Below are 112,898 nucleotides of genomic sequence, written 5' to 3' on the forward strand. Positions count from 1 at the left end.
GAGACTTGCTTTGGACATGTTATCAGGAGAGACCAATGCTTGGCAAGGTAGAAGGTCAGCAAAAAAGGGGAAGACCCTCGATGAGATGGATTGACTCAGTGGCTGCAACAATGGGCTCAAACATATCCTTTATTGTGAGGATGGTGCAGGACCGGACAATGTTTTCGTTCTGTTATATGAAGGGTAGCTATGAGCTGGAGATGGCTCAAGGACTGCTAACTATTAACAATAACAAATAAATACAAACGTTTATAACGGTTTATGAAGCCCTAAAGGAACCCTAGATTTTATCCCTCTATAAATGAAGAAACCTGCCTAGCGATGGCAGCGGGCCTAGGGGACTGGCAGAAGGATGCCAGTCTGGTGCTCAGGTGCATAAAAATTGAGCCCTCCCACACCATCATTTACTGTTTAGAAAAAGGTAGCCCTGAGGGGCCAGGGGAATTAATGACTTAATGCTTACAAAGCTCTAGGAACAGCTTGCTCAGAGGAGGTCTCATTATCATTAATTGTTATTATTATTGTTATTAACCCAACTTCTATGAAAAGCTGCCACAGCTTTGTTAATGACCTCAGGTCAGGGGTTTAATGAATACGTGCTCTGAATGTCGGGCCTCCAGCATTGTGTTCCACCCCCACATCCGTGCCTCATCTCTGAACTCTGCCCACAGGATCCTCTCCACCCCTAGATCTTCCCAGCCCTTACTAGAGTGGCTCCACCATTCTTCACTCTTGCCAACAATTCCCCCTCCCACTCCAGCCCCCAGTTTCTTGCTCTCCCTCCCCCATATTCTCCCATATACCTCCTTTTGGCCTACTCTTCTATTTTCTGACACTTCCTAGTCCCCTTCCTCCCACCCAAGATATTTCTTTTTTGCGCCCAGAGTGAAACCTTTCGGGGGTTGTGAAAGCTAGAAGTTCCCCTGAGCCCCACGCTCCCCCTGTAGCTCTGCTTCCTGACCCCGCTTCCCAGTCTCTTATCTCACCTCAGTGAGAACTGGTGAGAACTGTGGGGACTATTCCTCCAGTGGTGAGGCAGGTTGGGTGGGTTGGATAGTTTAAGGTTACGGAGTTTGGCACTAATGCACAGCCCCATGCAGCTGCCCTCTTTAGTTAATTAATTCCAATTTTTTGAAAACCATCTCTTCAGTTGGACCTCAGTGCATGCCTCTGGGGCATATGTCACATCAATTACAGACAACAATTACGCGTGCTGCCTAGAAGAATCAGTGAGCCTTTTTAAAGACTTAAATACAACCTGGGCCTAACTGCTTTAGATCACTCTGCCCCAGACAGACTGTGAAGCAGGACCCCTAGCTAAGGAATTGGGCTATTCCCCCGATGCTGATCTCTTCACTGACCTTGGCTTCTCACAGACTCTAACCCGCGGGTTCCTCCCTGCCTTTGCTTGGATATTCAGGAATTGCCACCTCCAAGCTAAGCTATCGCAAGTGGACTGACAGCCTCACTGCTCTGGGATAGGACCAATTTCCCTCCAGTTCAGAAGTCCACCTTTCCATTGTCCTAACTGGCTGCCTTGCATGGATAAAGATCAATCCCAGACCCTCTACCAACAGGGCAGGTGTTGAGTTGATTTGTTCTTTTTCCATCAGTAAAACCAGTTGCTGTGGTCTATTCCAACTCCTGGTGACCCCATGTATGTAAGAATAGGACTATGTTCCATACAGTGTTCAGTGGCTGATTTTGGGGGGGAGATTGCCAGACCTTTCTTCTGAGGCACTTCTGGGTGGATTCGAACCTCCAGCCTTTTGGTCAGCACCCGAGTGTGCTAATTTTCCACAAGCAGAGATGGTATATCTGGGCTTACATGAAGCCTTCCCAACATTTTGAGTAAGGGCAATGGTCAAAGATGTTCCTTAAAGACAGAGGTGATTTCTTAATGGTTCTTGATTCCCACCTTGTGTTATACTTGTAGGTGCTCAGGAAAGGTTTACAGAAAGTTAAAGACAAGGTGGGAAAGAGTCTACAGTGCAGTTACAAATATTTTTCCATGTGCAAAGCAAACCAGGAGAGATTGGGAAATGAATGACCCAAAAAATTGGCATTGTCTTCCTTTCTACCCAACTGGGATTAAAAGAAGAAGAAAACCACATTAGTAGACCAGGTAAACATACCTTTCCTTACCTGTGTAACTCCTTTATTTATTGGCGTATGTGAGTTGACCATGAATCACTTTGTCCTTTTATGTTTGCCTGAATCATGGCTGTCCATTTTGAGTCCAAACTTCCAGAGGGCAGAGCCCACATCTGTTCAGTTTGCTTTGTGTGGTGTCCAGCAGAGGGCTACAGCATGGTGTTATAGAGAAACCCTGGACTTGGACTTTGGAGACTTAGGTTTTACTTCTGCCTGTGTGGCCCTTAAAATCTGAACCTCATTTTTTTTTTCCCTGTTAAGAGAAAATTAGGAACAACACTTTCTGCTCTTCTTACCTCTCAGGGTTGAGGGGAGGATTAAGTGAGGTAATACAGGAGAAAGATTCACAGAAATTGTCACATAAATATAGTTTTTTAAAAATTATAAAATACAATTTGATGATAAGGACACCAGAATAATCGAACTCCAGACTCTGAAATGTTTCAGATGAGAAGCTGATCTACAGAGAGCACAGCGGCAGGGTACTATAAACCACGTACGGGTCCCACGCCAGGCTGTAATGGCCTTCTGTCGGAATAGGGGGACAGTAACAGCGTAGAAGAAACCTGTGGCTAAAACAAGCTTTTGACCATATAGACATTGGCCTATCCCCATAGCCCCCCTCAGACGAAACAGCTGCGCCCACATTTATGTCCTCTTAGTGCATCCTCTTTTTTCTAATAGAGTTCTGGCATTTAACTTTTCACTAGAATTCAAGTGGGAGTGGTGGGAGGTGAGGGGGCACAGAATGAAGGTACCCATGGCTCATGTCCCCTTAAGAAAAGCCTTTGATGCTTCATGCTTCATGCTGTACACACACACAAGCCCTGTGACAGAAAAGCCAAAAGTTCAGCTTTCGGAGCTATCTCTGGCACTGTCACTTAGAGGTATGAGAAAAAGCGAACAAAGGGTGGAGGTATCCAGGATAGTTTTAGCTATCCCAGAAAATGGGCAGTTTCCTGTAGGTAGGGTTTAGGGATGAGAATTGGATAGTGCTTCCCAAGAAAGGAATGTAATTGCAATGTATTAATGAACATGGAGCCCTGGTGGTATAGTGGTTAAGAGCTTGGCTGCTAACCAAAACATTGGTAGTTCAAATCCACCAGCTACTCCTTGGAAACCCCATGGGGCGGCTCTATCCCATCCTATAAGGTCACTATGAGTCGAAACTGACTCAACAGCAATGAGTTTTTTTTTTTAACATAGTCAAGTTTCTAGAGTAGAATCCTAGGCATGAGATCTGAAGAACCCATGCATAACTTCTATCCCTGCCACCATGGCCACTTTGTTCCAGAGCCCATTGGGCAATGACAGGAGCAGCTGGGGAAAGAGGGTGACTGGTTTCCACATATCAAGTCATCCTATCCACTTGGTTGTTAAAATCCTCCTCTGCTGAGGTCACCCTTTGGTGAGCATTCACATGAGACACAAGCATCTTCACTTCTTTGGCCTATTCAGAGAGGTCTATGCACATACCTCTTCCCCATACCTCCTTGTTCCAATTTTCCAATCATGTTCTTTCCAAGTCCCTGACCATCTGGCTGAACCATTGGCCACAGCCCATGAATCAGTACAAAATTGCACATCTGGCCATTTCCCCTTCCAAGCAAAGTCCCTTCTTTCTACAAAGCCTAAAAGATGAAGTGAGTAAGCAAAGGTTACTCACTAGAAGTATGAGAACCTAGAGGTCCATGACCAGAGCTCTGGCTCCAAGTCTGGTGCTGATAATAGGATCTGATAATATTAGTGAATGGGTCAGCAGGGAGCCATGGCCACTGCCCCTATGTGAGTACAGACCGATAAGAACTATTGTCAACTGGGATTACATTCTAAGAATTTAGGGAGTGAGGAAATGCAGTGAGCAGGGAGGTTGCACCAGGCCACCCAGCTCATCTTACAGAAACCAGGTATTTCTACTACTATTTAATTTAAATGCATGAAGGTTTTTCAGAACTATCAAAGTGCACATTTTTTTTAATTTAATTAAAAAAATTTTTTTGATTGTGAAAGTTTACAAATCAAGTCTGTCTCTCTTATAAAAATTTATAAACTCCTTGTTATATACTCCTAGTTGCTCCCCCTAACGAGACAGCACACTCCCTCCCTCTACTCTCTATTTTCGTGTCCATTTGGCCAGCTTCTGACACCCTCTGCCCTCTCATCTCCCCTCCAGACAGGAGCTGCCAACATAGTCTTATGTGTCTACTTGATCCAAGAAGCTCACTCTTCACCAACATCATTTTCTATCCCATAGTGCAGTCCAATCCCTGTCTGAAGAGTTGGCTTTGGGAATGTTTCCTGTCTTGGGCTAACAGAAGGTCTGGGGAACATGGCCTCTGAGTTCCTTCTAGTCTCAGTCAGACCATTAAGTCTGGTATTTTTATGAGAATTTGAGGTCTGCATCCCATTGCTCTCCTGCACCCTCAGGGATTCCCTGTTAGGGCAGTCATCAGTTGTAGCCAGGCACCATCTAGTTCTTCTGGTCTCAGGTTGATATAGTCTCTGGTTTATGCGGCCCTTTCTGTCTCTTGGGCTCATAATTACCTTGTGTCTTTGGTGTTCTTTATGGGGCAGTTCTACTCTGTCCTATAGGGTCACTATGAGTCGGAATTGACTCGACGGCATTGGGTTTGGTTTGGTTGGTTTTGGTGTTCTTCATTCTCCTTTGCTCCAGGTGGGTTGAGACCAATTGATGCATCTTGGATGGCCACTTGTTAACGTTTAAGACCCTAGATGCCACTCTCCAAAGTGGGAAAAGTGCACAGAAATTTTGAATAAAAAATTTTAATTAAAAAATAGATTCTCAAAAAATATTTTATCTTAATTAGTAAAGTACATCTACTTTGAAAATTGTGCTCTTTAAAAGAATTATCTATGTGAGAGCAAATTGACAAAGGCACCTTGAAAGGCTAGATGGGAAGCTTAGGGGGCAGGAGCTTAAGATAATGGTGGTGAAATAATATAGAAAAGGTTAGTGGGAATGGTAGCACAACTTAAAGAATGTAATCAATGTCACTGAATTGTACATGTAGAAATTGTTGAAGTGGTATATCTGTAGTTGTGTATACTTTTACCCAAAAAAAAAAAAAAAATACAAAAAGTAAAGGATTCTGCTGGTTTCTACCCATTGCCTTAATGGAGAAGTTAGTGAAGAAATACCTAAGGCCAGGAAACCAGGATGATAGAAGCTTGATCCTCCGCCAGTGAGGCCTCATAAAGTCAGATGTGAGTGCTACCTATTGCCCACTATGACTCTGCCAAGGTGAACAAGGGAGGCACTGAAACCAGTAGTCTGTCTGACAGCAAATGCCCTCTTCTTATGATCTGTCCAGCGATCACATTGGCTGGCAGTCCCCTCCCTTTGATAGATACGTGAAGGGGAAGAGTTAAAAGAGAGTAGAGGAACTGGTAGCTCCAAAGAGGGACCTTGCTAGCTCTGAGGCCCAAGACCCAAGGCCTTCCAAAGCATAGGTCATGAGGCTCCAAATACATAGGGGTAAGTCCCAGAGTCCTGGAGGGAGAAAGAAAAAATCACTAAATAAAAGAGGTGCAGAAATAAAACTGAATATTAGCACAATCCAAGGGCCCCTGGTTTTAACCCACAGGAATTTGTAGCAGTTTTTCAGAGTGGGCCTGCCAAGCCCTCTGGAAGAACAGCACACTGGAAGTCAGGAAACCTGGATCCTGTTCTGGCTCCATTGTTTACTTGGCTGGGTGACTTTGGCCAAACCATTAAACCTTCCTTGGCTTGGATTTCCTCCATTGGGAATAATACCTGTCCTGCCTGCCTTGCAGGTTGTTGGAAGATCTGATGAGAAAATGGACATAACCACCCTGCAAAAATCATAAAGCACTCTTCAAATGGAAGGTAACATTATTTCTATTCTAGTTATTAGGAGCTTTTGCAGAGAGTTGGCCTGCGGACAGAGAGGCACAGGTACTTGGAAGGTCACCTCATTCTTTAGGCATCACTCAGCACACCCCTCTTCCACACAGGACAGGTAGAAAGTGGTGGAATGGATCAAGAGTCCAAGATGGCAAAGCTACACGTCTCGGTCTGATGTTCCAGGTTCACCAGCCCTCACGGGTGCTACGTTCTTTCTTACTTTGAATCTAAGTCTTTTGTTTTACTATGTATGCTTATTTCCGCCTGTTCTGCTTGAGGATTTTCTCTCTATCTGCTGAAGGACCATATCCTTCTTAGTGTTTATCCCCTAAGAAAGTCACTATTGAAGAATGTGGCCCAAAGTTGCCAAAATTACGATTCCTGGAGTCTGGAGTCCAGGTGTAATAAAAAACAAGCATTTGTTTATCTATAAAGTTTCACTCTCTTTTGTAACCCTGTCCCAGACTCAGGTCATTTTATTCCCTACAGTGTTTTTTTGGGAGGGTGTGCTGTTTTGGGGAGAGGGCTTTTAATAATGGAAAGAAGATAAGGAGCTCCAATTAAGATAGATTTGGAAAACATCTTGGAAGTTTGGTTTACGGTGGGAAAGGGTCAGCTTGACCCTCAGAGTTGCTGCCTTGATTCTTTTCCAACCTAGGCCTTCACCTTGCGGAGTTCATTTACCCTCCCTGTAAACCCAAGCTCTTTCCATTTTGGACACCCTCTCTTGGATGTGAACTTGGATAAATACTATCTTGTTAGCTAATAAAAGCCAAACTCATTGCCAGTAGAGTTGATTCCTATAGGGCAGACCCGATAGAGACCCTATAAGGCAGAGTAGAACTGTCCCATAGGGTTTCCAAGGCTGTGACGGCACTGGGTTTAATCTTTACCGAAGCAGATTGCCACATCTTTGTCCCGCACAGTGGCTGGTGGGTTCGAATTTCGCAGCTGAGCGCTTAACCACTGCGCCACCAGGGCTCCTTTGTTAGCTAATAGTGCCATTAGTTATATTAACGATTAATAGCGAATTAGTCATAGTGCTGTAATACTTACAATGGAGTCTTCCTTCCTTGAAGCAGCTCTATGTCTCAAACACACACACATCCTCTTCCCTATTCCTGGCCACAGGACAAGGGCGACTCTAAATCTTACTGTTTTTCTGACCATTCTGGCAATCTCTAAATTTCTCCAGTTTTTATTAGCGGCCCCATTTATCTGGGAAATGACTACTACTGCTCGCATTTTGCCTCTTTTATATTTGTCCTCTGTCACTCACACTGCCCTCCAGTGAGGAGGAGGCTAGCAGCCAATTTTTTTTTTCCACTTTATTTGAAAACCAAAGGCTCTTTCACTTCTAAATCTCACTTCGGCCCACTTTTTTACTTTCGCCCCCTTTTTCACTTTATCTTTTCCTAATCCTAACGCGCCCCCTATTTTGTGGAATCCCACACCCCCTGCCCAGAGCTCCCTCCCACCTTACGTTTTGGCTTCCTTTCAGCAACCACGCCCCCCGGCCCCAGAGGTGCGGTGCGCATGCGCAGTCCACGCCTTTACCTGGGCTCTAGGGAGTGGGCGGAGTGGGAGAGGGCGGGGGTGGAGCTGGGAGTCGGCGGTTATCTGGGCGGTGGAGCGCTCACAATGTGGCAGGAGGGAGAAAAGGTGCGCCAGGGCCAGCCCCGAAGGGCTGCGCATGCGCGCTGCCGCTTCCAGCGGCCGGGATGCCAAGGGGGGGCGGGCAGAGGGAGGTGTCGGGATCCCTGTTGGGCGGGGGGGCCAGCGAGGGAAGGGCCCGCGGGTGCGCGCGCGCGCTCTCGCCACTCGCCCTCCCTCCCTGCCCCCTCTCCGCACACACATCCACACACGCACACCCCCTCCCCTGCCTCCCTCCCCGCGCGCCGCCCGCCCCGCCGGCCCCGCTCGCCCTCGCGCGCTCGGAAGGGAGTCGCGAGACGTCGGAGCGGCGGCCACGTAGCGCTGCGGCGGCGGCGGCGGCGGCGGCCGAGGCCGGGTCTGAGGAGCGGCCCTGAGGCCAGACGTTGGGCGGGGGGGAGGGGCCGGCCCGGCCGGCGGTTGTTACTCGAGCGCCGCGGCTACAGGCCCCCCGCCGCAGAGATGGACCGCCGAGGCGGCGGTCGAGGCGGCGGAGGCGGAGGCGGCCGGCCCGGGTGAGTAGGGGCCCGTTTCCCCCCACGCACACGCCACAGTCGCGGTTTCGTCCCCTGCAGCAGCTCTTCCTCTCCGCCGCCCGCCGCGCCGGGCAGGCTCTGGGGGCCGGGTTAACCCTTCGCCGAGGCGCTCCGCGCACTAGGCCGGAGCAGCCCCCCTCCAGCGGCGAGGCCCCGGATCCGGCACCGAGATTGGGCCGGGGGCGCCTCGCTTTTGCCCTTTCGCCACCCCCCTCCCTCCCTCCCGGACCCGGGCTCGGCTCCAGTTTTGCTGCGAGTCCGCTTGCCCTGAGGCCTGAGGGGAGGCAGGGGCTGCACGGATTAGCGGACTGGGGGGAGGTTTGCACCGGTCCTCTTGCGAGGATCCTCCTGCCCTGCAGCTGGTGGCGTGCAGCCGCTGCCTCCCCCTGCCCTGCGGTTGCGCCCAAACCTCCAGCCCCCGGGAGTATCGTGCCGCCAGGAGATGAAATGCAGCTGATGTACACCCACCACCAGCAGCCCCAACACTCACCCCAGTGGGTAATGCAGACCTTTCTCCACCCCCACCTCCTCTCCTCTCCAATCAGGCTCTACTTTTCTTAGATCCGAGATTCTAAAGGTAGTGACACCGCCGTTACATCTTCACAGAACATGCTCGTTGTCGAGGGTTGTCTCCTGTAGAAATGATAAATGCCCCAGCCTCACTCTCCAAGTCTGTCTTCACGATTTAAGATCCCATAGGCCCTTCTTTGGAGGCCAGTCTTTGATCCCATCTAGAATCCACCTTCCCACCGCCCCCCAGCATACACACACGCGTACTTCCTGATTGCGGAACAGCCCCTGTCATCGCGAATCCATTGTCGGGAATGGCTTGTGCCAATCAAAGGAATGTGGTTTTGCCTTTGGAGAAGGGTGCTTTCCACAACCATGTTCTCGGGATGTTCCTGAGTGAGTCCCTTTGATTCCTCCGATTGTCCCCATGTTCAAGCATCATCATCATAGTGTATCTCTTATATGCATCTCCCATGGACTCTCAGTAATACCTGAGGCTTTTTTTTGTTTGTTTTCCCTGTTACTCTAGATACACATGATGTTGGGGAATTTTATATATTTTGTTATAATGTTTAACACCTCTAGTCAAAGGTGTAGTGAAATAAAGAGGGTAATATTTTGGGAAAAATGTTTATGTGTTTTTTCCAGACATGGCCAGGCCCGTATTGTTCCGGGAAAGCCAACTAGCACATGCTTTGTTGACAACACATGTATGTTTAGGGAACGAAGAGCTGCTGTTGCTGGGATGTGTACGTTTATGTGCCGAATGCAGGTGATGTTCCCATGTTCTGCTGGTTTGTGAGTGGTGAGCTGCTCCATGATTGTCAGCGCTGGCAGCTTGGCTGTTTGTATCAGGACTGTGCACATGTATTCATATGGATACTACCTTTAGTATAATTTTGTTTAAAAGGTTCACTGCTCAGTTTTAATGATCCTGGAAATGTCTGTGCGAGTGGTTCTTAACCTTTCTTTGAGGTGGTGGAAACCTTTTGGGCTCTCTTCTCAGTGAAATAGAGACACACATAATGTTGTATGCAATTACGGATATCTTTGGAGCTGGTCCTGGGACCTCAGGCTAAGATCTATATTATGCAAAAGTGAAAGAAACTTGAGTTTGGTGTTTTGTTCGTTTTGTTTTTACGGATTCGCATTACTTTGGTCCTGAGCAATATACAGCAAAGTGGATTATGTATCTAACCTTGTGTTATGTTCTTTGATTACAGTGAGTTATGTATTTGTAAGGTATCATTTCACTGTCTTCCTGTGAAAAACAGATATATATGCAAGTCTTTCAGGAAGTAAAAAATTAAGTCAAAATTATTTGTTTAAATTTGACCAGTTGATAATGTATGTTCCTTGTGTTGTATTCTAAATGTAGCAGATTTCAACAGCAAAGTACATGGTCTGTTTTATAATGCCTGTTAGGAATCTTTATGTGTTGGTTGAGACTGGTCAGATCTCCTAAAAGAAGGCTTTATCATTCCCAGAGTGGAGCACCTGCTGCATGAAGAGGATTTTTTTCAACTTTATTGTATATGATTTCATGTCTTTAATAAGATTGACGCTGCCCTTGGGATCATCTTTTTATTATTATTTTGTTTTAATGAAAGGATTTTAGTTGTAGTTAGGGAATTCAGTTTCCACATTTAAAATCTAAAACTAGGAATGAACATTGCACCATTCTACCAATAAGCAGGGATAAGTATCAGCTATTTTTGTTTCAGTTACATTTTACTCAGGTTTTGCCTTGTGATAATATTTCAGTCAAGACACATTTATTCCAGTTTGAGATAATGTTGTGATGGGGCAGTGACATTAAAAACCACAGTCCCTCACTCTCTAGCAGCTTACAATTCTGACAATATTTTTCACTTAAAGAATTCTTTGAGACCTTTTTTTTTTTTTTGTATTTTTGGGTTCGGAGAGACTAAGGAATTCATGGTATTAACCAGCTCTTTGGAAAGCAAGGGAGCCTTGGAATCTTGCATAGAACCTGTTTCACACACCTGAAGAATAGCATTTATTCCAGTAATTATGCAATGTACCTTCTGAAGTTTGAAGGCATGCTGAGGCTGCAAATACTGCATTTTTTAATTATCTAATAAACATGCTTGAAGTGGCTTATATTACAGGTTATATTTTTTGTTCGTGTCACACCTGATGTTTTACTGTTGGAAATTATTTGCTTATCCTAAACCAAAACTATTTCAAAGTTGCAAATATGTTACTTTTCTTTGTCAGTGTAGCATAGTGATAGACCATTAAAATCTCAGGGGACAATGTGCTTCCTTGGTTTAATATTGCAGAACCTCTTCTAACCAGTCACTTACCTAGTTAAACACCCACACACCACAGAGCAGCTGATCGTGTAACAGGAACAGCATTCTCCCTGCCAGATTCAGAGCTTGGAAGCTGGAAAACAACTGCATAGCAGTGAAACACTTAAACAGCGGTGCCAGCAGCTCGCTCTCGTTAATACAAACAGCTTGCTTTAGTTTCTTCAGCACGGTTCTTCAGACACCCTTCCCTTAGGAGGTTTCACATCAGCAGCTCCTACTCAAGGGAAGCGGCACCCACTTTCTGCAACTGTGGCCTCAAGATCTGATTCGTGATACTCAGAGCTGTTTTCATTTCTGCTCTAAGTATGGGAAGTAATCTTGTACTGTGGTAAGAAAATACTTTTCAAGTCTGTAGAAAAAAAGTTGATTAGTAATGCTACCGATGTGATTTTGTTTTTGAATGTCTGAAGCCTGTTGAAGAAATAAACTGTAATGTGAACTATTAAAAAAAAAATCACCCTTTTTTCAAGGGTTTTAAATAATTTTACCAAAAATTGTGAAGATACTCTTGAGTTTCATTTTCCTTGTTCTAAAAAGTCAGTTGAGAGACAGCCAAAAAAAAAAAAAAAAGTGGATTCTTTTGAATTGTGAACTTTGGAACTAGTTATTCTAAAGGAGGTGGCAGCATTTCCTCGCTGGGAACCCTTGGGTCTTGTGTTACAGTTTTAGGTATGATGGTATTCTCAGCTATTGGCGTACTTTCAGACAGCACTTGAATTTACTTTGATAGAGGTGAATTGGTGTTGCAGTTAGTGACGTTGGAGGACTGGGGAGGCAGACAGTTCTTTGGAGCCAGAGAGAACTAGGCTTGAATTCCCAGTTCCACCATTTACTAGTTTTAGGGCATTGAGCAAGACACCTTGACCTCTCTGGCCTCAGTTTCCTCATCAACAGAATGGGATTTGTTATGAGAATATAATGTGTGCAGGTTTCTAGCACAGGTCCTGGCACACGTACATACTAGAGACTCAATAAATGATTAGGACACCGGTGATGTGGGAGTGAAACTACAGATCGTTTTGGCTTATGACAAGAATTACAGATCTGGAGCTGCGATCTGCGTACTTTCATTTGTGCTGATTTGGGATGAAAAAATTGCAAATATTTGACTTGGAGCATAACTGAGTCTTGCAGGTGCTATATGCTTATTGGAACCTTGATTTGTTGCCCTTATGGTTGGCCGAACTTGGTGGAGAAGATAAAATTTGGCTTCAAATTCTACAGTGTTACCCACAGCCTGTGCTTGTTTAAGCCTATTCAGAGCTCGTGTGGTGAAGCGGGTGTTTTGGGACATTAACATATCTCAATGAGTTCTGTGTCCAGAGTTGAATCACGTGCAAAGTGTTGTGTAAATTTTCATGGTTAATGCAAGCCATAAAGTGCCTGGTAGAATCAGTGGAGACATCAGATGCTTATTTTAATCTGTTTGTAAAGCAGTTATCTTTGATTTTTAAAAAATACTTATGGACATTTTCTCTTACAGAATTCCCATTACTTTTCTGAGGTTTAAATCATAAACAGTTATTAGGGCTATAGTCTTGAGTGCCTTAGGCATTTTTACTTTGGTGGGGAAAGGAAAGAAAAGTAAGGTCCCTTTACCTGCCAGATTTTATCAGCTTTCCACTTTAAGCCTATAGGTTGTGTGTATAATTCCTTCCCTTGTCTTTTAGCCCAAAAGGCAGTTTTACGGTAAAAAAAAAAAAAAAAGAAATTTACCTTTTCCCTTTTCTAAACATCATTTAAGAGACGGATTACTTTGAAAAGTAGATTTAAGGTCATATGTATAGTATGCATGCATACAGTTTTTAAAATAGGATTTCTTGGGTTATTCTGGAATTAAATGGTTTTGTCATTTTTGCAGAATATTGTTATGATATTGTTATGATGAGTCTATGAGCCCATAAGAGTTATCTAGAGAGTTTTCAGACAAGGTAGACCCATCAGTAATGCATTAGAATTTACCCCTACAGAATCTGCTAATTCTCATTTTCTTTTATTATCGAGCTACCTATTGGCTTGCCCATCAGTGGAATAAGTCACTAGTATTGGATTGCTGATAAAAGAGAGATTGGCAAATAATGGTCTTTGACTTGCCTTAGGTTTTGCAGGACACTTGAAAAAAATCTCAGCCAGAATGTAATAATAACAACACTTATGCTGTGTGAGCCCAGGATGACTAAGCAAATGAAATTTAAGGGATTGAGTTACATATTTTTTTCTAAGCTGTAATATATTTTGTTAAATAAACTTTTTCTTTGATGGAGAGTGTGCTTTTTTTTTTTTTTGGCAACTATTTTTCCTGGTCCTCTAAAGTCAAACAGGCTAGAAGATAGCTTGTGGCTTCTGTCAGTTTCTTGATAAACCAGTGAGTGTGTGGTGAGGAGGGATTGTTGGTAGAGAACAGAAATGGAAACAATGCAAACAGTAGCTCCTTAGCCTGATTTTTTGGTCTTTACTGTGCACGTGGTATCAGAGGGTTATGACTCTTAGAGGGTTTCACAGAGATTTACAGTGTCAGGTGATTCCTTTTTGTCTTTAGTGCTAGTGCAGAATATAGTCTTTAATACATTTATACTTTCCAGCTTTGGAATTTTGATTCAGTTTTTGAAATTCAAATAAAACATAACCTCTTATACTGCGTGACCTACAAAAATGAGAAGATTTATAACTTGGCCCTTATAAATTGTTTTCACAATTTCAAATGTATCATTTTAACATATTTAAAGTAATACCAGTGGCCTGTGAACACTGAAGCATAGCTTTGTATGTGTTTGTGTCTAGTATGTTTGTGATCTCAATTTTATGGCTAACTCTGTAATACAGTTTTCACCATTCCTCATAAGCCTGTGGCCCAGATGTCCATGACTTTTCCTGTATTAATATGCTGGTAGAGCTGGAATTTGTTTGAAGTTACCTTGCCTGAAAGATTCTCATTGTAGGGATCCTTACATTATTTTTAGCATATACAGTCAGCAAAAGATTGGAAACAACCTAAATGTCTATCAGCATAGAGTGGTTAAGGAAATTAGGGCATATTTGCATACAATATGAATGAGGAAAAATGAGAAAACTATATTGCTATGGTAAAATCTCTAAGATATGATATTAATGAAATAAACAAGGAGCAGAACTGTGTAATATGCTATTTGTATAAAAGTTTGTGTGAGAGAGAACATATCTGGGTATTTCACTATATATCATAGAATAACTCTGTAAAAGCACAGAAGAAACTAATAATATTAGTTGCCTGTTGAGGGGTAAACTGGATGACTGAGGGACCTGGGTTGGCGGGAGATGTTTCCCTGTATACTTTTTTTTTTTAATTTGCTTTAAGTGAAAGTTTACAAATCAAGCCAGTCTCTCATACGAAAATTTATATACACTTTGCTATATACTCCTAGTTGCTCCACCTGTATACTTTTTAAAAAGTAAATTTTTCATTAAAATAAAACATAACACATAGAAAAGTAGAGAAGTCATAGGTGTATAGCTTGATGATTTTTTGCTATGTAACCAGCACCTAGTAATATCCCTGAAGCCTCTTGTGTCTTTTCCCAATTACTACCCTCCCAAAGGTTGCCGCTTCCCTGAGTTCTAGCAACATAGATTGACTTTGTGTGTGTGTGTGTTTTTTTAACTTTATATAGGTGGAATACAGTATATATTTCTTTGTGTCTGGCTACTTACGTTTATGAGATTCACCCATATTGTTGAGTGTAACAAGAATTTGTTTATTGTCATATAATATGCCATTGTCTGAATATATTATAATTGATTTGTCCTTTTTATCATTGATGAACAAATGGGTCATTTCTGGTTTTTGGCTGTCATGAATAATGCTGTTCTATTCAATATATACTTTTTTATACTTAAAATTATAAAATTTTGACCCAAATGAATGTTTACCTATGAAATAATTCTTTTATTTAAAAAATATTCCCCCAAATGACCAATAGGAAAATATAATGCCATATTTTAAATTAAATATGGAAATATTTAGTAGGGCAGAATAATTTCAAACCATTTTTTTAGTGTATCCTCAAACACCTAGTTTGGATTTTCATAATATTAAGAGAATTCCCAAGTTAACCCAAGAGCAAGCCTCGATTTGTTTATCTTTAAATAAAGAGGGGGTAACTGTGTTGAAAAAGTCCTAAAAATAACTCTGACACCTGAAAGATTTCTTCTTCTAACCACTAAATCTTTCTTTTAGCATCTCATTTTATAGTATTGAAATCAATCCTTCCTGCATTACTAAATATTAAAATTTATTTTAATTAAATTTTATAACTGCTGTTTATTTAAACTTGTTTGAAACCCAAGGTTGTAAACAAATAGCAACATGAAAAACTTAGCTAAAATAAGTATACCCATTGCCATTGAGTCGATTCTGACTCACAATGACTCTGTAGGACAGAGTAGAACTGTCCCATAGGGTTTCCAAGGCTTAAATCTTAAGGAAGCAGACTGCCACATCTTTCTCCAGCAGAGGGGCTGGTGGGTTGGAACTGTTGACCTTGTGGTTAGCAGCTGAGAGCTTTAACCTCTGTACCACCAGGGCTCCTAAAATAAATATACCTAACATTACTTTGAAATTTGGTGGACTTATCAACCAAGTGGTTGGTGGAATGTAATTGGATGTAGCCATGCACTTTTTTTTTTCTTTTTTTTTAATTTTTATTGTGCCTTAAGTGAAAGTTTACAAATCAGGTCAGCCTCTCACACAAAAACTTATAAACACCTTGCTACATACTCCCAATTGCTCTCCCCCTAATGAAACAGCCCGCTCCCTCCCTCTACTCTCTTTTTGGGTCCATTTTGCCAGCTTCTAACCCCCTCTACCCTCTCATCTCCCCTCCAGGCAGGAGATGCCAACATAGTCTCAAGTGCCCACCTGATCCAAGAAGCTCACTCCTCACCAGCATCCCTCTCTAACCCATTGCCCAGTCCAATCCCTGTCTGAAGAGTTGGCTTTGGGAATTGTTCCTGTCCTAGGCCAACAGGAGGTCTGGGGGCCATGACCACCAGGGTCCTTCTAGTCTCAGTCAGACCATTAAGTCTGGTCTTTTTACAAGAATTTGGGGTCTGCATCCCACTGCATCCCACTCTCCTGCTCCCTCAGGGGTTCTCTGTTGTGTTCTCTGTCAGGGCAGTCATCACTTGTAGCTGGGCACCATCTAGTTCTTCTGGTCTCAGGCTGATGTAGTCTCTGGCTTATGTGGCCCTTTCTGTCTCTTGGGCTCGTAATTACCTTGTGGCCTTGGTGTTCTTCATTCTCCTTTGATCCAGGTGGATTGAGACCAATTGATGCATCTTAGATGGCTGCTTGCTAGTGTTTAAGACTCCAGACGCCACTCTCCAAAGTAGGAGGCAGAGTGTTTTCCTAATAGATTTTATTATACCAGTTGACTTGGATGTCCCCTGAAACCATGGTCCCCAAACCCCTGCTCCTGCTACGCAGGTCTTCAAAGAGTTCAGTTTATTGAGGAAGCTTCTTTGCTTTTGGTTTAGTCCATTTGTGCTGACCTCACTTGTGTTGTGTGTTGTCTTTCCTGTCACCTAAAGTAGTTCTTATCTACTAATTAGTGAATACCCCTCTTCCACCCCCTCCCTCCCCCACTCTCGTGACCATCAAAGAATATTTTCTTCTCTGTTTGAACTACTTCTCGAGTTTTTATAATAGTGGTCTTATACAATATTTGTCCTTTTGCAGCTGACTAATTTCACTCAGCATAATGCCTTCCATTTTCCTCCATGTGATGAAATGTTTCAGATTTATCACTGTTCTTTATCAATGTATAGTATTCTATTGTGTGAATATGCCATCATTTATTTATCCATTCATCTGTTGATGGGCACCTTGGTTGCTTCCATCTTTTTGCTTTTGTAAACAGTGCTGCAGTGAACATGGGTGTGCATATATCTGTTCGTGTAAAGGCTCTTATTTCTCTAGGATATATTCCAAGGAGTGGGATTGCTGGATTGTATGGTAGTTCTATTTCTAGCTTTTTAAGGAAGTGCCAAATCGATTCCCAAAGTGGTTGTACCATTTTACATTCCCACCAGCAGTGTATAAGTGCTCCAGTCTCTCCACAGCTTCTCCAACATTTATTGTTTTGTGCTTTTTGGATTAATGCCAGCCTTGTTGGAGTGAGATGAAATCTCATTGTAGTTTTGATTTACATTTCTCTAATGGCTAATGGTTGTGAGCATTTCCTCATGTATCTATTAGCTACCTGACTGTCCTCTTTAGTGAAGTATCTGTTCATATCTTTTGCCCATTTTTTAATAGGGTTGTTTGTCTTTTTGTAGTTGAGTTTTTGCAGTATCATGTAGATTTTAGAGATCAGGCGCTGATTGGAAATGTCATAGCTAAAAACTTTTTCCCAGTCTGTAGGTGATCTTTTTACTCTTTTGGTGAAGCCTTTGAATGAGCATAGGTGTTTGATTTTTAGGAGCTCCCAGTTATCTAGTTTTTCTTCTGTATTGTTAGTAATGTTTTATATACTGTTTGTGCCATATATTAGGGCTCCTAACGTTGTCCCTATTTTTTGTTCCATGATCTTTATCTTTTTAGATTTTATATTTAGGTCTTTGATCCATTTTGAGCTTGTTTTGGTGCATGGAGTGAGGTATGGGTCTCATTTCATTTTTTTTGCAGATGGATATCTAGTTATGCCAGCACCATTTGTTCAAAAGACTGTCTTTTCCCCATTGAACTGTTTTGGGGCCTTCGTCACATATCAGTTGCTCATGTGGATGGATTTAGTCTAGATTCTCAATTCTGTTCCATTGGTCTATGTATCTGTTGTTGTACCAGTACCAGGCTGTTTTGCATAGCCATGCACTTTAATAACTGCTGAGGCATCTTTGTTTCTGTTAAAAAACTACACTTGATCAAATTTTTCACTTTAGTTTCAGTAATACCATTTTCCTTCTTTTGGAAAACATGGTAATAATGATTAAAGTATAAACATATAAAGCAGTGGTTCTCAACTGGGGGTGATTTTGCAATATCTGAAGACATTTTTGATTGTCACAACTCGGGGTAAGGGTATGCTACTGGCATCTAGTGGATAGAGGCCAGGGGTGTTACTAAACATCCTAACGATGCACAGAACAGCCCTCCACAACAAAAAAATTATCTGGTCCAAAGCATCAGTAGTGTGGAGGTTGAGAAACTCTCCTGTAATACCACCAGGCAGGTAGCAATTTTAGCATTGACTTTGTTAGATTTAGTATACGAAGGTCATTTTTAGCTTACCTAAGTTTAGAGAAGATATAAGCTTAGTAATTTCCTAAATATTAGCAGGGTTTTAAATATGAAAATTGGTTTTAGGATATATTTTAGTGGACAAGGTAATCTTTTTTTTTTAATAGGCTATATATAGCCTCCCAGTAAGTAAAGCCAGGTTATCTTGGAATACAGATGTTGTATAAACGGTTAATCACAAAAGGAAAAAGTCTTTATATATGTATTACATAGCAGACTTAGGGGTATACTTTTTTTTTTTAAGAAGAGAAATCTTTACTTTTGTGATCCTGTTGTGTGTCTGGAGCCCTGGTGGTGCTGTGGTTAAGCATTCGGCTGCCAACCAAAAGTCGGCAGTTGGAATCCAGCAGCCGCTCCTTGGAAACCCTATGGGGCAGTTCTACTGTATCCTGTAGGGTCGCTATGAGTCCAAATCCACTCGACAGCAATGGGTAATGTGTATCTGCTTTGCTTTAAAGGAGAACATTTGGTTGTTTGACATAGAATATATTTAAATCTCATATAGTATGGTAAGTTAAAAAAAAGAAAAGCTGCTAAGTGAGAAACATGTTTAAATTACATTTGGAAAACACATGCATGGTCTAAAGAGATGATCACACTTCAAATGGCTGATTTCTTCCTGTCAGGTTGTGGTAAAGAATATGCAAACTTTTATCCATTCCAGCTCATCAGACATTATATTATAATCAACATCCGAAAGATAGTTGGTTCTGTTTTCCAGTCTCTCCTCAATGGAAAGTATCCCATATATATGCTTTTTTTTTTTTTTTTTTTAAGATGACGTATGTTTCCAAGGCCAGATGGTGTACCAAGTACTAGAAAACATGACTACAGAAGCCAACTGTTGCAGGGCTGGACTGTTCTAAATCTAGAACTGATGTTTATTTAATTCCCTATAGTGTATTTGTCAAACTTTTTTACCATGATCCACAGTTAGAAGCAGTGCGTGCATGCTCACACGTACTCACATTCATACCCACACCCGCAACTGAAACAAAAGCTTTATGAAGCAGTACTTACCTGTACTGTCTGTGAGGCAGTCTGTATTTTTTGTTTTTATTCTATTCTATTTCATTAAAAAAAAAAGAGTGGAGGGAGAAGATTGGGATGCAGTTTGAAAATCACTGCCCTGTGTAATGCTTAAGTGGTGTTTGCTTCCAGTAGATGCTAAACAAATGCTCATTGGATTAAATAGAGGAGCGTGATAAAATTAAAACTATGTTAAGTAGTGTAGGCTTGAAGTAGGATGCTAAGAAATGAGACAGGAAGAAAATCATTGTATTTAAAACCTTACTCCATATAAATGGGTAAGACTTAAAAGACTTGAAACCCTGCAAGGGTCAAGGTTAGATCCCCATTTTGCCTAGCATTTTAAACTATGGTCTTCTAAGAGGTGGTATACCTCCTGCTGCTACACACACACACACACACACACACACACACACACACACACACACACAGAATCTAATAGGATTAATGAATATTCAGAAAGAGATTTCTTAAACTCTACAGTATAACCTCCTTTAACACACACACAAAAAAAGAAAGCCTGGTTTAAATAGTAATCTACTTGTGTAAAGTGGTTACAGAATGAAAATACAGCAAAAACTCAATAGTGAATGTCTACTTCTATTGAAAATTAGACTCTAGACTTGGGGTTGTATTTCAGAGACAGCTCTATCAGAAAAGCAGTGATCAGAACCTGGTTGGCCAGAAGGACAAAACTTGTAAATTACTTGGTTGGAGCTGTCTTTCATTTTTGTACTAAAGTTATATATGTTGTTGTGTGCCATCAAGGCATTTCCGACCCAAAGGACTCGATAGCACAGAGTAGAGCTGCCCCATAGGGTTCCCAAGTCTGTAAAATTTTACAAAAGCAGACTGCCACATCCTTCTCCTGTGGAGTGGCTGGTGGGTTCGAACTGCCAACTTTTTGTTTAGCAGCTGAGTGCCTAACCATTGTACCACCAGGGCTCCTCCAAAGTTATATATATTATGTATGTATATATTCATTTAACAAACCTTTACATAGTATTCACCATTTGATCCTCACAACAACCCTTTCAGGTAGGTAATTATTCCTGTTTTACCACAATGAAGAAATTGAGGCAAATTGAGGTTATGTAACTTGCCAAATGTGTCCTTTTCTTGGCATTGAGATTTTATAAGAGAAGACCCATTGAATCATTTGATTTTAATAATTGAAAAATTAATTTTTTTAAAAAGTAGAATTTAAAATCCATAAGAATTTTTTGTATTCTATAGAAGTTCTGACTTTTAGAAACTAGAGGCTGAGTAAATCATTTATTGTATTTTTAAGATTAATGTGCAGTAAAATTGACTTTTGGGTGTATGCACAGCTCTCTAGATTTTAACACGTGTAATCGTGTAACCACCACTACACTCAGAATACAGAACAGTTCCATCACTCCAAAAAACTCCTTCAAGCTATCCCTTTGTATTCACACCCTTCTTCTACCCGCCACCCTTGGCAATTGGTGATCTGTTGTCCATCATTATAGTTCTGTTGTTTGAGAATGTTATGTAAGTAACATCCTATAGTATATACCCTTTCGAGACTGCCCTTTTTCACTCAGCATAATGCCTTTGAGATTCATCCAAATTTTTGTGAGTATCAGCAGTTTGTTCCTTTTTGTTTTTGCGTAGTATTCCATTGTATGGGATATACCACAGATTTTAATCCGTTCACCAGTTGAAGGACATTTAGATTGTTTCTAGTTTTTGGCAATTATGAATAAACCAAAACCAAACCCATTGCCATCAAGTCAATTCTAACTCATAGCGACCCTACAGGACAGAGTAGAACTCCCCCATAGGGTTTCCAAGGAGTGGCTGGTGGATTCGAACTGCTGACCTTTTCATGAGCAGCCAGACTCTTAACCGCTACACCACCAGAGCTGTGTTTTCATTTTTCTAGGGTAAATACTTGGGAGACGGATTGTTGGATCATGTAATAAGTGTATGCTTAATGTTTTGAGATACTGCCAAACTGTTTTCCATAGTGAGAGGGCTATTTGGATCTCCACGAGCAAGGTATGAGAATTCTAATTATTCTTTGTCCTCTTCAGCACTTGATATTGTCAGTTTTTTTTTTTTTTTTTAAAGCCATTCTGGTATTTATGTGGAGTCTCTGGAAGGCGCAAACGGTTAAGTGCTTGGCTACTAACCAAAAGATTGGCAGTTTGAATCCACCCAGAAGTGCCTCGGAAGAAAGGCCTGGCAATCTACTTCCATAAAGTCACTGCCATTGAAAACCTCATGGAGTGCATTTCTACTCTGAAACACGTGGGATTTCCATGAGTTGGAATCAGCTTAATGGCAATTAGTTTTTTAATGTGTATGTAGGAGTAATTTTTATTTTAAGCCTTATGATCAGACATCAGAGTACTAGAGACCATAGAGGAGCCATTTAACTTTTCTGAGCCTGTTTCCTCATCTCTTATAGGGTTATATTGAATGGGTTGTAAGTTCTCTTGCAGCTCCCATATTCACTGAAATAGATGGAAAGATAAATCCTTGGCAAGAAGACAAATTTGTGTTTGTTGGTCCTTTGGAGCTAAATGTAATAATATGGTGATGGTGTGTGTTGTATCTATAAGCTAAAAATATATAGTTAATATTGCAGTTAACGTTAACGACATAGAGTCTTTTGGCTAATGTCTGTTGTTTTCATAATATAACTATTTCTTAGTTTTCTAGGGTTGTAATTTATACCAGCCACTCCTTGGAAACCCTATGGGGCAGTTCTACTCTGTCCTATAGGGTTGCTATGAGTCGGAATTGACTTGACAGCAAATTTTTTTCTTTTTTAATTTACAATGTTTAATAACAAATATCTTGCCGTTTTTCTGTTATGAATGGGTGTCACTTGTTAAAAAATTGTACATTTAGATAAAAAGCAAAACCAAACCCACTGCAGTTGAGCCAGTTCTGACTGATAGAGACCCTATAGACAGAATAGAGCTGCCCCATAGGATTTCAAAGGCTGTAATCTTTATAGAAGCAGACTGCCATGTCTTTCTCCTACAGAGTGGCTGGTAGGTTTGAACCACTGACCTTTCGGTTAGCAGCCAAGCACTTAACCACCAGTCCACCAGGGCTCCTTACATATTGAGATACTAATGCTTAATGTTTTATTTAGGTGTGAAATAAATCACTTCTATATAGAATTTTAAAAGACTAGCTTTATTGTTTTTATTAAAAAAAAAAATTATGCCTGCCTGTTTTAAAACCATCTAAGGATTTTTTTAAGGATTACAGAAAAACATAAAGAAAAAAAAAAATCCCCTTCCCCATATTTACCCCATCTTGAGGTACAGTTATTATTGATGTTTTAGTGAGCATCCTTCCAGACATCTCTGCCAATGAGTGCACATCTGCGTGCATCTGTGTCCATGGTTGTACGTAAATCATGTCTTAGTTACTAGCGCTAAAAAAAAAAAACACAAGTGGGTGGCTTTAAGGGAAGATTTATTTTTTCACAGTTCTGGTGGCTAAAAGTCCAAATCAGGGTCTTATTGTGGATTCCTTCCTTATCAGCAGCCCCGGGTCTGTCTTCCCCCATATGTGCGTCTCTGTGAACTGTTCAGAAGTAATTAGGGTTAGTATCTAAACCTTACATGGGTATGACCTGTGGTGCAATGAGCTCCTTTATGTGGCCATTTGCCTTGGTTCTTTGGCGAAACAGCCTGAGAGGTTTTTTTCCCCTAAGCCCTGAGGAGCTACCTTTGCCCTAGTTTTCTATCCAGAGGGTTTGTTACTTCTGTTCAGGTTGACTGACATTTCCTGGGTAAACTGTAAACAACTTGGTTTTGATACTTTTTGCCTGTTCCTGGGCTGCAGCCTACCCTATGATTGATATGTACCTTGCAGGGAGTGGTCAATAGACTATGCAAATGAAGTATCTGTAGCCTTCTATGCAAATGAAGAGTCTGGTCTACTGAAAGGGGATTGGTCAGTTGTGCCCCCACCCCAGTGGCCATGCCTTGAAATTGACAAGGAATTGTGTGTTTATGTACATATATATGGAAACCCTAGTGGTACAATGGTTAAGCATTCTGCTGCGAGCCAAAAGGTCAGCAGTTTGAATCCACCAGGTGCTCCGTGGAAACTCTATGGGGCAGTTCTACTCTGCCCTATAGGGTTACTATGAGTTGGAATTGACTTGACGGCAGTGGGTTTGGTTTTTTTGGTTATATATGTAGCAAGCCCCACAGAGTTTTTTCAGACAGATGCAGGAAGAGAAGCAGAAGGAAGAGAGAAGTAGAGCGAGAGAGGAGGCAAGGAACCTCCTGAAAGAGCTGTATAGCATGCGTCAAGGGCTGTAACACTGAAGACAGTGAGAGGCCCAGAAGGGGACCAGCGGCAGAACTAGCGTCAGCAGATGGCAGAGCCAAGAGGTGCCTTGTCCTGAGGGGGCCGAGAGGAGGCCTGTCCTCAGGGGACTGAGAGGAGAGCTGTCCTGCACTGAAGAAGGCAGGCTTTGCCTACACGCTTTCTGATCCTAATCCTGAGTTGCAGCCTTTTGATCCTGCTCTCGAGTTGTACCCTGTACCTTAATAAACCACTTTACTGTAAATATGGTCTGTGAGTTCTGTGTCGCCATTGCAACTGATCACTGAACCCAGAAGAGAAGTAGAGAGTGCCGTGGGAGGGATGGCTGGTGTCAGAATTTGTAAAAGGTTGGAGAGTAGAGTTATATCTGACCTCCACCTCCTGGGAATCAGCTTTGGGCTGATCCCTGGTCATTATCCCCCATGAAGCTAGACAGGTTCTGATGCTATTACTATTACTACTACTTCTACCATGTTTCAGACCTCATTAATATAACAAAAGAAAGCCATGTTTCCAAACAGGATTATATCCACAGGTACAAGAGGCAAGAATGCAACACATATTTTGGGGGAATACAATTCAGTCCATAACAAATGGGATTGCATGATCCTATTCCTACATGTTCTTTATCCTTTTTTTTTTTTTTTAATGTGGATATATTTTTGTGTTAGTTAATATAAATCTGTATATAATTTGGATGGCTGCATAGTATGTTAGTGTCTGTGGATACCATTATTTATGTTTCCAGTTTTTTGTTATAGTAAATAATGCTATAATGAGTGTCCATGTACACATATCTTTTTATATTTGTGGCAGTGTTTTCTAATGGTGAATTTTTTGATGTCTGGATCTAAAAACATGCATACTTCACACTTAAGGAAATAGTGCTGAACTGCTCTAAGTTACAAAAAAAAAAAAAAAACACCCAAACACGTTGCCATTGAGTCTTCTAAGGCAGGTTCTTCCATATTCATATAGCATTATAAGCCATGGTCAGCCATGCCAGTTAATGTCAGAAGTCAGTCAAGTTATCTTGGCTTAGCCAGTTTGGGATTTTAGCCATAAAACATATTTATACATGTTTGTATGTGGATCCTGGTTGGAAAAAACCCAGCCATTTGTAAATTGATAGCCTTACCAAGTAAACCTGAGAATGTTTGAAAACATCAAAATTTAAAAAAGCAAAGTCAGTTAAAAAAATTTCATTTTTGAAAAAAGTAGATACCTAGATGAAGCAGCCCACTTTTTTAATTCAAAGAAAATCTTTTGATTAAAATGATTATGACTTAGTCTGTGTTATGCCAATAAATACTTCTGAATACTTTTAAATAAGTGCTTTTAGATTTTAGGTTTATACAAAAGTTGTAAAGAGAGTGCCTGTATAGTTTCGCCTATTGTTAACATCTTTATAACCATAGTGTGTTCCTTAAAACTAAGAAACCGACACTGGTATATCACTATTAGGTAAACTGCAGATTTTATTCAAATTTTACTAATATCCTTTACTATTTGGAAACATTTTAAGTCAAGCTTTTAAACTCTATACTTAAACAAGCTTGAATATCTGTTCATAGATTTATTTTAGTCATAACATACATTGTACGTATGTATGCACTATATATATCTGGATCTCTGTATTTGTTTAAACAAATATAAATTATCTTTGACATTACTATCTTTGGAAGGTATCTTTTGACATTCACAGACAGTTCTGCCCAGGGCCATTTTAAGGTAGGGCTGAAGATCCTCCCCGCAACCCCAGCCTTAAGTTCCATGCAGACACATGATTTGTAAACATCTGTGAGTATAGTTCTTGCACAGCTTCTGTCTCCAGGAGTATGTGGAAAATAGCCACTGTGGTGCATTGACTTACTTAATATGGCCCTTTTAGCCATGGTCTCTGTGACTCCCACACAGTGATTGAGTGGGACAGTGCAAATAAGGTGTATGGAACCTGTGATGGTTAGAATTTGGCTAGGCCGTGATTCCCAGTGTTGTGTAATTGTCCTCCATTTTGTGGTATTGTATGTATTGTAAATCCTAAACCTCAGGATTAGGGTGGGTGTATCTTGAGGCATACCCTTACTAAAGTCACTGCCTTACTCAAGCCACACCCTTGCACCACCTTGTTCAAGTAAGGGGGATTTCTCAAAAAAAGTTTGCACTCACTCTGGATCCCACATCTAGTTTGTCGTCATCTGACCTCCGATTCTTGGAGCTTGAGCTAATAGCCTGCCGTCTGACCCGCCAATGGGATTTGCCAGCTTCTGCAGCCCCTTGGGCTAGCAGCTTGTCATCTGACCTGCCGATTTGTGTTCCTTGGCCCCTGCATGCAGCCAAGGGTCAGGAGAAGCCTACGCCTGACCCACAGATTTAGGACTTGGCAGCCTCCACAACAAAGTGAGCTATTACCTTGATACGGTTTCTGAGTTCTGCAAGACGTTGCAGCAAATTATGGAACCCAAAAACAGGAGGAAGAGTACTTAGGGGAGGAAGAATATTGATGTTAGAGAGGATGGAGTGGTATAACACTTTGGAAAAGTTGGACATTTGGGAGATCTTTAACCTCCTCCTCATAGGAAACAGCTTTGTGCTGATCCTTATAAAAGAAATGATTCATTTAGCCACCTTTTGTTTACTAGGAAATTCATTTATCAATTAGAAGCCTACAGGTTTCACTGTCTATAATGTCTTGCTCTGAGAGGATTTAAGTATTTGGCCACCCCTGAAGGAGAAAAGATGTTGGCTTTGAGGCAAAATACCATTGTAGAAAGGGTAGTACTTGGGTAGGCTTCACTTGATACTTGCTAATGCAAAGAATTCCTCCTGAGGCAAACCGGGGTATGCAAATACACTGTATAAATTCAGATCATTCCTTGAAACAGTTTAGTTTATAGCACAGGAGGAAGGAATTGGCAGCATCAAGTTGATATGTATTTAAAAAAATTTTTTTTCCTCCCAGCTTAAATGGACCACTTAAGTAGTACTCCATTAAAAAAAAAAAAAAAATCCATTAGTATACCACATTTTTTTAAAAGAAAAAAAAAAAAACCCTCTTAAGCATTCTAGGAAACAAGCAAAAATGCCTAGAGTTAATTTAGCAGTTTGATGAGAAAACACGTAGAAGATCTGAAGTACACCTTCTTTTTACAAAGGCAAACAGGAAGGAAGTAGTACAGCATTTGTGCTAAAGAACTAAGAAAGTGGTCCTGAATTTTTATGTGTATCTTGCGGATGCCTCTGTGGAGAGCATTAGATGTCAAGGGGAAGCATTTTTTTTTTTTTTTTTCTTTTCTGTCAAGGAACTTACAGTGGAGGAGATAAAATTTATGTAAAAATAATTACAATTTATGGTGGTGTATGTTAGGTGCAGAAACCCTGGTGACGTAGTAGTTAAGTACTACAGCTGCTAACCAAGAGGCCAGCAGTTCGAATCTGCCAGGTGCTCTTTGGAAACTCTATGGGGCAGTTCTACTCTGTCCTATAGGGTCGCTCCCAGAACCTAGTGCCGTCAAGTTGATTCCGACTCATAGTGACCCTATAGAACAAAGTAGAACTGCCCCATAGAGTTCCCAAGGAGCGCCTGGTGGACTCGAACTGCAGACCGTTTGATTAGCAGCTGTAGCACTTAACCACTATGCCACCAGGGTTTCTGTAGGGTCGCTAGGAGTCAGAATCTACTCGACGGCAGTGGGTTTGGGTTTATGTTAGGTGAGTAGGTCTGTGATACAGAAGTTTAGAAGAAGAAATAATTTGATTAGGGTGGTCAAGAAAGCTTTAAGAAGAAGGTGTATTTGAGCTAGGTCTTGAAAGAAGGTGTGATGGTTAATGCTATGTGTCAGCTTGGCTAGGCTGTGATTCTCAGTGGTTTGGCAGACGTTGGACTGATTGCTCTTCCATAATATAATATAATGTAATCATCTCCATGATGAGATCTCCTGTGAGAAGCCAGTCAGTTGAAAGGTGAGTTTCATAGGGGATGTGGCCTGCTTCCAGTGTGTAAATGGATGGTCCAGCAAGGCTCACTCTTGCTCTGGATCCTATATCTGACTTGTCATCATCTGACTTGTGAGTCTTGGGACATGAGCCAGTAGCCTGCCATCTGACCTGCCAATTTTGGGTTTGTGAGCCCCAGCAGTGTGAGTCAGGAGAAGCCACCAGCTTGACACCTGACACAGATTTGGGGCTTGCCAGCCTCCACAACTGTGTGAGCTGTTTCCTTGAATTAAATCTCTCTCTGTCTCTCTTTTACTCCCCTAGAGAACTCAGCCTAAGACACAAGGCTAGCATGTTATTATAGTGGGGGAGGATGTTCCAGGTAGAAAGAAGAATGACATAATCAAAAGTTTCAAGGTGGAAAAGTTAAGGTGCGTTTGAGAAATACCATGAGAATGTTAGGTGCAAGAGGAGGACTCTGGGAGTCAAGACTGGAAAAGTCAGTTGGACCCAGTTGGTGGAGGGCTTTTCAATGCTTTGCTAAAGAGTTGTATTTTGTTTCTAGACTCTACAAACCAATAAATGTTTTGTAGCCATGGAGTTACATGGTCTGATTTCTTTAGAAAAGCTTAGTTTAGAAGATCTGTGTGTGGCAAGGTTTGAAAGAGGAGTAGAAAGACTTTTACAATAGTCTGAGTATGAAGTGATTGGGACCTAAACTCTGGGGTGTTATGGTAGCAATCGGAAGAGGAAGGACAGGACAGTTTTAAGAAACAGGACACATTGGTTCATTGGATGTTGGGGTAAGGGAAGGCAAGCAGTGAAAAATGAACTTGAGGTTTGGAGCCTAAATCAGAGACTATGGCTGCTTCAGTTGTCTCTTACATAGACTTGGCCATAATATAAACATTTAAAATCAACAGCAGCATCTTAGAACAGAGGAAAATTATCTAGCTTTTTGTTTTTTTTTAAACAGTAAAATGTGCAGGTTAAAATTGAGGATACATAGTATTTCTTATGGGGTTTTAGTTCTCTTAGCATCCTCTAAAGGCGACCGGTGGATGTAAGCCTATTTGATGTGTTTCAGCCCACTGCTGTTATTAATCCTTGTTGATACTCAGATGTGTCTTATTACGAATTTGGCAGATTGGCTCTTGAGTCTTTCTCCCACAACCCTAGTCTTTGATGGTTCCATTTTGACAAGATGTTGCAGACTCATGTATTTCCTGCCCTGTTTACTTTTAGTGGGACATAAAAACCTGGGTATGTTCTCAGTACTGAGCTAAGATAGGATAGGCACAGGCTAAAATGCTGAAGTCATACTCTAAAGAGATACCTGCCCTCAAGGGGCTTATAAAGTTTTGATTTTTATATTCATTTGATTTATTTACTTTACACATTTTGATATAATAAAATCAGATTTTGATTTCCTCTTGTTTGATTAAAGTAAATCTTTGATTTCATTATTTAACAAGTATATATCAAAATGAGATGAATATCTAAGTTATTTTTTTATAATTTAAGAAATTAAGTTGAAAAGATACAAATTTGGAATAATATACATTGTATAACCTTATAGGAAAAGTACCTTTTTAAAAAATAAATAGGGTATCCATGTAATTCATTGTCCAGACTAGGACACTTTTGAGAATGAAAAGGGTGTTATTAATAATTACTCTGGAAGAAATGCTTATAAACCAGGACTCTGCCCACCAAACAGGGTGACATATGGCCACTCTGTTGACAAACTAATTGGCAAGACTGTGAGCCTCCTGAGGCCAGGGACCCCACCTGTCGTGGTCACAGTTGTGTCTATGGCACCTGGCACATAGTAGGTGCACAATAAGTATTTGTTGAATGCCTCCTGATGTTTGGAGACTTGGCATAGGCTTTAAGTGTTCCTTATGCTTAGTTATGTTCACAGTTTTTCAACTTCTTTTATCAACACTTGCATATGAGTGGATTTGATTAATGCGTTTAGTTTTAAAGTTTAGGATTAGTTGTTTATAACAGAAATAATACATGTTTGTTGTAGAAAAATTAGAAATTATAAATAACCTCCTTACCTCCATTTCTAAAAAAAAAAAAAGATAATCTATCAATCTGGTTGGATTTTAAGGGAGAAAAGAGCAAAGGAGGCAGTTGTTCATGGAGGCAGTTAGCCACACGTTGTATATCCTCCTTCTGTTCTTGACCTTCCTTCCTCTGGTGTTCCTTGGGAGTAGAGGCCAATTGTTGTGCGTTGGAAGGCCGCTTGCAAACTTTTAAGACCCCAAGCACTACGCACAAACTAGGAGGTAGAATAGAGGCACTAAACATGTCAATAGTCCGTTTAACTGGGATGTACCATGAAACCATGACCCTAAATCTCCAAACCAAAAACCAAATCCCATAAGGTTTTTGGGTTTTTTTTTTTACCATGAAACCATGACCCTAAATCTTGAAACCAAAAACCAAATCCCATAAGGTTTTTGGTTGTATATAAGCAGTCTCAGCAGCTTTTTGTTGTTGCTGTAAATGTATCTCTTAAACAACTTTTGCCAGTTCAACTTTTTACAGGTATGCAACTTATTGACAGCAATTACAATAATCAGCTGTGCAACCCTACCCTTAATCACGATATTTCGATCCCTCTTAAGCCCTTTTTCCTCTTCCCCTCTCCCTCCTGCCCCTGGTAACAGCTAATAAACTTTGTTTTCCCTGTACATTGGCCTTTTCTTGTCTTTTTTTTTAAAGTGAGATTATGTATTTGCCCTTTTGTAACTGACTTATTTCACTCAGCATAATGTCTTCCAGCTCCATCCATATTGTATGTAGCATGTGTCATATCAAGACTTCATTTCTCCTATTGGCTGAGTAGTATTGCATTGCATGTGTGTACCACATTTTGTTTATCCATTCATCTGTTGATGAGCATTTAGGTTGTTTCCACCTTTTAGCTATCGTGAATAGTACTGCAGTGAACGTTGGTGTACAAGTCTCTGTTTGAGCCTCTGGGTGCTTTCAAATCTTTTGGGTATATAATACCTAGGAGTGGATTTGCTGGGTCATATGGTAGTTATATTTTTAGTTTTTCAAGGAGCCGCCACACTGTTTTCCACAAAGCCTGTACCGTTTTGCACTCCCACCAACAGTGGGTAAAAGTTCCAGTTTCCCCACATCCTCGTCAACATTTGTTATTTTCTGTTTTTTTTTTTTTTTTTCTCTTAGCTTCTCTTCCCGGGAGTGAAATGGCATCTCCTTGTAGTTTTGATTTGCATCTCTCTGATGGCTAATGACAGTGAGCATCTTTTCATGTGTTTGGTGGCCATTTGCATGTCCTCTTCGGTGAAATGTCTGCTCTGTTCCTTTGCCCATTTTATGATTGTGTTATTCGTCTTTTTGTTGTTTAGTTGTCCAAGTTTTATATTTATTTTGATTATTGGATTCTTATTGGATATATGGTTTCAGAAGATATTCTCCTAGTCGGTAGCTTGTCTTTCCACTTTTTTGGTAAAGTTTTTTAATGAACAGATATTTTCAATTTTTATATGAACTCTGATTCTTAGCTATATTTTGGAGAGAAGAGAAAGTAGGGGAGGAAGAATGATTATTGAAACAATGTCTCTATGACCAAAACTGTCATTTGTTGCTCTAGCAACACTTCTTAAAGATGTTGCCAAAAGTGTTGTTGTTGGGGACTGTCCAATCAGTCCTGACTCAGTGACCCTATGTACAATACAAAGAAACACTGCTCGGTCCTGCACTGTTCTTAAAATTGTTGTTATGTTTGAGCCCGTTGTTGGACCCACTGTGTCATTCCATCTCATTGAGGGTCTTCCTCTTTTTCACTGACCCTCTTACTTTACCAAGCATGATGTTCTTCTCCAGGGACAGGTCCTTCCTGATAACATTTCCAAAATACCTGAAACAAAGTCTCATCATTCTCGCTTCTACGGAGCGTTCTGGTTGTACTCCTGCCAAGACAGATTTTTTTGTTCTTCTGGCAGTCCATGGTATATTCGGTATTCTTTGCCAACACCATAATTCAAAGGCATCAGCTCTTCTTCGGTCTTCCTCATTCATTGTCCAGCTTTCGCATGCTTACGAGGTGATTAAAAATACCGTGACTTGGGTCAGGTGAACCTTAGTCCTCAAAGTACCATCTTTGCTTCTTAACACTTTAAAGAGGTCTTTTGCAGCATATTGCCCACTGCAGTACATTGTTTGATTTCTTGACTGCTGCTTCCATGGGCATGGATTGTGGATCCAAGTAAAATGAAATCCTTGATGACTTCAGTATTTTCTCCTTTTATCGTGATGTGGCTTATTGGTCCAGTTATGAGGATTTTTGTTTTCTTTGTGTTGAGGTATAATCCATACTGAAGGCTGTAGTCTTTGATCTTCATCAATGAATGCTTCAAGTCCTCTTTGTTTTCAGCAAGCGAGGTTGTGTCATTTGCATATCGCAGGCTGTTAATAAGTCTTCCTCCACGCCTGATGCCGTTTTCTTCTTCATATAGCCCAGCTTCTTATATTTGTTCAGCGTACAGGTTGAATAACTGTGGTGAAAGGCCACAACCCTGACACAGACCCTTCTGCTTTTCAACCACTTCTGATTTTATCCCCTTGTTCTATTCAAATGACTGTCTCTTGGTCTAGGTACAGGTTCCAACTGACTGTCTGGACTTCCTGTTCTCTGCAATGTTACCCCTAATTTGTTATGATCCACACAGTCGAATGCCTTTAATTACATAGTAAAAACACAGGTAAACATCTTCCTGGTATTCTCTGCGTTTAGCCAAGATCCATCAGACATCATTAATGATAGCCCTTGCTGTACATCCTCTTCTGAATCCAGCTTTAATTTCTGGAGGTTCCTTGTAGAGGTACTGCTGCAGCCACTTTTGATTTATCTTCAGCAAAATTTTACTTCTGTATATTTTTATGATATTAATGATATTATTCAATAATTTCTGCATTCTCTTGCATCACGTTTCTTCGGAATGGGCACAAATATGGATCTCTTCCAGTTGGTTGGCCAGGTAGCTGTCTTCCAAATTTCTTGGCATAGACGGATGAGCACCTCCAGGACTGCATCCGTTTGTTTGAACATCTCAATTGATACTCCATCAATTCCTAGAACCTTGTTTTTTGCCAGTGCTTTCACTGCAGCTTGGACTTCTTCCTTCAGTACCATTGGTTCTTGATCATATGCTACCTCCTGAAATGATTGAACATCAACCAATTCTTTTGGTCCAGTGACTGTGTATTCCTTCCATCTTCTTTTGATGCTTCCTGTGTCCTTTAATATTTTGCCCATAGAATCCTTCAGTATTGCATCTCAAGGCTTGAATTCTTTCTTCAGTTCTTTCAGCTTAGGAAATGCTGAGTATGTTCTTCCCTTTTGGTTTTCTACCACCAGGTCTTTGCACATTTAATTATAACGCTTTGTCCTCTAGAGCTGCCCTTGGACATCTGTTCATTTCTTTTACGTGATCATTTCTTCCATTCGCTTTAGCTACTCTACATTCAAGAGCAAGTTTCAGAGTCTCTTCTGACATCCATTTTTGTCTTTTCTTTCTTTCCTATCTTTTTAGTGACCTTTTACTTTTTGCATGTCTCATGTCCTTGATATCATCCCACAGTTCATCTGGTCTTTGGTTATTAATGCTCAGTGTGTGAAATCTATTCTTGAGATGGTCTCTAAATTCAGGTGGGATATACTCAAGGTTGTACTTTACCACTTGTGGACTTGTTTTAATTTTCTTCAATTTCAGGTTAAACTTGCATGTGGACAATTGATGGTCTGTTCTGCAGTTGGCCTCTGGCCCCTGGACAGATGAGTGGTGGTGCGAAAAGTAGTGACAGAAAATTTGTATTGATGTGAACTAGTGTGAAATTGATTTTAGGTAAGGGAAGTATATTCAAAGATATTACAGTAAAAATCCCCATTACTAATTAAAATCTTCTTCAACATAAATAGATAAAGGAAAGTAACCTTAGTCCTTTGTCCCCAGGCTTCTGACTGGGGAGCCTGCTTGTTCGTTGTATTTGGGTTATGACAAAAGTTAAAAAACAAAAACAGAGCAGCAGCAACAACAACAATAAAGCAAGCAGGCAAACAAGTGAACAAAACATTAAGATTTTTGACTGGTTACATCTATTTATAGTGCATATGTTGTGAAGAGCTGTGGTTTTCTTTAGATTAAGAAAGGCATTGTATAAAAATCATCTCCCCACATAAATGCTTCCTCCACCTACTCATTTGTCTGCAAGACAGGAGTCTGTTCACTTCCTCTTGAGCTCAGTGCCTTTGCTGCTCGTATTGTTGTTAGGTGCCATCAAGTTGGCTTCCACTCATAGCTACCCCATGTACAACAGAACAAAACACTGCCCAGTCCTATGCCATCCTCACAGTTGTTATGTTTGAACCCATTATTGTACCCACTGTGTCAGTCCATCTCGTTGAGGGTCTTCCTCTTTTTTGGTGACCCTCTACTTTATGAAACATGATGTCCTTCTCCAGGGACTGGTCCTTCCTCATAACATGTCCAAAATACATGGGACGAAGTCTTGCCATCCTGGCGTCTAAGGAACATTCTGGCTGTACTTCTTCAAGATAGATTTGTTTGTTCTCCTGGCAGTGCATAGTATAGTCAGTATTCTCCATCAGTACAGTAATTCAGATGCATCAATTCTTCTTCCATCTTTCTTATTCATTGTCCAGCTTTTGCATGCATATGAGGTGATCATATGACTTGGGTTGGGCACACCTTAGTCCTCAAAATCACATCTTTGCTTTTTAACACTGTAAAGAGGTCAGTTGCAGCAGATTTGCCCAATATAACACATTGTTTGATTTCTTGACTGCTGCTTCCATGGGTGTTGATTGTGGATCCAAATGAAATCCTTGACAACTTCAGTCTTTTCTCCATTTATCATGGTGTTGCTTATTGGTCCAGTTGTAAGGATTTTTGTTTTCTTTATGTTGAGGCATAATCCATACTGAAGGCTGTAGTCTTTGATCTTTCATCAGTAAGTGCTTCAAGTCCTGTTCACTTTCAGCAAGCGTCGTTGTGTCATTTGCGTATTGCAGGTTTTTAATGAGTCTTCGTCCGGTCCTGATGCCTCATTCTTCTTCATGTAGTCCAGCTTCTTGGATTATCTGCTCAGCATGCACACTGAATAAGTATAGTGAAAGGCTACAACCCTGATTCACATCTTTCCTGTCTTTAAACCATGCAGTATCCGCTTGTTCTGTTCAAACGACTGCCTTTTGGTCGATGTACATATTCTTCATGAGCACAATTAAGTGTTCTGGAATTCCCATTCTTTGCAGTGTTATCCATAATCTGTTATGATCCACGCAGGTGAATGCCTTTAATTACATAATCAATGAAAACACAGGTAAACATCTTTCTGGTATTCTCTGCTTTTAGCCAAGATCCACCTGACATCAGAAATGATAGCCCTTGTTCCACACCCTGTTGTGAATCTGGCTTGAATTTCTGGCAGTTCCCTGCCTTTGCTGCTCATAGTCTCATTTTTTTAGACATTCTGATAGAGTTAAAATATAAATGTCTAAAGTGTGTATTGTTACTAATTAATTTACTTTATGTCCTAAAATTAACTTTTCTGGAATTTATAGGATGATAGTGGCTTGAACAGGTAGTTCATTCAGAGATTTGGACTATTGGGATATTTTTGTCTTACTGAAATACGCATAACCAAAAACAAAACAAAACCTATTGCCGTCAAGCTGATTCCGACTCATAGCAACCCTGTAGGACGGAGTAGAACTTCCCTGTAGAGTTTCCAAGGAGCACCTGGTGGATTTGAACTGCCGACTTTTTGGTTAGCAGCTGTAGCACTTAACCACTACGCTACCAGGGTTTCTGAAGTATGCATAGGCATTCATAATTCAATATCAGGAACCATATTTTGGAAAAAAATTGTTAAAAATTCTTTGTATTGAAACCTTTGTATATTTGAACATCTTCCATCAGCTTTCTCAGCTTGGATTATTCTGACCAATTATTATGCTACAGAGCAAATAGCCAAGAAAAATTTTGTGTGATGTGGAAGATTGTTTCCTTTTCACAAGCAGATCATTAAATTGCCACATGTTCTATAGTTTAGCCTTGACTTATAATTTTAGTATTATGCCACGGGTAACTGCCAGAGGCTTGTCAATATGGTGCATGTATGCGTGTTTGTGCGCGCGCATAAGAACTGATTTTCTTCCCTTAAACTGAAGTGTTGAAATGTGTTGTAGCATGAAGATGTATTGATTCCCTCCCACCTCCCCCCCCCCCCGCCCGCCTTTGCTTTACCTGTTATCTGGTATTTAATGAAAAATCTTGCTCGAAAGTTGCAGATCCCTTGAGGGCAACAAACATTATACTCAAAGTGAAACTAGGTTACCGTTTCTGCAACATGCAGTGGTTTGTATCAAAAGCTGTTTTGGTCTTAACTTTGAAATTATTCCCTTTACTTTGAAGTGGTCATATTTTAATTTGGAGCGGTTTTAAATTTTAGAATCTCCTGAAGTGAACATAAAAATGTTTTAATATTTTCTTAGGAAGTTGTACTTAAGTTTGTAGAAAGCTTATCTCAAGACAACATATTTCTTCAGTAAGACCAAAGAGGCAAAACACTTTTAGATTTGAGAAAGTATTAAAGACTAAAAGAATTTTAGGAGGATAATCCAAATAAAATTGATTTTAGGTAGGTATATTTTTGATTTGGGGTTTTAGGTGTATTATACATGTTTTTAGCTTTTAAAATATCTGGACTTTTTTGCTTTAGTCCTTTGAATTTGTGTTTTAATATTGGAATCATGTTTATAATGTAATCATTTTTTAATGTATCGATCTGTTTTCTCTTGGTTAATGTGTTCTGAAATAAGATGAAGCTTAAGATTGTGGCTTTATCAGAGTTTTCCTTCTATATATAATTTTTTAGAGTTTAACGAGCTAACCTCCTACTGTAGTGTATTTTTAAATACTGTTACGGAGTTCCTTTGTGGTAAGAGGTGTTCCTTCTCATCAACATTTAAACATGCTCAAGTCTCTCATCTTTAAAAAAACAAACTCAAATTGTTCTTCGGTTTTGAGTTCCAGTTCAGCTTCCATTCCTTCCTCATTACACTATAGCCTGGCCTTTCTCACCTTTTAGTCTTCGTGCATCCTGTGCCTTCTGTCTAGATCAGCCTTCCTCTTCTCACTCCCATGTTTTTGCCCCTCACTTCCTGACCTTCACTTGGCTAACTCCTGCTTTTTCTTTGGGTCTCACATTGGCAGTCACATCCTCTGGTAGTTTTCTACTCATCTGTGACACTCGTCTATGGCTCCCTTGATACCCTCTGCACACCCTTGTGGTGGCATTTATCATACTGTGTGGTCGTTGCTGGACTATTAGTACTCCTCATTAGGCTCTGAGATCCTTGAAAGCAGAAGCTATGTTGTGTTCACAGTTATGCCCATGAGGCCTAGTACAGTGTCTGGGAAAAAACATCCAGTAAATAAATGATTGAATCATCATACCAGCTAGTTTTTTGTTTGTTAGAGCTATGTCTGTTAACTCTCCAACCATGTTTATACAGAGAACAAAATTGTTAATATGTATTTAATGTTTATATGAACTTGTAATTTGTTTATAGGTCCTGCGCTTCTTCCCCCCACACAAAAAAAAAAATTTTTTTTTTGACACACACACCTTTTTTGTAGTGATTTAGCATATGTAGTTTAGATGGAATTTTCTTTGGGTAATAAGACTATAATTTGTTTTTTAACTTGCAGGATTATGAGATATTTTTCACATGTAAACCCCACGTTTGAGTAACAGCACTTTTAGTAACGTAGGGTCCCATTGCTTCTAAGACTATGATATACTTGTGAAGATTTATTAACCATAACTCATTGTGGTTCGGGTAACAACCCAAAACCAGTAATTAGCTTTCTCTATGTTCAGAAGAATTTCCCAAAAGGGAGGGAGGATCCATTGGGTCAATTTGCCAACATCTATTGTAGAACACCTCTGTTGAGTAAAGTTTTGCTCCAGGCCTCCTAAGGAGTGGTTGGGCACTCTTGCCTTTAATTTTGACATAGTTGTGGCATTGTTACCAGGTTTGGTTTCACTCAACATATGACTTACGTTTAAAAAAAAAAAAAGTTTTGTGTGTATATCACTGTGATCTTTTTGGTTAAAACCTGACAAGCAAAGTCCTACCTCAAATAAAATTCAGTGCTCTTAAAAACAACCAGAACAGTCTAGCCTTGACCAAAAGTTATTTTACTGAATGCAGTTAATTAATGCAGTCGTCCATTTTTAAAATGGCTAACTGTGTGGTACATTGGCTATTATGAATAATGTTGCCATGAACATTTGTGTACAAGTTTTTGTATGAACATATATTTTTGGTTCTCAGGTGTATACCTAGGCATGAAATTGCTGGATCATATGGTAACTCTGTTTAACTTTTTGAGGACCCCTAAACTGTTTTCTACAGTAGCAGTACCTATCCACATTCCTACCAGCATTCCCACCAGCAGTGTATGAGACTTCCAATTTTTTCCACATCCTTGACAACATTTGTTATTTTCTGATAATAGCCACCCTACCGAGTGTGAAGTAGTATCTCACTGTGGTTTTTATTTGCATTTCACTAATAACTAATGATGTTGAGCATGTGTTTATCGGCAGTTTATGTATCTTCTTTGGAGAAATGTCTATTCAAATCCTTTGTCCATTTTTAAGTTGGGTTATTTGTCTTTTTTATTGTTGAGTTGTAAGCATTCTTTATATATTCTGGATAATAGACCCTTATAAGATGTATGGTATACAATTTTTTTTTCTAATTCTGTGGATTGTCTCTTCATTTTCTTGATAGTGTCCTTTGTCTCCCAAAAGTTTATTTTGATGAAGTTCAATTTACCTATTTTTTTTTCCTTTGGTTGCTTTTGGCCTATTTAATTTTAACTCTCTTTCTTTAGCCATTCTTTCCTTTCCCTTCATTTTCACTACCTCATGTTCATTATGTAAAAATGTATGCAACAAACTCTAAAATTACCTATTTCTGTGATCTACACCCTCCATAATTTATAACTTCTTTAAGAAAAATCTTCTCAAATAGGAAGGGGAAGGGAGCTAGGGCAGAAAGTCCCCTAAAACAAAACAAAACAAAAAAAACCCATTGCCATAGAGTTGATTCCGACTGGTGCTGGGAATTTTACCTTTGTTATAGATTAAATCCTCCTAACAGCACTTTGAGATGAAGATACCATTATTCTCATTTTACAGGGAAACAGACTGAGTCTGAGAGAGATTAACTGGCTTGTCCAAGGCTATACACCTGACTAAGTAGCACACTGGGGTTTCCTACTAAGATTTCTGTGGCTCTACAATGCTTCCTCCCTGAAACTAGAGCAGGCAGTGTCTAGGCCACATACAAACCTTTCAGTTCATAGTTACAAACTTAATCTCCTCCTTTTATTCTACAATTAATGATGTTACTCATATACTGTTCTTTCACCCTGTTAATCCGTTTATGGCCATAGATATACAGGAGAATTGAGAGAGAAAGGGATAAGAAGAGAAAGAAAGGAGGTAGAGAAACATTTAATTCACAAACCTAATCTAAATATACATCACAAATAAGGAAAAGTAAAATCTGCTGTATGTCAGAGTTCTTAGCCTGGGGTCTTTGGACCTTTAGGGGATCCATGGCTGGTTTTCTGGAAATGGACAAACCCCTTGAAATTGCATGTAAATTTTTGTATGTTCATTTTTCTGGGGTAGAGGATTTGTAATTTTCAAAAGAATCTCATAAGTCCGTATCTCAGATGTTTAAGAGCAGTTTAGGAGAGGATTATATAGGCTATGGGAAGGAAAAGGCAGGTTGTATGTTAGCAATTTGTCTCTTTCCGTTGGCCATGTTTTGGGTATGTTGTGGTTTGGGTTAAACCTTTCCATCTGGTTTCAGATATTTTTGTTTTAGACTGTTTCTTTATACCTGTTGGCCTAAGACTAATTCAGTTAAGCTTTTTTTTCCAAAGTTCATTTTCAAAGTGTCAAAATTTCTTTGTTAATGAGAAGCTAACAGTCCTTTGTTTTTTCATAGATAAATGTATAAATTAAATTCCAATATTTCCTGATGTTGTTCACACATCTAAAATATTTATGATTTCCTTTTTTGGGGGGTGTTAAAATATAGGAATGTAATAAGGGCATTTCCCAGAGCTATTTTCGTTTTCCAAATGAATGTTTAATTCAAGTTGACAAGTACATAGGCCTTTCTTAATGGGTTGCATTATAGGTAGTCACCATGTGTACATACATGCCTGCCAAAAATATTTCAGTTCTTAACCTGGGGTGTCACCTTCACAAGTTTAAGAAAAGGAAGATTCACAAGGCCTTTTAAGTCTCTGATTTTTCCTAATAAAGCTAATAAGCAGGATATCAGTAAATACTGATCAAAATACTTACATAGTTAGCCAGTTTGAAAATGGACTAAAAAACCCTTTGCCGTTGAGTTGATTCCAACTCTAGGACAGAGTAGAACTGCCCATAGGGTTTCCAAGACTGTACATCTTTACAGAAGCAGATTGCCACATCTTTCTCCAGGGGAATGGCTGGTGGGTTCCAACCACCGACCATTCTATTAGCAACTGAGTGCTTTAACTACTGTGCCACCAGGGCTTATCTGAAAATGGACTACTGCATTAAATAATTGCATTCAAGACTAGACTGAGACTTTCCAAAATTGTATATCTTGTGGGTGTGTTCTTATAGTTGTTTTTAAGGGCACTAAATTTTATTTGGGTCTTTATGTAGCCGGGACTTTACTTGTCAGGTTTAACCAAAAAGATCACAGTAACACACAAAAAACTTCTTACCTTTTTTTTTTTTAAAATTTTTATTGAGCTTCAAGTGAATGTTCACAAATCAAGTCAGTCTGTCGCATATAAGTTTATATACATCTTACTCCATACTCCCATTTGCTTTCCCCCTAATGAGTCAGCTCTTCCAGTCTCTCCTTTCGTGACAATTTTGCCAGCTTCCAACCCTCTCTACCCTCCCATCCCCCCTCCAGACAGGAGATGCCAACACAATCTCAAGTGTCCACCTGATACAAGTAGCTCACTCTTCATCAGCATCTCTCTCCTACCCACTGTCCAGTCCCTTCCATGTCTGATGAGTTGTCTTCGGGAATGGTTCCTGTCCTGGGCCAACAGAAGGTTTGGGGACCATGACCGCTGGGATTCCTCTAGTCTCAGTCAGACCATTAAGTATGGTCTTTTTGTGAGAATTTGGAGTCTGCATCCCACTGATCTCTTGCTCCCTCAGGGGTTCTCTGTTGTGCTCTCTGTCAGGGCAGTCATCGGTTGTGGCTAGGCACCATCTAGTTCTTCTGGTCTCAGGATGATGTAGGTCCCTGGTTCATGTGGCCCTTTCTGTCTCTTGGGCTCTTAGTTATCGTGTGACCTTGGTGTTCTTCATTCTCCTTTGATCCAGGTGGGTTGAGAGCAATTGATGCATCTTAGATGGCAGCTTGTTAGCGTTTAAGACCCCAGACGCCACATTTCAAAGTGGGATGCAGAATGTTTTCATAATAGAATTATTTTGCCAATTGACTCAGAAGTCCCCTTAAACCATAGTCCCCAAACGCCCTCCTTTGCTCCGCTGACCTTTGAAGCCTTCAGTTTATCCCAGAAACTTCTTTGCTTTTGGTCCAGTCCAGTTGAGCTGACCTTCCATGTATTGAGTATTGTCCTTCCCTTCACCTAAGTAGTTCTTATCTACTAACTAATCAGTAAAAAACCCTTTCCCACCCTCCCTCCCTCCCTCTCTCGTAACCACAAAAGTATGTGTTCTTCTCAGTTTATACTATTTCTCAAGATCTTACAATAGTGGTCTTATACAATATTTGTCCTTTTGCCTCTGACTAATTTTGCTCAACATAATGCCTTCCAGGTTCCTCCACGTTATGAAATGTTTCACAGATTCGTCACTGTTCTTTATCGATGCGTAGTATTCCATTGTGTGAATATACCACAATTATTTAACCATTCATCAGTTGATGGACACCTTGGTTGCTTCCAGCTTTTTGCTGTTGTAAACAGAGCTGCAATAAACATGGGTGTGCATATATCTGTTCATGCGAAGGCTCTTATTTCTCTAGGGTATATTCCGAGGAGTGGGATTTCTGGGTAACTTCTTACCTTTTAAAAATAGCTCCTTTGTTTAAATTGGAACCGTCCTGGAGTAGTGGTTAACAGCTCGGGTGCTCATCAAAAGGTTGGCAGTTGCCACTGCTTAGAAACCCTACGGGGCAGTTCTGCTCTGTCTTGTAGTGTCACTGTGAGTCGAAATTGACTCAATGGGAATGGGTTTTTGTTTTTTTTGTTTTGTTTTTGGTTTAAATTATATTCTCCTGTCTTCAGAGGACATTTATGACCTGAATTGAATAGTGAAAAAGTGTTTTGAATATATGTTGTGATCATCTAAGTTCAACGGTGTAGCCTACTTAGTATATGATTTCTCCTTTGGCCCTAGGGTGGTTACTGGTGAAAGTTAAGGTTGCTTGAGCTGACTGTGTGATGAGTAATGCGCATTAGTTTTTATTGTCTTAAATGGAAACACACAGACTGTTGATGCTTGAAGGTAATTAGGACCTGGGAGGAGTACCTCTCTTCTGCCCTCTTCTACTAGCTGCACTTGCATATTATGGAGGAAGCACAGTGGCATGCTCATTTAAATGCCTGTGTAAAAAGCTACAGTGACATTTAGTTTTCTGAAAGCTTTGTCTAAAACTGAAGATGACGGCGTTTCTCAGTTTCCATTTTTTACAGAGAATGGATTAGATGGACCGCTTAAAAATAATTGATATATTAAATTTTTTTATTAAATGAGATTGCATTAAAATTAGTTCTGTTTTAACTGTGTAAAGTATAAGCATCTGAGGAAACTTTATAATGCTTATCCAAAATTTGTGTAGTGATATATATGTTTATGTATCATTTGCGGTTTTGTTTGTTGTAAAGTTGACTCCTACAAGTTGGTGTTGATAACCTTTCTAGTGCTCTCCAAGCCAATTTTGTGAAATTGTCCTTTGGAGATGAAGGACATTTGTAAGTATGCTGCTGATCCTGTGAAATGGACCCTTTTTCACTGTAAATTTTATTTATGTAGCTTCTAGTCTAGTGTTTTTAGTCTACAAAGCAAGTTTAGTTTAGAAAATTATTTAGGTTTTATCTATTGGAAAACTTAACCGTTTTGTAAGAAGAAGATGAACTAAAACAATTTAAATTTTGGCCTCTAGTGTGTCAGAAGTGGTTACTGTGAAGCATTAACTGCAGGCGGATCAATCTGAAGTGGGAAATGTTCCTGTATGAATTAATCTAACAGGCCGGGCACCCTCGGAAGAGAAGTGTGAGTTGTGTGAATTCCACTAGCTAAAAATAAAATTTAGACCCTTGAATACTAGTCTGGTTTTATTTTTTAACTTTGTGTAGTGCAGATATTTGTTTGCTTAAGGCCTAAGTACATATTTTGAAATAACGGTGTTTACCGTTTAGCTCAATAAGAGACAGCAAGGTAAACTGGGACTAGGAGTTAGAAAACCAGAATTCTAGCCCTTGTTCCGTCGTTTACAAGCCTTGGCAGTGGGAATGATCTCAAACTGACCCTCAGCTTTAAAATGAGAATAGCCATCCAGGTCTTTTGTTGTAGGGCAATTATGCTTAAATAAGAAAATAAAAACCTATGTGGTTTTAGTCCCTGTCTTTTTCATAACCTGTTTCTTGTATGCAGCATGCCTGCTTCTCTTCTCCTTCTGTCCGACTGCTTGTCCTTCAAGACCAGCTCCGGCTTTATCTCATCTCTGAAATTCTCCTTGACACCCTCACCACCTTTTACATAGTTAATTAGCTTCTTCTCTGCATTGCCTCTGTACATTAAATTTATAGGTGTGTGTGTTTCTCTAATAAGTACTTACGCTAGTGCTTACTACTGCTATGTACTGTTTTTGTAAGTATTAACTCATTTAATCCCAGTAACAACCCTATGAGGTAGGTATTATTATTACCCGCATTTTATAGATGCAGAAAATGAGGCATAAAAAAGTTAAGAAATTTGCCCAAGCTAGTCGGTGCAGGAGCCAGATTTTTTATGCAAGCAGAGTTTGTGCTCTTAACCACTCTGCCATGCAACCTTTGGTTATTGTACTTATCACACTGTATTGTGATCACTGGTTTTCATGTCTGTCTCCCTCATTGGACCTTTCAATACCTAGATGGCTTCAGCTCCTATAATGCCTAACACATAGTAGGCACTTAATAAATGTTTAACAAACGTATGATAAATATGCTTTATGTAACTGTAAAGCATTAAATAAATGCAAATTATTATCACCACTACTATATGCATTTTGTAGACCAGAGAGTAGAGTTTACAAAGCTTTTCAGTTTTGCAGTTTCTTTTCTTGGCTCTCACTTTTCAGGCTGGCATACTAAGGCATAGATTGGTGAAATGAAGGGTTGACAGTACCAAAAATTGGGGTAAAATGAACTCTATTTATTGGTCTTATCATTTAGCCCATTTGGTCAGATATTTTTTGTTAATATTGTTTATTTTATATTAAAAAAAACAGGATCAGAGGGGCCTAAATGGTAACATTTGGTAAAATTACGTAGCAGTTTATGTCTTGAGTAGTTCACACCTTCAGGGTATCTCAGAAGGTATATTGAAATTTCTTACTGGTAGAGATTATTTTAAGAAAAAGACAGGACCTGGTTAGATTTCATTCATTTTAGGCAAATAGAACTTGCGGAATTAGGAAAAAAAAAAAATAAAGCTTTCAGTCAGTGGGGACATGAGTTTTAAATTTCAATTGCTAGGAAGGAGAATTAAATAATTATCTCCTATAAGGAGCATATTCTTATAAAAAAGTTAAAAAATTACAATTCAGATATTTTAAATTTTGTTTTAGTCATTATCGATATGTCTTAGGATTTAGTATAAAATGGTTTGTGCTTATATATTTTTTTATTCAAATTTCTTGGCATTATCTTACTTTTCTACTTCTATTTTTCTTCTACAATTTCTTCACGTATTTTAAATTATCATGCATATGTTTCAAAGATATACTTAAATATAGGCATACAATTGATTGCTGTTATATAATTTGACCCCTAAAACACAACTCTAATCGTATTAGTTCTTTCTTTAAAAACCTTCAGCGGCTCCATCTTGCCATCCATATTAACTGCAAACTCTTCAGCCCATCCTTCAGTGTAAGCCTCATATGGCAGTGATTCACCTATCTTGCCATATTTCTCTTCCGTAAGCCCTGTATTTTAGCAAAACTAAACAACTTTAACTGTCTCCTGTTCAAGAATATACCCCACCATTACCCTATTCTTATGTTCCTTCACTGCAAATAGCCTTTCCACCTTAATTTGCCAGTCTAAAACCTACCAGCCCTTCAGAGGTTTTTAAAATGTACTCTCCTTTACAAAGCTTTTTTCGATTTCCTCAACTAGATGTGGTTTCTTTTCTCTTCTAAACCTTTAGATTACTTTATACTTTTTTTGATTCATATTAAACATATAGTAGGCATTATGTAATTATTTAACCTCACAGATTTTGAGAATAGTTGCCATTTGGCAAATGTGTCACTGGCATATTTTCCTAATGAGAAAGAAAATACTTCTGTAAAAGTAGCAAAGCTTTGAATAAAGTATCAGACCATCCCTATCATAGATACACAAATGTCGTCCTACCCATTCTTCCCAGTAGATAAATTTTTGGAAGAACTTTGCCAATACACCTTTATCTTTTTCTCCCTGTTCCTTTCATTTTCTTCGTAGTTTTAGTTTTAGCATAATCTTCTTACATAGTTGTGTGCTTTAGAAAGCACTGCATCCAATGGGTCAAGGATCTGGTCGTGCCTGGGTAGTTTGAGCTTTGGAGGAAGGTCGGTGGAATTGGTTCTGAAGGAAGTAGAATAAGCAGAGGTAGCAGCAGATTAATATACCTCACAAGGTTGCCCCTTCAACTTGAAAAGACTAGTCACAAGTAGAATCTTTTTAAAGTATTCTGTGCAGAGGAGGCTTAGCTACATATTTTAATAGAAAAAAACTGTTGAATTTTCAAAAATTAACTTTTGCAACTTTTCAGGGAACAAAATTGTTTTTCTCTTAAAATTAAGTTTAAATAAACGTGCTTAAAAATTTATTTTGTAGTCTACCTAGAAGAGCAAGCTCTACTTTACTATCTATAAGGTTGTGTTTTCTAATTTTTTCTTAAAATTTATTTTCTTTGTAGCAGCTTGTCAAGCTTTTAGAGTGCCAGGACTGCTTGCTTCTTAATGCATCTACCCCCAGACTACACATCACATTTGTCTTCAAGCTGTCTGGAATAATGTGTTCATTAATTATAGTAAGACACTAAGGGATGACCCAGTTTATTTTACAAAAGAGTAGAAAATAATCTTTTAAGAATAGATGAACTTGTATTTTTTTAATACTATATAGAGAGATGAATTTAAACAGCCCTGGTGGTGTAGTGGTTAAGAGCTTGGCTGCTAACCAAAAGGTCAGCAGTTTGAATCTACCAGCTGCTACTTGGAAACCCTATGGGTCCATCCTACTCTGTCTTATAGGGTCGCTATGAGTCGGAATATACTCAAGAACAACAGGTTTTCGTTTGTTTGTTTGTTTGTTTAAATGCTGGTGAAGACTATTTCTTATTCTACTTTCAGGTCCTTAGAGCTCAGTGTCTTATAAAAAACTAAATTAAGGTGATTAATAATAAGTAAGTTGGAACTGAGGATAAACACAAAGGGTGAAATAATGGAAAATGGAAAGTCCTAATTTCCCTAATGTGTTTTTAGTTTTGTAAAGGTTACCCTATTATGCCCTTAGAAGATATTTAAGTTTTCTGGAAAGAGAATAAAGGAAGATTATCACCAAAACTGTGACTAGGAAAAAGGTGCCAAAATCAAATGAAGAAAGTAAAATATGGGCAGAAAGCCCATGTGTGTTCCAGTGTGAACAATTAGACTTCACCTTCCATTGTGACGGTGTGATTTATTGATGTTTTTGTGAGTTTTCGTGATTTGAATAGTGGTGAGGTGTCGCTTTCAGGTTCATGTGGGAATGTGTTTGTGTGCTTATTTAAAACAGAATGAAGCATTTTAAATAGAATTTTTAAAAGTTGGTATAGTCTTATGTTCTAATTTATTAAGATAGCAGATTCCCCTGTGAATCCAGCCCTTTGTCTTTCTGATCTTTAACTTTTCACTTAAGAACTTTATTGGCTCTGCTGTTAGTCTAAAACTAAGACAGTTACTATAAGTGGGTTTAGTTGACAGGTAGTACTTTACATTGGCTAGGTTATGCTTTGGTAACAAACTACCCCCCCTTCTAGGTGGCTTAAAACAATGAAATATTTGTCTCTCACACTACATGGCCATGATAGATCATCAGGGGTCTCTGCTGTTACCATCATCACTCAGTGACCCAGCCTGATGGAATAGCTATCTTCTTGTACATCATCAGTCACCACAGTAAGAGAGAAGAGATCTGGAGAGTCTTTCATTGCAATTAAATACTGTAGCTCAGAAGTGACTCACAGTACTTAACGTTTACAACATGATGACCAGTATTAAACATGTGGCCCCATGCAGCTACAAGAAAGTACAGTACTCCTGTGCCAGAAAGATAGATGAAAAGATTTGATAAAAACACTGTCATCTACCACAGTTTGTCATTTTGGTCATCAGATTCAGTCTACTGTCTCTCACAGGCAAAATATACTCACTTCCTCCCGAAGGTAGAGAAACCCACTGTCCTATTCAATCATGGCATAAAGCTCAAAGTCCAGGACCTCTGACTGATGGTACTTGGTGGTCTTTTCACGAGGAGGTGGTGTATAGTGGTCTGTACACTAGATCCAGATGTTATTCCTCTCGATCTGGAGACCTATGAAAGAAATTAGCAAATGATCTCTTGCCCCTACGTAGTGTACAATAGTGAATAGCAACAGATAATAGAAATAAACACTCCCATTTGAAAGGGGGCAGAATAGGAGACATATAGCAGTCGAGACTGTAGCAAATTCTGAACTCCCTCTGAACAGTCACAGAGCGGACCCTCCCCCTTGGGGGTGGAGAATGTTCTTGAATATTCCCGATTTTGCTCCTCAGGATTAGCTCTCTTGTCCATTCCGCCCCCCATCCCCATGGTCCTTAGTTTCATCCTTCTGGATGTTCTTCTCCTCCCCCCTCCCCATTATCTTCCTTGGCCATGTCCAAAATGGATAATAGGGAATATGTCCTTCTTAGGGAATGAACAGCTGTTTTATCCTACTTCCTGCCATAGATGCTTGGGAACCCAAAGATCATTTTAAGTCTTGAACAGTTAGTCTTTTTTAACCCAAGCTGGTGGCTCTTTTGGCTGTCCAACTCTCAAAAACTTGGTTGACTTTTTATATATTCGACTCCAGTCAGCAACATGTGCCCTAGCCACATCCACAGTTGTTTTATAACCGTATTTAGATTTGCTGTAAAGCTGTGCTTTATTGGCAATGTACTTCTTCCTTGGTTTTGAGTACAGGTATTTCTGCTGTCATGTCACATACGCCTTCCTGAAAAGCTTTACATTCTGCAAAATCGTGCACTAATACAACAGGGCATGTAGCAAAAATAGGGTTGGGGCAGACCACTCCGAATCTGTGGAGCACTGTGTCTAGTGCACTAGTTAAAAACAATTAGCAATTCTGATAACACAATAGCTTGTTAAATCCCCACTGGCATTTGTACCCAGTGTCAGTCGCACTTTCACAGGTTCCTGGCCTCTTGTTTGCTCCTGAGATGTGGGGCCTTGAAGGCATTCACTTCTAACAGAGACCAGTTTCATCAAAATTAAAAATTTGATCTATGGTGTAGGCTTCAACAATCAAAAAGCCTTTTTTTTTTTTTTAAAACACGGGAAAAAACACGCTGTCACTTCACCAGATATTTTATAAAGTAGAAAGTGTAGTGGTTGATGAAGTCACTGAGCCAGCCACTGTTTGCATTAAAGGAAGGTACAGAAGTAAGATATTTAGCTTTTTTCTTAAGGTCTTCATATTTTGCTGAGGTTTTCTTTCTAATTATGAGAAAGCTTGCTTCTCATCACTTTAAACGTTAACTTGCTGGGAAAAATCCCATATGAGGCAACATGACTTCTGCGTTATATTGACATCATTTTCCTATTTACTAATAGCATTTGATCTAAATCACATTAGACAAATATGCTTAAAAGGAAGACTGTGCTAAGAGACTACTTTGATGAAAGAGCCTCAACTTAGTCTCCTTTTAGAAAATCTTTTTGGAAAAGGTAGTACCTTAATCAGTTAAAAAATTAATGGTTGTGGAGGCCAAATCTTTGGTTTGATCCTTGCTTCAAGACTGAATTCTAATCAGCCTTTGTAGCTCAAAGACCTTCTCAGTTTTACATCCAGTACTTGCCTCTTGTAACCCTATAAATCTCTGACTTTCTGGACTCCTTCTGTTCCTGATTGTAAACTGATCAATAGTTTTCCGAATTCATCCTTTTCGTGTCATAATTTGTCAAATACAGTCAACAGTGACCGACACATTTTCTTAACATTCAACACTTGCAGTAAAGGTACAAGCTCTTGAGATATATTAGCTGCCTTCTGAGACAGTACAGGTGATGGTGTCACCAATTATTTCACCGCTGCGTAATGTGAATTGCAGTCCTTTTAGCCTCTAATAGCTGCTTCCTTGTCTCCCTCCACCCAACTCCTAAGCCTTTGCAGTGTATTTTGAGTTTTTTTGATAAGGCAGCACCTCATTCCTGGGTTTCACCTGTATTAGCCAGGATAGACCAGATTTTGCTGCAGCAGTAAACAACTCACAATCTAAGTGTCTTAAAAAACAACCACCACCAAAGTTTCATTTTGTAATCACACCATGTGTGTGTAACCTATAGGTCATCATAGTCACTCAGGAACCCAGGGTGATAGCAGCCATCACCTTCAAGATTGCTGGTCCCTGTGCCAGGGAGAAAAGAGGTTTATTGTTGTTAGGTGTCGCCGAGTCAGCTCCTACTCATAGTGACCCTGCGTACAACAGAATGAAACACTGCCTGGTCCTGCACCATCCTCACAGTCGTTGTTATGCTTGAGCCCATTGTTGTAGCCCATGTGTTAATCCATTTCATTTAAGGTCTTCCTCTTTTTTGATGACCCTCTACTTTAACAAACATGATGTTCTTCTCCAGGGACTGGTCCCTCCTGATAACATGTCCAAAGTACCTGAGACAAAATTTTGCCATCCTGGCTTCTAAGGAGCATTTTGGCTGTACTTCTAAGACAGATTCGTTCATTCTTTTCGCAGGCCATGGTATATTCAATATTCTTTGCCAACACCATAATTCAAAGTCATCAATTCTTCGTTGGTGTTCCGTATTCATTGTACAACTTTCACATGGATATGAGATGATTGAAAATACTATGACTTGGGTTGGGCCCGCCTTGGTCCTCGAAGTGACATCTTTGGTTTTTAACATTTTGAAGCAGCCTCTTGCAGCCTATTTGCCCAATGCAATACATCATTTGATTTCTTGACTACTGCTTCCATGGGCATTGATTGTGGATCCAAGTAAAATAAAATCCTTGACAACTTCAGTATTTTCTGTTTATCATGATGTTGCTTATTGGTCCAGTTGTGAGGATTTTTGCTTTCTTTATGTTGAAGTATAATCCATACTGAAGGCTGTAGTCTTTGATCTTCATTACTAAGTGCTTCAAGTTCTCTTCTCTTTGAGCAGGCCAGGTTGTGTCGTTTGCATATTGCGGGTTGTCACTGAGTTTTCCTCCAATCCTGATGCCACGTTTTTCTTCATATAGTCTAACTTCTTGGATTATTTGGTCAGCATACAGATTGAATAAGTATGGTCAAAGGATACAACCCTGACGCACACCTTCCCTGATGGTATCCCCTTGTTCTGTTCTAACGACTGCCTCTTGGTCAATGTACAGGTTCTTCGTGAGCACAATTAAGTGTTCAGAAAGTGCCGTTCTTCTCAATGGTATCCATAATTTATTATGATCCACACAGTCGAATGCCTTTGCATAGTCGATAAAACACAGGTAAACATCTTTCTGGTGTTCTCTGCTTTAACCCAAGTTCTACCTGGCTGTAGCAGTGATACCCCTCATTCCATGGCCTCTTCTGAATACGGCTCAACTTCTGACAGTTCCTTGTCGATGTGCTGCCTCATCCACTTTTGAATGATTTCAGCAAAATTTTGCTTGCCTGCAATACTAATGATACTGTTCGATAATTTCCGTGTGCTGTTGGATCACTTTTCTTTGGAATGGGCACAAGTGTGGATCTCTTCCAATCGGTTGGCCAGGTAGGTAGCTGCCTTCCAGATTTCTTGGCATAGATGAGTTAGCACCTCCATTACTGCATCTGTTTGTTGAAATGTATTCTGTCAATTCCTAGAACCTTGTTTTTACAAGTGCCTTCAGTGCAGCTTCTTCCTTCAGTACCATCAGCTCTTGATCATGTACCACCTCCTGAAATGGCTGAATGTCAACCAGTTCTTTTTGGTCCAGTGACTGTACATATTCCTTCCATCTTCTTTTGATGCTTCCTCCGTCATTCAATATTTTGCCCATAGAATCCTTCAATATGGCAACTCAAGGCTTGAATTTTTTCTTCAGTTCTTTCAGCTTGAGAAATGCCAAGCATGTTTTTCCAACTCCAGGTCTCTGTACATTTCATTATAATACTTTATGTTGTCTTCTCAAGCTGCCCTTTGAAATCTTCTGTTCAGCTCAAAAAAGGTCTGGAGCATCTCATATTGATTAATAAATGCCCTGATCTTCCACTTGTCACTTCTCTTAATGCTCCAGCCAGAAGTAGTCACAGGGTCCCACCCAACTACGGGGGAAGGGTGGGATTCAAAAGTACAGTTCCACTATGTGCCTACAAGGCAGAAAGCCAGAAATATTTGGGAACTCATTGATGACTGCCATGAAGGATTTCCCTGTAAACCCAGCCCTTTATTTTTTTTTCCTTTGTCTTTCTGATTTTTGTTTAACTCCTAGCTTTTGCTAGTTAATTGAATTTTACTGTCTCACCTCTCCTGCTTAATTTGAGACAATTAATGTAAGTTTATTTAACAGTGCTTGTAATAATTTACATTATTTTCATGGGTCAAAAGTTTTTAGCACATGCAAAATAAAGTTAACTAGGATTTTCCTATTTAACTAGATATGAAACTATTTGAATGATGCAAAAAGGTAAGTGGTTCCAGGAATAATTGAGTTTAAATTATTCTGGAATGTTTGTCAGAGCAGAAATAGAAAAATTGTGAGCTTTGGAGTCAGGTATGCCTCAGGTCAAACATTGCCTCTATCATTTAATAGATAGGTGATCTTAGACAAATTATTTAGCCTCTCTGAGCCATAATTTCCTCCTTTACAAATACAAAAGAGTATAGAGATATCTATTCAGATGTCAAGGAAAACTTGTTGACATTTATTTTCAGTCCTTTCCGAAATTCCAGTGAAATGAAAATAAAATAATTTTTAAACAGAATAAATTCATCAAGAACAAAGGAAATGGGGGGGGGAACAATAGCAAAGGAATGATAGAATTATCAGCTGCGAGCTATACATAGTCATAATAATGTAAGCAATAAGTACTGATTTAACAAAAAGTGTGATACAGCTATACTGGGAGGTTAGGAGAGTTAGGAGCAGTATGGTTAGAAAACTATAGTGGAAGACAAGAAATAATATCAAATATTCCAAAAAAGTCAAGAAATAGAAATGTAATCATGTTATTTGGAAATATGGAAGCAAATATCTGGGAATGTGGGGGACAGCTAAAATAGATGGACATTATTGCCTCTAGAGTATGAGACTCAGAGGGGATAGAGGACAGAGGATTGTTGTTGTTATAAACCTAGCAGTATATTTGACTTTTAAGACATATTTATTTAGTGGATTACTTCAATCAAAATTTTTTTTAAAAGTGAGTTAAAAAACCTGCTCTACTTTTTTTACTATGCAATGGTAAAGGACAATGATGACTCTGCAAAACATCTTACAACATGGGTGAATCTAGAGGGCATTATGCTGAGTGAAATAAGTCAGTCACAAAAGGACAAATACTACATGAGACTAGTGTTATAAAGACTCAAGAAAAGGTTTACACACAGAAAAAAACCAACTTTGATAGCTACAAGGCAGAGGAGGGGTGGGGAAGGGAAATCACTACCTAGATAGTAGACAAGTATTGACTTTGGTGAAAGGAAAGACAACACACAGTATAGAGGAAGTCAGCACAATCTGATCAAGGCAAAGTCATAGAAGTTTCCTGGACATATTCAGACACCTTGAGGGACTGAGTTACAGGAGCCAAGGGCTGGGGACTATAGTCTCGGAGGACATGTAGGTCAGTTGGCATAACATAGTTCGTAAAGAAGATATTCTACATCGTACTTTGGTGAGTAGCGTCTGGGGTCTTAAAAGTTGTGAACAGCGGCGTAAGATACGTCTACTGGCCCCATCCCTTCCAGAGCAAAGGAGAATGAAGAAAACGAAAGACACAAGGAATGTATTAGTCCAGAGGACTAATGGACCACGTGAACCCCAGCCTCCACCGGCCTGAGCCTCATAAGAACTAGGGTGGTGCCCAGCTACCATGACTGACTACTCTTGACGGGTATCACAGTAGAGGGTGGTGAGAGAAAAATGTAGAACAAAATTCAAATTCACCAAAAAAAAAAAAAAAAAAAGACGGGACTTACTGATCTGACAGAGACTAGAGGAACTCCTGAGACTATGGCCCTCAGACACCCTGCTAACTCTGAACCGAAGCCACTCCCGAAGTCCACCTTTCAGCCAAAGGTTAGACAGGCCTATAAAACAAACAGTAACACATATGAGGAATGTGCTTCTTAGTTCAATCAAGTATACGAGACCAAATGGACAACACCTGCCCAAAATCAAAGACGAGAAGGCAGGAAGGGACAGGAAAACTGGATGAATGGTCACAGTGTACCCAGGGTGGAAGGGGGCGGGGAGTGCTGACACATTGCAAGGGTTGCAACCAATGTCACAAAACAATTTGTGTATAAATTTTTGAATGAGAAACTAATTTGCTGTGTAAACTTTCACCTAAAGCACAGTAAAATTTAAGAAAACTCTACCCTACTGTTTTGTGGTAGGCATTATATAAAGATAATGAATAATAAACACTTATACAGTACCTGGCATAGCAGGCATTCAGTAAATATTAGCTTCCTTCCGTTTGTCATCTAGACAGGGTATGCGCTCGCAGTAATATTCAGATGACTCAGAGGTTAGGTGGTTGGCGAAACAGCAGTGTGAGATATGTCACAAAGCAAATTATGTGCCTGTCTAATCTTTTTTTTTTCATGGATGGTTTTATTTTTCTTGGAACCATATCAACTTGATGGTTACTATTTCTTAGAATTTCAGCTTATATGCAACTGACAAATCACCCAGTTTTTTGAGTATATCTAGTGAGCTATGTATAGAACAAATTTTAAAATACTTAGCAACTTGGAACTTACCCAAGTAAACCTGAAAACAATAATGTCTATTGCTAGATTATAAATTTTTTAAAGCCAGGGACATTTTCCCTCTCTTCTATAATTATGGCAATTAGCTGCTTTATTTCTTTGATCCAAAGTGCCTAGCCCACTATACCTTTGTTCTCTCTCTTTCACTGTGGTGGATGGCTGTGATTAATATTGAAAAGAAAGTCACACAGCATAAAGCCTTTGTGTGTTTTGTGCAGGACTCATATTTGTTGTATAATTGGACTGTAAACTCCTTGTGGACAGAGACCATATATTCAGCCGTATCAATATATGTCATAGCATCTAGTCTAATGAATGTTATGTGATGGTACATACTCATTTATTTATCAAATATTTACTGAACACCTACTCTGTGCTAGGCACTGTTCTAAGCTCTGAGGATACCTTCATGAACTAGACAAATGTGACTCTTGCTGTTATAGGATTTACATTCTAATAGAAAGTATTTGTTGATTTCATGTAACCCAGTAAAATAATGGCCAATACTGAGCCATTTTAGCAGTACAAAGCATTGTACATAAAGTTTAATTAATTTTGAGCTATGCCTGCTGTATGATTTAACTACGTTCTGTAAGAAGGAAATAGTGGTATCTGATTTTTGTTTTTCCTCTTTGCTTTTTTGTTTGTAGATAAGATGCTCCAAGCCATTTGCAGCTCTCTTCAGAAGAAAAATCGCTAGTGCTCTGCTCTTGCCATAATACCAAATCTTTTTGACTTATGCTTTGGTGCTGTAACACTGGAAGAATTGCGCACAGATTCCAGGAAGATCTTTTTCATTTGAGTGATTCTTTATGGATGGAAAAAGATTGGAGTCTTAATAGTTACCCTGTTTTATTGCTATTTCTCTGTAGTCTGAACTGCTTAATAAATTGGGCCACTTACCAATGAGCCACATGACCAGTTCTTGTCAAGAGCTGGTTGAAAATTGTGCTGTGCATGTAGCAGGGATGGCACAAGAAGATAGTCGTCGTGGTCAAGTGCCATCTACCTTTTATCATGGTGCCAACCAAGAACTTGACCTGTCCACCAAAGTGTACAAAAGGGAATCAGGAAGTCCTTATTCTGTGTTAGTGGACACCAAGATGAGCAAACCACATCTCCACGAAACAGAGGAACAGCCATATTTCAGGGAGACAAGATCAGTGTCCAGCGTGCATGCTGTTAAAGAAGACCAGGTGAATTCTGATGACACAGAAGAGGAGGAGGATGAAGAAGTCTCTTACAAAAGGGAGCAGATCATAGTGGAGGTAAACCTTAATAATCAAACATTAAATGTATCTAAAGGGGAAAAGGGTGTCTCTTCTCAGTCCAAAGAGACTCCTGTTCTTAAGACAAGCAGTGAGGATGAAGAGGAAGAGAGTGAGGAAGATGCCACAGATGACAGCAGTGACTATGGAGAGAACGAAAGGCAGAAGAAAAAGGAGAAGATAGTGGAGAAAGTCAGCGTTGCACAAAGGAGAAGGAGGAGAGCTGCCTCTGTTGCTGCAGCTACCACTTCCCCTACTCCCAGAACTACAAGAGGTCGTAGGAAGAGTGTAGAGCCACCTAAGCGTAAGAAGCGGGCCACAAAGGAGCCCAAAGCACCAGTGCAGAAAGCTAAGTGTGAAGAGAAAGAGACTCTGACCTGTGAGAAGTGCCCCAGGGTGTTTAATACTCGCTGGTACCTGGAGAAGCACATGAACGTTACTCACAGGCGCATGCAGATCTGTGATAAATGTGGCAAGAAGTTTGTCCTGGAAAGTGAGCTGTCCCTTCACCAGCAAACAGACTGTGAAAAAAATATTCAGGTAGGTTTCCTCACCGAGAGGGCAAACTTTCCAGGATAGAACCTGGCTGTTCAGACTCACCTGGTATCTGCCCAAGAGAATAAATACAGTAGAGGCTGAAGGGACAGATTTCACACAGTGCATTTTTTCACAAGCTCCTGCTTTGGTCTTTTTCAAAACTGAGTCTTACTGTCTTATTTTAAAAACATTAAATTTAACTGACACTGGACTAGTGGGAACCCAGGTCCGTTGGAAGGGGAATCTGTTATAGGTGATTAACCAGGAGGTAAAGTCAACACCTCTGTGCACTGAGAGTCGCTGTTTTAGGACTCTTTTAGGACACATAATATAATTCACTCTGGCATCTTCTCTGTCAAGGTTGGGGGAGATTGAATAAGGGTCAGGAGTAGAGAAAGGTCCCTTTCAAAGTTTAAAAGGATGCCAGATTCTAGTACATCTGATGGGGACAAAAACTGTAATGACTCAGATCGGTGGAAATGGAAGATCTCCAGGAGTGAGTTTGCTTTTACCAGTGGAGAGATGACAGCACTAAATTTGTCAAGAGGCTGAGCCCATGGGAAAGTGCAAACTTTAAACAAGGCTAAGCTGCTTGAAAATGCTGCCCACCTGGCAGTAGGGTTGCATAAAGCTACAGTACAGCACATTAACAGTTACAAAACATGGTACTCAAACCATGCTGGTGTCTTGAAAGGACTGTATGGTTGTAGGTTAAGAGGTACGCTAACTGTGCTATATTGAGCGGATTGCAACTATATTGTGTTTGTACTCGTGAATGTATATTAATGACATTTATAAAAGGTAAGTATATTAATGTCTCCCTAAGCTATATAAAAGAAATACTTTGTGCTATTTTAATCTAAACTTCTTTAAAAAGGTGAGATTGTTTGGTTTGTTTTTTGGTGTGCTTCTAGTATTTCTAAGTTTTACTTTTCCTCTATTGCTTTTAATCAACAACTGGGATCATTGCTTTACTTTAAAGAGACTTTTAAAAAATATAAATTCCATTTGTTAAAAATTCACTGCTTTTTATTTCATCATTTGTGACTTGATCTCTGACACGTTGGGTAAGTAAAAGAAGACTGAGTTTTGTTCGTATCCTGCAGCAACCTCCCGTGCCCTCGCCAGCTGCACAGGAGTGGAACGCAGTGCTGCACCCTAGGGGTCAAACTTAGGTTCCATAAGGGTTCATTGTTGAAAAGGCATTCTTGATCTGTATAGCTTCCTACTTAAATTTGCTTTATTAAGTTACAGAAGAGAGTTAATAAATCCTTTGTCTTTACTATTTCTCACTGTAATACATTGAAACTTGTGTTTAGACTTTGTGGATTCTGATAACTGAACTTTCTTCACATTCTTAAAGAATGTGGTGCTTTACTTCTGCCTAGAGATCCTAATAGTCTTGACGACCTGGTAAGAAGTAAAAATGAAAACCCTTCCCTACAAAATGGCTTACGGGCGTAGTCTGGCCTCCCCTAGAGCAATATCCAACCTAAGGCTTACGCCTCGAATCCTTCCCAGGGTTTCTTATTTCCTGAAGTGACAGTGATGTTCGGGGATCTTTATTTTCAGGGAATACTAACTTGTTCCCTTTGGTACCCCAGAGTCTGATGACTACCAAAAACTTTCTGGTATTGTTTTGCTTTAACTAGAAGTATTTTGTTTTGATACACTTTATACCTGGATATTCCAGGCTATTAATGATACAAGGAACTAGGCAGAGTTGCGTGTGTTTCCTGTAGATGCATGGAAGAGAGATCTGGAACTGGGCTATAAGGGAAGGAGAGAGCAGAACTAACAGTTTAGAGGTTACATTAAATTCTGCCAGAGAGGAATTTAATAGAATAAATTAAATTTGGGAAAATACAGTAAAATCTCAATTACCTGTGCTACTATATATTCTCTGAGGTACAAAAACCCCTACAGGCCTATAATCATTGATACAGATTTTATTAAATTTTCTTTTTGTACTAATTTAACATTAGTTTATGTTCTCTACTAAACACCACTAACTGCATTGAAACCCATGTATATAGGAGGAAGCTGCTTTTAGTAATCCATGTATTAAAAAGAGGGAAGGTTCTTTTAATAGGTACAATAGAAACTCGATAATAGTCAACCCTTTGATATTAGTGGAACTTTCTGTTTCTTCTTGTCTTAGTTTTTGTTATTGTTTTCATACTCCCAAAGTGTCTCTGAAAGGTGCATCTTGGAAAATAGAACATACAGATGTTGGTGTTGGAATCTGGACTCTGTGGAAGAATAGCATTTGTCTGGGCTCTGGCTTTGTGCCATGAATCAAAAGCACACCCATTCCATCTGCCAGTAGGCAGGTATGGCTTTCTGCAAGCCCCTATAAATAAAGATTATTTCTGTTTATCCTGCTCAGTGTGTTTCCTGTAACAAATCGTTCAAGAAACTCTGGTCCCTTCATGAACATATCAAGATCGTCCATGGATATGCAGAAAAGAAATTTTCCTGTGAAATTTGTGAGAAGAAGTTCTATACTATGGCTCATGTGAGGAAACACATGGTTGGTAAGTTTTTTCTGCTGCTTTTCTCTCACATCTATAATTCCCTCTTGTTATTTGGCATGCTTTTTCTGCTACAGATTAGGCAGGATATGAGAAAACTGCCTTATATTAATCAGTTTTGACTTGTTGAAACTAAATGCAACATGTCTTCAGTAAGCATCACCAAATTGGACAGTGTAGTTTTCCACACCCAGGTTTCTTTTCAACGTTGTTATTTATTTTTCTTTCAGAACACTACTATTAAAGCCTCACAAATTAGGGTATAGAAAATTAAAATGGCATAATTGCTTTACAGTAGGACATTTATCTTTTGGTGGACTTATAAAGTGCACTCTGTGTTGCAGCACACACAAAAGACATGCCATTTACATGTGAAACCTGTGGAAAATCATTCAAGCGCAGTATGTCACTCAAGGTGCACTCCTTGCAGCATTCTGGAGAGAAGCCCTTCAGATGCGAGGTAAGGAATGTGCCTGGGAGCGTTTGTGTATATGGTGAGGCAGTGAGAGAGGGGTGTTCTGTAGTACAGGGTACAAGACTGCTTTTCCACAAAACCTTCAGCCATGGGCTCTGAGCTTTGTGTATTATTTCACTGGTAGGTAGAGAGATATCCTTTTTAATGTTGTTAACTCTCTTAGGTTAGGTTACATTTGGGAACATGAGACACAGTGAGTTATTTTTCTTTCCTCCACTCTTCAGAGTAGTTGAGTATACCTCAGTGACAATTAGTTAAGAAAATTTCCCCTTTATTAATAACTCAACCACATAGAGATAGCAGAACCAAATAGTCGACGCAAACGAGTTCTGTTTTGGGTATGAAAAATAAACCTAATCTCAGAGACTGTTAGGGTGGGCTCACATAAGGCTACTATGCTTGGCATTCAAAAATCTCCACTGTGTCCAATGCAGAACTGTGACGAAAGGTTTCAGTACAAGTACCAGCTACGCTCCCACATGAGCATCCACATTGGGCACAAACAGTTCATGTGCCAGTGGTGTGGCAAGGATTTCAACATGAAGCAGTACTTCGACGAACACATGAAAACACACACTGGTAAGAATTTCTCGGGAAAAGTACAGATGTGTCTCAAGCACTTGTTGATGACTAGTCCGTGGGTGTGTTTATTTAAAAATCTAAACCACAAAATTTACGTTTTAAATGAAAACTCCACTTTAAGTGAACCTGATATATAAAAATACAGATGTATATTACTGGGAAATCAGTCTTTCATGACTATTTATTTAAAAAAAAAAAAAAAAGGGTTATTTATGTGTACCTTTATATAATGGCTTCTTTACCTATAATGCCTTTCTAGAATGGTTCAGGAGCTCCTGAGATTGTGTGAAAATTATTTTATGTATGTGCACGTGTTATATTTCTAAGGAAAGGGTCTCTCAGAAGGACGTGACCTTAAAGAGATGGAGGACACTGACTGCTTTAAATAGAATATTCTTAAAGTTTGGCTGGATTTGATTTACCAGAATTTACTACTTTTGAGGATGGTTAAATAATATTGTAGCCACTTTGTGTTTTTAGGGGCATAGGCTCTATAGCATGGATTTGAACCTTAATCATCTGGTTGTCCATCTTCCAAGGAACTAGCTAAAATAATAGCTCCCCTGTAAATTCTATCACTATATCTCAGTCCTAACTTGACATTTTATGATTAGCTGTGTTTGTACAAATTGAGTAGCATGGAAATGTTTCAGGTTTCTTTAAAAAAAAAAAAAAAATCTGATCATGGGATTCTAGGTTCTATTAGTCTGCCAGAGTAGCAGAGCTAGGAAGAACCACAAAGATTATCTTGCTTAGCCTGCTCTTCTTTTTACTTAACTAGGGTGAGGAGACTCTGCTCAGGACTGCATCTCATTAGTTCCCATTTGTCTGTTGAAGTCCAAAGAAAAATGCCTGCCCGGAGGGCTTCTTTCCCATTCAGAGCAGAGGCCGCTCAGGGTTTTAAGGATTAGGTTAGATGAGGAGTCCTGAGAGGAGCTAAATTAGTTAAATTAAACCTCAGGAGATAATGATAATTTTGAAGCCATAACCTAAGTGGATATACCAGGATATATCAGAGTATTTAACGGATTCTCTTCTTTTAATTTGATGGTTCTTGGATAGGCTCTTAGTTCTAACTGAGTCACTTAGGGTTCAACGTCTCGTTACTCAACGGGAAACTGGGGGACTGGACAGAACATAAGTTTTTTGAAGGCAGAAATTGTGAAATTCACACACAGTGCTTGGCACACAGTAGGTGATTGGTAAATGTTTATCACGTCGTCTTAGATCTTCTCTGACGTTTGAAAGGTCGCTCTGTCTACAGTGTGGAGAATAGATTGGAGGGTACAAAGAAGAACCAAACCAGTTGTCATGGAGGCGGCTCCAACTCATAGTGACCCCAGGTCTATCAAAGTAGAACTGAGTGCCGCAGGGTTTTCAGTGGCTGATTTTTTGGAAGTAGATCACCAGGCCTTTCTTCCAGTGCACCTCTGGGTGGACTCACAGCTCCAACATTTCAGTTAGCAGCCAAGTGCATTAACCATTATACCACTCAGGGACTCCTGGAGCAAGAATTAAAAAAAAAAGAAAAAACCCAAACCCAGTGCCGTTGAGTCAATTCCAACTCATAGCAACCATATAGGACAGAGTAGAACTGCCCCATAGAGTTTCCAAGGAGCGCCTGGTGGATCGAACTGCCGACCCTTTGGTTAGCAGCCGTAGCTCTTAACCACAGAGATGGTAAAACCAGTCAGGTGGATATTGCAGTAATTCAGATGATCTGGTAGTAGCAGTGGGTAAAATTAAAGAGATAAGCAAGGTAGAGTCAAATGAACTTGGGGATTGATTGGATATGAGTGGTGTGGGGGCGAAGAATCAAGGGTTAGTCTCAGATTTGGGGCTTGGATACCATTTGCCAAGATAGAGAATAGTGGAGGGAGGAGCAGCTTTGCTAGGTAGGAGGATGTGTCTAATTTTGTCTTGTTAGTTTTCAGGTATTTATGGGCCATTTGGGGAGACTCTGGTGGCACAGTGGTTAAGAGGTACAGCTGCTAACCAAAAGGTTTGCAGTTTGAATCCACCAGGCACTCTTTGGAAACTGTATGGGGCAGTTCTACTCTGTCCTGTAGGGTCACTATGAGTCGGAATCAACTCAACAGCAATGGGTTTGGTTTTTTTTTTTTTTTTAATGGGCTGTTCAGGAGCCCCGGTGGCGTAGTGGTTAAGACATAGGCTGTTAACCAAAAGGTGGCCTGTTCAAATCCTCCAGCCACTCCTTGGAAACCCTAGTAGGCAGTTCTTCTCTGTCCTGTAGGGTCATTATGAGTCAGAATCAACTCCACGGCAGTAGGTTAGGGGCCATTCAAGTGGAGATGTCCAGTAGGCAGTTTGAAAAATGGTTTGAAGCTTAAGCGAGAGATTTAGGCTAGCTGTATAGATACGGATCTCTGATGCCACTCAAGAATACATACTAAGCAGAATGGAATGCTTGTCTTTGTTGGCCAGATGGCCCTTTCCCTTGAGCAGTATAAGAGGCAACTAGTCAAATTCCTGATCTTTTCTGTCTTCCCTGCAGATTCTCTGCCTTCATTTATAATGACCTTTCTTCGGATTCATCATAATACTGTTTCTTACAGTTAGGTTGCCTTTATCTCTGTGTAATCGTTAGGTTAATCTTTAGATGCATTGATTTATTTTCCTAGTTACCTCAATGGACTTGGCTGCTACTATAGCTTCCAGCCACCGATTTACCAGCTCTTCCTTAAAGTGGAGCATTGTACAGGCGGTTGATTTTCAGTGTTACATTTTGATACTTCTTTATTTCAGCCGCAGTATAGTCTTACCTTGAGGCTTCAGGAGAACCTTAACGTCAGCACAGTTAAGAGATGGGGCCATCTACTCTGAATAATGTTAGAGGTGGGTGCGATTGTGAGTTTAGGCCAAGTCAAGGTCTGGAACAACCACATGTGAAAATTTTGGTAGGACATCAAGAAATGAATAAAAGATGATTAAGCAGTAAAAGGGACTCATTTTAATTTGAATCCATGGATTTGTGGTGGACCAGTTCTAATAGTTTTTGGTTTTTCTACGGCAAGTCACTATAGGCTAGAAGACTACAAAAGAAAGATGATTAGAAAGATCCAGGATTGGCGAACAACAGAAAGCTAAATGTCATACATTCAGTACGCTTCCAGTGAATACATACGTTCATGAATAAAGTGGTATACCTAAGAAGTGATTAGTGAAGCTAGTGGAGAGGTTTGCTTATACTATAAAAAAAAAAAATTCTGTGTAATAATTCAAAGATTAGGTCATTCACTCTGCATATTACTCTGTTTCTATGTGGCTGTGGGAGTGAAGAATAATAAATCTGGAGAGTCAAGGAGAAGGTAGGTAAGAGCTTTGATAGGTTATCAAATAGGTACGCTTTTTAAAACACTTTATCATACAAGTAAATAATGTTTATTTTAGAAAACCAGATAATGTAAATAAGCATAAAGAATAAAGTAAAATATCACCCGTAGTTACCAGCACCTAGAGATGGTTGCTGGTAACATTTGTTGTATTTCTTTCCATATTTTTTTCTATGCATGTTTTTTCCTTAAAAGGAGATAATACTAAGAGGCTATCATAAAATTAATAAAGTTTCTTTTTGACACTCTGGAAAAAAAAGTAGATAATGCTATGCATACATTTTTATAACTTGTTCGTTTTGCTTAATATATGTTTTCATGTTAATTTTTAAATTTCTATACTTGTAACACTTTTTAATGGCACTTTGTCTCAGGTGGATGTACCATAATTTATTTAATGAATTTTATTTCACATAGAATTTGAAGTTTTCAGGATGATTGGAAGAGGGTGAAAAGGAAGGAAAACAACCTGAGCTCAGAATTTATCTAGAAAAATGAATATGCATCACAGAGTGAGCCTAGCAGTGGCAGTGAATGGGAAACAGAAAAGTATTATAGTACTAGTGGTTAAGGAGCGCTGGTGGCGCAATGGTCAGGCTCTTGGCTGCTAACCGAAAGGTTGGTGATTCAAACCTACCCAGCGGCTCCATGGGAGAAAAGCCCTGACCATCTGTTCCTGTAAAGAATTGTTGCTGTTGTTGTGTGCCTTCAGGTGGTTTCTGACTCATAACGACCCTATGTGACAGAGTAGAACTGCCCCATGGGGTTTCCTAGACTGTAATCTTTATAGGAGCGGTGTTTTCGAAGTCCAAAACCAAAAAGTAAGCTATGTACTAAGGATTATATATGAATAAGCACAAAGACCACCACTCGTCTTTCAGTTTATCATATAGTGGCGGCTTGTGTTTTGCTGTGATGCTGGAAGCTATGCCACTGGTATTTCAAATACCAGCAGGGTCACTGTCCAGCTTGGCAGGGCAGGCTTCAGCAGAGTTGCCAGACTAAGACAGACTAGGAAGAAAGACATAGTGATCTACTTCTGATCATTTCACGATCCATCCTGAAGTACAATGCTGTCAGTGATAGGATAATATCCATACGTCTATAAGGAAAACCAGTTACTACGACTATTATTCAAATTTACACAGCAACCGCTGAGCCCAAAGCTGAAGAAACTGAAGATTTTTACCAACTTCTGCAGTCTGAAATTGATCAAACATGCAGTCAAGTTGCATTGATAATTACTGGTGATTGGAATATGAAAGTTGGAAACGAAGAAGGATTAGTTTTTAGAAAATATGGCCTTGGTGATAGAAATGGCACCGGAGATCACATGATAGAATTTTGCAAGACCAATGACTTTTTCACAGCACATAACCTTTTTCAGCAACACAAATGGCAACTATACACTTGGGCCTCACCAGATAGAATACACAGGAATCAAATCAACTACATCTGTGGAAAAAGACGATGGAGAAGCTCAATAGGATCAGCCAGAACAAGGCCAGGAGCTGACTACAGAACAGACCATCAATTACGCATATGCAAGTTCAAGTTGAAGCTGAAGAAGATGAAAACAAATCCATAAGAACCAAAGTACAACCTTGAGTAAATTCCACCTGAATTTAGAGACCATCTCAGGAATAGATTTGATGCATTGAACACTAATGATGGAAGACGAGACAAGTTGTGAAATGACATCATACATGAAGAAAGCAAAAGGTCATTAAAAATACAGGAAAGAAAGAAAAGACCAAAATTGATGTCGGAAGAGACTCTGAAACTTGCTCTTGAATATAGAGTATCTAAAGTGAATGGAGGAAATGATGTAGTAAAAGAGCTGAACAGAAGATTTCAGAGGGCAGCTTGAGAAGACAGAGTGTTATAATGAAATATGCAGAGACCTGGAGTTAGAAAACCAAAAGGGAAGAGCACACTAGGCATTTCTCAGGCTGGAAGAATTGAGGGAAAAAGTCAAGCTTCACGGTGCAATATTGAAGGATTCTACCGGGAAAATACTGAATGACACAGGAAGCATCAAAAGAAGTTGGAAAGAATACACAGAGTCACTGGACCAAAAAGAAGTGGTTGACCTTCAGCCATTTCAGGACGTAACATATGATCAAGAACCGGTGATACTGAAGAAAGAAGTCCAAGCTGCACTGAAGGCATTGGCGAAAAACAAGTCTCCAGGAATTGATGGAATACCAACTGAGATATTTCAACAAACAGATGCAGCGCTGGAGGTGCTCACTCACCTATGTCAGGAAATTTGGAAGGCAGCTACCGGGCCAACTGACTGAAAGAATCCGTATTTTTGCCTATTCTAAAGAAAGGTGATCCAACAGAATGCGGAAATTATTGAACAATATCGTTAATATCACACACAAGTAAAATTTTACTGAAGAGCATTCAAAAGTGGTTGCAGCAGTACCTCAGCAGGGAACTGCCAGAAGTTCAAGCTGGATTCAGAAGAGGACATGGAACAAGGGATATCATTGCTACAGTCAGGTAGATCTTGGCTGAAAGCAGAGAATACCAGAAAGATGTTTACCTGTGTTTTATGGACTATGCAAAGGCATTCGACTGTGTGGATCGTAACAAATGATGGATAACATTGCAAAGAATGGGAATTCCAGAACGCTTAATTGTGCTCAGGAGGAACCTGTACATAGACCAAAAGGCAGTTGTTCGAACAGAAGAAGGGGATACTAAGTGGTTGAAAATCAGAAAAGGTATGTATTAGGGTTGTATCCTCTGACCATACTTATTCAATTTGTATGCTGAGCAAATAGTCCAAGAAGCTGGACTATATGAAGAAGAACGTGGCATCAGGATTGGAGGAAGACTTATTAACAACCTGTAATATGCAGATGACACAACCTTGCTTGTTGGAAGTGAAGAGGGCTTGAGCACTTACTGACGAAGGTCAAAGGCTATAGCCTTCAGAATGGATTACACTTCAAGATAAAGAAAATCCTCATAACTGGACCAATAAGTGAGAGCATGATAAAAGAAGATAATATTGTAGTCATCAAGAATTTCATTTTACTTGGATCCACAATCAACCCCCACGGAAGCAGCGGTCAAGAAATCAAACATTGTATTGCAGTGGGCCAATCTGCTGCAAGAGACGTCTTTAAAATATTAGAAAACAATTTGAGGACTAAAGTTTGCCTGACCCAAATCATGGTATTTTCAGTCACCTCATATGTGTATGAAAGCTAAACAGTGAATAAGGAAAACCGAAGAAAAATTGATGCCTTTGAGTTATGGTGTTGGTGAAGAACATTGATTATACCATGGACTACCAAAAGAACAAACAAATTTATATTGGAAGAAGTACAGCCAGAATGCTCTTAGAAGCCAGGATGGTGAGACTTGGTCTCACATACTTTGGACATGTTATCAGGAGGAACCAATCCCTGGAGAAGGACATCATGCTTGTTAAATAGAGGGCCAGTGAAAAAGAGGAAGACCCTCAACAAGATTGACACAGTGGCTGCAACAGTGGGCTCAAACGTAGCAATGATTTTGAGGATGGCGCAGGACCGGGCAGTGTTCCCTTCTATTGTACATAGGGTCGCTGTGACTCAGAACCAACTCCACGGCACCTAACAACAGCAAAACGTGAAGAGACAGATTTGCTCCATGGGGTATTTGGAACAAAGTCTTACTTTGGGTTGGAATGTCAGAAGTTGCTTACAGATTAACTTGGCTAAACTGAAATGAAGGATTCATCTGTGGTGTTAGTTACAGGAAAGCCACTTGAACAACTATTCATGTAAGATGTGAAATTTGCGTAGGAAGTGAAGGATCACTACTTGTAAATACCGCTTTTTAAAAAAAAAAAACCAAACCCAGATGGTAGGTTATGTATAAGTTTTACTCATATCTGCTCTGATTTGGTAAGTCCCAAATTTGGGGGACTCCTTTATGATTCTTAGAACATAATATGCAATAAGGGGGATGAGTGGTAATCTCCTTTTTTAATATGAGGAATAGTATGAGCACATAATTACTGTCTGGCATGTTAATCATTTTTTTGCGTGTCTGTGTTCATCTCAGGAGAGAAACCCTTTATCTGTGAAATCTGTGGCAAAAGCTTCACCAGCCGCCCCAACATGAAGAGGCACCGCAGAACTCACACAGGCGAGAAGCCCTATCCATGTGATGTGTGTGGCCAGCGGTTTCGCTTCTCCAACATGCTTAAGGCCCACAAGGAGAAGTGCTTTCGGGTGACCAGCCCTGTGAATGTGCCACCTGCTGTCCAGATCCCACTTACAACTTCCCCAGCCACCCCAGTTCCTTCTGTGGTGAACACACCCACAACCCCAGTCCCTCCAATCAATATGAATCCTGTAAGCACTCTTCCCCCTCGGCCTATCCCCCACCCCTTCTCACACCTTCACATCCACCCACACCCTCACCACCCACACCACCTTCCCATCCCTCCAGTCCCTCACCTCCCCCCACCTCCAGCTCTCTTTAAGAGCGAGCCTTTAAATCATAGAGGCCAGAGTGAGGACAACTTTCTGCGGCACCTGGCGGAGAAGAACAGTTCAGCACAGCATCATTAACATCCGTCTCCTCAAGTGTGTTCTCCAGGAATTGAGTTCCTATATGTGACTTGCAAGGAGGGAGTTGGTGAGCATTTCTGTAGCTGTCAGACTCTCCTCAGCCCTCACCAAGAGCTTTGTCATTGTCTTGGTAGATCAGAAGATCCAAGGGAATGAACCAGAAGACAACCTTGAGCTCCCAGAGGAAACTGTCATCTAACCAGGGGAACCACTGAACTAACGCCCAATTTGCTTGCATTTTCTGGTGACTTTTATAAATTTCAAATACTAAGACTTGTGAAATTTTATAATTTCATATCAGCTGATGAGGTATGCTTGCTTTTATATCCTGGACTTCTCCTCAAAGAGGGGACAGGCCTGGTGTCCTTTGTACTAATCGGGAAGGCTGTGAGATTAATCCAGAGCATTAATTGTATCACTGTGTATCGTAAGGAATTCTTTTCAGCTTTTGGTGCTGGCTGCAGTGTTGGGCTGGCCACGTATCACAGTATATCAAGCATTATAGAGAAAGACAAAAATTTTCTTCTTTGTGTAGCTCTCCTAATGCACTCTTTATTTTACTACAGAAATTATTTTAGAGTTTTTGTATAGACTTCTTTAGTAGTCTGTTTCTAAAATGGAAATGTATTTCAATAAGCGGTGTAATTTTTTCAGTGTAGCTGGACCTATGTTGTAAAATAGAAAAAAATTTTTATAATCATCAAAATGTGATTCTTAAAGATGGATATAACTTCTATAGTTCAAAATTATTCTTACATCCGTACAACGCAAAGGTGCTTCAGAGACTAGATGTATCTGAGAGGGTCTCCAGACCAGGTTACTACAAAAATGAGGTTTTGCTTTCAGAACTTAGCATATGTTCTTGGTAGTTTTGATTCCCTACTTAATACTTAAATGCCTGTTAGGCTCACTGACGTGCTCCTGTCCTCCGTGTTTCATTTAATTTAGTCAGTGCGTGAAATGAAATGAGTTGCAGAGGGTTGGGCCTTGTTCTAGGGAGGTCACCTAAGAGCTTGCATGTTTTGAAAATCTGAGTAAAGCTGTTCACCATCAAGAGGAGGAAGTAGTGGAGATTGTTTCATTTCAGTCACATCTATTGCTCACATCCTTTTATGGGATGACAAATTAAGTCTCCTGTAATACACTGCCCATTTTGAGGTTGCTTTATTTTTTTTAGAATTGTTATAAGAAGATAAAATAGTAAACTGAAATCACAAACAATGTTGCTGATAGTGACTGAAGAGAAATTGGGTGAGAACACAAATTGGACACGAGTTTTAAACTATCAGTTATATCACTGAATATATCCACAACTTTGAGCTATACTAACACGATTTAAATTGTAGTGAGGGAAACTCCGAAGTTCTGCTGCTCTGTTTTCTGCAAATAATTACGTGATCCTGTCGTTCATAGCTGGTAAGGACAGCAGCCCTCCAATACCTTTTAGGCAGGTTAGTTTTTTAAAGTTTGGGGAACTTCAAAAGAGAATGGTCAATCAGGAGCCTGTTACAGGAAAGGCTGAACAGAAGGACTCACACGCTGGTTATATTTAACTGATCAGTTGATCCAGACCTGACTCAGTACAGCTAACTAACACTTTTGTATTTCTTCATCTTAGAGAACTGAGTTCTAGCCAAGGCTAGATCTCTCTCTTTTCATTTTTTATCTTCAAATTCGTTCATTCCTCCTTTTGTCCATGGGCTATTGAATCATTGCCTGAATCGGAATCCTGGCTTTTATTTATTTTTAATTTTTAAGTTAAATGTGCAGATATGCTTCAAGCACTTTTCTGGCTGATTAACTCTGTGGTAAGAGAGAAAATGGAACTCTTTCGATTGAAGCTAAGTTACTATTTTAAAAATATCACATTCTCTATTAGTATTTTGGTTTAATATTTCCAGATTTCTTCCTTCTGATTATTGCCTTTGTCTTCTATAGTGAGCATAGGAAAATTTTGGAATGAGGCAGAGAAGTACCTCAGACATACTTTTCTTCCTGTTTTGGATGTCGGTTTTAAAGAATGTTAGTATTTGGTATACCTGGGTATATCCAGGTACCCAAGCCAGCAAGGAAAGTTAATTCTTTGCTTATGACTGTTATATATTTAGTAGCTACTGCTCCCCTCCCCCCAGTCTCCTTTGCATTCCATGACCAGTTTGTGAATCTACATTTTTACATAGACATGTCACTATTTCATGATCAAGCCTGTTATATTAAAATGGTTGGGGGGGGGGAAAGATGTAAATTATACCTCAGTTAATTGGCTATATCTTATTTTGTTCTAAATAAATTTACAGTATTAGGCAGCAATTCCGAATTCTAGACTTGAGATCACTGAATCAACCATTTAATTTAATGAGGTGTACTATAATTATACACTGGAAAATTCAGGTAGTCATCTTTGATTTTTACATTCAAGTGAATATAGCCATAAGAAAATATCTGCTATATAGGAAAACAAAAGTATTAAGCAAATAATCACCACCATCCTTAACAGAAGCAAAAAGGATTTTTTAAAAAATCGGCATTGTCACACAGTATAATTCTTACTGAAAGTGTTGTGGAACAGTCTGTAAACACCTAGTTTTTTTCCCCTGACTTAGGACTTGTGGTCTTCAGGAGAACTGCTCAGAAACTTAATGACTCCTTATCAGTGTCGTATTAAATGTGAATAATGAAATGCATTAAGAATCTTCATGACATTAATGCTTCCGAATATAAGAACTGCAGGATTAAGCCTTAAACATACGTATCGTCAGGTTTAACATGCTCAAAACTCAGACTCAGGGTTGAAAATTTGGTTGGGGTCCTTTACGACGATAAAAGTTGCGTTACATGGCATGTTCCCTCCCACATATGCTACAGCATCCTGTGAATTCTTCAGAACTTATTACCTACTTGCTATCTGTTTGTGAATAAAAGACCTATGGAGCAGTTTGAGTTCTCAGCCTTTATCTGTACTTATGTCAGTCTTTTAAAGACAACAAAGGCCACATTTCAGCATTATATTGATATCAGTTGAGGCTGTCTCCCATTACTTAATTTTACTGTCTTCAAAGGCTTGTATCATTGCTAGGAGTAAGACCTATTTGAGGAAAATTCACAGGGACTTTTTTGAGTTGACGTTGCATTTTTGTGTCATTGCATCTCATTATTCTTTTCTCATAGATTTATCATTCAAATATAAACTCTTCTTGGCCTTAATGAAAGGCTACTGCTTTATCAAATTGTGTCAGGTAGGCTCATGCTGAGTTAGATTTTAAAATTTGAATAAAGAAGATGAACAGCTTAAATGCATGTGGCTTCGTTTCCACATATATTTGTGATTTAATTCTTATTTTTAGCAAGCAGGGGAGGCTTCCACATAAAACTTAACCATAGTTCAAAGAAACCTTTGCAATTCAGTTACTTATACTTTTATAGTCCACCATTTACATGAACTGTTTTAAATTAATGACTGAGCATGGACGTTACCATAGTTGTACCATCTTTCTAAAGCTACACTTGCTAGAAATACCTTTTATTGTGGTAGAACTCTCCTATAATTTGATTGTCCCTCAGTGTCCTTCCTCACTGAAGGCAAAATGCTCTGAAGAGATGCTTGTAAACTTTGAATTTCTTACTTCCTGAAAATTTTTTTAAAGTTTTTATGTTTACTGAAAGGATGTGTATGTCTAGTTTTATTTTGATTTCACTGGAAGTTTTAAATTTTGAAAAAACAAAGCAGAGATAGAAATCCATTGCTAATGTATATATATTTACGCCATCTTGCAGATTTCAGTTGGTAAAACACAGAATGGTGGGTGGGTTTTAATGTTTTTTTAAAAAAAAGCTAAAATTAGAGAAACCCTTCTGTTTGAGCTACTGTATAGAAAAGACAACTTTTATTGCATTGCCGACTCACATGATGAGCATTTTGATGCTGTCCTAGACAGTATGGGAAGTATTTAATGCAAAAGGGGATGTTACATTTAAAAATTTTATCAACTATCTACCATTAAAAAATCAACTCACTTTAATTCTTCCAACTGTAAAATTGAACAAGTAAATATTGGGTTTTAATTTTCCTTTGTCTAAACCAAGATAGGAAATTTCTCAAAAGATCCTTTTTTCAGGAGCGAAAGGTCATAAGCCATTAGAGATAGTGGCATTATTATGCAATAACAGCACCCTAACTAACTAACCTGCTCCTGTTATCTGTAGCATGTGTAATAAATAATGACCTTTCAACCCTGAACACTACCTCGATAAAGCAAACCAGAGATCCTCTCTATACTTTCTATGGAAGCCATAAAAGTTGCCATCAATATATCCACTTTACAGTTCTATACTTTTATACTCTCTAGACTTTTTATAGACTTTACGATCAGATCTTTTTGTCTTAGAGGATAGGTTTTGCAAGATTCAAAGGAAAGTCAAATTCCTTGGTTGTCCCAACTTTAAAGATAATGTACCATTTCTCAAATTCTCCATTTAAGTCAAAACTATTTTGCAGAGTTGCATATCAGGAAAACAAACTTCTCTTTCTTGTTTCTTAAGTAGAAGCTACATTCTTGTAAGAAACTACTTATGAAGTAGATTTCTAACTTGATACTCTATGTGTTATTCAATAACATATGTATTGTCACAATGTTCCTGGAGTTGTTTTTATTTCTTTATGGCAGATAAGTGAGTATACACCTCTCTTCTAATCCTCTGTTTTCTCACTGCAGCTTCAGTGTCTCTCACTCTGTTCTTGAGTGCCTTCAAAAAGCCAGCATCCTGGAACATTTTCTTCCTGGTCTAAATCCTACCTCTGATTATTTCATTCTCCATGAGTATTGGAATTCACCCTTATTCCAATTGGTTTAGCTCTACAGACTAGGTGTAAAACCTTGGATATTAATTTTGAACGTATTTGTTTTGTTCTCCCATGTCATTTAGATTACATTTTTAACTTTTATTTATATCTTATTTCTTCACATATTACAGCTCTAATGATGAAAGATTTTATCCTTACCTTACTCTTTGCTTTCTTTTCTTTTGCCGGAAACGAGACGTTCCTTTAAGATGAAAGGTCATTGCGTATCTCTTTTGGACATCTTCTTCTCATCTTAAGTCTTCCTAAATGCCTCCCCTTTCTGAGGAAGGGATCCTGACTGCTGCTGTTGCTCTGCCCTGTTCCCACCTGGTCTCTCTCCCCAAGAACATTTTGTAAGGTTGTACCCAATTTTTTTTTTTGTATTAATTCAGAATTGCTCTGTGTTTATCAGAAGTCCTTTATTGATTCTTGATCTCTCTCATCCCCATTTCCCTCAAAAACCTCCAGTTACTTGATTTTCTAGTTTTTCTCATCTAATTAATTTTCAAAGTATGATTAATATAATATGTGAAGGGTATAATAAAAAGGGGGTTGCAGTGTGTTCTCCATGTGATATGAGTATCTTATTGAGAAAACATTTTAGCAATTGGCTCATCTTTCACAGCCAAAATTGAATTTGTGCTTTGTAACCAGTCCCTTGCTCCCTTTTGGTTCTCCTCCAAAACCGAAAACAAATGAAACTCTTTAAAAGGAGAAAATTTGATTATGTTGTTGTGGTGGTGTTTTTTGTTTGTTTTGTTTTAAGTGAATGAAAGAATGCTATTGGGTATTTTGGCCTTAGTCAAAATCTTTTCTTACTGACTTAAAATCTCACGTCTCTTTTCTTAAAGCTAATAATACTCAGGTTTTCAAGACTGACTAACCACATGAGAGTGGGAGTCTTAAGAAGGCAGCTCTTAATAAATTCATAACCTTTTGTTCTTGTGATAGCTTGTTTTTGGTTGGACAGTGCAAAATTGTAAGAATTGGCTATGTTTGATAATAAATTCAGCACATTTGAAGGCTATTTGGGAAGATTAGTTTACAAAATGCAAAAGATAGATTTCTATGTTACAGAAGTAACAAAGATTTCTTGTTGTTTTAAAATACTTTTTGCTTTAATTTGCCTTGCTTTTCCCCCACTAATGACCTAGAAATAGATCTCTTTCAGGTAGTAACTGGCTACCTACAGTATCTAAAATTTGTGGCTTTTCCCTTCAGAGTCCCAGACAATAAAGCAGTGGAGAGCCATCCTTGGTTCACATTCTTTGAGACAGACTGTTGACTTGTTTTATATCTTTAATAGGAAACCTTTGGTACAAGTGTCAGAGAGAGTCCTTATCCCTAAGAAATGTCCCCCAGATTTCCACTTCCAGGTTACTTTCACACTAGTGACTTCAGCATCTCTGGTGAGGTCAGGGATCTCACAAATTATTTGAAAGGGACTTTGGAAGGTGTAGAAAGTAGGCATGGGACAAGAATGGGTAGAAGCTGAATTTTGCTTAACTTCAAAAGGAAACTGAGTAACTTGCAGTGCTAGCTGATTTGATCAACTAAAGAGCCTGTCTCTGTACTGGATGTGCCAAAGAATCTAATTGTTTCTGAATACTAGCTCCTCTGAATGAACACAGCATCCTACCTACCTGTTTTTACAGCTGACAGGGACCGTGTGATCAGAAGGACTGAGACTCCAACTCACTTCCTGCACGGGACTCAAGACTGTGCTTGATTGCTTTTTAAAGTTGGTGGGAAGTAGTTTATTCTCCTAGAACCTCTAACCTTCCTAGAAATACCTTTTCTACGCTTGATTATTCATCTTATTACTGGGTTAAAAAAGAAACTGTGGCATAATTTTGATGTTTACTTCTAAAGTTGTATCCCGAGCCTCCGAAAATCTGATGGTTTTCTCAATCTTCCGTGATAAGTTTCAATACGTGTTTTATTTATTTCTAGACATGGGCTGTGTGATTCTCTTTCATCAGCAGTACTGGCTTTGTCCACAAGGGAGCAATAAAGTACTATAGCTTCTTTATGCTCCACCTTTTGAAGAAAGATGCCACTTCTAAATCTCTTTTATACGATATCCTCTCTCAGCTCAGTGCTTCTTTATATATTTTGATTTTTAAGACATTTCCCCCCATAACTAAGTGTAGTCATTGCCCAGCCCACAGCAAAAATTGATGTGAAGGCCCGGAGTGCCTTGGATTCATAAAGTGGGTCAGGTATCTAAATAGCTTGTTAAATAACAGTGCCTGGAGATTAAAATCCAGGACCTTTCCATGGAGGATCCATCATGTGCCAAGTGCCAGAGCAGGAAGGCTACTGTCCTTACTTTCTTCCAAGGCTCACCCCCACCACAGACTGTCACATCTCTGAGAAGGACGAGAGAGACAGGGCTAACTGTGGAGTATGAGTGAGGAAATGCTTTGTCTTCTCTGCTCCAGATGGATTATCTGTTACACCAGGGAGCAAGTCATCGAGTTCACACTCTGCATTCTGACCTGTGGGAGGTCCCCTGCAGCAGGCACTCCTCCACGTGCAAATTCCGGTTTGGTGCTTCCTGTCTTGGGGCTCCTTCTCTGGCAGAATCAGTCACTGGAGCATCTTCCCAGTAAGCAGGTCAGTAATCAGCTGAGGGGAAACACCAGAAGTAAATATTTAACCTATAGAGCCAGGAGGTATTCATACCTGGAATGGCTTTCTTAACTGATTTCTGCCTGATCCCCTTTCCCCAAGCCAAGTCTGACCCTGAGCAATACTAGCCACAGGTAGATAGTGGTGTCTACTCATAACTCCAACACTTGACAAAAAACAAAACTGAAGCTGTGATTGGTCTAGGTAGCAGGTGGTCAGGTGTAATTTGTTTATTTTTGTTGTTCCCTACAGTACTGAAATCACTTGCACTTTTCCTCATTTCTTAAAAAAAAAAAAAAATCCAGTTTGCTTGCCAGGAATTGTTTAGCATTAGGTTTACAAAGCTTGTTGTTGAATGTTGATTATTTGTCCAAAGGAGTTTGACAAAACAGAAGCTGCTTGGTCCCTGTTCTGCCTGCTAGGTCATAAGGATTAAGGCCACGTGGCTGGGGTACTTATGTCAAGTCCAGAATAGGGCAGTGTCCCTCTCCTACCTCTCTGCGGAGACACAATTGAAGGTCAGGTTGGACTTAGTGTAGGGCAGGTACCTCTCATGCTGCACAGAAGTTTAGAGGAGTCTTTCAGTTGTGGAGGTGACAGGTAGGTAGCACAGGGTCTCTTAAGATGGGAAGGATACCAGGGAGAGGAGAGATGCTTGGCCCCAGGGAGTTGCAGTGAAGTGGAACTGAGCTCCCCTCCTGAATCTCCAAACTAGCCCACTTTGCTTAGCTTCCCTGAGTCACTTTTTTCCAGCATCCTGTCAGATCCCTCAGTGTACTGATTTTCCCCCTTGTGTTAACTATTATCAATATTTTTGTTTTTTAGCAATTGAAATGCACTTTTTTTTATTATTTCAACTCAATCATGATTTTAAGTATAAAAAATTTATAGATTGTTTAAACTACTTTTTTGTGTATTTTTAACCACTCGATGTAGCATTGTATATTTTATTCTTGTGAGACTCCGGTACAAGGTGTGCCGCTTCATGATATTCCGGAGATGCTGGGCCTTTGGATGTGTACGGTAACCAACTTAATGCTAATGTTCAAAGTATAAAAAAAAAAAAAAAAGTAGCCATATCCATTGTGTGTCCTTCTTTCTTCACTGCATTTCTTCTTCACCCTTGGTTGACAACATTGTGAGGCCTCCTTGTTTAATGAATTGCCTTTTTGATGTAAGAGCAACAATCCTGGTTTGCTATCAGTTGTTGTTTCTCTGGTAATGGTAATGGGCTGCCTCAGCCCACAAACCCTGCCCAGCCTCTTTATGAATGATCTTTTAAGGCTGCTGACCAAAGTTAGAGTGATTCCTTGCCTTTTTGCAGTGCTGCCTGGCTGGGGCCTGATTGGTTGCAGTAGCACTTCTCTGTCCAGCTGAGCAAAAAGCTGAAAATACCTAGAGCACAGTGTTTGCAGAGAAGATCAGGATTGGGTTCTGAACCAGCTAGAAAGAAAAATAAGCACAGATGGAAACAGTTTATAAAGTACATTCAGTGACAAGCTTTGGATGTAAAATATGGCACTTGGGACGAAATTCCTTTCCCTGCTTCACCAGCTTGTATCCCGACATTCATTCATGCATTTACAGAGGTTAACTGGGCGCTCAGTATCTGCTGCGCCCTGTTCTCCCCACTGCGATTCAGCGGTAAACAAGACTGAGCTTACATTCCAGTGGAGGAAACCTGACAACAAACAAATAAATAATTATCTGCGATGACATCAGGTGGTGTGGTCCCTGTGGAAAGTCTCGCCTTCAGGAATGTTACTGTAGCCTGCTGGAGGAGACACGTTTCTGTCACAAGGCGTTCGGGACCCACCCAGTTTTGTTCCTTCTCAGGATTTCAGTGAGGGAGTTTTTTTTAGCATATAGAAAGAAAATCTTACTGCTCAGGTTTCCCTTTGTTTGAAATCTCTTAGAATGCACAAAACCACCCACATCATAGAATTACCCCTCTTACTCTCTGCCATCCTGTATCTGTGACAAGATAACTGATGTTAACGCACTGTTTCTTCTGAGGTAGGGATTAGATACTCCCGTTCCCCACCTATATATGCTAAATCAGTGGTTTTCCGACTTTGGATCATGACCCATAGAAAGAAATATATTTTACCAATTATTTGCTATTCAGTACACATATACGGGATGTCTGGTGGCACAGTGGTTAAGAGCCCAGCTGCTAACCAAAGAGGTCGGCAGTTTGAATTCACCAGCCACTCCTTGGAAGCCCTATGAGGCAGTTTTACTTTGCCCTATAGGGTCTTTATGACTCCATGGCAATAGGTTGATTCATTTAGGTTTTTTACACATGTACATGAACTTACATAAATGAATCAAAACTTTTAAGGAAAAATACCTTTGTATGTGCTATATTCGAGTATTTTCTAGTCTTTTAAATGCTGATCACAAGCCACTAAATTTTAAGACCCACCGATGGGTCCTGGAGCCCTGGTGCTAACCAAGAGTTTGGTAGTTTATATCCACCAGCTACTCCTTGGAAACCCTTTGGGGGCAGTTCTGCAGTCTCCTATAGGAATCAACTCGACAGCAATTGGTTTGGTTTTTTTGGTTAATAGTTCCTACCTACAGTTTGAAAATCCTGTACTAAAGCAGTATATGTATATTACTTCATCCAGTCCTTTTTCCAACAGCAGCCTGAATTCAATCCATATTGAATTTTCAGGTTCTTCTAGCTGGATCTTCCAACATCAGCCTATGCGTTTCTATTTCTGAGTCCAAACTCTGGGGCCCCCTTCACAGATTAGTCATTGCTCATTCCAGTGCCCTGCAGTGGAGACAGTCCAAATCCCAGGCACATTGCATAGTCCTTTCCTCATGGGAACTACAACCCACCACCACTACCAGGGTAACTAGAACTAGGTTGTTCTAATTTAAATATAACCTCCCTTTTCAAGGTCTCCATGGTAAATTGATAAAATGGTCCACATGCATGTCTCCTGTGTCCACACCCTTTTGTAGTGTGAAGTTGCCCCTCCTCCCATCAAGCCCCCAGTAGGAGGTGTGGCCATTCACTCCCTTGAACCTGGGCCAGTCTTATGACTCGATTTGACCAACAGATTGTGGCAAAAGTGATGTGCAAGTTCTGAAGCCTATGTCTCAAGACACCTTGCAGCTTCCATCTTCTTTCTCTTGGAACCTGCCTGCCAGTAAAGAAGCTCAGATTAGACTACTGAGTGATGAGAGACTGAATGGAGAGAGGTCCCAGTGTCCCTGCCTAGGCTCCAGACATGTGGTGAGGACTTCTCAGACCCTCCAGCTTAGCTGACCCACCAGCCAAACGCATACCCAGGAGATAACCTGAGTGGGCCTCATCCAATCAGTTGAATAAGAGCAAGACCGAGGTTTCCCTGAGGAAGAAGAAATTCCACCTATGGACCGCAGCATCACCTCTTATCCAAGTGTTTTCCACCCTACTGGTCTGTCCTACAAATTTTAGGTTTACCAAGTGTAAAAATGTCATGGCGGGGGCGGTGTCTGACCTCCTCTAATTTCACAAGGGGGAAGGAAAATCAAGATCAATAGCCCAAGGCTGATTTCCTGTGAGGCAGAGGTCAGAAATGTGTCCTCCCTCTCCCCTTTTTACCAATTCTGACAACAACTATACCTCCCACAGCACACTTTACTTCTGTGCTGGGTTCAATAATTGGCTGCAACGGCCACACACAACTCACAGACCATACTCGGTTATGGGGTTTATTAGGGAAATAACAGGTTACGATTCAGGTTCAGGAACACTCAGGATGCAGTTCTTCCCTCAGGGCAGCTTCTCAGCCATGCCTGAAGGCACACCTCTTTCTGGCCCCTCGGCCTCTTGGCTCCTTGGCCCTGCCTATGCCCTGCTCGGTCAAGTGTTACAAAGCTCTTTTAGCTCTGCCGATAAGTGCCTGGAGGCACCCTACTCCACCAGCAAGCCTCGTGCCCGAAGGCGCTCAGCTTTCTCCATCCGTGGGCTGGGAAGCCCCATCACAGCCATCTCTCTGATCTCCTGATTCCTGTCGACTCAAGGCTGCCATCTGTCACTGTCTTCCATGTTACAGCTCCTCTCTCTGTCTCCTGTATCTAGGAGGGGCTCAGTTGCAGGAATCCCAGGTCCAAAGGACGGGCTCTGCCCTGGCTCTTTTTGGTGGTAGTCAGGTTCCCCCCTGCCCTGGGATTGGCTCTCTTTTAAGCCTAGCAGAATGGCAAAACTGACCAATCCCGTTGTTGGGGTTCCATACATTTTTCTGCATGGTCCCACTCCTGCATGGTTCCATGCACCTTATTTGCATTATCAGCAAGCTGTCTAATCCCCTTGGTAGGCCACGAGCACCTTATTTGCACAGTCCCACCCAATCATTTGTGTGGGAGTCACAAAGACTATGGCTAGAAGGGCCATATTAGTAACTCACTGCACCTACACCTAGCCAGCCCCTATCATCACATAAGCCAATTCCTTGCAATAAATCTCTAAATATATATATTTTTTGGTTCTGTGCTGTTTCTGTAGTAGATTATTGACTGATACAGGGCCTTTGCCAGCATCACTACCAGAAGGGCTATAGCAAAACAGGAGCAGCAGTGGGCAATAAACCTTGTACTCATAAATAATACCTGTCTCCAGGGAACCTGACCTAAGATCACTGCTAACCTGTACTGAGTGCCTCTGTTGGGTGGCATCTGATTAAAACAGACGATGTTAAAGGACAAGGCTAGGAAAGAAGAAAACTGTATTTGAGGCCAGAACTCTCCAGGATGGTATTCCATGCTGCCCACTGATGCCCGGTCAGTGTTAATAACCACCAAAAAAAACCCAAAACCAACCTAGTGCTGTCAAGTCGATTCCGACTCATAGCGACCCTGTAGGACAGAGAAGAACTGCCCCATAGAGTTTCCAAGGAGTGCCTGGCAGATTCGAACTGCCGACCCTTTGGTTAGCAGCCATAGCACTTAACCACTACGCCAGCAGGGTTTTCGTTAATAACCACAGATGGTGGTAAATCATGTTTTGTAATGTTGTCAGTGGGTGACAGGAATGATGACCTCAGAATGTGGCCAGGGGCAGATTAATCCAAAGAAGATTTCAGCTGAAAAGCCTCCCCCTTGTGTAAGTGGAGAGATGCCGATGTTTGAGGTGGGGGCCTCGAGGGTCCCTGTAGGGTAAATACATAAGTACAACCCCCTGCAGTCCTTCATTTGTGGAGTGACCAGGTCAAGCCCTGAAAGGGGTCAGAAGCAGAGGAATGATAGAATCACTTGTCAGAGGAATGAGGGACACTACCCTGGCATCAGGAATATTGAACTGAAAAATGAGAACAGTCGGTATTCAGTGTGTAGAAATCACTTTTCTTGCCTTCTGTTTGTGACTTGGTGAAAATCAGTCAGGAAACCACTGGGCTGCTTTGACTGATGCTCTGATTCCACAGCTGAGTGTTTTCCTTTTCTCACGCTGGGCCCAGGTAAGAGGAGAGCCATTATCGTAAACCAGCATCCTGGTGGATTAAACTCAGTGGAGCAAACTCACTGAGAGAATGCCAGCGCAATGCAGGCCTGGAGCAGCGGCACTTTAGAAGATCGTAAACGTAGGCAGGCTGAGGTGAATGATGGTGGCTTGGGCAAGCAAATCACATCCCAGACAAGCTTAGACCACAAAATAGTGCTCAGCCTGGAAAGCTACAAAATTAGAACTTCAAACATCAGCTAGTTACAAATTAAGACTCCTTTATTTACCTTCCTCACCCTCAGGAGCCACATCTCTCTGCCCAGGTCGCTACCACAAGAAAATTGAATAGAATTACGTATTTTGGGATGATGTGACATGTTTGGGTTGGGCCTATTAAGACCCACACCCACGGTCTTGATTGAAAGAACAAGGTCTTTTTCAAGGGAGTTGGTTTTTTCCACCTCTTTGTGATCCAAGTTCCAAACCCAAGGAAAGGATCAAGAAGAGATGCAGGGACTTCAGCTCAGGGGACTAGCTGTGGAGTCCGAAACCAAATGCAGCCCACTCTAGTGAGTCCTGAGAGCTGCCCCACTGCTTGAACCACAGGCTTTTGGGATGACAGGAGCAAGCTCCTTCAAGTCCACCTGACAGGAACTGACAGAACTGCCTGCCGCCCTCTGCCCCTCTGCTTTCCTGCAGGCCAGCACTCCACCACACGACCCCTCTGCCCAGGCGTCCACTCCTCACCTTCCACATGCCCAACCAGGACTGGGCCCTTTTATGTTCTAGTCTGATCTGAAGAACAATCACCAGGAGACACCGTTTTCTATGGGACGGAGAGAGAAAAGTCCGGCAGGTAGGCCTTAGGTTCAAGAGTCAGAACTCTAGGAGTCAAAACCATGTGTCTCACATTCTTTAGCACCTGACTGCTTATTTTATAGGTATGAAAACTGACTCCTGGAGAGAAGTAAGCCCCCAAGGCCACACTGCAAGTTCATAGCAGAGGTGAGGCTACATCCCCGGTCAGTCCTGGGACCTTCCAGCAGTAGCCCTCCTTTCTCATGCATTCTCTTGTATTTTGGTATGTCTCTTATTCCAGTCTTTCAAAATAATATAAAACGTCTCAGGAGGGGAAGCAATACAGAGACTGATCCAAAAGAGACCAATTGGTTCTAAGTTCATTTTTATTTGATAGTTATTGACATCTATAACTGCTTATTTAGTGCAGCAGGTTTCCATTCCTAGTGGGGCTTGTCTTGTGCTAAGACATTCACATCCTCTGAGTACCCAGTGCCAGATGTCAGGGACCAGAAAGTCTGGATACCATTTTCTTGACTAGTGGATGAACCATGCACAGTTAATCGCGAATCAGCCGTGCAGACTCACCAAGCTATAATTCCAGTGCCTACCCACAGAATGTTCCTTAGAACTGAGGATGGCAAGACTTCAGCTTGCTTACTTTGGCCATGTCATCAGGAAAGACCAGTAGCTAGTAAAAGACATCATGTTTGGTAAAGAAGAGGGTCAGCAAAAATGAGGGAAACCCTCAATAAGAATAATTGACATAATAGTCATAATAGTGTACTCAAGCATACCAATAATCATGAAGATGGCACAGGACTGGGCAACATTTCATTCTGTTACACACAAGGTCGCCATGAGTCAGAGCTGACTAATAACAATGACAACTGGAGAGAGAAATGGAAAAAAAGTCCCTCTCTTCTCCCTGCCCAGGGTAAATGGAACAAGCAGTCTCTGGTTTCCCACCAGCCTATGCCAAGATTTAAAGGATGCAAATCTTCACTGCTATCTGCCTCCCCTGGTCCATCTGCGTGAGAAGGTTTTCTTCCACTTCCTCCACCCTCTACTGCCCAGGCAGGTCTGGTGCTGCTGATGATTGTTGAGTCAAGGCTGTACATTAATAGTGGCTTTCCCCAAGGCTGCTGCTTAGATGCCCAGACCCCCTCCCCCGCCCACCTCAGATAGCGAGGAATTGAGGTTTCTGACCCCAGCAATTCTTTATCTCAAGATGATAGAAATAGTGACCATGTATGAAAAGGACACTGTTATGAATTGAATTGTGTCCCCCCAAAATATGTGTTGTAATTCCTATCCTCTGTTGCAGTGGGTTAAGAGCTCAGGCTGCTAACTAAAAGGTCAGCAGTTCAAATCCACCAGCTGCTCCCTAGAAACCCTATGGGGCAGTTCTGCTCTGTCCTATAGGGTCTCTGTGAGTGAGAATCTATTGGATGACAACAGGTTTGTTTTTTGTTTTTGTTTTATGCCTGTGGTTATAAGCCCATTTGGGAATGAGTTGTCTTTGTCACGTTCATGAGGAAGGATTAGTGTAGGGTGTGTTTGGAGTCTATCTCTTAGAAGATATAAAAGAACAGATTAGGACAAGCAAGACACAGAGATGGGGGAAGGGAGATAACAAGCAGAAGCTTAAAGAGACAAGGACCTTCCTCCAAAGCTGACAGAAAGAGCCTTCCCTTAGAACCTGCACCCTGAATTCAGACTTCTAGCCTCGTAAACTGTGAGAAAATAAATTTGTTTGTTAAAGCCATTTGTGGTATTTCTGTTATAGCAGTACTAGATACCCAAGATGAACACTACCAGAGAAAATGGGAGACAGTGGTTCTAGTCCTCAGCCTCTATCTCGAACCAGCTTTGTGGGCTAGCCATTCATCCTTCAAAATCCAGCTCAAGTATCACCTCCTCTGTGTACGTGTTTCTTATCCAAACAGAGATGGTCCGTCCCACTCTGTCACCCTCTGCAGAGCTGCACTGTCTACATAACTGTTCTAGTTCTTACCACATGGTTTATAATTAGTGGCAGATTTGTTTGCCCCCTAGTCCTACCGTGAGCTCCCCCTACTGTGAGAGAATTGTCTTGATCATCTTCTCCTTCTAGTTAGAACACATAGCATGTACTCAACACAAATAAATAATTATGAAAACTCTCCAAAGGGAGAGGGTTAGCCTCGGTAATCTCAAAGGTCGCTTCCTTACTTAGGAGTCTGTGATGACCCCAATCTCACTTCCAGGATTGGGCCCTAATGTCTGTGAGGCACAGAGAGGTGAACGACCCAGGCTTCCTAAGCCCTCAGAACAAGCATGTTTGATCCAAGTGTCCCAAACTAGTTGATCTCTGGGACATGAAGGTATTATGTGGATACATTATGTACATGGGTATGTAAGTGACTTTTCAATGAAAAGGATTTGGGGGTTAGTGTGCCTCTCTTCCTTCTGTTTGTGTAGATCAGTCATTTGAAAGCGTTTTGAGGTCTGTCATCACTATATCCCTATGAGATAGTTCTTCCCATTTGATAGTGTGGAGATAGAGTGGTTTTCCGAGGGAATAGGGATGGAGGCAAAAGAATGTCCAGGTTTGAGCGACTTGCTCAATCACACACACGCACGCACACACACACACACACACACATTGAGGGATGAGTAGATTCTCGGAAGGTGTTCTCTGATCCCCCTCTGGGTTATCCTGACTAAAGAAAGTCTTGACCAGGCTAAGGTTTGCAATCTGTCACAATGGGGCAGCTTGCTGCTTCTCTCTGAGCTGTTTGGGAACAGGGAAGGAATCTGGTAAGAGCTGCTTTTGATGTGGAACTTTTAAGCAGAGGGCCCTCCTTGGTGTGGTTTGAAACATTGCCAGGGCGTATTTGGATAATGGCTAAATTAGCCAACCCTAAAGACTAGGAATGAAGGATTTAATGTCTAAATATAACTATGGGACATAGCTTGGGAACTGCCTGTGGTAGACTGGAAGAATCCTACCTAGAGGCAGAAGAATCACTATCTAATGTCTCCGGACATTTTTTAAAGGTAAAGAAAAAGCACAGGCAGTAAGTTGGGTAGTGGCTGTGGTATAGGTGATGTTTTAGGCCTCCGTTAACTCATCTCCAAGAGAAGAAGTTAAGGTTTTGAAGTGCCTACTACTGTGGGCCGGGGAGTAGATACAGCCCACCTCATTTACAGGCAATCTCTACCACCTACAAGGGGAGGTATTAGCTCCATTTTAGAGACGGGGGCCAAGAGAGGTCAAGTTGCTGACTCATGGTCACACAGCTTATAAGTGGCAAGGCAGAGATCTCATTGCACCTGGAAGAGTGCAGATAAGGACCATCTTAGTCATCTAGTGCTGCTGTAACAGAAATACCACAAGTGAATGGCTTTAACAAAGAGAAATTTATTCTCTCACAGTCTAGTAGGTTACAAGTCCAGATTCAGGGTGTCAGCTCCAGGGGAAGGCTTTTTCTCTCTGTCAGCTCTGGAGGAAGATTCATTGTCATCAGTCTTCCCCTGGTTGAGGAGCTCATCAGGTGCAGGGCCCCCAGGTCCAAAGGACATGCTCTGCAACCAGTGCTGCTTTCTTTGTGGTATGAGGTCCCCAGCTCTCTGCTTGCTTCTCAAGAGATAAAAGGGGGTACAGACCACACCCCAGGGAAACTCCCTTTACCTTGGATCAGGGAGGTGACCTGAGTAAGGGTGGTGTTACAATCCCACCCTAATCCTCTCAGCGTAAAATTACAATCACAAAATGGAGGACAACTACACAATACTGGGAATCCTGGCCTAATCAAGTTGATATACATATTTTTGGGGGGACACAATTCAATCCATGTCAAGGACCCCTTCCTGTCCTGCATTACAGAGTTGTGAGGATGAGGAGATAAGGAACCAGAAAGACAAAGTGCTTTATGAATGTAGAGTAATCCTGTTGTAAGACAGCCCTGTCACTGTGATGGAAGCACCTGGGGATAACCCAAGAGCACAGAGCCACCTGAAAGACCCTTGAAATGAGGCACTGATGCGTGACCCTCAGGAACCTTGTGTCTTACCAGAGACCCCAAATATATGTACCGCAGACCACAGAACCCCCAACAGCCACCCACGCGCCTGCAGTGAAGCAATTCTAGAGACAGGAATAAAGAAGGGCCGGGAGGAGTGGAGTCAAACCAGGTCTCTGGGCATTTCTGCCCCTTCCAGTTTCCAGAGAAGAAAATGCCACTGTGTGTATGTTGGGGGGGAGGGAGGGAGAGGGGCACCCAGGGCACAGGGCACAGGCCTGAAGCCGCCAGGCTACAGACGGAGCAAGGCTGTGCAGGTGATTTGTGGAGCCAGTGGGTGAGCACTCATAACAACACTCTGGGCCTGTGGAGACAGCTTTTATTAGAAACCTTCCATTTTTCTGGCATTTCACTAATTTAGCCAAACCACTCTTGGCAAAAAGTCTGGATGTCCTTAGCCCCAGGGTAGATTTGAGTTAATTTGAGGTAGGGTAGTGTACTTTGGACATGTTATTGGGAGGAACCAATCACTGGAGCAAGACATCATGCTTGGTAAAGTAGAGGGTCAGTGAAAAAGAAGACCCTCAAGGTGATGGATTGACAACAGTGGCTGCAACAATGGGCTCAAACATAGTAATGACTGTGAGAATGGCAAGGATGGTGCAGGACCCTGCTCTGTTTTGTTCTGTTGTTCACAGGGTTGCTATGTGTTGGAACCGACTTGACTGCACCTAACAACAGTGTAGTGTAGGAGAAAGGGCACAGGGCTGAGGGCTGGGCAACAAAAGCATGGGTTCCAGTCCTGGCTGGGCCCTAACTTAGAGGGGGACCTTGAACATGCAGCCCCCTCTGGGCCTCAATTTCCTCATCAGTAAAAACCCGACAGTTGACAACAGACAGGCTCTCTACACCCCTTCTGCTATAGGATGTCAGATCCTATAGCTCTAAAATTGGCTCTTGCAAAGGTGGGGTTTTAACCAAGCGCTAGGAAATGTGCTCAGGCCAGACTTAAGGCAGCTGAGGCTGAGACCCAACTGAAGTTGTTCAAGCCCTGCCTTGGAGTTTTGGCCTGAACTTGCCAATTCTCAGTTTAGCAAGTGTCAGGAGCTGACAAAGGAAGTCAGTGGGAGACAAGGTGCCCTTCAACTGGGGCTGAGGCCCTGAGCGCGCGGCGCCCCCTACCCGCGCGCCCAGGGCCGCCACGTGTGGCGACGAGGGCGCGGGCGCCTCGGTCACCGGCCCAGCCCCACCGCGTCCGGCGCAGTCACAGAGGGCGTCGTGCCCCGGCGGCCGCCGGCCGGGACGTGGCGCCTGCAGAGGTGTGGCCGGGGCCGGGCGCGGTCCACGGCCCGCGGGACGCCGGGGCTCCGCCGCCGCCGAACTCGTCCTTCCCGGACGTGACTCGTCCCGCGCTCCTCGACCACATACAAGGAAGTGGGGGGGAGGCGGGCGGGAAATGCCCGCCGGCGTCGAGGCCGGTGCGAGCCCGGGGCTCCGTGTGCGCCGGGAGCCGAGCACGGGGAGGAGAGTCGGCTATGGCAACGGGTGGGGGCTGGGAGGGGCGCGTGTGAAACGCTTCTTGCTCCGCAGGGCGCTTCTCGACACCCCCCCGCCCCCGCCCCCGCCCTCGCCGTCTGAATAGCTGTTCTGTCTGGGCGGATCTCCGCGTCGGGGCTGCCGATTGTTCTACTCCGAGACTGCCTGGCTCTGTTGTATTTCCATCCGCCTCTTTGGGACAGGTCCGGGGGAGGGGGAGAAATCGGCTTCAGAAAGAGCCAGGCACAAACAACTGCGCCTCTGCTCCTGTCTTTTGATCCCCGCATGCTGTCTTGGCCTGCATTTGTGACAGGGGCAATGGCTCCATTTTACAGATGGCAAAACTGAGGGGCGAAGTGACATGGCCAAAAGCACACCGCAAGATACAACTAGCAGAAACTAGACGAGAATTCAGATCTGCCCAATGTCAGAACCTGGAGTCAGGCCCTGGAAAGCCCTCTGTTGCTGGCAGAATCTGATAGACTTCTGCCCCTTTTTTTCTGGAAGTCACTGGTGTGAGGGATTGCAGGGTTCAACTATCTCCAGCTATGAGGGAGGTGGGTGCAAGGTCCAGGATTCTGTTCTGGGTTCTGGGGCCTCCTTTTGCAGGGTGACTTGATCCCCCATCCCTACCCCACTACCATCTTCTGGCCCTACCCCTCAGGGCACTATTCCCTCCCTGCTTCACTCCCTCAGGATTCCAGGCTAAGGACCAACGTTCCTGTTTTCACACTAATCTAATTAAACGTCACTTAAATGTTCTAATTTGTGGGACATGGGAAAGCAAGCCCCTTCCCCTTTCTGAGCCTCAGCTTTTCCATCTATCTATGAGGGACTAGAAACCCCTAAGAAGTCTCCAGCACTGATATTCCAGGATTCTAATTCAGATGCTTCCTCTGCAGGCAATAGCCAGCCTGCCATGAGGAGTTAAACTTTCTTTTTCTGTATCTTAATTATACTTGCCTCCCAGCACTTGTGCATGTAGTGGGTACTCAACGAAAGAGTTAATAAGCATAAAGATATATTTTTGCCTATCCTCCTCTCCAAATTCCTAATGACCAAAAGCAAGAAGGGAAGAATGAATGGGTTTATCAACCCTTACACAGTATCTCTACATCACTGTGGGTGATCATGAGTTGACTTCCACCTCCTGAGGCTAACGAGTCAGCTCCAACTCATGGCAATCCCACGTGGATCAGAGCAGAACTGTACTCCACAGGGTTTTCAGTAGCTGGCTTTTCAGATGTAGATCACCAGGCCTTTCTTCCAAGGCAGCTCTGAGTGGACCCGAACCTCCAACCTTTGCGTTAGAAGCCAAGCACATTAACTGTATCTGCAATACCCAGGGAATCCTCCTGAGGCTGGTGAGGCAGCAGAAATAGTTTAGAAGCTGGGCTAGATTTGATCTCCGCCCCTTACCGCTTCTGGCTACTTAGCCCCTTTGAACTTTTGATTCTTATCCACTCCCTGGCCTGTGGAAGCATCAGAAACAATGGTGTACAGATGACAAAACTGAAGAAGTGAAGTGATTTGGCCAAGGGCACACCACAAAATACACAATGGCAGACACAAGGCTGCTTTCCTCATTTGTTCAATGCAGATAACAATAATGCCTGTTTTACAGGAGTGTAGGAACGGAAGGGAAAGCTGTTTGTAAGAGGTAAAGTGCTAATTACTGATGTCCAGTGTGGGCCTGTGAGAAGCTTTCTTTCCTCAGGCATTTGCATGGGTCAGTAAATAGGACTGGACACACGAAGATGGACAAGACAGGGTCTCAGCCTTGGAGGATCCACACTCTAGAATAGGTGATAGACGAGTGCGCAGATTTGCACAGCACCTGGTGGTGGTTTTTATAGAGGTGTGTAGCCAGTGCTGGAGAAGCTCAGGCCGGGAGGCAGTACCTGCCTTATAAAAGGAGAGGGCCTCCTCCCACGTGCATTGAGTTTGTTTGGTTTTAGCATGGCTGCCATTATGGCAGCCCCTTAACAGAAACATGGGTAGTTAAGAATCTGCCACCACCATTTACTCACCTTGAGTGCCACACCTGATGGCAGAGGTATGTGACTCCCTCGTTGCCTTCTCTAGAGGCCTGTAGGTGACCCTACACGACTCAGGCTGGGCCACAGTAGATGTTCTTCCCAAAGGCCTCGGGAACAAGTGTGGTGGCATTCCCCAAGGCTCAGTTTCAATCTGTGGAGTGGGAACACAGCAAGTGGATATAGTTGGAGGGGTTGTTTTTTTATCTTGCACTTAAATAATACTCTAAATGTGTTAAGTTTATTTTTTTAAATAGATAATACATGCTTATGATACAAAATCCAAAAGGTAGAAAAGAGAATACAGTAAAAAGCAAGTGTTCTTACCCCTCTCCCACCCCAGCGTCCCAATGCCCCTCACCAGAAGTAACCACTCTTGTTAGTTTTACCAAGACTTGGTCTACAGACCATGAATCACCAAGAATCATCCAGAGTACTGGTTCCCTAAACCTGTTGCCATCAAGTTGATTCCGACTCATAGCGACCCCATAGGACAGAATAGAACTGCCCCATAGGAGCTCCAAGGAGCGGCTGGTGGATTTGAACTGCCAGCCTTTTGGTTAGCAACCGTAGCTCTTAACCACTGCACCTCCAGGGCTCCACTGGCTCCCTAGGTCTCAGAAATTAACATTGGAGAACACCGCTTTGAAGAATTTGCCAGCTATCATTTTGTGGTTGGAAAGGTGTTTCTATATGCCCCAATTTCTAGATGAGACTGAGGCCATGTTGTTAGTTGCTGTCCAGTTGGCTCTGACTCACAGCAACCTTATGTATAACAGAATAAAACACAGTCCTGTGCCATCCTCACAATGTTTGGTATGTTTGAGCCCATCATTGCAGTCACCGTGTCAATCTATCTCATGGAGGGTTTCCCTCATTTTCCTTGACCATCTGTCTACTTTACCAAACATGATTTCCTTTTTTAACGATTGGTTTTTCCTGATGACGTGTCCATAGTAAGCAAGACAAAGTCTTGCCATCCTTGCTTCTACCAGGTGAACTCATGCCCAAGTTTAGAACCAGCATTCCTAATACTTTCTGCTAAACCAATGTCAAATTCTTTTCCCAAACGAAAGCGTACATGGAAACACACATGTAAAACAAATCAAAGCAGAACTTCTTCTCCTGATGAAGTGAACGTGTGGTCTGTGGATTAACAGAGCCTCCCCTTCATCTTTGCAGCCCCTGTGGCACCTCCTTGGAATCCAAGGCTGATAAACCACAGCCCCATTCCAGAGAGGACAGGAATCTGGGATCCAGACGGCAAAGTCCCAGGTAGCAGAATTGGAATCGGAAGTTGAGCTCAGTTTTCTTGCTTTGAACCCTGGATATCCCCAGTGCCTATTAAGCCCTGACAGTCTTCCTCTGTGTCCCTGGGATCTGTGAAAGGCTGTTGTTGAAGAAGGCAGCCTTGAGCCCATGCATCCCCAGGAACAGGGGTGGCCTCCCTAGAGCAGCCACACTCCCAATCAATTCAAGCATATTTACTGAGAACTCCAATATGCCCAGCACAATAAACTCCAAGACATTTGTAAGTCCCATCCTCCAGGTGCTCTCAGTTCAGCTGGAGAGAGAAGACTTGAAGTGATAGTGACTGCTATGGATTGAGTTGCACCCCCCCCCCCAAAATATGTGTCATAAATCCTAACACCTATTTCTGTGGTTATAATTCCATTTGGGAATGGGTTGTCTTTGTTAACGAGGCAGGATTAGTGTAGAATGTGTCTTGAGTCACTCTCTTTTGAGATATAAGAGAAATTAAACGAACAATTGAGCAGACCAGATATGGGGGAAAAGAGATGCAAAGCCGCATCAAGATAGCCCAGGAGCAGAAGCTCCGAAGAGACAAGGACCTTCCTCCAGAATCGGCAGAGACAGAAAGCCTTCACCTAGAGCCAGAACCCTGAATTTGGACTTCTAGCCTCCTAAATTGTGAGAAAATAAATTTCTGTTTGTTAAAGCCACCCACTTGTGATAGTTCTGTTATAGTACCTCTAGCTAACTAAAAATAGGATACCAGAAGAGTGGGGTGCTGCTCTAACAAATACCTAAAATGTGGAAGTGGTTATGGAATTGGGTAATGGGTGGAGCCTGGAAGTGTTTTAAGGTTCCTCCCAGTAAAAGCCTAGATTGCCTTGAAGAGACTGTTGGTAGAAATATTGACATCAAAGGCAATTCTGGTGAGGGCTCAGAAGGAGTGAGGAGAGCTATAGAGAAAGTCTCTATAGTCTTAGAGAATAAATATGGTGCCAGGAACTGAATATTGTTAGAAATGCGGGTGTTAAATGTGCTTCTGTTGTGGCTTTTAAAGAAAATGATGAACATACGATTGGACAATGGAAGAAGGATGATACTTTTTATACAGTGGCAAAGAACTTGTCTGAATTATGTTCAAATGTTTGGTGGAAGGTAGAATTTGTAAGTGACTGTAAAAACGGTGTGGCTGTACTGTCTGACCTCTAACTTTACAAGTGGGAAGGATAATCAAGATCAACAGCCCAAGGCTGATTCCTATGAGGTGGAGGTCAGACATGCTGCCTCTTTTTGACGTCTTTATGACCTCCTTTGTCTGCCACCTTTACTAATTCTGACACCAACCAACCCTCCCACAGCATTCTACTTCTCTGCTGGGTTCAATAATTCATTGCAAAGGCCACATGGAACTCTCAGACCGTACTCACAGTTATGGGGTTTATTAGGGAAGTACAGGTTACAATTCAGGTTCAGGGACACTCAGGGTACGGTTTTTCCATCAGGACAGCCTCCTCTCAACCGTGCCCACAGGCGTGCCTCTCTGTGGCCCTCGGCCTCTGCCCTGCTCAGGCAAGTGTTACAAAGTTCTTTTAGCTCTGCTGATAAGTGCCCAGAGGCACCCCACTGTGCTAGTAGGCCTCCTGCCCAAAAGCACTCAGCTTTCTCTCTGGGAAGCCCACCGTACCATCTCCTGCCACCATTTCTCTGCTATTGCTTCTAGCCGTCTTCAGTGCTACAGCGCTTTCTCTCTCTCTCTCTCTCTTGGTCTCCAGGTTCCAGGAGCTTCTCACTGCAGGGATCCTAGGTCGAAAGGGCATGCTTTTCTCTTTTTCCTTGGTGGTGGTAGAATTCTCTCCTTCCTGCCTCTGGAATGGTTCATTTTAAGCCTAGCAGGATGGCAAAACTGATCAGTCCCTTTGGTGGGCCACAATTACCTTATGTGCACAGCGCCACCCAATCACTTGGGTGGGAGTTACTAGACCATGGCAAGAAAGGCCAACACAAAATCAAGCCATTGCATCGCAGTGATTAACTTCAATATCTAGCTGAGGAGGTTTCTATGCAAGATCTTAAAGGTACCATGTGGTTTCTCCTTGCCACTTACAATAAAGATGAACTGTGCAAAATGAAAACAAAACTTTAAGATTTGGAAAATTCTGTTGTACAAACTACGGACACTTGTTCTAGGATGTTCACCAAGGAAGTGGCTACATAATCTTTCTCGTGATGGTTCTAACCAACTACCAGAGCAGAACCCACCAGCCTAGACTGAAGGGGACAGAGAAAATGAAATGAAAGAATGCTGCCTACCTCTTGGAATTCCACAGGCAGGAAAAAGACCAAAAGAGCTACATCTGTTGTCCTCCAGGAAAAGAAAAGGACCATCCTTGAAGTAGCTTGGAGATCAGCAGAACTGATGGAAGGAGCACAGGAAGCAGGGCTTTCTTGGTTTCAAGGGGTGGGGCCACAACCTCCTAGGTTTCAAAGAATTGGATCTTTGCCAACTTGGTTCTGGAGTGTGGGGCTGCCATTCATGAGTGCTAGGGTGATGGGACTGCCACCCAAAGCTGAGGGGGTGGGGCTTCCATGCCCAACGGCCAGAAGAACAGGCCCTACCAGGGCCGAGGTGGTGGGGTCACCACTCAGATGGACTGGGAAAATGGGGCTGGCCCAAAGCTGAGGGAAGACTTGCCATACCAGTGGGCCTGTAAGGCAGAGCTGAAGCCCAGGCCTGAGGGGCCTCCACCCGGAATCCAGAGGGTGTGGCCAACACCCAGAGTCTGTAGGGCAGGGCCATTGCTTAGATGGTCTCAGAGAACAGAGGATTATTTTCCAGCATTGAGAACTAATATAGTTTGTTTTGCTGGGTCTTGGACTTATTTGGTGCCCATTATCCCTTCTTTCCCTCCAATTTCTCCCATTTGTAATGGAAATGTCTACCTTGTGTCTGTTCTACCACTGTATTTTGGAAACAGATAATTTGTAGTCTAGATTTCACAGGTTCACAGATGAAAAGGAATTTTGACCCAGGATGGAACACACCTAAAATCTCACCTAGATTTGATTTAGATCATTCCGAAGATGAGATTTTGGACTTGAAGTTAAGACTTTTGGGATGATGTGATGGGTGAATGTGTTTTGCATGTAGGAAGGACATGAATTTTGGGGAGCCACAGAGTGGAATGTCATGGATTGTGTTACCCAAAAATATATATTGTAAATCCTGTGGTTATAATCCCATTTGGGAATGGGTTGTATTTGTTATGTTAATGAGTCAGGATTAGTGTAGAGTGTGTCTTGAGTGTTTTGAGATATAAAAGAGATTAAACAAGCAAGAGCAGATGCAAAGCCACGGGAAGATCGTCCAGGAGCAGAAGCTCCAAAGAGAAAAGAACCTTTCTCCAGAGCCAACAGATAGAGAAAGGCTTCCCCTATAGCCGGCACCCTGAATTTGAACTTCTAGTCTCCTAAACTGTGAGAAAATTAATTTCTGTTTGTTAAAGCCACCCTCTTGTGGTATTTCTGTTATAGCAGCGCTAGATAACTAAGACAACGACACCAGCCAGGTGTGTGCCAAGTGCCAAGTTAGTGGGAAAGAAGTGGGACAGGCAGGTAAGTCCCCTCTGGACACAGGGGAGTGCCCTCCATGAGGGAGGCTGGAGCTGGGCAGAAAAGGAATCAAAGGAAAGGGATTGCCTTCAAGGGGAAACTTGACCACTTTCCCTTGAGATGTGTTCAGTGTTGAAGAAGAAACATATTGGGACCTGAACCCTGAAGCCCAGCTTAATTAAACTAACTGGCTTGAGAAACTCGAGATCTTCACAGCAAAAACTCCCACCCTTCAAACCTGCTTCTCGGTAAAAACAGCTCTGTCCTTCCAGTCCAACAACCATCTGTCAGTTTGTCACACTGTGGTGGCTCACGTGTTGCTATGATGCTGGAAACTATGCCACCGATATTTCAAATACAGCAGGGTCATCCATGGTAGACAAGTTTTAGTGGAGGTTTCAGACTAAGACAGACTAGGAGGAAAGGCCTGATGGTCCACTTCCGAAAACCAGTCAATGAAAACCGTTTGGGTCACAACAGAATATTGTCCGATATAGTGCTAGAAGGTGAGTCCTCTAGGTTGAAAGAGTGTGTCTTGCGTCACACTCAAAACACACAGTGGCCTCAAAAAATGGACGTAAGCATACTAACTATCCTGAAGATGGCGCAGGACCAGGCAGCATTTCGTTCTGTTGTACACGGAGTCACCATGAGTCGGAGCCAACTTGACAGCAACTAACAACAACAGTCCTTCCCATTGTTGTTGTTGGCCGGTAGCTCAGGCTAAAAACCTTGGAGCCCTCCTTGCCTCTCCCTTTCTCTCACCACCCACATCCAATTCATCAGCAAATCCTGTTGGCTCTGCTTTAGAAATACACCCAGAATCTGCCCACTTTGCACCACCTCCACTGCTATTACCCTGGCCCAAGCCTCATTGTCTCTCTCTCTTTTTTTTTTTTTTTTTAATTGAACTTTAGATGAAGGTTTACAGAACAAACTAGTTTCTCATCAAACAGTACACACATTGTTGTATGACATTGGTTAACAACAATACGACATGTCAGCACTCTCCGTTCTCAACCCCGGGTTTCCTATTACCAGCTGTCCTGTTCCCTCCTACCTTCCAGTCCCTGCTCCAGGGCTGGTGCGCCCCTTTAGTCTTGTTTCGTTCCATGGGACTGTTCAATCTTTGGCTGAACAGTGAACCTCAGGAATGGCCTCATTACTGAGATGAAAGGGTGTCCAGGAGCCATACTCTCATGGTTTCTCCAGTCTCTGTTAGGCCAGCAAGTCTGGTCTTCTTTTTGAGTTGGAATTTTGTTCTACATTTTTCTCCAGCTCTGCCTGGAACCCTCTATTGTGATCCCTGTCCGAGCAGTCGGTGGTGGTAGCCGGGCACCATCTCATTGTACTGGACTCAGTCTGGTGGAGGCTGTGGTAGATGTGGTCCATTAGTCCTCATTGTCTCTTGCTTGGACTGTTGCAGTGGCCTCCCAGCTGATCTTCTGGCTTCTGCCCTTACCCCAGTACAGTCAGTCCTCAACAGAAGCCAGATGGTCTTGTTAAAACTCAGGTCCAAGTGTGCTACTCCTCTGCTCACACTTGCCACTCAAAGTAAAATTCAAAGCCCTACAAAGTTTTACAAGGCTGTACATGATCTGTCCCCTTCACCTCTCACCTCATCACCTGCCACTGTCCCCCTGTCTAATTCCATTCCAGCCACACTGGTCTGCTTGCTGATCTCTGAACATACCAAGATCACTCCCACCCTGCTTCTTAGCACTCGCTGTTCCTTCTGCCTAAAAGTCTCTTCCCCCAGATATCTGCATGATCCCTCACTTCTTTCCCTTACTGCACCCAAATGTCACCTTATCAATGAGGCCTTCTTCAACTGTCCTTTATAATAAAATAACCACCCCTTTCCACCCATTCCCGCACTGCCAATCCCTCTTCCCTGCTTTATACTCTCCATGGCATTTATCACCAGCTGGCATTCTATATACTGTTGGTTGCCTCATCCCATTAGATGAGAGCTCCATGAGGGCAAGAATTGTTTATGCCCCTGGTGTCTAGAGCTGTGCCGGACCCATAGCAAAAAACAAACCAAACCTGTTGCCATGGAGTTGATTCCGGCTCATAGCAACGCTATAGGAGTAGAACTACTCCATAGGGTTTCCAAGGCTGAAATCTTTACGGAAGCAGGCTGCCATATCCCTCTCCCACAGAGTGGTTGGTGGGTTCAAGCTGCTAATCTTTCGGTTAGCAGCCAAATGCTTTAATCACTGCACCACCAGGGCTTAGACACCTAGTAGGTACTCAGTAAGCATTCATTGAATGAATGATTTTGTGAGTGATTTCCACTTAATGATTCTCCATAGAACCCTCCCTAGAATGGAGGGGGTGCTCACAGTGGCCTGGAGCTTTGATCTTGTGAACAGGGTAGGAGACAGCTACTCCCAGGTCCTCCTGTAAGTTCACCGTATGGTGCCACAACACTGCAATTATGTTTCCTAACCAGAAGGTGACATGTACCAAGTTGAAACAACTCCTCACACTGGGTGGTGAGGATCTTGGGGAGAGCAAGGGAGACACGGCCTTGGAAAGGGAGCACCACAGACTTGGGAGGAGCAGGTGTAAGGCGTGCTTCCCTGCTCCTGCATGGTGCTTGGTCGCTGCAAACACTGAGCTACGGACAGAGAAAGGGGAGGCAGTCACGTATGATGGGAGCAGTGGTGAGGCTGCCAGCCAGGTGTCCTCTCCCCTCCTGGACACAGTGCCCTTAACCTGTCCTTGGCTCCCAGATGAATCAGCAATTCCGGCCTCTGGGGTTCCTTGCGGCACTTCCCCTGGGGCAGATTAGAGGATCTTGCACAACATTAAGTAACACATCTGGGAAGGAAGGAGACTCGGAGAGCCGGCAGCTGCCGGAGATGAGGGTCATCTGGGGCCGAGTCTGTGTCTGCTAGGTACGGATTCCCCTGGGCCAGGGCACAGCTGCTGCAGGGAACTTGGGGACGGGGGCTTGCCCAGCCTCAGCTGAAAACCAGTTCCTCGGCTATAAGTAGTTGAAGATGACAGCTTCAGGGCAGCAAATCCTTTACGGTACATGAATGCAGGTGTGCCTTGCTTTAAGCCACCCATTACGGGGGGGAAAATAGAATATTCATCCAGGATAAAAAAAAAAAAAAGGATAAACAAAGGGATAATTCCTCATTTGATGAGGGATGTTCCTTAGGGATGTTGTGCATATAGGAAGAGCCCTAGAGAACTGGAAATCATTGCCTTTATAACTGGTCAGCCTCTGTAGAATTTGAAATGTGGTACTTTCTTATCTATAAACTGCTTTCAAAAGCACCAATGTACTTGCACACATACATAATCTCATCATCTTCTCAGAGGGTCCCAGGGAGGTAGCTATAACCATCCGTATGCTACAATTCAGCGAGGCCTTCCAACCTGAAGCTCTTCCCAACATAACACAGTGTCCCCTTGTGATTCCCACAGCAGCTCTAGGAAGTTGATCCAGAGCAAATGAGAAAACTGAGACCCTGAGAGGCAAAGGGCTCCAAACCAGATTCCCTGACTCTCAGCCCAGGTTTCCCATCACCATGAGTCAGAATCGACTCAATGGTAATTGATGACAAGCTCTACTTGGCAGGTACTTGACCTCTCTGAGCCCCAGTTCTCTAATCTATAAAATGGGGGTAATAATACCCATATCATGAGGAGCTATGAGGGTGAACTGAAGTGATGTATGTTAGTGCTTAGAGCTTAAGAGACACGTAGCTGCTATTATTACATTGTTTTTGTTGTTAGGTGCCAGGTGCTGTCGAGTCGGTTCCAACTCGTAGTAACCCTACATGCAACAGAACGAAACACTGCCCAGTCCTGTGCTATCCTCACAATCGCTATGTTTGAGCCTATTGTTGGAGCCACGATGTCAACTCATCTCATGGAGGGTCTTCCTCTCTCACTGACTGTCTACTTTACCAAGCCTGATGTCCTTCTCTAGGAACTGGTCCCTCCTGATAAAGTACATGAGATGAAGTCTCACCATCCTCAATTCTAAGGAGCATTCTGGCTGTACTTCGTCCAAGACACATCTGGTCGTTCTTCTGGCGGTCCATGGTATAGTCAGTGTTCTGTGCTACGCCATAAGTCAAAGGCGTCAAGTCTTCTTTGCTCTTCCTTATTCATTGTCCGGCTTTTGCATGAATATGAGGAGATTGAAAATACCATGGCTTGAGACAGGCGCGCCTTAGTCCTCTAAGTGGCTTCTTTGCTTTTTAACACTTTAAAGAGGCCTTTTGCAGCAGATTTGCCCAAGGCAATGCGCCGTTTGATTTCTTGACTGCTGCTATTATGACATGTATTGCTAGTATTCTTGTTATTTTTACAATATCTCACACTTCTTATAAGAAATATCCACAGGAATCTGTGACAGAGTCTCCTCCAGGGGCAGCAAGCTATCACCCCCTCCTCCATTCCCTCAGCACCTTACCTATTCCAGGAGGGCACAGTGTGTTGGTTTCCTACCCCCCAGGAGCCTTCTGCTGCCACCTCACCGACTTCACGGCTGCGTGGCTGCCTTGGCCAAGGATGAATGGCATCCCCTGTGGCCTGGCCAGTGTGCGGTCACCCTGTCTGTGCCTGGGGCAGGGCCTAGAGCTCAGACGTGCCTGGCAGACTGCCAGGGCTTCCTTGGTAGGATGCCCTGCCACTCCCTGTGGGCCCCTCTATTCTGGGAGCTGTAATTTAGACAGCCTTCCCCGCCCCAATTGCTATCTGTGGTAGCAGTCCCCGGTCCCGCGGGCTTTGCCCGCCCCCCGCTCCGCTGCCTTTTCATAAACAGCTCTTGGGCTGCCCTGTTATCTTAGGCACCATGGCTCTGGGGAGGAGGCCCTGCCACCCTGGTGATACAAATGACCTCTCCATCCCGGGGAGCAGCCAGCCCATCAAGGGCAGAGTGGGATGGAACCCTCACCCGCGAGAGCCCAATATAGCATCCCTCGGAACCTGACTCCAAAGCCTGCTGGGGAGGGTGGAGTGTAGAAAAGAGGGAGTCTATCATTACCTGCCCCTACCCTGGGGACTAGGCTGGCCTGGGCTGTGGTCTCCCCAAAGGCCCCTGTCTCAGTTGAGTGTGCTCAGCCACAGGGCCACGCAAAGAGTGCCAGCGCATGCGTTGGAGGAAGGGGAATCAATAACAACAACCAAAGTGATGTTTCTAAAATGCAAATGTGACTGCATCACTCCCTGGCTCCCCATGGCCCTTGAGAATGAAGTTTGCAAGATTCTCCACCCTCTGCCCCTTCTACCACCTCTCTCACCTCAGGACCTTTGCATAAACTCTCCCCCGCCTGGACACTGTTCTCCTCTTCGCCTGACTCCTACTCATCCTGCAAGTGTCAGCTTAGAGGTCACTTCTCATGGAACCCTCTTCTGACGTGACCACACATACACAATCGACCCCAGTCCTCCTCCTGCACTGGCACAGCGTCCCTCCTGTGTTTACCAGAAGCATCATGCCCTTGCACTTGTCTTTCTCAGACCCAGTAGTCTGTCTTGTTCATTGTGATTTCCCAGTCCTGGCACACGGTAGGTGTTTCAGTAATACTTGTTGAATAAATAAGTGAATGAATGAATGACTCTTCTGCCCCTCCACGATGTGCGAGTCTCTTGGGGGTGTATTTGGCTACTTTGTGATCTCCATTTCCCAGGAAAGCCCAGTGTTCAGAGTTCTGTCCTGTTGTTCTCTAACTTCAGGTTTGTGGTACCATCTGTCCATCCTGATCTTTTATCTAGAAAATATGGCTGTTACGGCCATGGACTTGCTGGTGGGAAGTCCCAAGGGCTCTGGGGATGTCACTGGAGGACAAGGCAGGCATCCTCCGTTTGAAAGGGAGGAGGAGGAGAAAAGCAGAAGGTGTGCTCAGGCCCAAGGGTCCCTTATGAGCAGCACACCTGATACTGGGAGGGAAGGCAGGTGTGCACTGCAAAATTGGCAGGTCAGGTTTTTATTTTGGCACTTTATGGTGGGATGCCTGTGGAGACACCTTTTGTATTTCACTTGCTCCAGAGAGGGAAGCTGCAAAGAATAACCTGCAACTGTAGTAACCAGACTGGAGTTCAATTTCTCTACCTCTTAACCCCATGGTTACGGGAGGACCTCTGAAATTTGAGTATTTCCACTTTCAAATTGCATCTTCTCCGTCTTTTTTCTCTCCTTGCAGTTTCATTTGGATATTGTCCCAGATCACCTGGCCCAGTTGAGGGCTGGGGAAGTGTGGCCACAGCAGCTGCATCTGCCTCCTGAGAGCATGAGGGACACTCCCAGGCGTGGTGCCACGGAGCCAAGGTCTAGGGCCCAGGCCTTGTAGGAAAAGAACAAGAAAGCAGTGGGAGGTCAGCACCCTGCCTCCTTGCTCCTGCCAGGGGCATGACAAGGTGGGCAAAGCCAAGCCCAGTGGGTACAGCGTCTGGTGGCAAAATATACAAAATGTGTGCTCTGATTGGGTCCCATGCCCCAGACGCACTCCTACCCCAGGACCTTTGCCCTTGCTGTTCTCCCTGCCTGGCTTACTCTTCCCCTGGGATATCTACATGGCTCACCTCCTCACCTTCTTCAGGGTTTTGCCTAATGACCCCTGGTTGCTGAGACCTTCCCTGACCACCCTCTTTAAATTGAAGCCCTGTCATCCTCATCCCATCTCCCTGCTTTCTTTTTCTCCATAGCACTTACCATACCTGACATACTGTGTGTTTTCCTTTCTTATTTTGTTTATGGTCTGTCTGTCTCTTCTCCATAGAATGTCAGAACCATGTGGGCAGGGATATTTGTCCATTTTGTTTACTAATGTAGCCCTGACTGAATTATCTATCACTGTGTAACAAATGACCCCAAAACTGGAGACCCAGAGCTAAAGCTTGAGACTAAAAAAATGCCGATCACCAGGGCACTGGAGTTAGATTCCTTCACCTGTGGTCCCCATGAGTTATGGGAGGACCTCTGAAATGTGAGTATTTCTGCTTCCAGATTGCATCTCCTCCATCATTTTTTTCACCTTGCAGTTTCATCTAGAAACTGAAGAGCTCTGACCCTGTTGTACCAGGGGCCTAACCAGGCCTGGGCTGGCCTCGTTTCTAAGTAGGTCAGAGGCCCCATCTAAACAGCTTTCCTACAGCAGCTCCTGCTCTAGGTGGCCAGACAGGAGTTCCAGACCAGTGTTCTCTCCCAGGGCTTTGACACAGTGGCCAAATTTATTAGCGCTGGCACTGCCACAGTTGGTATGGCTAGTTCAGGGGCATTGAGACAGTGTTGGCAGCTGAGTTATCAGCTATGCCAGGAACCTGTCTCTCAAGCAGCAGCTCTTCTCCTATGCCATTCTGGGCTTTGCTCTGTCAGAAGCCATGGGGCTTTTCTGTTTCATGGCCGCCTTCCTTATCCTCTTTGCCTTGTTAGGCTCCATGGGAGTCACCTTCCCATCCCTGCTGCATCAACTCCAGCCTATTTTGCCATTAAATGTATTTATCTTAAAAAAAAAAAAAATTAGTAGCTTAAAACAATTAACAGTGTTGGATGTGTTTTTGCAGGCCAGGTGGATTCAAGAGGTTGCAGTCATCTCAAGGCTTGAGCAGGGTGGGCGAGGCTGTGTCTGAGCTCACTCATGTGTTCCTGACCGCCTCACTTCCTCACTGGCCCTTGGCCAGAGGCTTCAGTTCCTTGTCTCATGGGCTTCTCTGTTGAGCTGCTCATAACCTGGGGCTTGCTCCCCCACAACAAGTGATCCAAATAAAAGGGAGAGCAAGAGAGTGACAGAGCAACCAAAAGAGAAGTCACAATATTTTATAAGCGAATGCTGGAAGTGACACGCGTTCACTTCTGCCAAATGCCATTGATCATGCAGACCAGCCCTCATACCATGTGGGAGGGGCCTACACAGGCTGTGGTTACCAGGGAGCACACATCATGGGGTCATCTTGGAGGCTGGCTACCACAATCCCCAACACATACCTGGCACAGAGAAGATGCTCAAGAAATATCTGTAGGATGAAAGAATCAAAGGAGGAATGATGTTAGCTAATGCAGTTTGGTCTTCAGTTCTCATGCAGCTTCCCTCAAACTACCCCCACCCTGCTCCTCCCATGGTGCCCTTTTATAATTCAAGCCCACCTCTTCCCAGCTAACCTTGGGCCAGTTCCTAAAGTTACAGACTAGTTGTAGGGATTAAGAGAGATGAGGGTGTAGGCACTAAGTGTCTGAACACACCAAATCAAAAAACTAACTGCTGTGGAGTTGATTCTGACTCATGGCAACCCCAAGTGTCAGAGTAGAACCGTGCCCCATAGGATTTGTTGTTGTTGTTGTTTTAACCGTACAAAGGCTTTATTTGCATTGTAGCTGATGAACTGTAAAAAGGGCAGAAGGGAGCACTGAGGGAGACTGACTGGGGGATCTTTTCAGCTCTCGCACTTGGCTTTCTTGCAACCTGGCAGAGAATCATCATCCCCGTCTGATGACCGAGGTTTCTTCACTGTAACAGTTCCAAAAGGAGTTTTTCTAGTTTCTCTGTGAAGTAAGTGTTGCACTGCAGTTGGTGGACACCGCAGCCTTGGCAACACTTTCAGACAGCCCAAATAGCAACTCTGTTTGCCATGTCATATGGTCCTCTTATTTCAAAAGGCCCTTCTGCAGCAGTAGACATAATTGCATTCTTTGCTTTGCAGACCTGCATCAAATTGAGAGCATTGGAAATTGTGTACCTTCTCAATGTGGAGTCTTTTATGGCAGGGCTGCAGACAAGTTCAAAGCCTATGCCTTGGTCAATTACCATTGCTATGGGACATGAGAATAATGTGCTGTGCATTGCTGTCCACTCTATGAACTTGTCCTTAGCATCACATGCTATTGTCTCCTCCCAACCAAGAACACAGGATGGTGTGTGGATTTATTCAGGCAAAGTCATCTAGAAAATGGCCAGAATTCCACATTAATAAGGAAGCCTTTTGAACTAAGACTGAATCCACATCTAAGTGTGTGCAAGTAACAGGAAAATGTTCTTCTGTCTTTGGAAAAACTGCAACATTATCCTACAGGCGAACCCTTGAAGAAGTTGCTCTCAAAACGTTGCAGTGAGAGGGATCCGCAACCATAATTGTCAGTCTAGTTAAAATTTTGATTGATCTGGATTTTCCCGGTACAACTGGCAAAGTTGTGAAGAGTTCTGAAACAGCTACTGGATTTTCAATTTCCTGTTTCCTTACTTTAAAGTCAATAAACTAATGGCAACAACTGAACAGCCAAGGTGAGTGGCACTCTCCACAAGCTGTGCAAAGCCTTCTCCATAGAGTTTTCAGAGGCGATTTTTTGGAAGTAGACCACCAGGCCTTTCTCTATGTGGATTCAAACCTCCAACCTTTCAGTTATCAGCAGCATTTACTGTTTGCACCACCCAGGGCCTAGGATACACAAAAGCCCTCAGCTTGTAGCCATGATGATCAGTACTGGAAGGACAAATCAAAGTGTCTCCCTGGGGTCAGGAGCAGTTTTAGAGCTAAGGATGTTGATGTGAGTGCGGGTATGTGTGTTTCTATATATTCAGTCTTCTGAGAGCAGTGGCTGAGTGGCTGAGAGGAGCTGTACCGGGTGGGCTGTGCCTTGGTCGGGTCATGTGGTCCAGGAAACCAGGCTTATCACTTGGGCCAGAGATGGCCACGTGCTGGGGCCTTACTCACCCAAATAGGCAGGAGAGACTGATGAGTACGTCAGGCTGCTGCTTATTTACACTAAGTAACATGAGTTACACCACTGGTTCTTAACCTTTTTGTAGGTAGGGGATGTCCCAGAGCTCTTTGAAAGTTCACAAGAAAAATACACATTTGTACATAAACACCAGTGTATATAATCTGTTGGGGTGAAATCAGGCAGGCAGGAGAGTCTAGTTTCCATTTATCAAAGGCCTCTCTCACCTGCGAAAAATATTCTTTAGAACATTGGATTAAGAATTGACAGTACTTACTGGTTGACATTTTTGCAAGACAATCTAAAGTAGAGGTGGCCTAAAGCAAGAGACCTCCTGAATGACCAAAAGCGTAAGAAAAACATTCAGTAAAGAGTTGTAAAGGATACATGATTAGATACAGGATGGATCCCTTTTGTTGGAGGTCTTCAGTTAATCTATTTAAACCATACTAAGTGTTCTTCCCCAGGGCAAGCTACCCTTCCCTAGTTTACCCACCAGTAGTCATGGGTCGGAAAACCTGATGGCTTAGTGGTTAAGTGCTATAGCTGCTAACCAAGAGGTTGGCAGTTCGAGTCCCCCAGGTGCTCCTTGGAAACTCCATTGGGCAGTTCTACTCTGTCCTATTGGGTCGCTACCAGTCGGAATCGATTTGACGACAATGGGTTTGGTTTTAGTCATGGGTCACTTTCTCAGAAGCAGAAGTGGAGACTGAGACAAAATGGAGTCCCAGCCAGACCTTGTGTCAGACATTTTAGTTAGGCCAAGTGCCTCAGTTTTAGGGTGTTGTTGTTAGGTGCCATTGAGTTGCTTCCAACCCATGGTGACCCTATGTACAACAGAACGAAACACTGGCCAGTCCTGCCCCATCCTCACAATCATTGCTGTGTTTCAGCCCATTGTTGCAGCTACTGTGTCAATCCATCTCATCGAGGGTCTTCCTCTTTTGCACTTTCCCTCTACTCTGCCAAGCATGATGTCCTTCTCCAGGAACTGGTCCCTGCTCATAACATGTCCGAAGTACATGAGAAGAAGCCTCACCATCTTTACATCTAAGGAGCATTCTGGCTGTACTTCTTCCAAGACAGACTTGTTTGTTCTCCTGGCAGTCCATAATATGTTCAATATTCTTTGCCAACACCATAATTCAAAGGCATCAGTTCTTCGGTCTTCCTTATTCATTGGTCAGCTTTTGCATACATATGAGGCGACTGAAAATATCATGGCTTGAATCAGGCATACCTTAGCCCTCAAAGTGACATCTTTGCTTTTCAACACTTTAACAAGATCTTTTGCAGCAGATTTGCTCAAAGCAGTGTGTCGTTAAATTTCTTGACTGCTGCTTCCATGGGCATTGATTGTGGATCCAAGTAAATGAAATCCTTGACAACTTCAATCTTTTCTCCAGTTATCGTGATGTTGCTTATTGGTCCACCTGTGAGAATTTTTGTTTTCTTTATGCTGAGGTGTAATCCATACTGAAGGCTGTAGCCTTTGATCTTCATCAGTAAGTACTTCAAGTCCTTTTCACTTTCAGCAAGCAAGGTTGTGTCATCTGCATATCTCAGGTTGTTAAAGTATTATAATGAAATGTGTAAAGACCTGGAGTGAGAAAACCAAAAGGGAAGAACATACTCAGCATTTCTCAAGCTGAAAGAACTGAAGAAAAAATTAAAGCCTTGAGTTGCAATATTGAAGGATTCTACAGGCAAAATATTGGAATGACGAGTCACTTTACCAAAAAGAATTGGTCAACATTCAGCCATTTCAGGAGGTAGCATATGATCAAGAATCGATGGTATTGAAGGAAGAAGTCCAAGCTGTACTGAAGGTATTGGTGAAAAACAAGGCTCCAAGAATTGACAGAATACAAATTGAGATGTTTCAACAAATGGATGCAGCGCTGGAGGTTCTCACTTGGCTATGCCAAGAAATTTGGAAGACAGCTACCTGTCCAACCAATAGGAAGAGACTCATATTTGTGCCCATTCCAAGAAAGATGATGCAACAGAATGTGGAAATTATCAAACAATATCATGAATATCACATTTAAGTAAAATTTTGCTGAAGATCTTTCAAAAATGGTTAGCATTACATCGACAGGAAACTGCCAGAAATTCAAGCTGGATTCCAAAGAGGATGTGAAATAAGAGATATCATTACTGATGTCAGGAGGGTCTTGACTGAAAGCAGAGAATACCAGAAAGATGTTTACCTGTGTTTTATTGACTATGAAAAGGTATTTGACTGTGTGGATTATAACAAATTACCGATAACATTGTGAAGAATGGGAATTCCAGAACATTTAATTGTGTTCATGAGGAACCTATACATAGAACAAGAGGCAGTTGTTGGAACAGAACAAGGGGATGCTGCGTGGTTTAAAATCAGGAAAGGTGTACGTCAGGGTTGTATCCTTTCCCCATACTTATTTAAACTGTATGCTGAGCAAATAACCCAAGAAACTGGACTATATGAAGAAAAATGTGGCAGCAGGATTGGAGGAAGACTCATTAACAACCTGGGATATGCAGTTTTAGGGTGCCCTCACACATTCCCTCTTTCTGATCATGAATTTTCATACAAATTCTTTGATCACCCTTATAAGTGTGTCTGCTTCTGCTCAGACACTCTGCTTCTGTGATTTTAAATTAGGGTAAGCGCAGGGCAAGACCACATTGGAGAAACTGCTTGGTTTTCCAAAAGGTTGACTCAAGGTATGAGGTCAATCTCCTCTGAGAACCTCGTTTCTTCAAGATACATAGTTTTCTGCATAGAGAGGGGTGGGGGTGGGAGGGGTGACAGTTTGATTACAAACATTAGACAGTTATTTTATACAACATTGTTTTGAAGGCCAATTAAAATAATTGACGATTTACCCTAAACATTACCCCTAGCCTGATCTTTGGAATCTGATTCCCAAAACAGACTGAATTCTTCAAAAAAGCACAAGGCCCAGAGCAAAATGGGTTTACTAGTTTATCTGGCCATAGTTTGACTCAAAAGTGGCTTTTAGGCACCAGTTTTTCCAAGGTTCAAGGTTCAAAAGGGCACCTAAGGGCAATGGCCTATGTGGGTTATGCCAACTTCCATGAAAGCCAGAAATCTGGACAGCAAAGTAAGAGGTAGAATGGAAATATTAACAACAATATTAGGCCAATTATTTGAAGAAATCCACAAAACCATGACCCTAAATTCTTTGTGGAGCCCTGGTGGCGAAGTGGTTAAACGGTCAGCTGCTAACCAAAAGTCAGGCAGTTCGAATCCACCAGGTGCTCCTTGGAAACTCTATGGGGCACCTCCACTCTGTCCTATAGGGTCACTATGAGTCAGAATTGACTTGACAGCAATGGATTTTAAGTTCTTTGTATCAAGGAAACTATTCCCATAAGGTGTTTGTTTAAAAGCAGCATCGGTAAAGGCTTTTTATGTGCCGTTTTCATGTTGGATTACACATCAACATAAAGAAAACAAAAATCCTCACAACTGGACCAATAGGCAATATCATAATAAAAGGAGAAAATATTGAAGTTGTCAAGGATTTCATTTTATTGGATCTACAATCAATCCCCATGGAAGCAGCCGTCAAGAAATCAAACAATGCATTGCATTGGGCAAATCTGCTGCAAAAGACCTCTTTAAAGTGTTAAAAAGCCAAGATGTCACTTTTAGGACTAAGGTGCACCTGATCTAAGCCATGGTATTTTCAGTCGCCTCATGTGCATATGAAAGCTAGACAGCAAATAAAGAAGACCAAAGAAGCATCGATGCTTTTGAATTATGGTGTTAGCGATGAATGTTGAATATACCATAGACTGCCAGAAGAATGAAGAGATTTGTCTGGGAAGAAGTACACCCAGAATGTTCCTTAGAAACAAGGCTGGTGAAACTTCATCTTACATACTTTGGACATGTTATCAACAGGGACCAGTCCCTGGAGAAGGAAGCCATGCTTGGTAAAGGGTCAGCTAAAAGGAAGACCCTCAATAAGATAGATTGACACAGTGGCTGCAACAACCACCTTGAATAAGAGCTTCAGAACAGAGGTGCCTGGTATATTTAGGGCCGCTGGCCTAGGAGCAGACCCCACTCCACTTTGTTACAAGCTTCTGCTTCTACATTCCTGAGAATGTAACTGTGTCACTCCCTCCTGATAACATGCACAGGAATCTAATCAACTACATCTGTGGAAAGAGATGATGAAGAAAGAAGCTCAGTATCATCAGTCAGAACAAGGCAAGGGGCTAACTACAGAGCAGATCATCGGTTGCCCAATGCAAGTTCAAGTTCAAGCTGAAGCTGAAGAAAACTAAAACAAGTCAACAAGAGCCAAAGTACGACCTTGAATATATCCCACCTGAATTTTAGATACCATCTCAAAAATGGGTTTAATGCTTTGAACACCAATGACCAGACAAGTTGTGAGATAACATCAAGAACATCATACGTGAAGGAATCGAAAGGTCCTTAAAAAGCAGGAAAGAAAGAAAAGAAACTATCTGGGGTTAGGTGAAAGGAATTACATATTGAGATCAACCCACCCTCATGGCCTCAGGTGGTTCCATAACTACAGGCCTGCCTTGGAGAAGGGAAGATTCCTGGGTGGGGCAGTTTTCTCAGCTGATGATGGTACTCAAAACATAAGCTGCCTGCCCTGCTCTTTGTTAGCATATCTCTAGTAAGATGGTGGAATTACAGCACAATCGATGTTGTGACATCTTGCTTTGGCCTCATTCCAGGCCTAAGACCACAGCCTACACAAATCGGCTAGATTGATAATCAGGCAACAAATATTTATTGAGCAGCTACTATAGGCACTGGGGAAGCAAAATCATTATGATCTCTGTCCTTGAGGTGCTGGTGGGGGCCAGCAGATATTAATCAGTCACCCAGATGAAGTAGTATAGGGTGCTGTGGGATATGTAATGGGAGGTCCCCATCTTGGGGAGAGGTGGCAGGACAAGATTCCCCATGGAAGTGACATGTAAGCTGAGTCCTGAACTCAGTCAGGGGCCACGGATGGGGTGGGAAGCACTCTGGGCAGAGGCTACCTCACATGCAAAGGGCCTGCGGTACTATGTTTAAACATCTGAAAGAGGCCCATGTGGCTAGAGCACATGGAGTAAGGGGGAGAGGGATGTGTGATGCAGTTAGAGAGGTAAGCAGGCACACCAGGCAGGCAGAGACTCAATTGTTTCATCCTCTGTTATGAATTGAATTGTGTCCCCCCCAAAAATATGTGTTGTAAATCCTAAACTCTATGCCTGCGGTTATAATCTCATTTGGGAATGGGTTGTCTTTGTTTTGTTAATGAGGCAGAATAAGTGTAGGGTTGTCTTGAGTCAATCTCTTCGGAGATATAAAAGAGATTAAACAAGCAATTGATCAGAGCAGATATGGGGGAAGAGAGATGCCAAGCCACATGAAGGAGCAGATGCTCTGAGGAGATGAGGACCTTCCTCCAGAGCTGACAGCTAGAGATAAAGGCTTCCCCTAGAGCCAGCACTCTGAATTTGGACTTCTAGCCTCCTAAACTGTGAGAAAATAAATTTGTTTGTTAAAGCCACCCACTCGTGGTATTTCTGTTACAGCAGCACCAGATGACTAAGGCATCCTCTTTAATGTGGCATTTGCAAAGAGGAAGGAACTGAGGTGGCACATTTCAAGTGTCCGAATAGTTGTTGCGCAGAAGGCAGGTGCCTCGGAAGCCAAATGAGAGGAAATACCCTATCAAGCTGGAGTTGAGCCAGATCTCAAGGACTTCCTGGTTGACAGGAGACGCTAGGGGATTGCTTTCCCATTTCACCTGTTGTGTCTGCCAGGTAGTAGAAAGCATATCTGTTTGTTCACTCACTCAGCAGACATTTAGGCATTGCAGATATAATGAACTCACTCAGTCTTTATGGAACCAACATTCTAGTGCAGAAGGCAGAAAATAAACAATGAAATACATGGAATTACAGATTGTTACAAAGACTTTGAAGGTAAAGAGTGCATGCAATGGGATGTAACAGGTGGGAGCTGCCAGGGCGGTGATGACATTTCTCAGCTAAGACCTAGAAGATGCAAAGGAACCAACAGCATCCTGAAGTGGGAAGAATCCCGTGAGAAGCTGAGAGAGCAGGACATACAAAGGCTCTGAGGGAGGAAAGAGCTTGGTGTGTTTGTGTTCAAGGAAGTGAAAGAAGACGCTAGTTAAGGCCTTCCTCCGAAGATACCAAGTAAGGTTCAAGAGATTGGCAGGAGCTGGACAGAGTAATTGCCACCTTACAAAGAGTGAGGTGGCATCTCAACTTTTTCCCAAGTGCAACAGAAAGTTGTTGGAGGCCTTTAGCAGACATGTCCATTTCTATTTTGCAAAGAGAGGCCCTCTTTCTAGGTCTCTGATGTCACCTCTCCCTGGAAGTGTCCTTCTGGAAGATTCTCTGGAAAACTTGTTTTTGAGGAAACCAGCTTCCCCTTCCACTTCTCCAGTCCCTCCCTGTCTGTCAGCCCTGAAGAGGCAAACCCTTGAACATAAACGTCTACTTGCCAGACTCCAGTAGGGCCTTAAAAATACATCAGTGGAGAAGATATAAGCAATATCTATGCCTGCACAACCTTCATTAGCACCATCTTCCCGTGTAATCTACCAAGTGCTTCCTCATTCTTTGCCTACCTACTCTCACAACCTGCCTTTGAGGTGGGCAGGGTAGCATTATCCCCTTTTGCAGCTGAGAGACGGACGCTCAGAAAGCAGGAGGTTGCCTGACTTAGCTAAGGCCACACAACAAGCATGTCCGGTTCTTGGACCTGAATTCTTTGAGTCCACGCTTCTATTCCCTCTGCAACATGGCTCACCATCGATGCTGCTTGTTGAGGGAGAATGGTGGACAGCTCTGTCAGGGTGAGTCCTGTAGGGAAAGGGGGCTGGGAGGGATGCAATGAGAGTAGGGGAAAGGTTATTCTGGGGTGTTTCTGGATTGCAGAGGGGAGGTGGAAAGGAGAGGGGAAGCTACGGCCAGCAGTAGCCAAGAACAAGAGATGGGGTGGAAGAGTGAAAAGAGGTGGTCAGGATTGGGTATCTCTGGGGGACCTAACCCCTGTCCTAGAGGCACCTCAGGTTCCAGCAGCCTTACCCTTTGAAGGATGAGACTGAACTCCCCTGGTAGGCACAGGTAGAACAGGCCTGCTAGCTGTTCTCCTCTGACACTCTTTTGGGAAAGCCTGTTTTCTTGTCTGGGACTCCTCTCTAGAATTCAAGCTGCTTAAGGGCAGCATCTGTATCTTGCTCAAAATCCTATCTCCCAGGGCCTGATGCACTTAATATTTGTTGAATGAATGAATACTCAAAGAAATGAATGAATACTGCATTGTAGTGATGACTTGGAAACGAGGAGAATATGAATCGTCCACAGTTACTGATGACCCAACTCTGAAGATCTGAGCCTTCATTTTTGTTGTCACCAGATTCTTTCAGGACTGGGGCGGGGGGGGGGGGGGCGGGGATGGCGGGGACAGTCTATTCTGATCCATAGAAGTTCAATCCAAAACTCAGAAAGGTTTAGCAAGCTGGCTAGGGCCATACAACATAGGAGCCAAAGCTAGAGCCTGGAGGGCCAATTCCCAGCCCAGGGAGGATTTTGGGTAATAGGCCAAGTGCCTGGGGGAACGGACAGATTTCTGCATGTTTGGGTGAGCCCAGGGACTCAGGCCAGAATATTTCAAAAATGGTTATCACCATATCTTCCTGGGGTTCTGGACTCCTGCTGCTGGGCAGGCTGCCGCCTGTGCAGAGAGGGGAGCAGAGACGGTTTAGTTCTGCCCCAGCCTCTCCTGTACTGGCTCAGAGCCCTCCAGCCCTTGTCCCTACCCCTGCCCCTTGGACCTCCACCCTGGGGCTCTGGGGAAGGAAAATACGGGTTTACCTGTGGCTTGGAAACGATGGCTCTTGGGTTCTTCTGTGCGTTTGAAGGAGGAGCTGCCAAGACTCCTCTGATCTCCATTAAATAACAGGGGAACCACAAAACTGGTCATACCTTGATAACCTGCTACCCATCCTCTCATTTTACAGAATGGGAAAATGAAGTCAGAGGGAAGCAACTTGCCCAAAGTCACATAAGTTCAAACCCGGATATCCTGATTCCAAGTCACTGAATGTCCTGCTAAGCCCAAGCTGAAGGAACTCTCAGTCTTCTACTAGACAGCAACTGATGGGTCAAAAAGTGTGATGAATAAAAAAAAAATATTTGATTTAGAAGCATGCACTCCCTCACCCCACCTCACCTCCTGCCAGGGCCTCACTCCGAGTTGTTTTTTCTGCTGTAGCACTTGGCATCTTTTCCTCGTGCTGGAAGTGGGAACACGCTGGTCTTCTTTGGAACCCTGGTGGCAATGTGATGTTCTGAGTAAGAGTTCTGCTCTGCAGCCTACTGCCTAGCTGCAAGTCCCACTTCTGTGGTCTTAGGCAAATTATATAACCACTACATGCCTTATTTCTCCCATCGCGAAAATGGGGAAATAGTTCATGGTGGGGTGTGGGGGGGGGGGTGGTTCAGTGGTAGAATTCTCGCCTTTTATGCAGAAGACCTGGGTTCAATTCCCAGCCAACGCACCTCAAGGGCAGCTGCCACCTGTCTGCCAGCAAAGGCTTGTGTGTTGCTGTGATCCTGAACAGGTTACAGTGGAGCTTCTAGACTAAGACGGATTAAAAAGAAAGACCTGGTGATCTACGTCTGAAAAATCAGCCATTGAAAACCCTGTGGATCACAACAGTCCGATCCTGTGGTGTGTGGGATTGCCATGAAGCAGGGGCCAATTCAGTGGCAGCACTAACAACAATAGTGAGAATAAAGAGAACTGAGCCCTTCAGAGCAATGCTCGACGCATAGTAAGCACTCCAGCAATGTTAGCAGTTCTTTAGGAAGGAGACTGTGAGGCCTGGAAAGGAGTTTACCCAGCACTTGGTCCCTAACCCCCCGTAAGGTGCCTTAGACCCAGTGCACCATAGCACAGATCTTGCAGGACTACCTGGACTGTAACACAGGTACGGTAAGTGGGTGGTTTTACAGAGCAGAAATTTATTTCCTCACAGTCCGGGAGGCTAGAAGTCCAAATTCAGGGCACTGGCTGTAGCGGAGGGAAGGCTTACTCCCTGTCAGCTCTGGGGAAGATACCCGTCTTAGCTTCTGTAACCCCAGCGTTCCTCAGCTCCTTAAGGATCTCCAGGTAGCATCTGTCTTTCCCCGAACTGTGTTGCTTCTCTCTGGGTCTAATCTGTTCTTTGTATTTATTTCTTTATCTTTAAAATAATATTTTCTTGTGTTTTTGGTGGAAGTTTACTGAGCAATTAGGTTCCCGTATGACAATTTCTACACAAGTTGTTCAGTGACATTAGTCATGTTTTTCACAGCGTGTCGGCATTCTTGTTGACTGCCTTCTGGTTGTTCCATTTTCAGTACTCTCATTTCCCTGCCCCCCTTGTCTTCTCATCTTTGTT

General features: G+C 42.0%; 1 protein-coding gene and 1 pseudogene across 3 annotated transcripts; one reads left to right on the forward strand and one right to left on the reverse strand.

Moving 5' to 3' along the window:
- The first annotated feature begins 7,893 nt into the window (after positions 1-7,893).
- ZNF652 (zinc finger protein 652) lies at positions 7,894-76,227 on the forward strand. Of its 3 annotated transcripts, XM_049859305.1 has the most exons (7): positions 7,894-8,208; positions 54,911-56,068; positions 58,455-58,602; positions 58,944-59,059; positions 59,509-59,653; positions 67,078-67,370; positions 67,523-76,227. In XM_049859305.1, the coding sequence occupies exons 2-7, from the start codon at positions 55,166-55,168 to the stop codon at positions 67,532-67,534; spliced, it is 1,617 nt and encodes a 538-aa protein (XP_049715262.1). In that variant the 5' UTR covers positions 7,894-8,208; positions 54,911-55,165; the 3' UTR covers positions 67,535-76,227. The 3 variants fall into 3 exon arrangements, with proteins under 3 accessions (XP_049715262.1, XP_049715260.1, XP_049715261.1); XM_049859303.1 differs by having other exon boundaries at positions 67,078-76,225; XM_049859304.1 differs by lacking the exon at positions 7,894-8,208 and adding an exon at positions 8,478-11,406 and having other exon boundaries at positions 67,078-76,225.
- A 25,913-nt stretch (positions 76,228-102,140) lies between these two features.
- LOC126063157 (ribonuclease P protein subunit p30-like) lies at positions 102,141-111,436 on the reverse strand (annotated as a pseudogene).
- Positions 111,437-112,898: the final 1,462 nt, after the last annotated feature.

Source organism: Elephas maximus, chromosome 19 (genome assembly GCF_024166365.1).
Source record: "Elephas maximus indicus isolate mEleMax1 chromosome 19, mEleMax1 primary haplotype, whole genome shotgun sequence".
In the NCBI taxonomy this organism is placed as follows: Eukaryota; Metazoa; Chordata; class Mammalia; order Proboscidea; family Elephantidae; genus Elephas; species Elephas maximus.

Coding starts and splice junctions, on each gene's coding strand:
- ZNF652 (XM_049859303.1), top strand. CDS start 55,166: ATGAGCCACATGACCAGTTCTTGTCAAGAGCTGGTTGAAAATTGTGCT. Junction 56,069..58,454: donor ACTGTGAAAAAAATATTCAG/GTAGGTTTCCTC, acceptor TATCCTGCTCAG/TGTGTTTCCTGTAACAAATC. Junction 58,603..58,943: donor TGTGAGGAAACACATGGTTG/GTAAGTTTTTTC, acceptor TCTGTGTTGCAG/CACACACAAAAGACATGCCA.